Here is a 119,551-nt window from a genome sequence, read left to right as displayed (position 1 = left end):
ATATTACTGACTGTTGGAGCTAGAAACACAAGCATTAGATATTTCTGACTGTTGGAGCTAGAAACACAAGCATTAGATATTACTGACTGTTGGAGCTAGATACACAAGCATTTAGTTAGATATTACTGTACTGTTGGAGCTAGAAACACAAGCATTAGATATTACTGACTGTTGGAGCTAGAAACACAAGCATTATATATTACTGACTGTTGGAGCTAGAAACACAAGCATTATATATTACTGACTGTTGGAGCTAGAAACACAAGCATTATATATTACTGTACTGTTGGAGCTAGAAACACAAGCATTAGATATTACTGTACTGTTGGAGCTAGAAACACAAGCATTATATATTACTGACTGTTGGAGCTAGAAACACAAGCATTAGATATTACTGTACTGTTGGAGCTAGAAACACAAGCATTATATATTACTGTACTGTTGGAGCTAGAAACACAAGCATTATATATTACTGTACTGTTGGAGCTAGAAACACAAGCATTAGATATTACTGTACTGTTGGAGCTAGAAACACAAGCATTAGATATTACTGTACTGTTGGAGCTAGAAACACAAGCATTATATATTACTGTACTGTTGGAGCTAGAAACACAAGCATTAGATATTACTGACTGTTGGAGCTAGAAACACAAGCATTAGATATTACTGACTGTTGGAGCTAGAAACACAAGCATTAGATATTACTGTACTGTTGGAGCTAGAAACACCCTCAATAACATTGCTAAAAACATGTATGTGACCAATAACGTGATCATCTCTCTCTCGGTCTCTACCTCCAGGTTTGTTCGTCAGTATCCGTTTGCCCTGCATGCCCTGTGGTCCCTACTGAGTGGTCGAACCCTGGTGGTCCTGGGATCTGAGGAGGGGAGGGTCAGGAGGCTGGTGTCCGCTCTGGCCCTCTACGTGCCTGGACCCGGGCGCTGTGGGGAGAGGGTACAGCCCTGGCTCTCCTGCCCCTTCAGCCTCACTGACCTACAGAGATGGAAACTCATAGGACTGCAGAGGTGAGGAGGAAGGGGCGGGGCCTGTGTTCTTCCTGTTATAACTCTGACCTACAGAGGTGAGGAGGAAGGGGCGGGGCCTGTGTTCTTCCTGTTATAACTCTGACCTACAGAGGTGAGGAGGAAGGGGCGGGGCCTGTGTTCTTCCTGTTATAACACTGACCTACAGAGGTGAGGAGGAAGGGGCGGGGCCTGTGTTCTTCCTGTTATAACTCTGACCTACAGAGGTGAGGAGGAAGGGGCGGGGCCTGTGTTCTTCCTGTTATAACTCTGACCTACAGAGATGGAAACTCATAGGACTGCAGAGGTGAGGAGGAAGGGGCGGGGCCTGTGTTCTTCCTGTTATAACTCTGACCTACAGAGATGAGGAGGAAGGGGCGGGGCCTGTGTTCTTCCTGTTATAACTCTGACCTACAGAGGTGAGGAGGAAGGGGCGGGGCCTGTGTTCTTCCTGTTATAACTCTGACCTACAGAGATGAGGAGGAAGGGGCGGGGCCTGTGTTCTTCCTGTTATAACTCTGACCTACAGAGGTGAGGAGGAAGGGGCGGGGCCTGTGTTCTTCCTGTTATAACTCTGACCTACAGAGGTGAGGCGGAAGGGGCGGGGCCTGTGTTCTTCCTGTTATAACTCTGACCTACAGAGGTGAGGAGGAAGGGGCGGGGCCTGTGTTCTTCCTGTTATAACTCTGACCTACAGAGGTGAGGAGGAAAGGGGCGGGGCCTGTGTTCTTCCTGTTATAACTCTGACCTACAGAGATGAGGAGGAAGGGGCGGGGCCTGTGTTCTTCCTGTTATAACTCTGACCTACAGAGATGAGGAGGAAGGGGCGGGGCCTGTGTTCTTCCTGTTATAACACTGACCTACAGAGGTGAGGAGGAAGGGGCGGGGCCTGTGTTCTTCCTGTTATAACTCTGACCTACAGAGATGAGGAGGAAGGGGCGGGGCCTGTGTTCTTCCTGTTATAACTCTGACCTACAGAGGTGAGGAGGAAGGGGCGGGGCCTGTGTTCTTCCTGTTATAACTCTGACCTACAGAGATGAGGAGGAAGGGGCGGGGCCTGTGTTCTTCCTGTTATAACTCTGACCTACAGAGGTGAGGAGGAAGGGGCGGGGCCTGTGTTCTTCCTGTTATAACTCTGACCTACAGAGATGAGGAGGAAGGGGCGGGGCCTGTGTTCTTCCTGTTATAACTCTGACCTACAGAGGTGAGGAGGAAGGGGCGGGGCCTGTGTTCTTCCTGTTATAACTCTGACCTACAGAGATGGAAACTCATAGGACTGCAGAGGTGAGGAGGAAGGGGCGGGGCTCTACAGCAGCAGGCTGTCACATGACATGATGCTGTCATCAGTCCTGGGGTCAGTCAGTGCATCTTTTGCCCGAAACACTTCCTTTTATAACTAGCCCATATACGGTCAACTTCCTGTTATAGCGAGGTGAGGAGGAAGGGAGGCCATATACGGTCAACTTCCTGTTATAGCGAGCCCATATACGGTCAACTTCCTGTTATAACTAGCCTATATAGGAGGAAGGGGCGGTCAACTTCCTGTTATAGCGAGCCCATATACGGTCAACTTCCTGTTATAACTAGCCTATATACGGTGAACTTCCTGTTATAACTAGCCTATATACGGTAGGACATTATCCTGCCCTATACAGTAGACATGCCTCCTCCCCTATATACAGTAGACATGCCTCCTCCCCTATATACAGTAGACATGCCTCTTCCTACCCTATATACAGTAGACATGCCTCCTCCTCCTACCCTATATACAGTAGACATGCCTCTTCCTACCCTATATACAGTAGACATGCCTCCTCCTCCTACCCTATATACAGTAGACATGCCTCTTCCTCCTACCCTATATACAGTAGACATGCCTCTTCCTCCTACCCTATATACAGTAGACATGCCTCTTCCTCCTACCCTATATACAGTAGACATGCCTCCTCCTACCCTATATACAGTAGACATGCCTCCTACCCTATATACAGTAGACATGCCTCCTACCCTCCTACCCTATATACAGTAGACATGCCTCCTCCTACCCTATATACAGTAGACATGCCTCCTACCCTATATACAGTAGACATGCCTTCCTACCCTATATACAGTAGACATGCCTCCTCCTACCCTATATACAGTAGACATGCCTATCCTGCCCTATATACAGTAGACATGCCTCCTACCCTATATACAGTAGACATGCCTCCTCCTACCCTATATACAGTAGACATGCCTCCTCCTACCCTATATACAGTAGACATGCCTCCTACCCTATATACAGTAGACATGCCTCCTCCTCCTACCCTATATACAGTAGACATGCCTCCTCCTACCCTATATACAGTAGACATGCCTCCTACCCTATATACAGTAGACATGCCTCCTCCTACCCTATATACAGTAGACATGCCTCCTACCCTATATACAGTAGACATGCCTCCTACCCTATATACAGTAGACATGCCTCCTACCCTATATACAGTAGACATGCCTCCTCCTATATACTCCTATATACAGTAGACATGCCTCCTCCTACCCTATATACAGTAGACATGCCTCCTACCCTATATACAGTAGACATGCCTCCTCCTCCTACCCTATATACAGTAGACATGCCTCCTACCCTATATACAGTAGACATGCCTCCTACCCTATATACAGTAGACATGCCTCCTCCTACCCCTATATACAGTAGACATGCCTCCTACCCTATATACAGTAGACATGCCTCCTACCCTATATACAGTAGACATGCCTCCTACCCTATATACAGTAGACATGCCTGCCTCCCTCCAGTAGACATGCCTCCTATATATACAGTAGACATGCCTCCTACCCTATATACAGTAGACATGCCTCCTACCCTATATACAGTAGACATGCCTCCCCTCCAGTAGACATGCCTCCTAAATACAGTAGACATGCCTCCTCCTACCCTATATACAGTAGACATGCCTCCTACCCTATATACAGTAGACATGCCTCCTCCTCCTACCCTATATACAGTAGACATGCCTCCTCCTACCCTATATACAGTAGACATGCCTCCTACCCTATATACAGTAGACATGCCTCCTACCCTATATACAGTAGACATTATCCTACCCTATATACAGTAGACATGCCTCCTACCCTATATACAGTAGACATGCCTCCTCCTGCCCTATATACAGTAGACATGCCTCCTCCTACCTATATACAGTAGACATGCCTCCTACCCTATATACAGTAGACATGCCTCCTCCTACCCTATATACAGTAGACATGCCTCCTCAGTAGACTGCCTCCTACCCTATATACAGTAGACATGCCTCCTACCCTATATACAGTAGACATGCCTCCTCCTACCCCTATATACAGTAGACATGCCTCCTCCTACCCTATATACAGTAGACATGCCTCCTACCCTATATACAGTAGACATGCCTCCCCTCCTACCCTATATACAGTAGACATGCCTCCTACCCTATATACAGTAGACATGCCTCCTCCTACCCTATATACAGTAGACATGCCTCCTACCCTATATACAGTAGACATGCCTCCTATATACAGTAGACATGCCTCCTACCCTATACAGTAGACATGCCTCCTCCAGTACCCTATATACAGTAGACATGCCTCCTACCCTATATACAGTAGACATGCCTCCTACCCTATATACAGTAGACATGCCTCCTACCCTATATACAGTAGACATGCCTCCTCCTCCTACCCTATATACAGTAGACATGCCTCCTACCCTATATACAGTAGACATGCCTCCTACCTACAGTAGACATGCCTCCTCCTATATACAGTAGACATGCCTCCTACCCTATATACAGTAGACATGCCTCCTACCCTATATACAGTAGACATGCCTCCTCCTACCCTATATACAGTAGACATGCCTCCTACCCTATATACAGTAGACATGCCTCCTCCTACCCTATATACAGTAGACATGCCTCCTACTCCTATATACAGTAGACATGCCTCCTCCTAGACCTCCCCTATATACAGTAGACATGCCTCCTCCTACCCTATATACAGTAGACATGCCTCCTACCCTATATATACAGTAGACATGCCTCCTCCTACCCTATATACAGTAGACATGCCTCCTCCTACCCTATATACAGTAGACATGCCTCCTCCTACCCTATATACAGTAGACATGCCTCCTACCATATATACAGTAGACATGCCTCCTCCTACCCTATATACAGTAGACATGCCTCCTACCCTATATACAGTAGACATGCCTCCTCCTACCCTATATACAGTAGACATGCCTCCTACCCTATATACAGTAGACATGCCTCCTACCCTATATACAGTAGACATGCCTCCTCCTCCTACCCTATATACAGTAGACATGCCTCCTCCTCCTACCCTAAATACAGTAGACATGCCTCCTACCCTATATACAGTAGACATGCCTCCTCCTACCCTAAATACAGTAGACATGCCTCCTACCCTATATACAGTAGACATGCCTCCTCCTCTCCTACCCTATATACAGTAGACATGCCTCCTCCTACCCTATATACAGTAGACATGCCTCCTACCCTATATACAGTAGACATGCCTCCTACCCTATATACAGTAGACATGCCTCCTACCCTATATACAGTAGACATGCCTCTCCCTACCCTATATACAGTAGACATGCCTCCTCCTACCCTATATACAGTAGACATGCCTCCTCCTCCCTATATATACAGTAGACATGCCTCCTCCTCCTATATACAGTAGACATGCCTCCTCCTCCTACCCTATATACAGTAGACATGCCTCCTACCCTATATACAGTAGACATGCCTCCTCCTCCTACCCTATATACAGTAGACATGCCTCCTACCCTATATACAGTAGACATGCCTCCTACCCTATATACAGTAGACATGCCTCCTCCTACCCTATATACAGTAGACATGCCTCCTACCCTATATACAGTAGACATGCCTCCTACCCTATATACAGTAGACATGCCTCCTCCTCCTACCCTATATACAGTAGACATGCCTCCTACCCTATATACAGTAGACATGCCTCCTCCTACCCTATATACAGTAGACATGCCTCCTACCCTATATACAGTAGACATGCCTCCTCCTACCCTATATACAGTAGACATGCCTCCTCCTACCCTATATACAGTAGACATGCCTCCTACCCTATATACAGTAGACATGCCTCCTACCCTATATACAGTAGACATGCCTCCTACCCTATATACAGTAGACATGCCTCCTCCTACCCTATATACAGTAGACATGCCTCCTCCTACCCTATATACAGTAGACATGCCTCCTCCTACCCTATATACAGTAGACATGCCTCCTACCCTATATACAGTAGACATGCCTCCTACCCTATATACAGTAGACATGCCTCCTCCTCCTACCCTATATACAGTAGACATGCCTCCTACCCTATATACAGTAGACATGCCTCCTCCTACCCTATATACAGTAGACATGCCTCCTACCCTATATACAGTAGACATGCCTCCTCCTACCCTATATACAGTAGACATGCCTCCTACCCTATATACAGTAGACATGCCTCCCCTATATACAGTAGACATGCCTCTCTACCCTATATACAGTAGACATGCCTCCTCCTCCTACCCTATATACAGTAGACATGCCTCCTACCCTATATACAGTAGACATGCCTCCTACCCTATATACAGTAGACATGCCTCCTGCCTCCTACCCTATATACAGTAGACATGCCTCCTCCTACCCTATATACAGTAGACATGCCTCCTCCTACCCTATATACAGTAGACATGCCTCCTCCTACCCTATATACAGTAGACATGCCTACCCTATATACAGTAGACATGCCTCCTACCCTATATACAGTAGACATGCCTCCTCCTACCCTATATACAGTAGACATGCCTCCTACCCTATATACAGTAGACATGCCTCCTCCTACCCTATATACAGTAGACATGTCCTCCTACCCTATATACAGTAGACATGCCTCCTCCTACCCTATATACAGTAGACATGCCTCCTCCTACCCTATATACAGTAGACATGCCTCCTACCCTATATACAGTAGACATGCCTCCTCCTCCTACCCTATATACAGTAGACATGCCTCCTACCCTATATACAGTAGACATGCCTCCTCCTACCCTATATACAGTAGACATGCCTCCTACCCTATATACAGTAGACATGCCTCCTACCCTATATACAGTAGACATGCCTCCTCCTCCTACCCTAAATACAGTAGACATGCCTCCTACCCTATATACAGTAGACATGCCTCCTACCCTATATACAGTAGACATGCCTCCTCCTCCTACCCTATATACAGTAGACATGCCTCCTACCCTATATACAGTAGACATGCCTCCTCCTACCCTATATACAGTAGACATGCCTCCTCCTACCCTATATACAGTAGACATGCCTCCTCCTACCATATATACAGTAGACATGCCTCCTCCTCCCCTATATACAGTAGACATGCCTCCTACCCTATATACAGTAGACATGCCTCCTACCCTATATACAGTAGACATGCCTCCTCTCCTACCCTATATACAGTAGACATGCCTCCTCCTACCCTATATACAGTAGACATGCCTCCTACCCTATATACAGTAGACATGCCTCCTACCCTATATACAGTAGACATGCCTCCTACCCTATATACAGTAGACATGCCTCCTACCCTATATACAGTAGACATGCCTCCTACCCTATATACAGTAGACATGCCTCCTCCTCCTACCCTATATACAGTAGACATGCCTCCTACCCTATATACAGTAGACATGCCTCCTCCTACCCTATATACAGTAGACATGCCTCCTACCCTATATACAGTAGACATGCCTCCTCCTACCCTATATACAGTAGACATGCCTCCTACCCTATATACAGTAGACATGCCTCCTCCTACCCTATATACAGTAGACATGCCTCCTACCCTATATACAGTAGACATGCCTCCTACCCTATATACAGTAGACATGCCTCCTACCCTATATACAGTAGACATGCCTCCTCCTACCCTATATACAGTAGACATGCCTCCTACCCTATATACAGTAGACATGCCTCCTCCTACCCTATATACAGTAGACATGCCTCCTACCCTATATACAGTAGACATGCCTCCTACCCTATATACAGTAGACATGCCTCCTACCCTATATACAGTAGACATGCCTCCTCCTACCCTATATACAGTAGACATGCCTCCTACCCTATATACAGTAGACATGCCTCCTACCCTATATACAGTAGACATGCCTCCTACCCTATATACAGTAGACATGCCTCCTCCTACCCTATATACAGTAGACATGCCTCCTCCTACCCTATATACAGTAGACATGCCTCCTACCCTATATACAGTAGACATGCCTCCTACCCTATATACAGTAGACATGCCTCCTACCCTATATACAGTAGACATGCCTCCTCCTACCCTATATACAGTAGACATGCCTCCTCCTACCCTATATACAGTAGACATGCCTCCTCCTACCCTATATACAGTAGACATGCCTCCTACCCTATATACAGTAGACATGCCTCCCTACCCTACCCTATATACAGTAGACATGCCTCCTCCTCCTACCCTATATACAGTAGACATGCCTCCTCCTACCCTATATACAGTAGACATGCCTCCTACCCTATATACAGTAGACATGCCTCCTACCCTATATACAGTAGACATGCCTCCTCCTACCCTATATACAGTAGACATGCCTCCTCCTCCTACCCTATATACAGTAGACATGCCTCCTACCCTATATACAGTAGACATGCCTCCTACCCTATATACAGTAGACATGCCTCCTCCTACCCTATATACAGTAGACATGCCTCCTCCTACCCTATATACAGTAGACATGCCTCCTACTCCTATATACAGTAGACATGCCTCCTCCTCCTACCCTATATACAGTAGACATGCCTCTCCTACCCTATATACAGTAGACATGCCTCCTCCTACCCTATATACAGTAGACATGCCTCCTACCCTATATACAGTAGACATGCCTCCTACCCTATATACAGTAGACATGCCTCCTCCTACCCTATATACAGTAGACATGCCTACCTACCCTATATACAGTAGACATGCCTCCTCCTACCCTATATACAGTAGACATGCCTCCTACCCTATATACAGTAGACATGCCTCCTCCTACCCTATATACAGTAGACATGCCTCCTCCTACCCTACCCTATATACAGTAGACATGCCTCCTACCCTATATACAGTAGACATGCCTCCTCCTATATACCCTATATATACAGTAGACATGCCTCCTACCCTATATACAGTAGACATGCCTCCTCCTACCCTATATACAGTAGACATGCCTCCTACCCTATATACAGTAGACATGCCTCCTACCCTATATACAGTAGACATGCCTCCTCCTACCCTATATACAGTAGACATGCCTCCTCCTACCCTATATACAGTAGACATGCCTCCTCCTACCCTATATACAGTAGACATGCCTCCTCCTACCCTATATACAGTAGACATGCCTCCTCCCTATCCTGCCTCTATATACAGTAGACATGCCTCCTCCTACCCTATATACAGTAGACATGCCTCCTACCCTATATACAGTAGACATGCCTCCTACCCTATATACAGTAGACATGCCTCCTCCTACCCTATATACAGTAGACATGCCTCCTACCCTATATACAGTAGACATGCCTCCTCCTCCTACCCTATATACAGTAGACATGCCTCCTACCCTATATACAGTAGACATGCCTCCTCCTCCTACCCTATATACAGTAGACATGCCTCCTCCTACCCTAAATACAGTAGACATGCCTCCTACCCTAAATACAGTAGACATGCCTCCTACCCTATATACAGTAGACATGCCTCCTCCTACCCTATATACAGTAGACATGCCTCCTACCCTATATACAGTAGACATGCCTCCTACCCTATATACAGTAGACATGCCTCCTCCTACCCTATATACAGTAGACATGCCTCCTACCCTATATACAGTGCCTCCTAGACATGCCTCCTACCCTATATACAGTAGACATGCCTCCTCCTACCCTATATACAGTAGACATGCCTCCTCCTACCCTATATACAGTAGACATGCCTCCTACCCTATATACAGTAGACATGCCTCCTCCTACCCTATATACAGTAGACATGCCTCCTCCTACCCTATATACAGTAGACATGCCTCCTACCCTATATACAGTAGACATGCCTCCTACCCTATATACAGTAGACATGCCTCCTCCTACCCTATATACAGTAGACATGCCTCCTCCTACCCTATATACAGTAGACATGCCTCCTACCCTATATACAGTAGACATGCCTCCTCCTACCCTATATACAGTAGACATGCCTCCTCCTACCCTATATACAGTAGACATGCCTCCTCCTCCTACCCTATATACAGTAGACATGCCTCCTCCTACCCTATATACAGTAGACATGCCTCCTCCTACCCTATATACAGTAGACATGCCTCCTACCCTATATACAGTAGACATGCCTCCTACCCTATATACAGTAGACATGCCTCCTCCTACCCTATATACAGTAGACATGCCTCCTTCCTCCTACCCTATATACAGTAGACATGCCTCCTACCCTATATACAGTAGACATGCCTCCTACCCTATATATACAGTAGACATGCCTCCTACCCTATATACAGTAGACATGCCTCCTCCATGCCTCCTACCCTATATACAGTAGACATGCCTCCTCCTACCCTATATACAGTAGACATGCCTCCCTACCCTATATACAGTAGACATGCCTCCTACCCTATATACAGTAGACATGCCTCCTACCCTATATACAGTAGACATGCCTCCTACCCTATATACAGTAGACATGCCTCCTACCCTATATACAGTAGACATGCCTCCTCCTACCCTATATACAGTAGACATGCCTCCTACCCTATATACAGTAGACATGCCTCCTCCTCCTACCCTATATACAGTAGACATGCCTCCTCCTACCCTATATACAGTAGACATGCCTCCTCCTACCCTATATACAGTAGACATGCCTCCTACCATATATACAGTAGACATGCCTCCTCCTACCCTATATACAGTAGACATGCCTCCTACCCTATATACAGTAGACATGCCTCCTCCTACCCTATATACAGTAGACATGCCTCCTACCCTATATACAGTAGACATGCCTCCTACCCTATATACAGTAGACATGCCTCCTCCTCCTACCCTATATACAGTAGACATAGACATGCCTCCTCCTACCCTATATACAGTAGACATGCCTCCTACCCTATATACAGTAGACATATATATACAGTAGACATGCCTCCCCTACCCTATATACAGTAGACATGCCTCCTCCTCCTACCTACTATATACAGTAGACATGCCTCCTCCTACCCTATATACAGTAGACATGCCTCCTACCCTATATACAGTAGACATGCCTCCTAACCTATATACAGTAGACATGCCTATCCTACCCTATATACAGTAGACATGCCTCCTCCTACCCTATATACAGTAGACATGCCTCCTACTCCTATATACAGTAGACATGCCTCCTCCTACCCTATATACAGTAGACATGCCTCCTACCCTATATACAGTAGACATGTCTCCTCCTACCCTATATACAGTAGACATGCCTCCTCCTACCCTATATACAGTAGACATGCCTCCTACCCTATATACAGTAGACATGCCTCCTACCCTATATACAGTAGACATGCTATCCTACCCTATATACAGTAGACATGCCTCCTCCTACCCTATATACAGTAGACATGCCTCCTCCTACCCTATATACAGTAGACATGCCTCCTACCCTATATACAGTAGACATGCCTCCTCCTACCCTATATACAGTAGACATGCCTCCTCCTACCCTATATACAGTAGACATGCCTCCTCCTACCCTATATACAGTAGACATGCCTCCTCAGTAGACATGCCTCCTCCTATATACAGTAGACATGCCTCCTCCTCCTACCCTATATACAGTAGACATGCCTCCTCCTCCTACCCTATATACAGTAGACATGCCTCCTCCTCCTACCCTATATACAGTAGACATGCCTCCTACCCTATATACAGTAGACATGCCTCCTACCCTATATACAGTAGACATGCCTCCTACCCTATATACAGTAGACATGACTCCTACCCTATATACAGTAGACATGCCTCCTCCTACCCTATATACAGTAGACATGCCTCCTACCCTATATACAGTAGACATGCCTCCTCCTCCTACCCTATATACAGTAGACATGCCTCCTCCTCCTACCCTATATACAGTAGACATGCCTCTTCCTCCTACCCTATATACAGTAGACATGCCTCCTACCCTATATACAGTAGACATGCCTCCTACCCTATATACAGTAGACATTCTCCTACCCTATATACAGTAGACATGCCTCCTACCCTATATACAGTAGACATGCCTTCTACCCTATATACAGTAGACATGCCTCCTCCTACCCTATATACAGTAGACATGCCTCCTCCTACCCTATATACAGTAGACATGACTCCTACCCTATATACAGTAGACATGCCGCCGACTCCTACCCTATATACAGTAGACATGCCTCCTACCCTATATACAGTAGACATGCCTCCTCCTACCCTATATACAGTAGACATGCCTCCTCCTACCCTATATACAGTAGACATGCCTCCTACCCTATATACAGTAAACATTTTCCTACCCTATATACAGTAGACATGCCTCCTACCCTATATACAGTAGACATGCCTCCTCCTACCCTATATACAGTAGACATGCCTCCTCCTACCCTATATACAGTAGACATGCCTCCTCCTCACCCTATATATAGTAGACATGCCTCCTACCCTATATACAGTAGACATGCCTATCCTACCCTATATACAGTAGACATGCCTCCTACCCTATATACAGTAGACATGCCTCCTACCCTATATACAGTAGACATGCCTCCTCCTACCCTATATACAGTAGACATGCCTCCTCCTACATGCCTATATATATACAGTAGACATGCCTCCTACCCTATATACAGTAGACATGCCTCCTCCTACCCTATATACAGTAGACATGCCTCCTAGTAGACATGCCTCCTCCTACCCTATATACAGTAGACATGCCTCCTACCCTATATACAGTAGACATGCCTCCTCCTACCCTATATACAGTAGACATGCCTCCTCCTACCCTATATATAGTAGACATGCCTCCTACCCTATATACAGTAGACATGCCTCCTCCTACCCTATATATAGTAGACATGCTTCCTACTCCTATATACAGTAGACATGCCTCCTCCTACCCTATATACAGTAGACATGCCTCCTACCCTATATACAGTAGACATGCCTCCTCCTACCCTATATACAGTAGACATGCCTCCTCCTACCCTATATACAGTAGACATGCCTCCTCCTACCCTATATACAGTAGACATGCCTCCTACCCTATATACAGTAGACATGCCTCCTACCCTATATACAGTAGACATGCCTCCTCCTACCCTATATACAGTAGACATGCCTCCTACCCTATATACAGTAGACATGCCTCCTACCCTATATACAGTAGACATGCCTCCTACCCTATATACAGTAGACATGCCTCCTACCCTATATACAGTAGACATGCCTCCTCCTACCCTATATACAGTAGACATGCCTCCTACCCTATATACAGTAGACATGCCTCCTCCTACCCTATATACAGTAGACATGCCTCCTACCCTATATACAGTAGACATGTCTCCTACCCTATATACAGTAGACATGCCTCCTCCTACCCTATATACAGTAGACATGCCTCCTACCCTATATACAGTAGACATGCCTCCTCCTACCCTATATACAGTAGACATGCCTCCTCCTACCCTATATACAGTAGACATGCCTCCTACCCTATATACAGTAGACATGCCTCCTACCCTATATACAGTAGACATGCCTCCTCCTCCTACCCTATATACAGTAGACATGCCTCCTACCCTATATACAGTAGACATGCCTCCTACCCTATATACAGTAGACATGCCTCCTCCTACCCTATATACAGTAGACATGCCTCCTACCCTATATACAGTAGACATGCCTCCTCCTACCCTATATACAGTAGACATGCCTCCTACCCTATATACAGTAGACATGCCTCCTCCTACCCTATATACAGTAGACATGCCTCCTCCTACCCTATATACAGTAGACATGCCTCCTACCCTATATACAGTAGACATGCCTCCTACCCTATATACAGTAGACATGCCTCCTCCTACCCTATATACAGTAGACATGCCTCCTCCTACCCTATATACAGTAGACATGCCTCCTCCTCCTACCCTATATACAGTAGACATGCCTCCTCCTACCCTATATACAGTAGACATGCCTCCTACCCTATATACAGTAGACATGCCTCCTCCTACCCTATATACAGTAGACATGCCTCCTCCTACCCTATATATACAGTAGACATGCCTCCTCCTACCCTATATACAGTAGACATGCCTCTCCTACCCTATATACAGTAGACATGCCTCCTACTCTATATACAGTAGACATGCCTCCTACCCTATATACAGTAGACATGCCTCCTCCTACCCTATATACAGTAGACATGCCTCCTACCCTATATACAGTAGACATGCCTCCTCCTACCCTATATACAGTAGACATGCCTCCTCCTACCCTATATACAGTAGACATGCCTCCTCCTACCCTATATACAGTAGACATGCCTCCTCCTACCCTATATACAGTAGACATGCCTCCTCCTACCCTATATACAGTAGACATGCCTCCTCCTACCCTATATACAGTAGACATGCCTCCTCCTACCCTATATACAGTAGACATGCCTCCTCCTACCCTATATACAGTAGACATGCCTCCTCCTACCCTATATACAGTAGACATGCCTCCTACCCTATATACAGTAGACATGCCTCCTCCTACCCTATATACAGTAGACATGCCTCCTCCTACCCTATATACAGTAGACATGCCTCCTCCTACCCTATATACAGTAGACATGCCTCCTCCTACCCTATATACAGTAGACATGCCTCCTCCTACCCTATATACAGTAGACATGCCTCCTCCTACCCTATATACAGTAGACATGCCTCCTCCTACCCTATATACAGTAGACATGCCTCCTACCCTATATACAGTAGACATGCCTCCTACCCTATATACAGTAGACATGCCTCCTACCCTATATACAGTAGACATGCCTCCTACCCTATATACAGTAGACATGCCTCCTACCCTATATACAGTAGACATGCCTCCTACCCTATATACAGTAGACATGCCTCCTACCCTATATACAGTAGACATGCCTCCTCCTACCCTATATACAGTAGACATGCCTCCTACCCTATATACAGTAGACATGCCTCCTACCCTATATACAGTAGACATGCCTCCTACCCTAAATACAGTAGACATGCCTCCTACCCTATATACAGTAGACATGCCTCCTCCTACCCTATATACAGTAGACATGCCTCCTACCCTATATACAGTAGACATGCCTCCTACCCTATATACAGTAGACATGCCTCCTCCTACCCTATATACAGTAGACATGCCTCCTCCTACCCTATATACAGTAGACATGCCTCCTAGCTCCTACTCATACAGACAGCCTAATGAGCATAGTTCTCATTTTGCAGCCTTAAATTAAAGTATAAAAAGTGCATTTATTTGGGTTTTCCCCCATTGATCAATATAAAATCTGTCTAGACTTTCACGAGGCGCTTTGCATCTCACTCAGACTGAAGTTCTCCTCCCTCTTTCCCTCCCAGGATGGCGTCTCCGGTGGGGACCAGCATGCTCTGCTCTCTGTCTCGCTACAGCCGTTACATCTCCGTCCTGGACGCCGACCGGAAGACCCTCCGTTGCCCCGGCTACCGCGGAACCCTCCTGGCCAACGTGGCGGACCACCGAACCCGTCTGCGTCGAGGTTCAACCTACTTCCTTCATCTCCAGAACGTGCTCAGTGGACTGGCTTCCCGGGCCTTCCTCCTTAGCTTTACGCATCACCTCCACCTTCCCATCAGCCACCTGGAGGAGAGACAGGAAGTGGAGGAGAGGACGAGAGGCTTCCTGAGGGATCAGCTCAGGCTTGGGGAAGACGACTGTTCCATCCTGATGTACCTGAGTCAGCTGATCACACAGCACTACCTGGACAGTACCTCCGGAGGAGCTGTTACTACACAACCCCACCTGGAGAAGGAGAACACGCCTGGAACCACACAGCAGGACCTGGAAGCTAACAACATACTAGACCCTACCACTGGGGGCACTATAAACTCAGAGCAGTACCTAGACCCTACCACAGGGGGTGCTGTAGACCAACAAGACCCTGAGTCTAATACTGGAGGCAGAGTGAATACAGGGCAGTACCTAGACCCTACCACTGGGGGCGCTATAACCCCAGAGACGGGCATAGAGCCTACCACTGGGGGCGCTATAACCTCAGAGACGGGCCTAGACCCTACCACTGGGGGCACTATAACCTCAGAGACGGGCCTAGACCCTACCACTGGGGGCGCTATAACCCCAGAGACGGGCCTAGACCCTACCACTGGGGGCGCTATAACCCCAGAGACGGGCCTAGACCCTACCACTGGGGGCGCTATAACCCCAGAGACGGGCCTAGACCCTACCACTGGGGGCGCTATAACCCCAGAGACGGGCCTAGACCCTACCACTGGGGGCGCTATAACCCCAGAGACGGGCCTAGACTCTACCACTGGGTGCGCTATAACCCCAGAGACTGGCATAGACTCTACCACTGGGGGCGCTATAACCCCAGAGACGGGCCTAGACCCTACCACTGGGGGCGCTATAACCCCAGAGACGGGCCTAGACCCTACCACTGGGGGCGCTATAACGCCAGCGCAGTACATAGACCCTTCCACTGGGGGCGCTATAACCCCAGCGCAGTACCTCGACCCTACCACTGGGGGCGCTATAACCCCAGAGCAGTACCTAGACCCTACCACTGGGGGCGCTATAACCCCAGAGCAGTACCTCGACCCTACCGTCCATCAGTCTGCTACTAGGAGCAGAGCTCCACCCAGCTTCACCTTTAACTACACCACCAGTCTCCTATACAAGATCTGATCTGAAACACTGACTGGGGCCGAATCTCCTGAGAGCCTTCAAGTCCTCTCTACTCACCTCCTCAAAACAACACCGGAGGAGACAGATCTGCGGTAGATTCACTCTGGGTTGGAGATGGGAGGGCCCATCTCTGTCTCCTAGGTAATCAGGAGAGACTGGGGGCCTGTCTCTGTCTCCTAGGTAATCAGGAGAGACTGAGGGCCCGTCTCTGGTCTCCTAGGTAATCAGGAGAGACGGAGGGCCTGTCTCTGTCTCCTCGGTAACCAGGAGAGACTGAGGGCCTGTCTCTGTCTCCTAGGTAACCAGGAGAGACTGAGGGCCCGTCTCTGTCTCCTAGGTAACCAGGAGAGACTGAGGGCCTGTCTCCTAGGTAACTGTCTCTAGGTAACCAGGAGAGACTGAGGGCCTGTCTCTGTCTCCTAGGTAACCAGGAGAGACTGAGGGCCTGTCTCTGTCTCCTAGGTAACCAGGAGAGACTGAGGGCCTGTCTCTGGTAACCAGGAGAGACTGAGGGCCTGTCTCTGTCTCCTAGGTAACCAGGAGAGACGGAGGGCCTGTCTCTGTCTCCTAGGTAACCAGGAGAGACGGAGGGCCTGTCTCTGTCTCCTAGGTAACCAGGAGAGACTGAGGGCCTGTCTCTGTCTCCTAGGTAACCAGGAGAGACGGAGGGCCTGTCTCTGTCTCCTAGGTAACCAGGAGAGACGGAGGGCCTGTCTCTGTCTCCTAGGTAACCAGGAGAGACGGAGGGCCTGTCTCTGTCTCCTAGGTAACCAGGAGAGACGGAGGGCCTGTCTCTGTCTCCTAGGTAACCAGGAGAGACGGAGGGCCTGTCTCTGTCTCCTAGGTAACCAGGAGAGACGGAGGGCCTGTCTCTGTCTCCTAGGTAACCAGGAGAGACTGAGGGCCTGTCTCTGTCTCCTAGGTAACCAGGAGAGACTGAGGGCCTGTCTCTGTCTCCTAGGTAACCAGGAGAGACTGAGGGCCTGTCTCTGTCTCCTAGGTAACCAGGAGAGACGGAGGGCCTGTCTCTGTCTCCTAGGTAACCAGGAGAGACGGAGGGCCTGTCTCTGTCTCCTAGGTAACCAGGAGAGACGGAGGGCCTGTCTCTGTCTCCTAGGTAACCAGGAGAGACGGAGGGCCTGTCTCTGTCTCCTAGGTAACCAGGAGAGACGGAGGGCCTGTCTCTGTCTCCTAGGTAACCAGGAGAGACGGAGGGCCTGTCTCTGTCTCCTAGGTAACCAGGAGAGACGGAGGGCCTGTCTCTGTCTCCTAGGTAACCAGGAGAGACGGAGGGCCTGTCTCCTAGGTAACCAGGAGAGACGGAGGGGGTTGAATGTAATGTAGCAGTGTTCACGTCAGTGACGTCACCGTCATGCTGTCCATCAAGTCCTCCTTCCGATGAATGGCCTGACCCTGGGGGGCGGGGGAACCTGGTTGATAAGTCACTATGAACCGTCCTTCCGATGAATGGCCTGACCCTGGGGGGCGGGGGAACCTGGTTGATAAGTCACTATGAACCGTCCTTCCGATGAATGCCCTGACCCTGGGGGGCGGGGGAACCTGGTTGATTGGTTGACAAGTCACTATGAACCGTCCTTCTGATGAATGGCCTGGCCTTGGGGGCGGGGGGAACCTGGTTGACAAGTCACTATGAACCGTCCTTCTGATGAATGGCCTGACCCTGGGGGCGGGGGAACCTGGTTGATAAGTCACTATGAACCCTCCTTCTGATGAATACCCTGACCCTGGGGGCGGGGGAACCTGGTTGATAAGTCACTATGAACCCTCCTTCTGATGAATACCCTAACCCTGGGGGCGGGGAACCTGGTTGATTGGTTGACAAGTCACTATGAACCGTCCTTCTGATGAATGCCCTAACCTTGGGGGCGGGGGAACCTGGTTGATAAGTCACTATGAACCCTCCTTCTGATGAATACCCTGACCCTGGGGGCGGGGGAACCTGGTTGATAAGTCACTATGAACCGTCCTTCTGATGAATACCCTAACCTTGGGGGCGGGGGAACCTGGTTGATAAGTCACTATGAACCGTCCTTCCGATGAATACCCTGGGGGCGGGGGAACCTGGTTGATAAGTCACTATGAACCGTCCTTCTGATGAATGGCCTGACCTTGGGGGCGGGGGAACCTGGTTGATAAGTCACTATGAACCGTCCTTCTGATGAATGCCCTGACCTTGGGGGCGGGGGAACCTGGTTGATAAGTCACTATGAACCGTCCTTCTGATGAATGCCCTGACCTTGGGGGCGGGGGAACCTGGTTGATAAGTCACTATGAACCGTCCTTCCGATGAATGCCCTGACCCTGGGGGGCGGGGGAACCTGGTTGATAAGTCACTATGAACCGTCCTTCTGATGAATGCCCTAACCTTGGGGGGCGGGGGAACCTGGTTGATTGGTTGACAAGTCACTATGAACCGTCCTTCTGATCTGAGCGAGAAGTGTGTGTGTTGTGTGAAACGTTAATATGTTCTGTGTGTGTGTGAAACGTTAATATGAGGCATGTTTGTGTGTGTGTGTGTGTGAAACGTTAATATGTTCTGTGTGTGTGTGAAACGTTAATATGTTTGTGTGTGTGTGTGTGTGAAACGTTAATATGTTCTGTGTGTGTGTGAAACGTTAATATGAGGCATGTTCTGTGTGTGTGTGTGTGTGTGAAACGTTAATATGTTCTGTGTGTGTGTGAAACGTTAATATGAGGCATGTTCTGTGTGTGTGTGTGAAACGTTAATATGTTCTGTGTGTGTGTGTGTGTGTGTGTGTGAAAACGTTAATAGGAGGCATGTTGTGTGTGTGTGTGTGTGTGTGTGTGTGTGTGTGTGTGTGTGTGTGTGTGTGTGTGTGTGTGTGTGTGTGTGTGTGTGTGTGTGTGTGTGTGTGTAACGTTAATAGGAGGCATGTTCTGTGTGTGTGTGAAACGTTAATATGTTCCATGTGTGTGTTCGTGCCGGTCTGTCTCCCGTGACGTTGCATGTTGTCCACGGAACCACAGTACTACTACAGTTGCTTAGGAACGCGTTGACGTTGTAAAATGACCAGATTGGTGCCCATTCAACACATCTAATCTAACAAAAGAGGATCAAAGACCAGATTGGTGCCCATTCAACACATCTAATCTAACAAAAGAGGATCAAAGACCAGATTGGTGCCCATTCAACACATCTAATCTAACAAAAGAGGATCAAAGACCAGATTGGTGCCCATTCAACACATCTAATCTAACAAAAGACGATCATTTGTCATATCTGTCACGGTGTAGTTACTTAAGTCCTGATATATTGGACTGTTTTCCCTTTTTCAGGTTTAGAAGAAGAGGTGACCGCTAAATGCTAACTCCCATCCGTATAAGCTGGTAGCATAGCTAGCATACAGAAATCGTTGATGGTAGTAGTCATGTCGTTTAAAAAAACAAAAAAACGAATGCACTTGATTGGTGACGATGACATGAGTTGATGTTAACGTCCACACAAGCATTATACCTCAACATCGTGTGAAATAGACAATAGCTTAAATGTAGGCTAATTTAGCTTTGGGGTAGGAGGGGGGGGGCAATGAGGAAGCTTAGGGATCTTAACCCCCCGACGCGTTTCCATGGCAACGGTGTTCCCATTGTTTTGATTTAGCTTTGGGGTGGGGGGGGAGGGACAATGAGGAAGCTTAGGGATCTTAACCCCCGACGCGTTTCCATGACAACGGCGTTCCCATTGTTTTGATTTAGGTAGGGGGGGAGGGACAATGAGGAAGCTTAGGGATCTTAACCCCCCGACGCGTTTCCATGGCAACGGCGTTCCCATTGTTTTTGTTCAGTTGGATTTAGCTCGTGACTGCATCTGTAACCAACGACGTGTATATAAACTCTGGACTGTTGATTGCTTTGTTTTGGCCATTTAGAGGCTTTAAGCCACTGGTCGGCCATTTTGACAGTCCTCCATAGGATTGAATGGAATTCTACAGCATTTCAATTAAAGGTTTCGAGGACCAAATTACATGTATTTCAGTACTTGTTGTTGTTGTAGTTTGGGACAGTAACATTAGTATTTTTAAGGGGGAGGGGGGGTGGGGACGTTTATTTATTTTTAGTGTAGCTCACATGTGTAAAATGATACATTTTAAGGTGTTTAATGGAATAAACGTGTCAGAAATGAATGTTGTGACATTAGTAAATGGATTTCTATATCTTCCAACATATTATTTACAATTGAGAGCCAAGATGGCTGCCGGTGGCTTCAATACAGCACCCCCTGTCAGCCATCCAGGGTTTATACACATTAAGGAGAGCCAAGATGGCTGCCGGTGGCTTCAATACAGCACCCCCCCGTCAGCCATCCAGGGTTTATACACATCATTAAGGAGAGCCAAGATGGCTGCCGGTGGCTTCAATACAGCACCACCCTGTCAGCCATCCAGGATTTATACACATCATTAAGGAGAGCCAAGATGGCTGCCGGTGGCTTCAATACAGCACCCCCCTGTCAGCCATCCAGGGTTTATACACATCATTAAGGAGAGCCAAGATGGCTGCCGGTGGCTTCAATACAGCACCCCCCTGTCAGCCATCCAGGGTTTATACACATCATTAAGGAGAGCCAAGATGGCTGCCGGTGGCTTCAATACAGCGCCCCTTTGTCAGCCATCCAGGGTTTATACACATCATTAAGGAGAGCCAAGATGGCTGCCGGTGGCTTCAATACAGCGCCCCTTTGTCAGCCATCCAGGGTTTATACACATCATTAAGGAGAGCCAAGATGGCTGCCGGTGGCTTCAATACAGCGCCCCTTTGTCAGCCATCCAGGGTTTATACACATCATTAAGGAGAGCCAAGATGGCTGCCGGTGGGTTCAATACAGCACCCCCCTGTCAGCCATCCAGGGTTTATACACATCATTAAGGAGAGCCAAGATGGCTGCCGGTGGCTTCAATACAGCGCCCCTTTGTCAGCCATCCAGGGTTTATACACATCATTAAGGAGAGCCAAGATGGCTGCCGGTGGCTTCAATACAGCGCCCCTTTGTCAGCCATCCAGGGTTCATACACATCATTGATTTATAGAGCCCCATAGTGGTGTCATAATTCCCATAAAACCTAGCGGTCAAATAGGGAAATGGTTCCAATCATTTTTCCACCATGTTAATCTCTCTCGGACACGGTGACTTTTATCAATATATTCGGCTCCGTTTACTCTGATTTGAAAATGCTAATTATCATCAAAGTAGACATGCACAACTACAAATCCCAGCATGCTCCTGCACGTCATCTCCAGCTGACACCTTTGCTAACAGGTATTGTGTCAATTAAAAACTTACACAAGACAGTTCGGCAGAATTGTCCATTTAAATTAAATGTAGCCAATTTATTAATAACTACATTTAGCTAACATTAGATGGTTAATACAGAGATTCTTACCTTTGTCTCGATTAGTTAGTCTCTTGTCCAGATCATCATGGTATGTGTAGTTCTTTATGATAGCCACATTAGCAGCTAATTAGCATTTCTTTGTTTTTTTGTGTGTGGGGGGTTAATAAAGGCAACCTATATTTTATTTAAAGAATCACCTTGTCAAGAGAGATTTACACAGCCCTTATTTTAAGATCCTGAACTGTATTCTGGGAAAAATCTGAACCATTTCCCTGTTATTGGGTCCTATGACTGTACTGTGGTACTCTGTACAGAGACTGTCAGATGCACCATAAATACCTGAAGGTAAAGCAGTACTGGAAGCCATATTTAAAATGGCATACGTGGAGCATGCTGGGAAAAAATCTAATTTAAAACAGGACTTAAATGTGTTTTCTGATGGTCACCGTTCATAATAATATAATAATATATAATAATAATAATAATAATAATAATATCACCGTTCATATAATACATTAAATACATACAGTTGAAGTCAGAAGTTTACATACACTTAGGTTGGAGTCATTCAAACTTGTTTTTCAACCACTTCACATTTCTTGTTGACAAACTATAGTTTTGGCAAGTCGGTCAGGACATTACATTTACATTTAAGTCATTTAGCAGACGCGCTCTTATCCAGAGCGACTTACAAATTGGTGCATACACCTTATGACATCCAGTGGAACAGCCACTTGCATCTAAATCTTTTTTTTGGGGGGGGGGGGTGAGAAGGATTACTTACCCTTACTTACCCTATCCTAGGTATTCCATCTACTTCGTGCATGACACAAGTCATTTTTCCAACAATTGTTTACAGACAGATTACTGTCACGAGGAATGAGCAAAAATTCACCCAATTTATTGTGGGAAGATTGTGGAAGGCTACCCAAAACGTTTGACCCAAGTTAAACTTCTGACCCACTGGGAATGTGATGAAAGAAATAAAAGCTTAAATAAATCTTTCTCTCTACTATTATTCTGACATTTCACATTCTTAAAATAAAGTGGTGATCCTAACTGACCTAAAACAGGGATTTTTACTTGGATTAAATTGGAGAAATTGTGAAAAACTGAGTTTAAATTTATTTGGCTAAGGTGTATGTAAACTTCCTACTTCAACTGTACATCAGACGATATTGGCGAGCTATTTTCACAGGTACATTATTTTCCCCATTTCAACCTGATGCTTAAATATTGTGATATTTCAACCTGGAAGTAACTTGTAAAAGGAGAAGTGCAATGTAACAACACAACAACAACCAGGAAATATGTACCAACAACAACAACCAGGAAATATGTACCAACAACAACAACCAGGAAATGGTTATTCCATCTATAACCTGTTACCAGACCATTCCATCTATAACCTGTTACCGGACCATTCCATCTATAACCTGTTACCAGACCATTCCATCTATAACCTGTTACCAGACCATTCCATCTATAACCTGTTACCAGACCATTCCATCTATAACCTGTTACCAGACCATTCCATCTATAACCTGTTACCAGACCATTCCATCTATAACCTGTTACCAGACCATTCCATCTATAACCTGTTACCAGACCATTCCATCTATAACCTGTTACCAGACCATTCCATCTATAACCTGTTACCAGACCATTCCATCTATAACCTGTTACCAGACCATTCCATCTATAACCTGTTACCAGACCATTCCATCTATAACCTGTTACCAGACCATTCCATCTATAACCTGTTACCAGACCATTCCATCTATAACCTGTTACCAGACCATTCCATCTATAACCTGTTACCATTCCATCTATAACCTGTTACCAGACCATTCCATCTATAACCTGTTACCAGACCATTCCATCTATAACCTGTTACCAGACCATTCCATCTATAACCTGTTACCAGACCATTCCATCTACAACCTGTTACCAGACCATTCCATCTATAACCTGTTACCAGACCATTCCATCTATAACCTGTTACCAGACCATTCCATCTATAACCTGTTACCAGACCATTCCATCTATAACCTGTTACCAGACCATTCCATCTACACATCTATAACCTGTTACCAGACCATTCCATCTATAACCTGTTACCAGACCATTCCATCTATAACCTGTTACCAGACCATTCCATCTATAACCTGTTACCAGACCATTCCATCTATAACCTGTTACCTGACCATTCCATCTACAACCTGTTACCAGACCATTCCATCTACAACCTGTTACCAGACCATTCCATCTATAACCTGTTACCAGACCATTCCATCTATAACCTGTTACCAGACCATTCCATCTATAACCTGTTACCAGACCATTCCATCTATAACCTGTTACCAGACCATTCCATCTATAACCTGTTACCAGACCATTCCATCTATAACCTGTTACCAGACCATTCCATCTATAACCTGTTACCAGACCATTCCATCTATAACCTGTTACCAGACCATTCCATCTACAACCTGTTACCAGACCATTCCATCTACACATCTATAACCTGTTACCAGACCATTCCATCTATAACCTGTTACCAGACCATTCCATCTATAACCTGTTACCATTCCATCTATAACCTGTTACCATTCCATCTATAACCTGTTACCAGACCATTCCATCTATAACCTGTTACCAGACCATTCCATCTATAACCTGTTACCAGACCATTCCATCTATAACCTGTTACCAGACCATTCCATCTATAACCTGTTACCAGACCATTCCATCTATAACCTGTTACCAGACCATTCCATCTATAACCTGTTACCAGACCATTCCATCTATAACCTGTTACCAGACCATTCCATCTATAACCTGTTACCAGACCATTCCATCTATAACCTGTTACCAGACCATTCCATCTATAACCTGTTACCTGACCATTCCATCTATAACCTGTTACCAGACCATTCCATCTATAACCTGTTACCAGACCATTCCATCTATAACCTGTTACCAGACCATTCCATCTATAACCTGTTACCAGACCATTCCACCTATAACCTGTTACCAGACCATTCCATCTATAACCTGTTACCAGACCATTCCATCTACAACCTGTTACCAGACCATTCCATCTACAACCTGTTACCAGACCATTCCATCTACAACCTGTTACCAGACCATTCCATCTATAACCTGTTACCTGACCATTCCATCTATAACCTGTTACCAGACCATTCCATCTACAACCTGTTACCAGACCATTCCATCTATAACCTGTTACCAGACCATTCCATCTATAACCTGTTACCAGACCATTCCATCTATAACCTGTTACCAGACCATTCCATCTATAACCTGTTACCAGACCATTCCATCTATAACCTGTTACCAGACCATTCCATCTATAACCTGTTACCAGACCATTCCATCTATAACCTGTTACCAGACCATTCCATCTATAACCTGTTACCAGACCATTCCATCTATAACCTGTTACCTGACCATTCCATCTATAACCTGTTACCAGACCATTCCATCTATAACCTGTTACCAGACCATTCCATCTATAACCTGTTACCAGACCATTCCATCATCTATAACCTGTTACCAGACCATTCCATCTATAACCTGTTACCTGACCATTCCATCTACAACCTGTTACCAGACCATTCCATCTATAACCTGTTACCAGACCATTCCATCTATAACCTGTTACCAGACCATTCCATCTATAACCTGTTACCTGACCATTCCATCTACAACCTGTTACCAGACCATTCCATCTACAACCTGTTACCAGACCATTCCACCTATAACCTGTTACCAGACCATTCCATCTACAACCTGTTACCAGACCATTCCATCTATAACCTGTTACCAGACCATTCCATCTATAACCTGTTACCAGACCATTCCACCTATAACCTGTTACCAGACCATTCCATCTATAACCTGTTACCAGACCATTCCATCTATAACCTGTTACCAGACCATTCCATCTATAACCTGTTACCAGACCATTCCATCTATAACCTGTTACCAGACCATTCCATCTATAACCTGTTACCAGACCATTCCATCTATAACCTGTTACCAGACCATTCCATCTATAACCTGTTACCAGACCATTCCATCTATAACCTGTTACCAGACCATTCCATCTATAACCTGTTACCAGACCATTCCATCTATAACCTGTTACCAGACCATTCCATCTATAACCTGTTACCAGACCATTCCATCTATAACCTGTTACCAGACCATTCCATCTATAACCTGTTACCTGACCATTGCAACCAGCTAGTTTCACTCCAATATCCTAACTGCTGTTCTACCATCTACAGGTAACTGTCAAAACCCTTGTGTAAATGAGGGACACAAAGTATATTGACAGCAGGTACTTCCACACAGGTGTGGTTCCTGACTTAATTAAGCAATTAACATCCCATCATGCTTAGGTTCGTGTATGAATATCCTGGGCAGGCCATTATTTTGGCTGCCATGGTTATGCCCTCCATCCACAGGGAACGAGCGGTCACTGATTGGTTTGATGAGCGTGAAAACGATGTGAACCGTACGCCTCGGCCGTCTCAGTCACCAGATCTCAACCCCATTGATATAAGACTGATCTAGAATCAGCTTCCTCTCCTCCAGTCCTAACGGCCACCATTAGAGGGGTGATATATAACTGACCATAAGACTGATCTAGAATCAGCTTCCTCTCCTCCAGTCCTAACGGCCACCATTAGAGGGGTGATATACAACTGACCATAAGACTGATCTAGGACCAGTGTTAAACGTCTGGTTCACACCATTAGAGGGATGATATAAGACTGATCTAGGACCAGTGTTAAACAGAGCTGAATGTCTGGTTCACACCATTAGAGTGGTGATATAAGACTGATCTAGGACCAGTGTTAAACAGAGCTGAATGTCTGGTTCACACCATTAGAGGGGTGATATAAGACTGATCTAGGACCAGTGTTAAACAGAGCTGAATGTCTGGTTCACACCATTAGAGGGTGATATAAGACTGATCTAGGACCAGTGTTGTTATTATAATTACATTAAATTGTTGAATGTTTCTGTCGAAGTTCTTGAAGTCTCCGTCATTTGTTGTGTGTTGCTACGGAGACGGATCCAACCTGATGATGATCAATATCAAAGATAAAACACTGTTCCTCTACAGCCGGTTCCTCTACAGCCGGTTCCTCTACAGTCAGATAAAACACAGCCGGTTCCTCTACAGCCGGTTCCTCTCCAGTCAGATAAAACACAGCCGGTTCCTCTACAGTCAGATAAAACACAGCCGGTTCCTCTCCAGCTGGTTCCTCTCCAGTCAGATAAAACACAGCCGGTTCCTCTCCAGCTGGTTCCTCTCCAGTCAGATAAAACACAGCCGGTTCCTCTACAGTCAGATAAAACACAGCCGGTTCCTCTACAGCCGGTTCCTCTACAGTCAGATAAAACACAGCCGGTTCCTCTACAGTCAGATAAAACACAGCCGGTTCCTCTACAGTCAGATAAAACACAGCCGGTTCCTCTCCAGTCAGATAAAACACAGCCGGTTCCTCTACAGCCGGTTCCTCTACAGCCGGTTCCTCTACAGCCGGTTCCTCTCCAGTCAGATAAAACACAGCCGGTTCCTCTCCAGTCAGATAAAACACAGCCGGTTCCTCTCCAGTCAGATAAAACACAGCCGGTTCCTCTACAGTCAGATAAAACACAGCCGGTTCCTCTCCAGCTGGTTCCTCTCCAGTCAGATAAAACACAGCCGGTTCCTCTACAGTCAGATAAAACACAGCCGGTTCCTCTACAGCCGGTTCCTCTACAGTCAGATAAAACACAGCCGGTTCCTCTACAGTCAGATAAAACACAGCCGGTTCCTCTACAGTCAGATAAAACACAGCCGGTTCCTCTCCAGTCAGATAAAACACAGCTGGTTCCTCTACAGTCAGATAAAACACAGCCGGTTCCTCTCCAGTCAGATAAAACACAGCCGGTTCCTCTACAGCCGGTTCCTCTACAGTCAGATAAAACACAGCCGGTTCCTCTCCAGTCAGATAAAACACAGCCGGTTCCTCTACAGCCGGTTCCTCTACAGCCGGTTCCTCTACAGCCGGTTCCTCTCCAGTCAGATAAAACACAGCCGGTTCCTCTACAGTCAGATAAAACACAGCCGGTTCCTCTCCAGTCAGATAAAACACAGCCGGTTCCTCTCCAGTCAGATAAAACACAGCTGGTTCCTCTACAGTCAGATAAAACACAGCCGGTTCCTCTACAGTCAGATAAAACACAGCCGGTTCCTCTACAGCCGGTTCCTCTCCAGTCAGATAAAACACAGCCGGTTCCTCTACAGCCGGTTCCTCTACAGTCAGATAAAACACAGCCGGTTCCTCTCCAGTCAGATAAAACACAGCTGGTTCCTCTCCAGTCAGATAAAACACAGCTGGTTCCTCTACAGTCAGATAAAACACAGCTGGTTCCTCTACAGTCAGATAAAACACAGCTGGTTCCTCTACAGTCAGATAAAACACAGCTGGTTCCTCTACAGTCAGATAAAACACAGCTGGTTCCTCTCCAGTCAGATAAAACACAGCTGGTTCCTCTACAGTCAGATAAAACACAGCTGGTTCCTCTACAGCCGGTTCCTCTCCAGTCAGATAAAACACAGCCGGTTCCTCTCCAGTCAGATAAAACACAGCTGGTTCCTCTCCAGTCAGATAAAACACAGCCGGTTCCTCTACAGTCAGATAAAACACAGCTGGTTCCTCTCCAGCTGGTTCCTCTCCAGTCAGATAAAACACAGCCGGTTCCTCTCCAGTCAGATAAAACACAGCCGGTTCCTCTCCAGTCAGATAAAACACAGCCGGTTCCTCTCCAGTCAGATAAAACACAGCCGGTTCCTCTCCAGCCGGTTCCTCTCCAGTCAGATAAAACACAGCTGGTTCCTCTACAGTCAGATAAAACACAGCCGGTTCCTCTACAGTCAGATAAAACACAGCTGGTTCCTCTACAGTCAGATAAAACACAGCCGGTTCCTCTACAGTCAGATAAAACACAGCTGGTTCCTCTACAGTCAGATAAAACACAGCTGGTTCCTCTCCAGTCAGATAAAACACAGCCGGTTCCTCTCCAGTCAGATAAAACACAGCTGGTTCCTCTACAGTCAGATAAAACACAGCTGGTTCCTCTCCAGTCAGATAAAACACAGCTGGTTCCTCTCCAGTCAGATAAAACACAGCTGGTTCCTCTCCAGTCAGATAAAACACAGCTGGTTCCTCTACAGTCAGATAAAACACAGCTGGTTCCTCTACAGTCAGATAAAACACAGCCGGTTCCTCTCCAGTCAGATAAAACACAGCTGGTTCCTCTCCAGTCAGATAAAACACAGCTGGTTCCTCTCCAGTCAGATAAAACACAGCTGGTTCCTCTCCAGTCAGATAAAACACAGCCGGTTCCTCTCCAGTCAGATAAAACACAGCTGGTTCCTCTCCAGTCAGATAAAACACAGCTGGTTCCTCTCCAGTCAGATAAAACACAGCCGGTTCCTCTCCAGCCAGATAAAACACAGCCGGTTCCTCTCCAGCCAGATAAAACACAGCCGGTTCCTCTCCAGTCAGATAAAACACAGCTGGTTCCTCTCCAGTCAGATAAAACACAGCTGGTTCCTCTCCAGTCAGATAAAACACAGCCGGTTCCTCTACAGCCGGTTCCTCTCCAGTCAGATAAAACACAGCCGGTTCCTCTCCAGTCAGATAAAACACAGCCGGTTCCTCTACAGCGGTTTCCTCTCCAGTCAGATAAAACACAGCCGGTTCCTCTCCAGTCAGATAAAACACAGCCGGTTCCTCTCCAGCCGGTTCCTCTCCAGTCAGATAAAACACAGCCGGTTCCTCTAGTCAGATAAAACACAGCTGGTTCCTCTACAGTCAGATAAAACACAGCCGGTTCCTCTACAGTCAGATAAAACACAGCCGGTTCCTCTCCAGTCAGATAAAACACAGCTGGTTCCTCTCCAGTCAGATAAAACACAGCTGGTTCCTCTCCAGTCAGATAAAACACAGCTGGTTCCTCTCAGTCAGATAAAACACAGCTGGTTCCTCTCCAGTCAGATAAAACACAGCCGGTTCCTCTCCAGTCAGATAAAACACAGCCGGTTCCTCTCCAGTCAGATAAAACACAGCTGGTTCCTCTCCAGTCAGATAAAACACAGCCGGTTCCTCTCCAGTGAGATAAAACACAGCTGGTTCCTCTCCAGTCAGATAAAACACAGCTGGTTCCTCTCCAGTCAGATAAAACACAGCTGGTTCCTCTCCAGTCAGATAAAACACAGCTGGTTCCTCTCCAGTCAGATAAAACACAGCTGGTTCCTCTGGCAGTCAGATAAAACACAGCCGGTTCCTCTCAGTCAGATAAAACACAGCTGGTTCCTCTCCAGTCAGATAAAACACAGCTGGTTCCTCTACAGTCAGATAAAACACAGCCGGTTCCTCTCCAGTCAGATAAAACACAGCTGGTTCCTCTCCAGCCGGTTCCTCTACAGTCAGATAAAACACAGCTGGTTCCTCTCCAGTCAGATAAAACACAGCCGGTACCTCTCCAGCTGGTTCCTCTCCAGTCAGATAAAACACAGCCGGTTCCTCTCCAGTCAGATAAAACACAGCCGGTTCCTCTACAGTCAGATAAAACACAGCTGGTTCCTCTACAGTCAGATAAAACACAGCCGGTTCCTCTACAGCCGGTTCCTCTCCAGTCAGATAAAACACAGCTGGTTCCTCTACAGCTGGTTCCTCTCCAGTCAGATAAAACACAGCTGGTTCCTCTCCAGTCAGATAAAACACAGCCGGTTCCTCTCCAGTCAGATAAAACACAGCTGGTTCCTCTCCAGTCAGATAAAACACAGCTGGTTCCTCTACAGTCAGATAAAACACAGCTGGTTCCTCTACAGTCAGATAAAACACAGCTGGTTCCTCTACAGTCAGATAAAACACAGCTGGTTCCTCTCCAGTCAGATAAAACACAGCTGGTTCCTCTCTACAGTCAGATAAAACACAGCTGGTTCCTCTACAGTCAGATAAAACACAGCTGGTTCCTCTCCAGTCAGATAAAACACAGCCGGTTCCTCTCCAGTCAGATAAAACACAGCTGGTTCCTCTCCAGCCGGTTCCTCTACAGTCAGATAAAACACAGCTGGTTCCTCTACAGTCAGATAAAACACAGCTGGTTCCTCTACAGTCAGATAAAACACAGCTGGTTCCTCTTCCTCTCAGTCAGATAAAACACAGCCGGTTCCTCCAGTCAGATAAAACACAGCTGGTTCCTCTCCAGCCGGTTCCTCTCCAGTCAGATAAAACACAGCTGGTTCCTCTACAGTCAGATAAAACACAGCCGGTTCCTCTACAGCCGGTTCCTCTCCAGTCAGATAAAACACAGCCGGTTCCTCCCAGTCAGATAAAACAGCAGCGGTTCCTCTACAGTCAGATAAAACACAGCCGGTTCCTCTCCAGTCAGATAAAACACAGCCGGTTCCTCTCCATCCGGTTCCTCTCCAGTCAGATAAAACACAGCTGGTTCCTCTCCAGTCAGATAAAACACAGCCGGTTCCTCTACAGTCAGATAAAACACAGCTGGTTCCTCTACAGTCAGATAAAACACAGCCGGTTCCTCTCCAGTCAGATAAAACACAGCTGGTTCCTCTACAGCAGTCAGATAAAACACAGCTGGTTCCTCTCAGTCAGATAAAACACAGCTGGTTCCTCTCCAGTCAGATAAAACACAGCCGGTTCCTCTCCAGTCAGATAAAACACAGCCGGTTCCTCTACAGCCGGTTCCTCTACAGTCAGATAAAACACAGCTGGTTCCTCTACAGTCAGATAAAACACAGCTGGTTCCTCTCCAGTCAGATAAAACACAGTTCCTCTCCAGTCAGATAAAACACAGCCGGTTCCTCTCAGTCAGATAAAACACAGCTGGTTCCTCAGATAAAACACAGCTGGTTCCTCTCCAGTCAGATAAAACACAGCCGGTTCCTCTCCAGTCAGATAAAACACAGCTGGTTCCTCTCAGTCAGATAAAACACAGCTGGTTCCTCTCCAGTCAGATAAAACACAGCCGGTTCCTCTCCAGTCAGATAAAACACAGCAGGTTCCTATCCAGCTGGTTCCTCTCCAGTCAGATAAAACACAGCCGGTTCCTCTCAGTCAGATAAAACACAGCCGGTTCCTCTCCAGTCAGATAAAACACAGCTGGTTCCTCTCCAGCCGGTTCCTCTCCAGTCAGATAAAACACAGCCGGTTCCTCTAAAACCAGCCGGTTCCTCTACAGCCGGTTCCTCTCAGATAAAACACAGCCGGTTCCTCTCCAGTCAGATAAAACACAGCCGGTTCCTCTACAGTCAGATAAAACACAGCCGGTTCCTCTCAGTCAGATAAAACACAGCCGGTTCCAGTCTAAAACAGCCGGTTCCTCTACAGTCAGATAAAACACAGCCGGTTCCTCTCCAGTCAGATAAAACACAGCTGGTTCCTCTCCAGTCAGATAAAACACAGTTCCTCTCCAGTTAAAACCAGCTGGTTCTCTCCAGTCAGATAAAACACAGCTGGTTCCTCTACAGTCAGATAAAACACAGCACAGCCGGTTCCTCTTCCTCTACAGTCAGATAAAACACAGCTGGTTCCTCTACAGTCAGATAAAACACAGCCGGTTCCTCTACAGTCAGATAAAACACAGCCGGTTCCTCTCCAGTCAGATAAAACACAGCCGGTTCCTCTCCAGTCAGATAAAACACAGCCGGTTCCTCTCCAGTCAGATAAAACACAGCCGGTTCCTCTCCAGTCAGATAAAACACAGCCGGTTCCTCTACAGCCGGTTCCTCTACAGTCAGATAAAACACAGCCGGTTCCTCTACAGTCAGATAAAACACAGCCGGTTCCTCTCCAGTCAGATAAAACACAGCTGGTTCCTCTACAGTCAGATAAAACACAGCCGGTTCATATCCAGTCAGATAAAACACAGCCGGTTCATATCCAGTCAGATAAAACACAGCCGGTTCCACTCTGACTGGAGAGCTTCTGGTCAGCGGGGTGGTGGCACCGGGATCCTCATCTCTCCCAAGTGGTCATTCTCTCTTTCTCCCCTCACCCATCTGTCTATCGCCTCCTTTGAATTCCATGCTGTCACAGTTACCAGCCCTTTCAAGCTTAACATCCTTATCATTTATCGCCCTCCAGGTTCCCTCGGAGAGTTCATCAATGAGCTTGATGCCTTGATAAGCTCCTTTCCTGAGGACGGCTCACCTCTCACAGTTCTGGGCGACTTTAACCTCCCCACGTCTACCTTTGACTCATTCCTCTCTGCCTCCTTCTTTCCACTCCTCTCCTCTTTTGACCTCACCCTCTCACCTTCCCCCCTACTCACAAGGCAGGCAATACGCTCGACCTCATCTTTACTAGATGCTGTTCTTCCACTAACCCCATTGCAATTCCCCTCCAAGTCTCCGACCACTACCTTGTATCCTTTTCCCTCTCGCTCTCATCCAACACTTCCCACACTGCCCCTACTCGGATGGTATCGCGCCGTCCCAACCTTCGCTCTCTCTCCCCCGCTACTCTCTCCTCTTCCATCCTATCATCCCTTCCCTCTGCTCAAACCTTCTCCAACCTATCTCCTGATTCTGCCTCCTCAACCCTCCTCTCCTCCCTTTCTGCATCCTTTGACTCTCTATGTCCCCTATCCTCCAGGCCGGCTCGGTCCTCCTCCCGCTCCGTGGCTCGACGACTCATTGCGAGCTCACAGAACAGGGCTCCGGGCAGCCGAGCGGAAATGGAGGAAAACTCGCCTCCCTGCAGACCTGGCATCCTTTCACTCCCTCCTCTCTACATTTTCCTCCTCTGTCTCTGCTGCTAAAGCCACTTTCTACCACTCTAAATTCCAAGCATCTGCCTCTAACCCTAGGAAGCTCTTTGCCACCTTCTCCTCCCTCCTGAATCCTCCTCCCCCTCCCCCCTCCTCCCTCTCTGCAGATGACTTCGTCAACCATTTTGAAAAGAAGGTCGACGACATCCGATCCTCGTTTGCTAAGTCAAACGACACCGCTGGTTCTGCTCACACTGCCCTACCCTGTGCTCTGACCTCGTTCTCCCTCTCTCTCCAGATGAAATCTCGCGTCTCGTGACGGCCGGCCGCCCAACAACCTGCCCGCTTGACCCTATCCCCTCCTCTCTTCTCCAGACCATTTCCGGAGACCTCCTCCCTTACCACACCTCGCTCATCAACTCATCCCTGACCGCTGGCTACGTCCCTTCCGTCCTCAAGAGAGCGAGAGTTGCACCCCTTCTGAAAAAACCTACACTCGATCCCTCCGATGTCAACAACTACAGACCAGTATCCCTTCTTTCTTTTCTCTCCAAAACTCTTGAACGTGCCGTCCTTGGCCAGCTCTACCGCTATCTCTCTCAGAATGACCTTCTTGATCCAAATCAGTCAGGTTTCAAGACTAGTCATTCAACTGAGACTGCTCTTCTCTGCATCACGGAGGCGCTCCGCACTGCTAAAGCTAACTCTCTCTCTCTGCTCTCATCCTTCTAGACCTATCGGCTGCCTTCGATACTGTGAACCATCAGATCCTCCTCTCCACCCTCTCCGAGTTGGGCATCTCCGGCGCGGCCCACGCTTGGATTGCGTCCTACCTGACAGGTCGCTCCTACCAGGTGGCGTGGCGAGAATCTGTCTCCTCACCACGCGCTCACCACTGGTGTCCCCAGGGCTCTGTTCTAGGCCCTCTCCTATTCTCGCTATACACCAAGTCACTTGGCTCTGTCATAACCTCACATGGTCTCTCCTATCATTGCTATGCAGACGACACACAATTAATCTTCTCCTTTCCACCTTCTGATGACCAGGTGGCGAATCGCATCTCTGCATGTCTGGCAGACATATCAGTGTGGATGACGGATCACCACCTCAAGCTGAACCTCGGCAAGACGGAGCTGCTCTTCCTCCCGGGGAAGGACTGCCCGTTCCATGATCTCGCCATCACGGTTGACAACTCCATTGTGTCCTCCTCCCAGAGCGCTAAGAACCTTGGCGTGATCCTGGACAACACCCTGTCGTTCTCAACTAACATCAAGGCGGTGGCCCGTTCCTGTAGGTTCATGCTCTACAACATCCGCAGAGTACGACCCTGCCTCACACAGGAAGGTCCTAATCCAGGCACTTGTCATCTCCCGTCTGGATTACTGCAACTCGCTGTTGGCTGGGCTCCCTGCCTGTGCCATTAAACCCCTACAACTCATCCAGAACGCCGCAGCCCGTCTGGTGTTCAACCTTCCCAAGTTCTCTCACGTCACCCCGCTCCTCCGCTCACTCCACTGGCTTACAGTTGAAGCTCGCATCCGCTACAAGACCATGGTGCTTGCCTACGGAGCTGTGAGGGGAACGGCACCTCAGTACCTCCAGGCCCTACACCCAAACAAGGGCACTGCGTTCATCCACCTCTGGCCTGCTCGCCTCCCTACCACTGAGGAAGTACAGTTTCCGCTCAGCCCAGTCAAAACTGTTCGCTGCTCTGGCCCCCAATGGTGGAACAAACTCCCTCACGACGCCAGGACAGCGGAGTCAATCACCACCTTCCGGAGACACCTGAAACCCCACCTCTTTAAGGAATACCTAGGATAGGATAAGTAATCCTTCTCACCCCCTCCCCTAAAATATTTAGATGCACTATTGTAAAGTGGCTGTTCCACTGGATGTCATAAGGTGAATGCACCAATTTGTAAGTCGCTCTGGATAAGAGCGTCTGCTAAATGACTTAAATGTAAATGTAAATAAAACACTGTTCCTCTCCAGCCGGTTCCTCTCCAGTCAGATAAAACACAGCCGGTTCCACTACAGCCGGTTCCTCTCCAGTCAGATAAAACACAGCTGGTTCCTCTCCAGCCGGTTCCTCTACAGTCAGATAAAACACAGCTGGTTCCTCTCCAGCCGGTTCCTCTACAGTCAGATAAAACACAGCTGGTTCCTCTACAGCCGGTTCCTCTCCAGTCAGATAAAACACAGCTGGTTCCTCTACAGCCAGTTCCTCTCCAGTCAGATAAAACACAGCTGGTTCCTCTACAGCCGGTTCCTCTACAGTCAGATAAAACACAGCTGGTTCCTCTCCAGCCGGTTCCTCTACAGTCAGATAAAACACAGCTGGTTCCTCTCCAGCCAGGTTCCTCTACAGTCAGATAAAACACAGCTGGTTCCTCTCCAGCCGGTTCCTCTACAGTCAGATAAAACACAGCTGGTTCCTCTACAGCCGGTTCCTCTCCAGTCAGATAAAACACAGCTGGTTCCTCTACAGCCAGTTCCTCTCCAGTCAGATAAAACACAGCTGGTTCCTCTACAGCCGGTTCCTCTACAGTCAGATAAAACACAGCTGGTTCCTCTAAAACCAGCCGGTTCCTCTACAGTCAGATAAAAAACACAGCTGGTTCCTCTCCAGCCGGTTCCTCTACAGTCAGATAAAACACAGCTGGTTCCTCTCTCCAGCCGGTTCCTCTCCAGTCAGATAAAACACAGCTGGTTCCTCTCCAGCCGGTTCCTCTCCAGACGGTTCCTCTCCAGTCAGATAAAACACAGTCGGTTCCTCTACAGCTGGTTCCACTACAGCTGGTTCCTCTCCAGACGGTTCCTCTCCAGTCAGATAAAACACAGCCGGTTCCTCTCCAAACGGTTCCTCTCCAGTCAGATAAAACACAGCTGGTTCCACTACAGCCGGTTCCTCTCCAGTCAGATAAAACACAGCTGGTTCCTCTACAGCCAGTTCCTCTCCAGACGGTTCCTCTCCAGTCAGATAAAACACAGCTGGTTCCTCTACAGCCGGTTCCTCTCCAGACGGTTCCTCTAGTCATTTTTCTCTCTCAATGGAAACATGATAAATGTGTGTATCTGGAACCCAATCCGACGGGCTCTATATCTACCCACAATGCACGCTCTCATCACATCCATTGATCCCCACATGCTATCTACAGTTCATCTCTAATCACATCCATTGATCCCCACATGCTATCTACAGTTCATCTCTAATCACATCCATTGATCCCCACATGCTATCTACAGTTCATCTCTAATCACATCCATTGATCCCCACATGCTATCTACAGTTCATCTCTAATCACATCCATTGATCCCCACATGCTATCTACAGTTCATCTCTAATCACATCCATTGATCCCCACATGCTATCTACAGTTCATCTCTAATCACATCCATTGATCCCCACATGCTATCTACAGTTCATCTCTAATCACATCCATTGATCCCCACATGCTATCTACAGTTCATCTCTAATCACATCCATTGATCCCCACATGCTATCTACAGTTCATCTCTAATCACATGCTATCTACAGTTCATCTCTAATCACATCCATTGATCCACACATGCTATATACAGTTCATCTCTAATCACATCCATTGATCCCCACATGCTATCTACAGTTCATCTCTCATCACATCCATTGATCCCCACATGCTATCTACAGTTCATCTCTAATCACATCCATTGATCCCCACATGCTATCTACAGTTCATCTCTCATCACATCCATTGATCCCCACATGCTATCTACAGTTCATCTCTAATCACATCCATTGATTCACACATGCTATCTACAGTTCATCTCTAATCACATCCATTGATCCCCACATGCTATCTACAGTTCATCTCTAATCACATCCATTGATTCACACATGCTATCTACAGTTCATCTCTAATCACATCCATTGATCCACACATGCTATCTACAGTTCATCTCTAATCACATCCATTGATCCCCACATGCTATCTACAGTTCATCTCTAATCACATCCATTGATCCCCAGTATGCTATCTACAGTTCATCTCTAATCACATCCATTGATCCCCACATGCTATCTACAGTTCATCTCTAATCATATCCATTGATCCCCACATGCTATCTACAGTTCATCTCTAATCACATCCATTGATCCCCAGTATGCTATCTACAGTTCATCTTCTGAAGAAAAAGAGACGGTAGAGACCGAGGTCCACATCTTTGAGTTTTATTCGTCTTGGGTTCCATTACATTAAACCGTTAAGACAGGGGACAAACCAGTCAGTCAAACCGTTAAGGCAGGGGACAAGCCAGTCAGTCAAACTGTTAAGACAGGGGACAAACCAGTCAGTCAAACTGTTAAGGCAGGGGACAAGCCAGTCAGTCAAACTGTTAAGACAGAGAAGGAAACACAGTCAGTCAAACTGTTAAGGCAGGGGACAAACCAGTCAGTCAAACCGTTAAGGCAGGGGACAAACCAGTCAGTCAAACCGGTAAATGATTTAGATGCACTATTGTAAAGTGACTGTTCCACTGGATATCATAAGGTGTATGCACCAATTTGTAAGTCGCTCTGGATAAGAGCGTCTGCTAAATGACTTAAATGTAATGTAATGTAATCAGGGACTCTATAGGTCTACTGCTAAATGACTTAAATGTAAGGCATAGGACAAACCAGTCAGTCAAACCGGTAAGGCAGAGGACAGCAGAGAAGGAACCAGTCAGTCAAACCGGTAAGGCAGAGGACAGCAGAGAAGGAACCAGTCAGTCAAACCGGTAAGACAGAGGACAGCAGAGAAGGAAACAGTCAGTCAAACCGGTAAGACAGAGGACAGCAGAGAAGGAACCAGTCAGTCAAATCGTTAAGACAGAGGACAAACCAGTCAGTCGAACCGGTAAGACAGAGGACAGCAGAGAAGGAAACAGTCAGTCAAACCGGTAAGACAGAGGACAGCAGAGAAGGAAACAGTCAGTCAAACCGTTAAGACAGGGGACAGCAGAGAAGGAAACAGTCAGTCAAACCGGTAAGACAGAGGACAGCAGAGAAGGAAACAGTCAGTCAAACCGGTAAGACAGAGGACAGCAGAGAAGGAAACAGTCAGTCAAACCGGTAAGACAGAGGACAAACCAGTCAGTCAAACCGGTAAGACAGAGGACAGCAGAGAAGGAAACAGTCAGTCAAACCGGTAAGACAGAGGACAGCAGAGAAGGAAACAGTCAGTCAAACCGGTAAGACAGAGGACAGCAGAGAAGGAACCAGTCAGTCAAACCGGTAAGACAGAGGACAAACCAGTCAGTCAAACCGGTAAGACAGAGGACAGCAGAGAAGGAACCAGTCAGTCAAACCGGTAAGACAGAGGACAAACCAGTCAGTCAAACCGGTAAGACAGAGGACAGCAGAGAAGGAAACAGTCAGTCAAACCGGTAAGACAGAGGACAAACCAGTCAGTCAAACCGGTAAGACAGAGGACAGCAGAGAAGGAAACAGTCAGTCAAACCGGTAAGACAGAGGACAGCAGAGAAGGAAACAGTCAGTCAAACCGGTAAGACAGAGGACAGCAGAGAAGGAAACAGTCAGTCAAACCGGTAAGACAGAGGACAGCAGAGAAGGAAACAGTCAGTCAAACCGGTAAGACAGAGGACAGCAGAGAAGGAAACAGTCAGTCAAACCGGTAAGACAGAGGACAGCAGAGAAGGAAACAGTCAGTCAAACCGGTAAGACAGAGGACAAACCAGTCAGTCAAACCGGTAAGACAGAGGACAAACCAGTCAGTCAAACCGGTAAGACAGAGGACAGCAGAGAAGGAAACAGTCAGTCAAACCGGTAAGACAGAGGACAAACCAGTCAGTCAAACCGGTAAGACAGAGGACAGCAGAGAAGGAAACAGTCAGTCAAACCGGTAAGACAGAGGACAGCAGAGAAGGAACCAGTCAGTCAAACCGGTAAGACAGAGGACAGCAGAGAAGGAACCAGTCAGTCAAACCGGTAAGACAGAGGACAGCAGAGAAGGAAACAGTCAGTCAAACCGGTAAGACAGAGGACAGCAGAGAAGGAAACAGTCAGTCAAACCGGTAAGACAGAGGACAGCAGAGAAGGAAACAGTCAGTCAAACCGGTAAGACAGAGGACAGCAGAGAAGGAAACAGTCAGTCAAACCGGTAAGACAGAGGACAAACCAGTCAGTCAAACCGGTAAGACAGAGGACAGCAGAGAAGGAACCAGTCAGTCAAACCGGTAAGACAGAGGACAAACCAGTCAGTCAAACCGGTAAGACAGAGGACAAACCAGTCAGTCAAACTGTTAAGACAGAGGACAAACCAGTCAGTCAAACTGTTAAGGCAGGGGACAAACCAGTCAGTCAAACCGTTAAGACAGAGGACAGCAGAGAAGGAAACAGTCAGTCAAACCGGTAAGACAGAGGACAGCAGAGAAGGAAACAGTCAGTCAAACCGGTAAGACAGAGGACAGCAGAGAAGGAAACAGTCAGTCAAACCGGTAAGACAGAGGACAAACCAGTCAGTCAAACCGTTAAGACAGAGGACAGCAGAGAAGGAAACAGTCAGTCAAACCGGTAAGACAGAGGACAAACCAGTCAGTCAAACCGGTAAGACAGAGGACAGCAGAGAAGGAACCAGTCAGTCAAACCGGTAAGACAGAGGACAAACCAGTCAGTCAAACCGGTAAGACAGAGGACAAACCAGTCAGTCAAACCGGTAAGACAGAGGACAAACCAGTCAGTCAAACCGGTAAGACAGAGGACAAACCAGTCAGTCAAACCGGTAAGACAGAGGACAGCAGAGGTATGATGATGTGACAGGTGACATGAAAACATTTCATCTTGAAAACGGGTCTTTAAAGTTCCTCCAGACCAGGCATGGGGAACCCCCCGGCGAAAGCCTCCACCTCCCCCCTCAGCTCTGCTACCCTCTCCTGGTGCTTCCCCTCCCCTGCCAGGGCCTCCTTAAACTCCTTCAGGGTCGCCTTGGGCTGCAGAGAGGCCTGGATGTCCAGGGTCATCTGGATACCTGTAAGGAGAACGAGGGGTGAGAGGTCAAGGGGTTAGAGGTGGCCATGGTCTGCTAGCTGGACATCTAGTGTCAGCACTATGTCTATAGACACAGAGGTCAGGGGTTAGAGGTGGCCTTGGTCTGCTAGCTGGACATCTAGGGTCAGCACTATGTCTATAGACACAGAGGTCAGGGGTTAGAGGTGGCCTTGGTCTGCTAGCTGGACATCTAGTGTCAGCACTATGTCTATAGACACAGAGGTCAGGGGTTAGAGGTGGCCTTGGTCTGCTAGCTGGACATCTAGTGTCAGCACTATGTCTATAGACACAGGGTCAGGGGTTAGGGGGTGGCCTTGGTCTACTAGCTGGACATCTAGGGTCAGCACTATGTCTATAGACACAGAGGTCAGGGGTTAGGGGTGGCCATGGTCTGTTAGCTGGACATCTAGGGTCAGCACTATGTCTATAGACACAGAGGTCAGGGGTTAGAGGTGGCCTTGGTCTGCTGGCTGGACATCTAGTGTCAGCACTATGTCTATAGACACAGAGGTCAGGGGTTAGAGGTGGCCTTGGTCTGCTAGCTGGACATCTGGGGTCAGCACTATGTCTATAGACACAGAGGTCAGGGGTTAGAGGTGGCCTTGGTCTGCTGCTGGACATCTAGTGTCAGCACTATGTCTATAGACACAGAGGTCAGGGGTTAGGGGTGGCCTTGGTCTGCTAGCTGGACATCTAGGGTCAGCACTATGTCTATAGACACAGAGGTCAGGGGTTAGAGGTGGCCTTGGTCTGCTAGCTGGACATCTAGTGTCAGCACTATGTCTATAGACACAGAGGTCAGGGGTTAGAGGTGGCCTTGGTCTGCTGGACATCTAGTGTCAGCACTATGTCTATAGACACAGAGGTCAGGGGTTAGGGGTCACCTCTGTGGATGAACTCTGCGACCTTCCTGAAGTCGTCTTCAACCATTCCTCTGGAGGTCAGAGCAGGAGAACCGAACCTCAGACCGCTGGGACGCAACGCACTCTTATCACCTACACACACACACACACACACACACACACACACACACACACACACACATTATGTATATACACACATATACAGACAACTGGGACACAGAGCACTCTCACCACCTACAGAGGACTGTGTCTGTTACCACATTATGTATATACACACATATACAGACAACTGGGACACAGAGCACTCTCACCACCTACAGAGGACTGTGTCTGTTACCACATTATGTATATACACACATATACAGACAACTGGGACACAGAGCACTCTCACCACCTACAGAGGACTGTGTCTGTTACCACATTATGTATATACACACATATACAGACAACTGGGACACAGAGCACTCTCACCACCTACAGAGGACTGTGTCTGTTACCACATTATGTATATACACACATATACAGACAACTGGGACACAGAGCACTCTCACCACCTACAGAGGACTGTGTCTGTTACCACATTATGTATATACACACATATATACAGACAACTGGGACACAGAGCACTCTCACCACCTACAGAGGACTGTGTCTGTTACCACATTATGTATATACACACATATACAGACAACTGGGACACAGAGCACTCTCACCACCTACAGAGGACTGTGTCTGTTACCACATTATGTATATACACACATATATACAGACAACTGGGACACAGAGCACTCTCACCACCTACAGAGGACTGTGTCTGTTACCACATTATGTATATACACACATATACAGACAACTGGGACACAGAGCACTCTCACCACCTACAGAGGACTGTGTCTGTTACCACATTATGTATATACACACATATACAGACAACTGGGACACAGAGCACTCTCACCACCTACAGAGGACTGTGTCTGTTACCACATTATGTATATACACACATATACAGACAACTGGGACACAGAGCACTCTCACCACCTACAGAGGACTGTGTCTGTTACCACATTATGTATATACACACATATACAGACAACTGGGACACAGAGCACTCTCACCACCTACAGAGGACTGTGTCTGTTACCACATTATGTATATACACACATATACAGACAACTGGGACACAGAGCACTCTCACCACCTACAGAGGACTGTGTCTGTTACCACATTATGTATATACACACATATACAGACAACTGGGACACAGAGCACTCTCACCACCTACAGAGGACTGTGTCTGTTACCACATTATGTATATACACACATATACAGACAACTGGGACACAGAGCACTCTCACCACCTTATGTATATACACACATATACAGACAACTGGGACACAGAGCACTCTCACCACCTACAGAGGACTGTGTCTGTTACCACATTATGTATATACACACATATACAGACAACTGGGACACAGAGCACTCTCACCACCTACAGAGGACTGTGTCTGTTACCACATTATGTATATACACACATATACAGACAACTGGGACACAGAGCACTCTCACCACCTACAGAGGACTGTGTCTGTTACCACATTATGTATATACACACATATACAGACAACTGGGACACAGAGCACTCTCACCACCTACAGAGGACTGTGTCTGTTACCACATTATGTATATACACACATATACAGACAACTGGGACACAGAGCACTCTCACCACCTACAGAGGACTGTGTCTGTTACCACATTATGTATATACACACATATACAGACAACTGGGACACAGAGCACTCTCACCACCTACAGAGGACTGTGTCTGTTACCACATTATGTATATACACACATATACAGACAACTGGGACACAGAGCACTCTCACCACCTACAGAGGACTGTGTCTGTTACCACATTATGTATATACACACATATACAGACAACTGGGACACAGAGCACTCTCACCACCTACAGAGGACTGTGTCTGTTACCACATTATGTATATACACACATATACAGACAACTGGGACACAGAGCACTCTCACCACCTACAGAGGACTGTGTCTGTTACCACATTATGTATATACACACATATACAGACAACTGGGACACAGAGCACTCTCACCACCTACAGAGGACTGTGTCTGTTACCACATTATGTATATACACACATATACAGACAACTGGGACACAGAGCACTCTCACCACCTACAGAGGACTGTGTCTGTTACCACATTATGTATATACACACATATACAGACAACTGGGACACAGAGCACTCTCACCACCTACAGAGGACTGTGTCTGTTACCACATTATGTATATACACACATATACAGACAACTGGGACACAGAGCACTCTCACCACCTACAGAGGACTGTGTCTGTTACCACATTATGTATATACACACATATACAGACAACTGGGACACAGAGCACTCTCACCACCTACAGAGGACTGTGTCTATTACCACATTATGTATATACACACATATACAGACAACTGGGACACAGAGCACTCTCACCACCTACAGAGGACTGTGTCTGTTACCACATTATGTATATACACACATATACAGACAACTGGGACACAGAGCACTCTCACCACCTACAGAGGACTGTGTCTGTTACCACATTATGTATATACACACATATACAGACAACTGGGACACAGAGCACTCTCACCACCTACAGAGGACTGTGTCTGTTACCACATTATGTATACACACATATACAGACAACTGGGACACAGAGCACTCTCACCACCTACAGAGGACTGTGTCTGTTACCTACCTGGACAGGTGTTCTTGTTGCAGGCGATGGAAGCAGCTTCTAGAACCTTCTCAGCTCGTCCTCCGTCCGTCCCGTTGGGCCTCAGGTCCAGTAAGATCAGATGGTTATCAGAACCCCCTGGAGAACATTAACACAACCATACAGCAACATTAACGCAACCCTAGAGCAACATTAACGCAACCCTAGAGCAACATTAACGCAACCCTAGAGCAACATTAACACAACCATACAGCAACATTAACACAACCCGAGAGCAACATTAACACAACCCTACAGCAACATTAACACAACCCTACAGCAACATTAACACAACCCTACAGCAACATTAACACAACCCTACAGCAACATTAACACAACCCTACAGCAACATTAACACAACCCTACAGCAACATTAACACAACCATACAGCAACATTAACACAACCATACAGCAACATTAACACAACCCTACAGCAACATTAACACAACCATACAGCAACATTAACACAACCATACAGCAACATTAACACAACCCTACAGCAACATTAACACAACCATACAGCAACATTAACACAACCATTAACACAACCCTAGAGCAACATTAACACAACCCTACAGCAACATTAACACAACCCTACAGCAACATTAACACAACCCTACAGCAACATTAACACAACCCTACAACATTAACACAACCCTAGAGCAACATTAACACAACCCTAGAGCAACATTAACACAACCATACAGCAACATTAACACAACCCTACAGCAACATTAACACAACCCTAGAGCAACATTAACACAACCCTACAGCAACATTAACACAACCCTACAGCAACATTAACACAACCATACAGCAACATTAACACAACATTAACACAACCCTACAACAACATTAACACAACCATACAGCAACATTAACACAACATTAACACAACCCTACAACAACATTAACACAACCATACAGCAACATTAACACAACATTAACACAACCCTACAACAACATTAACACAACCCTACAGCAACATCAACACAACCCTACAGCAACATCAACACAACCCTACAGCAACATCAACACAACCATACAGCAACATTAACACAACCCTACAGCAACATTAACACAACCATACAGCAACATTAACACAACCCTACAGCAACATTAACACAACCCTACAGCAACATTAACACAACCCTACAGCAACATTAACACAACCCTACAGCAACATTAACACAACCATACAGCAACATTAACACAACCCTACAGCAACATTAACACAACCCTACAGCAACATTAACACAACCCTACAGCAACATTAACACAACCCTAGAGCAACATTAACACAACCATACAGCAACATTAACACAACCATACAGCAACATTAACACAACCCTAGAGCAACATTAACACAACCCTACAGCAACATTAACACAACCATACAGCAACATTAACACAACCCTACAGCAACATTAACACAACCATACAGCAACATTAACACAACCCTACAGCAACATTAACACAACCCTACAGCAACATTAACACAACCCTACAGCAACATTAACACAACCCTACAGCAACATTAACACAACCCTACAGCAACATTAACACAACCCTACAGCAACATTAACACAACCCTACAGCAACATTAACACAACCCTAGAGCAACATTAACACAACCCTAGAGCAACATTAACACAACCCTACAGCAACATTAACACAACCCTACAGCAACATTAACACAACCCTACAGCAACATTAACACAACCCTACAGCAACATTAACACAACCCTACAACAACATTAACACAACCCTACAGCAACATTAACACAACCCTACAGCAACATTAACACAACCCTACAGCAACATTAACACAACCCTACAGCAACATTAACACAACCCTACAGCAACATTAACACAACCCTAGAGCAACATTAACACAACCCTAGAGCAACATTAACACAACCCTACAACAACCATACAGCAACATTAACACAACCATACAGCAACATTAACACAACCCTACAGCAACATTAACACAACCCTACAGCAACATTAACACAACCCTACAACAACATTAACACAACCCTACAGCAACATTAACACAACCCTACAGCAACATTAACACAACCCTACAGCAACATTAACACAACCCTACAGCAACATTAACACAACCCTACAGCAACATTAACACAACCCTACAGCAACATTAACACAACCCTACAGCAACATTAACACAACCCTACAGCAACATTAACACAACCCTACAGCAACATTAACACAACCCTACAGCAACATTAACACAACATTAACACAGGTTACAGTCTGTTAACCACAACCATGACATTATTGTCTCACCGGTGACGATCTTGTACCCGTGGTTGATGAGGGCGTTGGCCATAGCTCTGCAGTTAGAGAGCACCTGGTACTGATACGCCTTAAACTCTGGGGTCAGAGCCTGCTTCAGGGCTACCGCCACACCTAGAGAAACATTCACACACATTAACACCCTAACCCTTAAACTCTGGGGTCAGAGCCTGCTTCAGGGCCACCACCTGGAGAAACATTCATACACATTAACACCCTAACCCTTAAACTCTGGGGTCAGAGCCTGCTTCAGGGCCACCACCTAGAGAAACATTCATACACATTAACACCCTAACCCTTAAACTCTGGGGTCAGAGCCTGCTTCAGGGCTACCGCCACACCTAGAGAAACATTCACACACATTAACACCCTAACCCTTAAACTCTGGGGTCAGAGCCTGCTTCAGGGCTACCGCCACACCTAGAGAAACATTCATACACATTAACACCCTAACCCTTAAACTCTGGGGTCAGAGCCTGCTTCAGGGCCACCACCACACCTAGAGAAACATTAACCCTTAAACTCTGGGGTCAGAGCCTGCTTCAGGGCCACCACCTAGAGAAACATTCATACACATTAACACACTAACCCTTAAACTCTGGGGTCAGAGCCTGCTTCAGGGCCACCACCACACCTAGAGAAACATTCATACACATTAACACCCTAACCCTTAAACTCTGGGGTCAGAGCCTGCTTCAGGTCCACCACCACACCTAGAGAAACATTCATACACATTAACACCCTAACCCTTAAACTCTGGGGTCAGAGCCTGCTTCAGGGCCACCACCTAGAGAAACATTCATACACATTAACACACTAACCCTTAAACTCTGGGGTCAGAGCCTGCTTCAGGGCCATCACCTAGAGAAACATTCATACACATTAACACCCTAACCCTTAAACTCTGGGGTCAGAGCCTGCTTCAGGGCCACCACCTAGAGAAACATTCATACACATTAACACCCTAACCCTTAAACTCTGGGGTCAGAGCCTGCTTCAGGGCCACCACCACACCTAGAGAAACATTCATACACATTAACACCCTAACCCTTAAACTCTGGGGTCAGAGCCTGCTTCAGGGTCACCGCCTAGAGAAACATTCATACACATTAACACCCTAACCCTTAAACTCTGGGGTCAGAGCCTGCTTCAGGGCCACCACCTAGAGAAACATTCATACACATTAACACCTAACCCTTAAACTCTGGGGTCAGAGCCTGCTTCAGGGCCACCACCTAGAGAAACATTCATACACATTAACACCCTAACCCTTAAACTCTGGGGTCAGAGCCTGCTTCAGGGCCACCGCCACACCTAGAGAAACATTCATACACATTAACACCCTAACCCTTAAACTCTGGGGTCAGAGCCTGCTTCAGGGCCACCACCTAGAGAAACATTCACACACATTAACACCCTAACCCTTAAACTCTGGGGTCAGAGCCTGCTCCACCTAGAGAAACATTCATACACATTAACACCCTAACCCTTAAACTCTGGGGTCAGAGCCTGCTTCAGGGCCACCACCTAGAGAAACATTCATACACATTAACACACTAACCCTTAAACTCTGGGGTCAGAGCCTGCTTCAGGGCCACCGCCACACCTAGAGAAACATTCATACACATTAACACCCTAACCCTTAAACTCTGGGGTCAGAGCCTGCTTCAGGGCCACACCTAGAGAAACATTCATACACATTAACACCCTAACCCTTAAACTCTGGGGTCAGAGCCTGCTTCAGGGCCACCGCCTAGAGAAACATTCATACACATTAACACCCTAACCCTTAAACTCTGGGGTCAGAGCCTGCTTCAGGGCCACCGCCACACCTAGAGAAACATTCATACACATTAACACCCTAACCCTTAAACTCTGGGGTCAGAGCCTGCTTCAGGGCCACCACCTAGAGAAACATTCACACACATTAACACCCTAACCCTTAAACTCTGGGGTCAGAGCCTGCTTCAGGGCTACCACCTAGAGAAACATTCACACACATTAACACACTAACCCTTAAACTCTGGGGTCAGAGCCTGCTTCAGGGCTACCGCCACACCTAGAGAAACATTCATACACATTAACACCCTAACCCTTAAACTCTGGGGTCAGAGCCTGCTTCAGGGCCACCACCTAGAGAAACATTCATACACATTAACACCTAACCCTTAAACTCTGGGGTCAGAGCCTGCTTCAGGGCCACACCTAGAGAAACATTCACACACATTAACACCCTAACCCTTAAACTCTGGGGTCAGAGGCTGCTTCAGGGCCACCACCTAGAGAAACATTAACCCTAAACTCTGGGGTCAGAGCCTGCTTCAGGGTCACCGCCACCCTAGAGAAACATTCATACACATTAACACCCTAACCCTTAAACTCTGGGGTCAGAGGCTGCTTCAGGGCCACCACCTAGAGAAACATTAACCCTTAAACTCTGGGGTCAGAGGCTGCTTCAGGGCCACCACCTAGAGAAACATTCATACACATTAACACCCTAACCCTTAAACTCTGGGGTCAGAGGCTGCTTCAGGGCCACCACCTAGAGAAACATTCATACACATTAACACACTAACCCTTAAACTCTGGGGTCAGAGCCTGCTTCAGGGCCACCACCTAGAGAAACATTAACCCTTAAACTCTGGGGTCAGAGCCTGCTTCAGGGCCACCGCCACACCTAGAGAAACATTCATACACATTAACACCCTAACCCTTAAACTCTGGGGTCAGAGCCTGCTTCAGGGCCACCACCACACCTAGAGAAACATTAACCCTTAAACTCTGGGGTCAGAGCCTGCTTCAGGGCCACCACCACACCTAGAGAAACATTCATACACATTAACACCCTAACCCTTAAACTCTGGGGTCAGAGCCTGCTTCAGGGCCACCACCTAGAGAAACATTCATACACATTAACACCCTAACCCTTAAACTCTGGGGTCAGAGCCTGCTTCAGGGCTACCGCCACACCTAGAGAAACATTCATACACATTAACACCCTAACCCTTAAACTCTGGGGTCAGAGCCTGCTTCAGGGCTACCGCCACACCTAGAGAAACATTCATACACATTAACACCCTAACCCTTAAACTCTGGGGTCAGAGCCTGCTTCAGGGCCACCACCTAGAGAAACATTCATACACATTAACACACTAACCCTTAAACTCTGGGGTCAGAGCCTGCTTCAGGGCCACCGCCACACCTAGAGAAACATTCATACACATTAACACCCTAACCCTTAAACTCTGGGGTCAGAGCCTGCTTCAGGGCCACCACCTAGAGAAACATTCACACACATTAACACCCTAACCCTTAAACTCTGGGGTCAGAGCCTGCTTCAGGGCCACCACCTAGAGAAACATTCATACACATTAACACCCTAACCCTTAAACTCTGGGGTCAGAGCCTGCTTCAGGGCCACCACCTAGAGAAACATTCATACACATTAACACCCTAACCCTTAAACTCTGGGGTCAGAGCCTGCTTCAGGGCCACCACCTAGAGAAACATTCATACACATTAACACCCTAACCCTTAAACTCTGGGGTCAGAGGCTGCTTCAGGGCCACCACCACACCTAGAGAAACATTCACACACATTAACACCCTAACCCTTAAACTCTGGGGTCAGAGCCTGCTTCAGGGCTACCGCCACACCTAGAGAAACATTCATACACATTAACACCCTAACCCTTAAACTCTGGGGTCAGAGCCTGCTTCAGGGCCACCACCTAGAGAAACATTCATACACATTAACACCCTAACCCTTAAACTCTGGGGTCAGAGCCTGCTTCAGGGCCACCACCTAGAGAAACATTCATACACATTAACACCCTAACCCTTAAACTCTGGGGTCAGAGCCTGCTTCAGGGCCACCACCTAGAGAAACATTCATACACATTAACACCCTAACCCTTGAACTCTGGGGTCAGAGCCTGCTTCAGGGCCACCACCTAGAGAAACATTCATACACATTAACACCCTAACCCTTGAACTCTGGGGTCAGAGCCTGCTTCAGGGCCACCACCTGGAGGAACATTAACCCTTAAACTCTGGGGTCAGAGCCTGCTCCACCTGGAGAAACACTAACCCTTAAACTCTGGGGTCAGAGCCTGCTTCAGGGCCACCACCTGGAGGAACATTAACCCTTAAACTCTGGGGTCAGAGCCTGCTCCACCTGGAGAAACACTAACCCTTAAACTCTGGGGTCAGAGCCTGCTCCACCTGGAGAAACATTAACCCTTAAACTCTGGGGTCAGAGCCTGCTCCACCTGGAGAAACATTAACCCTTAAACTCTGGGGTCAGAGCCTGCTCCACCTGGAGAAACACTAACCCTTAAACTCTGGGGTCAGATCCTGCTCCACCTGGAGAAACATTAACCCTTAAACTCTGGGGTCAGAGCCTGCTCCACCTGGAGAAACATACAGTGCATTCAGAGAGTATTGAGACCAACTTGGCTTTTTCCACATTTTGTTACGTTACAGCATCATTCTAAAGTGGATTCAATATTTTTTTCCCCTTATCAATATACACACACTACCCCATAATGACATCACACTACCCCATAATGACATCACAATACCCCATAATGACATCACAATACCCCATAATGACATCACAATACCCCATAATGACATCACAATACCCCATAATGACATCACAATACCCCATAATGACATCACACTACCCCATAACGACATCACACTACCCCATAACGACATCACACTACCCCATAATGACATCACACTACCCCATAATGACATCTCAATACCCCATAACGACATCTCAATACCCCATAACGACATCTCAATACCCCATAACGACATCTCAATACCCCATAATGACATCACAATACCCCATAACGACATCACAATACCCCATAACGACATCACAATACCCCATAACGACATCACAATACCCCACAATGACATCACAATACCCCACAATGACATCACAATACCCCATAATGACATCACAATACCCCATAATGACATCACAATACCCCATAATGACATCACACTACCCCATAACGACATCACACTACCCCATAACGACATCACAATACCCCATAACGACATCTCAATACCCCATAACGACATCACAATACCCCATAACGACATCACAATACCCCACAACGACATCACAATACCCCACAATGACATCACAATACCCCATAATGACATCACAATACCCCATAATGACATCACAATACCCCATAATGACATCACAATACCCCATAATGACATCACACTACCCCATAATGACATCACACTACCCCATAATGACATCTCAATACCCCATAATGACATCTCAATACCCCATAACGACATCACAATACCCCATAACGACATCACAATACCCCACAATGACATCACAATACCCCATAATGACATCACAATACCCCATAATGACATCACAATACCCCACAATGACATCACAATACCCCACAATGACATCACAATACCCCATAATGACATCACAATACCCCATAATGACATCACAATACCCCATAATGACATCACAATACCCCATAATGACATCACAATACCCCATAATGACATCACACTACCCCATAATGACATCACACTACCCCATAATGACATCACACTACCCCATAATGACATCACACTACCCCATAATGACATCACAATACCCCATAATGACATCTCAATACCCCATAATGACATCACAATACCCCATAATGACATCACAATACCCCACAATGACATCACAATACCCCACAATGACATCACAATACCCCACAATGACATCACAATACCCCATAATGACATCACAATACCCCATAATGACATCACAATACCCCACAATGACAAAGCAAAAACGGGTTTTTTGGAATTTTTTGCAAACGTATAAAAAAGAAAAAACTGAAACATCACATTGACATTAGTATTCAGACCCCTTACTCAGTACTTTGTTGAAGCACCTTTGGCAGCGATTACAGCCTCTAGTCTTCTTGGGTTTGACGCTACAAGCTTGGCACACTAGTATTTGGGGAGTTTCTCCCATTCTTCTCTGCAGATCCTCTCAAGCTCTGTCAGGTTGGACAAGGAGTGTCACTGCACAGCTATTTTCAGGTCTCTGTAGAGATGTTCGGTCAGGTTCAAGTCCAGGCTCTGGCTGGGCCATTCAAGGACATTCAGAGACTTGTCCCGAAGCCACTCCTGCGTTGTCTTGGCTGTGTGCTTAGGGTCGTTGTCCTGTTGGAAGGTGAACCTTCTCCCTAGTCTGAAGTGAGCGCTCTGGAGCACATTATCATCAAGGATCTCTCTGCACTTTGCTCTGTTCATCTTTCCCTCGATCCTGACTAGTCTCCCAGTCTCTGCAGCTAAAAAATATCCCCACAGCATGATGCTGCCACCACCATGCTTCACCGTAGGGGCGCTGCCACCACCGTGCTTAACCGTAGGGATGCTGCCACTACCGTGCTTCACCGTAGGGACGCTGCCACCACCATGCTTCACTGTAGGGATGCTGCCACCACCGTGCTTCACCGTAGGGACGCTGCCACCACCATGCTTCACCGTAGGGATGCTGCCACCACCATGCTTCACCGTAGGGACGCTGCCACCACCATGCTTCACCGTAGGGATGCTGCCACCACCATGCTTCACCGTAGGGACGCTGCCACCACCGTGCTTCACCGTAGGGATGCTGCCACCACCATGCTTCACCGTAGGGACGCTGCCACCACCATGCTTCACCGTAGGGATGCTGCCACCACCATGCTTCACCGTAGGGACGCTGCCACCACCATGCTTCACCGTAGGGATGATGCCACCACCATGCTTCACCGTAGGGATGCTGCCACCACCACGCTTCACCGTAGGGGCGCTGCCACCACCACGCTTCACCATCATGGTGCCAGGTTTCCTCCAGACATTTTAGGCAAGTCAGTTAAGAACAAATTCTTATTTTCAATGACGGCCTAGGAACAGTGGGTTAACTGCCTGTTCAGGGGCAGAACGACAGATTTGTACCATGTCAGCTCGGGGATTCGAACTTGCAACCTTTCGGTTACTAGTCCAACGCTCTAACCACTAGGCTACCCTGCCGCCAAGGCTACCAGGGTCTGTTTAACTAGACATGACGCTTGGCATTCAGGCCAAAGAGTTCAATCTTGGTTTTATCAGACCAAATAACCTTGTTTCTCATGGTCTGTCCTTTAGGTGCCTTTTGGCAAACTCCAAGTGGGCTGTCATGTGCCTTTTACTGAGGAGTGGCTTCCGTCTGGCCACTCTACCATAAAGGCCTGATTGGTGGAGTGCTGCTGAGATGGTTGTCCTTCTGGAAGGTTCTCCCATCTCCACAGAGGAACTCTGGAGCTCTGTCAGAGACCATCGGGTCTTTGGTCACCTCCCTGGAGTGCTGCTGAGATGGTTGTCCTTCTGGAAGGTTCTCCCATCTCCACAGAGGAACTCTGGAGCTCTGTCAGAGACCATCGGGTTCTTGGTCTCCTCCCTGGAGTGCTGCTGAGATGGTTGTCCTTCTGGAAGGTTCTCCCATCTCCACAGAGGAACTCTGGAGCTCTGTCAGAGTGACCATCGGGTTCTTGGTCTCCTCCCTGGAGTGCTGCTGAGATGGTTGTCCTTCTGGAAGGTTCTCCCATCTCCACAGAGGAACTCTGGAGCTCTGTCAGAGACCATCGTCTTCTTGGTCTCCTCCCTGGAGTGCTGCTGAGATGGTTGTCCTTCTGGAAGGTTCTCCCATCTCCACAGAGGAACTCTGGAGCTCTGTCAGAGACCATCGGGTCTTTGGTCACCTCCCTGACCAAGGCCCTTCTCCCACGATTGCTCAGTTTTCCTGGGCGGCCATTTTGTGGCTTCCAAAATTTTTCCATTTAGGTTTAACTTAACCTTTATTTAAGTCAGTTAAGAACAAATCCTTATTTACAATGACGGCCTACCGTAACCCGGACGACGCTGGGCCAATTGTGCGCCGCCCTATTGCACTCCCAATCATGGCTGGTTGTGATACAGCCTGGAATCGAACCAGGGTCTGTAGTGACGCCTCTAGCACTGAGATGCAGTGGCTTCGACCGCTGCGTCACTCTGGAGTGATGGAGACCCACTGTGTTCTTGGGGACCTTCAATGCCGCAGACATTCTTTTGGTACCCTTCCCCAGATCTGTGCCTCGACACAATCCCGTCTCGGAGCTCTACGGACAAATTGTTTTTACCTCAAGGCTCGGTGTTTGCTCTGACATGCACAAACATCTCAAGGATGATCAATGGAAACAGGAAGCATCTGAGCTCAATTTCAAGTCTCGTAGCAAAGGGTCTGAATACTTATGTAAATAAGGTACGTTTTTATTCTAATTATACATTTGCCAACAATTCTGAAAACCTGTTTTCACTTTGTCATTATGGAGCATAGTGATGTCATTATGGAGCATCGTGATGTCATTATGGAGTATCGTGATGTCATTATGGAGTATCGTGATGTCATTATGGAGTATCGTGATGTCATTATGGGGTATTGTGATGTCATTATGGAGCATCGTGATGTCATTATGGAGTATCGTGGTGTCATTATGGAGTATCGTGATGTCATTATGGAGCATCGTGATGTCATTATGGAGCATCGTGATGTCATTATGGAGTATCGTGATGTCATTATGGAGCATCGTGATGTCATTATGGAGTATCGTGGTGTCATTATGGAGTATCGTGATGTCATTATGGAGTATCGTGATGTCATTATGGAGCATCGTGATGTCATTATGGAGTATCGTGGTGTCATTATGGAGTATCGTGATGTCATTATGGAGCATCGTGATGTCATTATGGAGTATCGTGATGTCATTATGGAGCATCGTGATGTCATTATGGAGTATCGTGATGTCATTATGGAGTATCGTGATGTCATTATGGAGTATCGTGATGTCATTATGGAGCATCGTGATGTCATTATGGAGTATCGTGATGTCATTATGGAGTATCGTGATGTCATTATGGAGTATCGTGATGTCATTATGGAGTATCGTGATGTCATTATGGAGTATCGTGATGTCATTATGGAGTATCGTGATGTCATTATGGAGCATCGTGGTGTCATTATGGAGTATCGTGATGTCATTATGGAGCATCGTGATGTCATTAAGGAGCATCGTGATGTCATTATGGAGTATCGTGATGTCATTATGGAGTATCGTGATGTCATTATGGAGTATCGTGATGTCATTAAGGAGCATCGTGATGTCATTATGGAGTATCGTGATGTCATTATGGAGTATCGTGATGTCATTATGGAGTATCGTGATGTCATTATGGGGTATTGTGATGTCATTATGGAGTATCGTGATGTCATTATGGAGCATCGTGATGTCATTATGGAGTATCGTGATGTCATTATGGAGCATCGAGTGTAGATTGAATAGGATTTGTTTTTTAAATCAATCAATTTTAGAATAAGGCTGTAACAAAATGTGGAAAAAGACAAGGGGTCTGAATACTTTCCGAAGGCCCTGTATATAAGAACACCACACACACTGAGGTGTCCTGGTTACTGTACCTGTCATAGTGAGGTGTCCTGGTTACTGTACCTGTCATAGTGAGGTGTCCTGGTTACTGTACCTGTCATAGTGAGGTGTCCTAGCTACTGTACCTGTCATAGTGAGGTGTCCTGGCTACTGTACCTGTCATAGTGAGGTGTCCTGGTTACTGTACCTGTCATAGTGAGGTGTCCTAGCTACTGTACCTGTCATAGTGAGGTGTCCTGGTTACTGTACCTGTCATAGTGAGGTGTCCTGGTTACTGTACCTGTCATAGTGAGGTGTCCTGGTTACTGTACCTGTCATAGTGAGGTGTCCTGGTTACTGTACCTGTCATAGTGAGGTGTCCTAGCTACTGTACCTGTCATAGTGAGGTGTCCTGGTTACTGTACCTGTCATAGTGAGGTGTCCTGGTTACTGTACCTGTCATAGTGAGGTGTCCTGGCTACTGTACCTGTCATAGTGAGGTGTCCTGGTTACTGTACCTGTCATAGTGAGGTGTCCTGGCTACTGTACCTGTCATAGTGAGGTGTCCTAGCTACTGTACCTGTCATAGTGAGGTGTCCTGGCTACTTTACCTGTCATAGTGAGGTGTCCTAGCTACTGTACCTGTCATAGTGAGGTGTCCTGGTTACTTTACCTGTCATAGTGAGGTGTCCTGGCTACTGTACCTGTCATAGTGAGGTGTCCTGGCTACTTTACCTGTCATAGTGAGGTGTCCTAGCTACTTTAGCTGTCATAGTGAGGTGTCCTGGCTACTTTACCTGTCATAGTGAGGTGTCCTGGTTACTGTACCTGTCATAGTGAGGTGTCCTGGCTACTGTACCTGTCATAGTGTGGTAGTGTGTCCTAGCACAGGAACTGTACCTGTCATAGTGAGGTGTCCTAGCTACTGTACCTGTCATAGTGAGGTGTCCTGGCTACTTTACCTGTCATAGTGAGGTGTCCTGGTTACTGTACCTGTCATAGTGAGGTGTCCTGGCTACTGTACCTGTCATAGTGAGGTGTCCTGGCTACTTTACCTGTCATAGTGAGGTGTCCTAGCTACTGTACCTGTCATAGTGAGGTGTCCTGGCTACATTACCTGTCATAGTGAGGTGTCCTGGTTACTGTACCTGTCATAGTGTGGTAGTGAGGTGTCCTGGCTACTTTAGCTGTCATAGTGAGGTGTCCTGGTTACTTTACCTGTCATAGTGAGGTGTCCTGGTTACTTTACCTGTCATAGTGAGGTGTCCTGGCTACTGTACCTGTCATAGTGAGGTGTCCTGGCTACTTTACCTGTCATAGTGAGGTGTCCTGGTTACTTTACCTGTCATAGTGAGGTGTCCTGGTTACTTTACCTGTCATAGTGAGGTGTCCTGGTTACTTTACCTGTCATAGTGGGTGTCCTGGCTACTTTACCTGTCATAGTGTGGTAGTGAGGTGTCCTAGCTACATTACCTGTCATAGTGAGGTGTCCTGGCTACTTTACCTGTCATAGTGAGGTGTCCTGGTTACTGTACCTGTCATAGTGAGGTGTCCTGGTTACTGTACCTGTCATAGTGAGATGTCCTAGCTACTGTACCTGTCATAGTGAGGTGTCCTAGCTACATTACCTGTCATAGTGAGGTGTCCTAGCTACATTACCTGTCATAGTGAGGTGTCCTAGCTACTTACCTGTCATAGTGAGGTGTCCTGGCTACTGTACCTGTCATAGTGTGGTAGTGAGGTGTCCTTGCTACTTTACCTGTCATAGTGAGATGTCCTAGCTACTTTAGCTGTCATAGTGAGGTGTCCTAGCTACATTACCTGTCATAGTGAGGTGTCCTAGCTACTTACCTGTCATAGTGAGGTGTCCTGGTTACTTTACCTGTCATAGTGAGGTGTCCTGGTTACTTTACCTGTCATAGTGAGGTAGTGAGGTGTCCTAGCTACATTACCTGTCATAGTGAGGTGTCCTGGCTACTTTACCTGTCATAGTGAGGTGTCCTGGTTACTTTACCTGTCATAGTGAGGTGTCCTGGCTACTTTACCTGTCATAGTGAGGTGTCCTGGCTACTTTACCTGTCATAGTGAGGTGTCCTGGCTACTGTACCTGTCATAGTGAGGTGTCCTAGCTACTGTACCTGTTATAGTGAGGTGTCCTAGCTACTTACCTGTCATAGTGTGGTAGTGAGGTGTCCTGGTTACTGTACCTGTCATAGTGAGGTGTCCTGGCTACTGTACCTGTCATAGTGAGGTGTCCTGGCTACTGTACCTGTCATAGTGAGGTGTCCTAGCTACTTTACCTGTCATAGTGAGGTGTCCTAGCTACATTACCTGTCATAGTGAGGTGTCCTAGCTACTTACCTGTCATAGTGTGGTAGTGAGGTGTCCTTGCTACTTTACCTGTCATAGTGAGGTGTCCTCTCTACTTTACCTGTCATAGTGAGATGTCCTAGCTACATACCTGTGTTAGTGCGGTTGTGAGGTTTCCTTGTTAATATCCACCTTAGAGACGTCTGTGTAGGTGCCTGTATATAAAGCCAATATAGGTGTCCAGAGAAGTGCCTGTACCTGCGATGGCGTGGTTGTGGGGTCCTCCCTGTAGTCCTGGGAACACTGCCTGGTTGATGAGAGACTCCAGATTATACAGAGTCTCCTTTCCCTTAGGGTCCACACTACGTATTCCTGGAGGACAGGGACACAGAGAGAGACCAGCATGATACACACACTAAACCCCACAGAGAGAGAGAGACCAGCATGATACACACACTAAACCCCATAGAGAGAGAGACCAGCATGATACACACACTAAACCCCACAGAGAGACCAGCATGATACACACACTAAACCCCGTCAGAGAGAGAGACCAGCATGATACACACACTAAACCCCACAGAGAGAGAGACCAGCATGATACACACACTAAACCCCGTCAGAGAGAGGTGACCAGCATGATACACACATAAACCCCACAGAGAGAGACCAGCATGATACACTAGCACTAAACCCCACAGAGAGAGACCAGCATGATACCACTACTAAACCCCACAGAGAGGTGACCAGCATGATACACACTTTAAACCCCACAGAGAGAGAGACCAGCATGATACACACACTAAACCCCACAGAGAGAGACCAGCATGATACCACACTAAACCCCACAGAGAGAGTGACCAGCATGATACACACACTAAACCCCACAGAGAGAGAGACCAGCATGATACACACACTAAACCCCACACAGAGAGAGACCAGCATGATACACACACTAAACCCCACAGAGAGAGACCAGCATGATACACACACTAACCCCCAAAGAGAGAGAGAGACCAGCATGATACACACACTAAACCCCACAGAGAGAGAGACCAGCATGATACACACACTAAACCCCACACAGAGAGAGACCAGCATGATACACACACTAAACCCCACAGAGAGAGAGACCAGCATGATACACACACTAACCCCCAAAGAGAGAGAGAGACCAGCATGATACACACACTAAACCCCACAGAGAGAGACCAGCATGATACACACACTAAACCCCACAGAGAGAGAGACCAGCATGATACACACACTAAACCCCACAGAGAGAGAGACCAGCATGATACACTGTCACTAAACCCCAGAGAGAGAGAGAGACCAGCATGATACACACACTAAACCCCACAGAGAGAGAGACCAGCATGATACACACACTAAACCCCACAGAGAGACCAGCATGATACACTGTCAAAACCCCACAGAGAGAGAGACCAGCATGATACACACACTAAACCCCACAGAGAGAGACCAGCATGATAAACACTACTAAACCCCACAGAGAGAGAGACCAGCATGATACACACACTAAACCCCACAGAGAGAGAGACCAGCATGATACACACACTAAACCCCACAGAGAGAGACCAGCATGATACACACACTAAACCCCACAGAGAGAGACCAGCATGATACACACACTAAACCCCACAGAGAGAGACCAGCATGATACACACACTAAACCCCACAGAGAGAGAGACCAGCATGATACACACACTAAACCCCACAGAGAGAGACCAGCATGATACACACACTAAACCCCACAGAGAGAGACCAGCATGATACACACACTAAACCCCACAGAGAGAGAGACCAGCATGATACACACACTAAACCCCACAGAGAGAGAGACCAGCATGATACACACACTAAACCCCACAGAGAGAGACCAGCATGATACACACACTAAACCCCGCAGAGAGAGAGAGACCAGCATGATACACACACCAAACCCCACAGAGAGAGAGACCAGCATGATACACACACTAAACCCCACACAGAGAGAGAGACCAGCATGATACACACACTAAACCCCACAGAGAGAGAGACCAGCATGATACACACACTAAACCCCAGAGAGAGAGAGAGACCAGCATGATACACACACTAAACCCCACAGAGAGAGAGACCAGCATGATACACACACTAAACCCCACAGAGAGACCAGCATGATACACACACAAAACCCCACAGAGAGAGACCAGCATGATACACACACTAAACCCCACAGAGAGAGAGACCAGCATGATACACACACTAAACCCCACAGAGAGAGAGACCAGCATGATACACACACTAAACCCCACAGAGAGAGAGACCAGCATGATACACACACTAAACCCCACAGAGAGAGAGAGACCAGCATGATACACACACTAAACCCCACAGAGAGAGAGACCAGCATGATACACACACTAAACCCCACAGAGAGAGACCAGCATGATACACACACTAAACCCCACAGAGAGACCAGCATGATACACACACTAAACCCCACAGAGAGAGAGACCAGCATGATACACACTAAACCCCACAGAGAGAGAGACAGCATGATACACACTAAACCCCACAGAGAGAGACCAGCATGATACACACACTAAACCCCACAGAGAGAGAGAGACCAGCATGATACACACACTAAACCCCATAGAGAGAGAGACCAGCATGATACACACACTAAACCCCACAGAGAGACCAGCATGATACACACACTAAACCCCACAGAGAGAGAGACCAGCATGATACACACACTAAACCCCGCAGAGAGAGAGACCAGCATGATACACACACTAAACCCCACAGAGAGAGAGACCAGCATGATACACACACTAAACCCCGCAGAGAGAGAGACCAGCATGATACACACACTAAACCCCACAGAGAGAGACCAGCATGATACACACACTAAACCCCACAGAGAGAGAGACCAGCATGATACACACTAAACCCCACAGAGAGAGACCAGCATGATACACACTAAACCCCACAGAGAGAGAGACCAGCATGATACACACACTAAACCCCACAGAGAGAGACCAGCATGATACACACACTAAACCCCACAGAGAGAGAGACCAGCATGATACACACACTAAACCCCACAGAGAGAGACCAGCATGATACACACACTAAACCCCACAGAGAGAGAGACCAGCATGATACACACACCAAACCCCACAGAGAGAGAGACCAGCATGATACACACACTAAACCCCACAGAGAGAGAGACCAGCATGATACACACACTAAACCCCACAGAGAGAGACCAGCATGATACACACACTAAACCCCACAGAGAGAGACCAGCATGATACACACACTAAACCCCCACAGAGAGAGACCAGCATGATACACACACTAAACCCCACAGAGAGAGAGACCAGCATGATACACACACTAAACCCCACAGAGAGAGACCAGCATGATACACACACTAAACCCCACAGAGAGAGACCAGCATGATACACACACTAAACCCCACACAGAGAGAGACCAGCATGATACACACACTAAACCCCACAGAGAGAGAGACCAGCATGATACACACACTAAACCCCACAGAGAGAGAGACCAGCATGATACACACACTAAACCCCACAGAGAGAGAGACCAGCATGATACACACACTAAACCCCACAGAGAGAGAGAGACCAGCATGATACACACACTAAACCCCACAGAGAGAGAGAGACCAGCATGATACACACACTAAACCCCACAGAGAGAGACCAGCATGATACACACACTAAACCCCACACAGAGAGAGACCAGCATGATACACACACTAAACCCCACAGAGAGAGACAGACCAGCATGATACACACACTAAACCCCACAGAGAGAGAGACCAGCATGATACACACACTAAACCCCACAGAGAGAGAGACCAGCATGATACACACACTAAACCCCACAGAGAGAGAGACCAGCATGATACACACACTAAACCCCACAGAGAGAGAGACCAGCATGATACACACACTAAACCCCACAGAGAGAGAGACCAGCATGATACACACACTAAACCCCACAGAGAGAGACCAGCATGATACACACACTAAACCCCACAGAGAGAGAGACCAGCATGATACACACACTAAACCCCACAGAGAGAGAGACCAGCATGATACACACACTAAACCCCACAGAGAGACCAGCATGATACACACACTAAACCCCACAGAGAGAGAGACCAGCATGATACACACTAAACCCCACACAGAGAGACCAGCATTATACCCCCTCCTCTCCGTACCCTTTCTGTAGAAGATGACCCCAGAGCGACAGCCCCGCAGCGTCTTGTGGGTTGTCGTGGAGACCACGTCACAGTACTCGAACGGAGACGGGACGACCCCGGCCGCCACCAGTCCGCTGATGTGTGCCATGTCGGCCAATAGGAAAGCTCCGTTCTCATCGGCGATACGACGCAGCCGAGCGTAGTCGAGGTTACGGGAATAACAGCTGGTACCTGGAGAGAAGACGGAACGATTAACAGGAAACGGTCTCGGTTTTTTAAACCTCATCTTCAGCACCATTCCCAACATCAACTGTGAAAATTACAGATTTCAATGTTTTGTAGTTAAAAAGATGCACCAAACAGATAATGACATTGGAAAGTCCTGGACAAGATATTTCATCAGGACATTCTGTGTCTGAGAAACCAGGCCCAAATGATACACCAGGAGATTCTGTGTCTGAGAAACCAGGCCCAAATGATACAACAGGAGATTCTGTGTCTGGGAAACCAGGCCCAAATGATACAACAGGAGATTCTGTGTCTGAGAAACCAGGCCCAAATGATACAACAGGAGATTCTGTGTCTGAGAAACCAGGCCCAAATGATACACCAGGAGATTCTGTGTCTGAGAAACCAGGCCCAAATGATACAACAGGAGATTCTGTGTCTGAGAAACCAGGCCCAAATGATACAACAGGAGATTCTGTGTCTGAGAAACCAGGCCCAAATGATACAACAGGAGATTCTGTGTCTGAGAAACCAGGCCCAAATGATACACCAGGAGATTCTGTGTCTGAGAAACCAGGCCCAAATGATACACCAGGAGATTCTGTGTCTGAGAAACCAGGCCCAAATGATACAACAGGAGATTCTGTGTCTGAGAAACCAGGCCCAAATGATACAACAGGAGATTCTGTGTCTGGGAAACCAGGCCCAAATGATACAACAGGAGATTCTGTGTCTGGGAAACCAGGCCCAAATGATACAACAGGAGATTCTGTGTCTGAGGAAACCAGGCCCAAATGATACAACAGGAGATTCTGTGTCTGAGAAACCAGGCCCAAATGATACAACAGGAGATTCTGTGTCTGAGAAACCAGGCCCAAATGATACAACAGGAGATTCTGTGTCTGGGAAACCAGGCCCAAATGATACACCAGGAGATTCTGTGTCTGAGAAACCAGGCCCAAATGATACACCAGGAGATTCTGTGTCTGGGAAACCAGGCCCAAATGATACACCAGGAGATTCTGTGTCTGAGAAACCAGGCCCAAATGATACAACAGGAGATTCTGTGTCTGAGAAACCAGGCCCAAATGATACAACAGGAGATTCTGTGTCTGGGAAACCAGGCCCAAATGATACAACAGGAGATTCTGTGTCTGAGAAACCAGGCCCAAATGATACAACAGGAGATTCTGTGTCTGGGAAACCAGGCCCAAATGATACAACAGGAGATTCTGTGTCTGAGAAACCAGGCCCAAATGATACAACAGGAGATTCTGTGTCTGAGAAACCAGGCCCAAATGATACAACAGGAGATTCTGTGTCTGAGAAACCAGGCCCAAATGATACAACAGGAGATTCTGTGTCTGAGAAACCAGGCCCAAATGATACAACAGGAGATTCTGTGTCTGAGAAACCAGGCCCAAATGATACACCAGGAGATTCTGTGTCTGAGAAACCAGGCCCAAATGATACAACAGGAGATTCTGTGTCTGAGAAACCAGGCCCAAATGATACACCAGGAGATTCTGTGTCTGAGAAACCAGGCCCAAATGATACAACAGGAGATTCTGTGTCTGAGAAACCAGGCCCAAATGATACAAGGAGATTCTGTGTCTGAGAAACCAGGCCCAAATGATACACCAGGAGATTCTGTGTCTGGGAAACCAGGCCCAAATGATACACCAGGAGATTCTGTGTCTGAGAAACCAGGCCCAAATGATACAACAGGAGATTCTGTGTCTGAGAAACCAGGCCCAAATGATACACCAGGAGATTCTGTGTCTGGGAAACCAGGCCCAAATGATACACCAGGAGATTCTGTGTCTGAGAAACCAGGCCCAAATGATACAACAGGAGATTCTGTGTCTGGAAACCAGGCCCAAATGATACAACAGGAGATTCTGTGTCTGAGAAACCAGGCCCAAATGATACAATGTCAACAGGAGATTCTGTGTCTGAGAAACCAGGCCCAAATGATACAACAGGAGATTCTGTGTCTGAGAAACCAGGCCCAAATGATACAACAGGAGATTCTGTGTCTGGAAACCAGGCCCAAATGATACACCAGGAGATTCTGTGTCTGAGAAACCAGGCCCAAATGATACAACAGGAGATTCTGTGTCTGAGAAACCAGGCCCAAATGATACAACAGGAGATTCTGTGTCTGGGAAACCAGGCCCAAATGATACAACAGGAGATTCTGTGTCTGAAACCAGGCCCAAATGATACACCAGGAGATTCTGTGTCTGAGAAACCAGGCCCAAATGATACAACAGGAGATTCTGTGTCTGAGAAACCAGGCCCAAATGATACAACAGGAGATTCTGTGTCTGGGAAACCAGGCCCAAATGATACAACAGGAGATTCTGTGTCTGAGAAACCAGGCCCAAATGATACAATGTCAACAGGAGATTCTGTGTCTGAGAAACCAGGCCCAAATGATACAATGTCAACAGGAGATTCTGTGTCTGAGAAACCAGGCCCAAATGATACACCAGGAGATTCTGTGTCTGAGAAACCAGGCCCAAATGATACAACAGGAGATTCTGTGTCTGAGAAACCAGGCCCAAATGATACAACAGGAGATTCTGTGTCTGGGAAACCAGGCCCAAATGATACAACAGGAGATTCTGTGTCTGAGAAACCAGGCCCAAATGATACAACAGGAGATTCTGTGTCTGAGAAACCAGGCCCAAATGATACAACAGGAGATTCTGTGTCTGAGAAACCAGGCCCAAATGATACAACAGGAGATTCTGTGTCTGGGAAACCAGGCCCAAATGATACAACAGGAGATTCTGTGTCTGAGAAACCAGGCCCAAATGATACAACAGGAGATTCTGTGTCTGGGAAACCAGGCCCAAATGATACAACAGGAGATTCTGTGTCTGAGAAACCAGGCCCAAATGATACAACAGGAGATTCTGTGTCTGAGAAACCAGGCCCAAATGATACAACAGGAGATTCTGTGTCTGGGAAACCAGGCCCAAATGATACAACAGGAGATTCTGTGTCTGAGAAACCAGGCCCAAATGATACAACAGGAGATTCTGTGTCTGAGGCCCAAACCAGGCCCAAATGATACAACAGGAGATTCTGTGTCTGAGAAACCAGGCCCAAATGATACAACAGGAGATTCTGTGTCTGAGAAACCAGGCCCAAATGATACAACAGGAGATTCTGTGTCTGGGAAACCAGGCCCAAATGATACAACAGGAGATTCTGTGTCTGGGAAACCAGGCCCAAATGATACAACAGGAGATTCTGTGTCAAAACCAGGCCCAAATGATTTCTGTGTCTGAAAACCAGGCCCAAATGATACAACAGGAGATTCTGTGTCTGAGAAACCAGGCCCAAATGATACACCAGGAGATTCTGTGTCTGAGAAACCAGGCCCAAATGATACAACAGGAGATTCTGTGTCTGAGAAACCAGGCCCAAATGATACAACAGGAGATTCTGTGTCTGAGAAACCAGGCCCAAATGATACAACAGGAGATTCTGTGTCTGAGAAACCAGGCCCAAATGATACAACAGGAGATTCTGTGTCTGAGAAACCAGGCCCAAATGATACAACAGGAGATTCTGTGTCTGAGAAACCAGGCCCAAATGATACAACAGGAGATTCTGTGTCTGAGAAACCAGGCCCAAATGATACAACAGGAGATTCTGTGTCTGGGAAACCAGGCCCAAATGATACAACAGGAGATTCTGTGTCTGAGAAACCAGGCCCAAATGATACAATGTCAACAGGAGATTCTGTGTCTGAGAAACCAGGCCCAAATGATACACCAGGAGATTCTGTGTCTGGGAAACCAGGCCCAAATGATACAACAGGAGATTCTGTGTCTGAGAAACCAGGCCCAAATGATACAACAGGAGATTCTGTGTCTGGGAAACCAGGCCCAAATGATACAACAGGAGATTCTGTGTCTGAGAAACCAGGCCCAAATGATACAACAGGAGATTCTGTGTCTGAGAAACCAGGCCCAAATGATACAACAGGAGATTCTGTGTCTGGGAAACCAGGCCCAAATGATACAACAGGAGATTCTGTGTCTGGGAAACCAGGCCCAAATGATACAACAGGAGATTCTGTGTCTGAGAAACCAGGCCCAAATGATACAACAGGAGATTCTGTGTCTGAGAAACCAGGCCCAAATGATACACCAGGAGATTCTGTGTCTGAGAAACCAGGCCCAAATGATACAACAGGAGATTCTGTGTCTGAGAAACCAGGCCCAAATGATACAACAGGAGATTCTGTGTCTGGGAAACCAGGCCCAAATGATACAACAGGAGATTCTGTGTCTGGGAAACCAGGCCCAAATGATACAACAGGAGATTCTGTGTCTGAGAAACCAGGCCCAAATGATACAACAGGAGATTCTGTGTCTGGGAAACCAGGCCCAAATGATACAACAGGAGATTCTGTGTCTGAGAAACCAGGCCCAAATGATACAACAGGAGATTCTGTGTCTGAGAAACCAGGCCCAAATGATACAACAGGAGATTCTGTGTCTGAGAAACCAGGCCCAAATGATACAACAGGAGATTCTGTCTGGGAAACCAGGCCCAAATGATACAACAGGAGATTCTGTGTCTGAGAAACCAGGCCCAAATGATACAACAGGAGATTCTGTGTCTGGGAAACCAGGCCCAAATGATACAACAGGAGATTCTGTGTCTGGGAAACCAGGCCCAAATGATACAACAGGAGATTCTGTGTCTGAGAAACCAGGCCCAAATGATACAACAGGAGATTCTGTGTCTGGGAAACCAGGCCCAAATGATACAACAGGAGATTCTGTGTCACTAGAAACCAGGCCCAAATGATACAACAGGAGATTCTGTGTCTGAGAAACCAGGCCCAAATGATACAACAGGAGATTCTGTGTCTGGGAAACCAGGCCCAAATGATACAACAGGAGATTCTGTGTCTGGGAAACCAGGCCCAAATGATACAACAGGAGATTCTGTGTCTGAGAAACCAGGCCCAAATGATACAACAGGAGATTCTGTGTCTGAGAAACCAGGCCCAAATGATACAACAGGAGATTCTGTGTCTGAGAAACCAGGCCCAAATGATACAACAGGAGATTCTGTGTCTGGGAAACCAGGCCCAAATGATACAACAGGAGATTCTGTGTCTGAGAAACCAGGCCCAAATGATACAACAGGAGATTCTGTGTCTGGGAAACCAGGCCCAAATGATACAACAGGAGATTCTGTGTCTGGAAACCAGGCCCAAATGATACAACAGGAGATTCTGTGTCTGAGAAACCAGGCCCAAATGATACAACAGGAGATTCTGTGTCTGAGAAACCAGGCCCAAATGATACAACAGGAGATTCTGTGTCTGGGAAACCAGGCCCAAATGATACAACAGGAGATTCTGTGTCTGGAAACCAGGCCCAAATGATACAACAGGAGATTCTGTGTCTGAGAAACCAGGCCCAAATGATACAACAGGAGATTCTGTGTCTGAGAAACCAGGCCCAAATGATACAACAGGAGATTCTGTGTCTGAGAAACCAGGCCCAAATGATACAACAGGAGATTCTGTGTCTGGGAAACCAGGCCCAAATGATACAACAGGAGATTCTGTGTCTGGGAAACCAGGCCCAAATGATACAACAGGAGATTCTGTGTCTGGGAAACCAGGCCCAAATGATACAACAGGAGATTCTGTGTCTGGGAAACCAGGCCCAAATGATACAACAGGAGATTCTGTGTCTGGGAAACCAGGCCCAAATGATACAACAGGAGATTCTGTGTCTGGGAAACCAGGCCCAAATGATACAACAGGAGATTCTGTGTCTGAGAAACCAGGCCCAAATGATACAACAGGAGATTCTGTGTCTGGGAAACCAGGCCCAAATGATACAACAGGAGATTCTGTGTCTGGAAACCAGGCCCAAATGATACAACAGGAGATTCTGTGTCTGAGAAACCAGGCCCAAATGATACAACAGGAGATTCTGTGTCTGAGAAACCAGGCCCAAATGATACAACAGGAGATTCTGTGTCTGAGAAACCAGGCCCAAATGATACAACAGGAGATTCTGTGTCTGGGAAACCAGGCCCAAATGATACAACAGGAGATTCTGTGTCTGGGAAACCAGGCCCAAATGATACAACAGGAGATTCTGTGTCTGGGAAACCAGGCCCAAATGATACACCAGGAGATTCTGTGTCTGAGAAACCAGGCCCAAATGATACAACAGGAGATTCTGTGTCTGAGAAACCAGGCCCAAATGATACAACAGGAGATTCTGTGTCTGGGAAACCAGGCCCAAATGATACAACAGGAGATTCTGTGTCTGGGAAACCAGGCCCAAATGATACAACAGGAGATTCTGTGTCTGGGAAACCAGGCCCAAATGATACAACAGGAGATTCTGTGTCTGAGAAACCAGGCCCAAATGATACAACAGGAGATTCTGTGTCTGAGAAACCAGGCCCAAATGATACAACAGGAGATTCTGTGTCTGGGAAACCAGGCCCAAATGATACAACAGGAGATTCTGTGTCTGGGAAACCAGGCCCAAATGATACAACAGGAGATTCTGTGTCTGAGAAACCAGGCCCAAATGATACAACAGGAGATTCTGTGTCTGGAAACCAGGCCCAAATGATACAACAGGAGATTCTGTGTCTGAGAAACCAGGCCCAAATGATACAACAGGAGATTCTGTGTCTGAGAAACCAGGCCCAAATGATACAACAGGAGATTCTGTGTCTGAGAAACCAGGCCCAAATGATACAACAGGAGATTCTGTGTCTGAGAAACCAGGCCCAAATGATACAACAGGAGATTCTGTGTCTGAGAAACCAGGCCCAAATGATACAACAGGAGATTCTGTGTCTGAGAAACCAGGCCCAAATGATACAACAGGAGATTCTGTGTCTGAGAAACCAGGCCCAAATGATACAACAGGAGATTCTGTGTCTGGGAAACCAGGCCCAAATGATACAACAGGAGATTCTGTGTCTGAGAAACCAGGCCCAAATGATACAACAGGAGATTCTGTGTCTGAGAAACCAGGCCCAAATGATACAACAGGAGATTCTGTGTCTGAGAAACCAGGCCCAAATGATACAACAGGAGATTCTGTGTCTGGGAAACCAGGCCCAAATGATACAACAGGAGATTCTGTGTCTGAGAAACCAGGCCCAAATGATACACAGGAGATTCTGTGTCTGAGAAACCAGGCCCAAATGATACAACAGGAGATTCTGTGTCTGGGAAACCAGGCCCAAATGATACAACAGGAGATTCTGTGTCTGGGAAACCAGGCCCAAATGATACAACAGGAGATTCTGTGTCTGAGAAACCAGGCCCAAATGATACAACAGGAGATTCTGTGTCTGAGAAACCAGGCCCAAATGATACAACAGGAGATTCTGTGTCTGGGAAACCAGGCCCAAATGATACAACAGGAGATTCTGTGTCTGGGAAACCAGGCCCAAATGATACAACAGGAGATTCTGTGTCTGAGAAACCAGGCCCAAATGATACAACAGGAGATTCTGTGTCTGGGAAACCAGGCCCAAATGATACAACAGGAGATTCTGTGTCTGAGAAACCAGGCCCAAATGATACAACAGGAGATTCTGTGTCTGAGAAACCAGGCCCAAATGATACAACAGGAGATTCTGTGTCTGAGAAACCAGGCCCAAATGATACACCAGGAGATTCTGTGTCTGGGAAACCAGGCCCAAATGATACAACAGGAGATTCTGTGTCTGAGAAACCAGGCCCAAATGATACAACAGGAGATTCTGTGTCTGAGAAACCAGGCCCAAATGATACAACAGGAGATTCTGTGTCTGAGAAACCAGGCCCAAATGATACAACAGGAGATTCTGTGTCTGAGAAACCAGGCCCAAATGATACAACAGGAGATTCTGTGTCTGAGAAACCAGGCCCAAATGATACACAGGAGATTCTGTGTCTGAGAAACCAGGCCCAAATGATACAACAGGAGATTCTGTGTCTGGGAAACCAGGCCTGATACAACACAGATTAACAAATGATACACCAGGAGATTCTGTGTCTGAGAAACCAGGCCCAAATGATACAACAGGAGATTCTGTGTCTGAGAAACCAGGCCCAAATGATACACCAGGAGATTCTGTGTCTGAGGAACCAGGCCCAAATGATACAACAGGAGATTCTGTGTCTGAGAAACCAGGCCCAAATGATACACCAGGAGATTCTGTGTCTGAGAAACCAGGCCCAAATGATACACCAGGAGATTCTGTGACTGAGAAACCAGGCCCAAATGATACAACAGGAGATTCTGTGTCTGAGAAACCAGGCCCAAATGATACAACAGGAGATTCTGTGTCTGAGAAACCAGGCCCAAATGATACAACAGGAGATTCTGTGTCTGAGAAACCAGGCCCAAATGATACAACAGGAGATTCTGTGTCTGAGAAACCAGGCCCAAATGATACAACAGGAGATTCTGTGTCTGAGAAACCAGGCCCAAATGATACAACAGGAGATTCTGTGTCTGAGAAACCAGGCCCAAATGATACACCAGGAGATTCTGTGTCTGAGAAACCACCCAAATGATACAACAGGAGATTCTGTGTCTGAGAAACCAGGCCCAAATGATACACAGGAGATTCTGTGTCTGAGAAACCAGGCCCAAATGATACACCAGGAGATTCTGTGTCTGGGAAACCAGGCCCAAATGATACACCAGGAGATTCTGTGTCTGAGAAACCAGGCCCAAATGATACAACAGGAGATTCTGTGTCTGAGAAACCAGGCCCAAATGATACACCAGGAGATTCTGTGTCTGAGAAACCAGGCCCAAATGATACACCAGGAGATTCTGTGTCTGAGAAACCAGGCCCAAATGATACACCAGGAGATTCTGTGTCTGAGAAACCAGGCCCAAATGATACAACAGGAGATTCTGTGTCTGGGAAACCAGGCCCAAATGATACAACAGGAGATTCTGTGTCTGGGAAACCAGGCCCAAATGATACAACAGGAGATTCTGTGTCTGAGAAACCAGGCCCAAATGATACAACAGGAGATTCTGTGTCTGGAAACCAGGCCCAAATGATACAACAGGAGATTCTGTGTCTGAGAAACCAGGCCCAAATGATACAACAGGAGATTCTGTGTCTGAGAAACCAGGCCCAAATGATACAACAGGAGATTCTGTGTCTGAGAAACCAGGCCCAAATGATACAACAGGAGATTCTGTGTCTGAGAAACCAGGCCCAAATGATACACCAGGAGATTCTGTGTCTGAGAAACCAGGCCCAAATGATACACCAGGAGATTCTGTGTCTGAGAAACCAGGCCCAAATGATACACCAGGAGATTCTGTGTCTGGGAAACCAGGCCCAAATGATACAACAGGAGATTCTGTGTCTGAGAAACCAGGCCCAAATGATACAACAGGAGATTCTGTGTCTGAGAAACCAGGCCCAAATGATACACCAGGAGATTCTGTGTCTGGGAAACCAGGCCCAAATGATACAACAGGAGATTCTGTGTCTGAGAAACCAGGCCCAAATGATACAACAGGAGATTCTGTGTCTGAGAAACCAGGCCCAAATGATACAACAGGAGATTCTGTGTCTGAGGAAACCAGGCCCAAATGATACACAGGAGATTCTGTGTCTGGAAACCAGGCCCAAATGATACAACAGGAGATTCTGTGTCTAGAAACCAGGCCCAAATGATACACAGGAGATTCTGTCCCCGAACAGGATCCACCTGATTGGACACAGATGTGATACAGCTGGCGACAGGATCCACCTGGTGGTGTGTGTGTGTGTGTGTGTGTATATGATGATGATGAGATGGTAACCTGCGATGATCAGTCTAGGATGGAACACCTGATACAACACAGTCGGTCGTAGTTGATGAGACCAGTGTCTGGATCCACCTGATACAACACAGATTAACGTCACTAGGATCCACCTGATACAACACAGATTAACGTCACTAGGATCCACCTGATACAACACAGATTAACGTCACTAGGATCCACCTGATACAACACAGATTAACGTCACTAGGATCCACCTGATACAACACAGATTAACGTCACTAGGATCCACCTGATACAACACAGATTAACGTCACTAGGATCCACCTGATACAACACAGATTAACGTCACTAGGATCCACCTGATACAACACAGATTAACGTCACTAGGATCCACCTGATACAACACAGATTAACGTCACTAGGATCCACCTGATACAACACAGATTAACGTCACTAGGATCCACCTGATACAACACAGATTAACGTCACTAGGATCCACCTGATACAACACAGATTAACGTCACTAGGATCCACCTGATACAACACAGATTAACGTCACTAGGATCCACCTGATACAACACAGATTAACGTCACTAGGATCCACCTGATACAACACAGATTAACGTCACTAGGATCCACCTGATACAACACAGATTAACATCACTAGGATCCACCTGATACAACACAGATTAACATCACTAGGATCCACCTGATACAACACAGATTAACGTCACTAGGATCCACCTGATACAACACAGATTAACGTCACTAGGATCCACCTGATACAACACAGATTAACGTCACTAGGATCCACCTGATACAACACAGATTAACGTCACTAGGATCCACCTGATACAACACAGATTAACGTCACTAGGATCCACCTGATACAACACAGATTAACGTCACTAGGATCCACCTGATACAACACAGATTAACATCACTAGGATCCACCTGATACAACACAGATTAACGTCACTAGGATCCACCTGATACAACACAGATTAACATCACTAGGATCCACCTGATACAACACAGATTAACGTCACTAGGATCCACCTGATACAACACAGATTAACGTCACTAGGATCCACCTGATACAACACAGATTAACGTCACTAGGATCCACCTGATACAACACAGATTAACGTCACTAGGATCCACCTGATACAACACAGATTAACGTCACTAGGATCCACCTGATACAACACAGATTAACGTCACTAGGATCCACCTGATACAACACAGATTAACGTCACTAGGATCCACCTGATACAACACAGATTAACGTCACTAGGATCCACCTGATACAACACAGATTAACGTCACTAGGATCCACCTGATACAACACAGATTAACGTCACTAGGATCCACCTGATACAACACAGATTAACGTCACTAGGATCCACCTGATACAACACAGATTAACGTCACTAGGATCCACCTGATACAACACAGATTAACGTCACTAGGATCCACCTGATACAACACAGATTAACGTCACTAGGATCCACCTGATACAACACAGATTAACGTCACTAGGATCCACCTGATACAACACAGATTAACGTCACTAGGATCCACCTGATACAACACAGATTAACGTCACTAGGATCCACCTGATACAACACAGATTAACGTCACTAGGATCCACCTGATACAACACAGATTAACGTCACTAGGATCCACCTGATACAACACAGATTAACGTCACTAGGATCCACCTGATACAACACAGATTAACGTCACTAGGATCCACCTGATACAACACAGATTAACGTCACTAGGATCCACCTGATACAACACAGATTAACGTCACTAGGATCCACCTGATACAACACAGATTAACGTCACTAGGATCCACCTGATACAACACAGATTAACGTCACTAGGATCCACCTGATACAACACAGATTAACGTCACTAGGATCCACCTGATACAACACAGATTAACGTCACTAGGATCCACCTGATACAACACAGATTAACGTCACTAGGATCCACCTGATACAACACAGATTAACGTCACTAGGATCCACCTGATACAACACAGATTAACGTCACTAGGATCCACCTGATACAACACAGATTAACGTCACTAGGATCCACCTGATACAACACAGATTAACGTCACTAGGATCCACCTGATACAACACAGATTAACGTCACTAGGATCCACCTGATACAACACAGATTAACATCACTAGGATCCATCCACCTTAACGTCACTAGGATCCACCTGATACAACACAGATTAACGTCACTAGGATCCACCTGATACAACACAGATTAACGTCACTAGGATCCACCTGATACAACACAGATTAACGTCACTAGGATCCACCTGATACAACACAGATTAACGTCACTAGGATCCACCTGATACAACACAGATTAACGTCACTAGGATCCACCTGATACAACACAGATTAACGTCACTAGGATCCACCTGATACAACACAGATTAACGTCACTAGGATCCACCTGATACAACACAGATTAACGTCACTAGGATCCACCTGATACAACACAGATTAACGTCACTAGGATCCACCTGATACAACACAGATTAACGTCACTAGGATCCACCTGATACAACACAGATTAACGTCACTAGGATCCACCTGATACAACACAGATTAACGTCACTAGGATCCACCTGATACAACACAGATTAACGTCACTAGGATCCACCTGATACAACACAGATTAACGTCACTAGGATCCACCTGATACAACACAGATTAACGTCACTAGGATCCACCTGATACAACACAGATTAACGTCACTAGGATCCACCTGATACAACACAGATTAACGTCACTAGGATCCACCTGATACAACACAGATTAACGTCACTAGGATCCACCTGATACAACACAGATTAACGTCACTAGGATCCACCTGATACAACACAGATTAACGTCACTAGGATCCACCTGATACAACACAGATTAACGTCACTAGGATCCACCTGATACAACACAGATTAACGTCACTAGGATCCACCTGATACAACACAGATTAACATCACTAGGATCCACCTGATACAACACAGATTAACGTCACTAGGATCCACCTGATACAACACAGATTAACGTCACTAGGATCCACCTGATACAACACAGATTAACGTCACTAGGATCCACCTGATACAACACAGATTAACGTCACTAGGATCCACCTGATACAACACAGATTAACGTCACTAGGATCCGTCCTGATTGAACACAGATTAACGTCTGATACAACACAGATTAACGTCACTAGGATCCACCTGATACAACACAGATTAACGTCACTAGTCGTAGTTGATGAGACCAGTGTCTGGATCCACCTGATACAACACAGATTAACGTCACTAGGATCCACCTGATACAACACAGATTAACGTCACTAGGATCCACCTGATACAACACAGATTAACGTCACTAGGATCCACCTGATACAACACAGATTAACGTCACTAGGATCCACCTGATACAACACAGATTAACGTCACTAGGATCCACCTGATACAACACAGATTAACGTCACTAGGATCCACCTGATACAACACAGATTAACATCACTAGGATCCACCTGATACAACACAGATTAACGTCACTAGGATCCACCTGATACAACACAGATTAACGTCACTAGGATCCACCTGATACAACACAGATTAACGTCACTAGGATCCACCTGATACAACACAGATTAACGTCACTAGGATCCACCTGATACAACACAGATTAACGTCACTAGGATCCACCTGATACAACACAGATTAACGTCACTAGGATCCACCTGATACAACACAGATTAACGTCACTAGGATCCACCTGATACAACACAGATTAACATCACTAGGATCCACCTGATACAACACAGATTAACGTCACTAGGATCCACCTGATACAACACAGATTAACGTCACTAGGATCCACCTGATACAACACAGATTAACATCACTAGGATCCACCTGATACAACACAGATTAACGTCACTAGGATCCACCTGATACAACACAGATTAACGTCACTAGGATCCACCTGATACAACACAGATTAACGTCACTAGGATCCACCTGATACAACACAGATTAACGTCACTAGGATCCACCTGATACAACACAGATTAACATCACTAGGATCCACCTGATACAACACAGATTAACGTCACTAGGATCCACCTGATACAACACAGATTAACATCACTAGGATCCACCTGATACAACACAGATTAACGTCACTAGGATCCACCTGATACAACACAGATTAACGTCACTAGGATCCACCTGATACAACACAGATTAACGTCACTAGGATCCACCTGATACAACACAGATTAACATCACTAGGATCCACCTGATACAACACAGATTAACGTCACTAGGATCCACCTGATACAACACAGATTAACGCCACTAGGATCCACCTGATACAACACAGATTAACGTCACTAGGATCCACCTGATACAACACAGATTAACGTCACTAGGATCCACCTGATACAACACAGATTAACGTCACTAGGATCCACCTGATACAACACAGATTAACATCACTAGGATCCACCTGATACAACACAGATTAACGTCACTAGGATCCACCTGATACAACACAGATTAACGTCACTAGGATCCACCTGATACAACACAGATTAACGTCACTAGGATCCACCTGATACAACACAGATTAACATCACTAGGATCCACCTGATACAACACAGATTAACGTCACTAGGATCCACCTGATACAACACAGATTAACGTCACTAGGATCCACCTGATACAACACAGATTAACGTCACTAGGATCCACCTGATACAACACAGATTAACATCACTAGGATCCACCTGATACAACACAGATTAACGTCACTTCAAAGTCATAATCCCCTCATTTGAACAGGGTTGTCCACATACATTTGTCTACAAAGTGTTTTTTTTTTGTGTCAGCAAGAAAGAAAATTGCCCCCAATTCAGAAATGGAGAAAGAGGAGAGAAAGCTCTAGAAATGTTTAGAAAGCTCCAGAAAGCACCTATAGACCGTTATCTGCTGCCTCTTCAACAAGAAGCCACATTGATCCTACGATCCAGAAATACACTCCCAGTTCCCCCCCACATCCCACACCCCCTCCCACATCCCCCAGTTCCCCCCTCCCACACCCCCCCTCCCACATCCCCCCCAGTTCCTCCCCCCAGTCCCCCCTCCCACGGACCAACAAAAAAAAAATCACCCTCCAAAAAAGCATGGCCCCTTCTCCGGAATGCCACCCGATCCCCGTGGCCGAAGCATCGCATTTCTGTTTAGGCAGCACTGTATAGAAAACAACCCCCCGAGAGCCACAGAACGATCGAATTAGCACCACGCACAGCCACCATAAACACCTTTAGGCAGCACTCGGGCTGTATAGAAAACAACCCCCGAGAGCCACAGAATGACCGAATTAGCACCACCATAAACACCTATAGGCAGCACTCGGGCTGGCTGTAGAGAAAACAACCCCCGAGAGCCACAGAATGACCGAATTAGCACCACCATAAACACCTATAGGCAGCACTCGGGCAGGCTGTAGAGAAAACAACCCCCGAGAGCCACAGAATGACCGAATTAGCACCACCATAAACACCTATAGGCAGCACTCGGGCAGGCTGTAGAGAAAACAACCCCCGAGAGCCACAGAATGACCGAATTAGCACCACCATAAACACCTTTAGGCAGCACTCGGGCAGGCTGTAGAGAAAACAACCCCCGAGAGCCACAGAATGACCGAATTAGCACCACCATAAACACCTATAGGCAGCACTCGGGCTGTAGAGAAAACAACCCCCCGAGAGCCACAGAATGACCGAATTAGCACCACCATAAACACCTATAGGCAGCACTCGGGCAGGCTGTAGAGAAAACAACCCCCGAGAGCCACAGAATGACCGAATTAGCACCACCATAAACACCTTTAGGCAGCACTCGGGCAGGCTGTAGAGAAAACAACCCCCGAGAGCCACAGAATGACCGAATTAGCACCACCATAAACACCTATAGGTAGCACTCGGCTGTAGAGAAAACAACCCCGAGAGCCACAGAATGACCGAATTAGCACCACCATAAACACCTATAGGCAGCACTCGGGCAGGCTGTAGAGAAAACAACCCCCGAGAGCCACAGAATGACCGAATTAGCACCACCATAAACACCTATAGGCAGCACTCGGGCAGGCTGTAGAGAAAACAACCCCGAGAGCCACAGAATGACCGAATTAGCACCACCATAAACACCTATAGGCAGCACTCGGGCAGGCTGTAGAGAAAACAACCCCCGAGAGCCACAGAATGACCGAATTAGCACCACCATAAACACCTATAGGCAGCACTCGGGCTGTATAGAAAACAACCACAGAATGACCGGATTAGCACCACGCACAGCCACCACAAACCCCTTTAGGCAGCACTCGGGCTGGCTGTAGAGAAAACAAACAACCCCCGAGAGCCACAGAATGACCGAATTAGCACCACCATAAACACCTATAGGCAGCACTCCGGCTGTAGAGAAAACAACCCCCGAGAGCCACAGAATGACCGAATTAGCACCACGCACAGCCACCATAAACACCTATAGGCAGCACTCCGGCTGTAGAGAAAACAACCCCCGAGAGCCACAGAACAACCGGATTAGCACCACCATAAACACCACAAACACCTTGAAAACGACTCATAGGAGGAATGCTCCGGGACTCAGAGGAGGAACGCTCCGGGACTCAGAGGAGGAACGCTCCGGGACTCAGAGGAGGAACGCTCCGGGACTCAGAGGAGGAATGCTCCGGGACTCATTGGAGGAATGCTCCGGGACTCAGAGGAGGAATGCTCCGGGACTCAGAGGAGGAACGCTCCGGGACTCAGAGGAGGAACGCTCCGGGACTCAGAGGAGGAACGCTCCGGGACTCAGAGGAGGAACGCCCGGGACTCAGAGGAGGAACGCTCCGGGACTCAGAGGAGGAAAACAACCTCCGGGACTCAGAGGAGGAACGCTCCGGGACTCAGAGGAGGAACGCTCCGGGACTCAGAGGAGGAACGCTCCGGGACTCAGAGGAGGAACGCTCCGGGACTCAGAGGAGGAACGCTCCGGGACTCAGAGGAGGAACGCTCCGGGACTCAGAGGAGGAACGCTCCGGGACTCAGAGGAGGAACGCTCCGGGACTCAGAGGAGGAATACTCCGAGAACGGAACACTCCGGGAACTTTAAGGAACACTCCGGGTACTTTAAGGAACACTCCGGGTACTTTAAGGAACACTCCGGGTACTTTAAGGAACACTCCGGGTGCTCCTCTCTATGCTCCTCTCTCTATGCTCCTCTCTCTATGCCCCGGCTCCTCTCTCTATGCTCCTCTCTCTATGCCCCGGCTCCTCTCTCTATGCTCCTCTCTCTCTGCTCCTCTCTCTGTGCTCCTCTCTCTGTGCTCCTCTCTCTATGCCCCGGCTCCTCTCTCTATGCTCCTCTCTCTATGCTCCTCCCTCTATGCTCCTCTCTCTATGCTCCGGCTCCTCTCTCTATGCTCCTCTCTCTATGCTCCGGCTCCTCTCTCTATGCTCCTCTCTCTATGCTCCTCTCTCTGTGCTCCTCTCTCTGTGCTCCTCTCTCTGTGCTCCTCTCTCTGTGCTCCTCTCTCTATGCTCCTCTCTCTATGCTCCGGCTCCTCTCTCTATGCTCCTCTCTCTATGCTCCTCTCTCTGTGCTCCTCTCTCAATGCTCCTCCCTCAATGCTCCTCTCTCTATGCTCCGGCTCCTCTCTCTATGCTCCTCTCTCTATGCTCCGGCTCCTCTCTCTATGCTCCTCTCTCTATGCTCCTCTCTCTATGCTCCTCTCTCTATGCTCCTCTCTCTGTGCTCCTCTCTCTGTGCTCCTCTCTCTGTGCTCCTCTCTCTATGGGCTCCTCTCTCTATGCCCCTCTCTCTATGCTCCTCTCTCTATGCTCCTCTCTCTGTGCTCCTCTCTCTATGCCCCGGCTCCTCTCTCTATGCCCCTCTCTCTATGCTCCTCTCTCTATGCTCCTCTCTCTGTGCCCCGGCTCCTCTCTCTATGCCCTCTCTCTATGCTCCTCTCTCTATGCTCCTCTCTCTATGCCCCGGCTCCTCTCTCTATGCTCCTCTCTCTATGCTCCTCTCTCTATGCTCCTCTCTCTATGCTCCTCTCTCTATGCTCCTCTCTCTATGCTCCTCTCTCTGTGCTCCTCTCTCTATGCTCCTCTCTCTATGCTCCTCTCTCTATGCCCCTCTCTCTATGCTCCTCTCTCTATGCTCCTCTCTCTATGCTCCTCTCTCTATGCTCCGGCTCCTCTCTCTATGCTCCTCTCTCTATGCTCCTCTCTCTATGCTCCTCTCTCTATGCTCCTCTCTCTGTGCTCCTCTCTCTATGCCCCGGCTCCTCTCTCTATGCCCTCTCTCTATGCTCCTCTCTCTATGCTCCTCTCTCTGTGCCCCGCTCCTCTCTCTATGCTCCTCTCTCTATGCTCCTCTCTCTGTGCCCCGGCTCCTCTCTCTATGCTCCTCTCTCTATGCCCCTCTCTCTATGCCCCTCTCTCTATGCTCCTCTCTCTGTGTTCCTCTCTCTGTGCTCCTCTCTCTATGCTCCTCTCTCTATGCTCCTCTCTCTGTGCTCCTCTCTCTGTGCTCCTCTCTCTGTGCTCCTCTCTCTGCCCCGCTCCTCTCTCTATGCCCCTCTCTCTATGCCCCTCTCTCTATGCTCCTCTCTCTATGCTCCTCTCTCTGTGCTCCTCTCTCTATGCCCCGGCTCCTCTCTCTATGCCCCTCTCTCTATGCTCCTCTCTCTATGCTCCTCTCTCTGTGCTCCTCTCTCTGTGCCCCGGCTCCTCTCTCTATGCTCCTCTCTCTGTGCCCCGGCTCCTCTCTCTATGCTCCTCTCTCTGCCCCTCTCTCTATGCTCCTCTCTCTGTGCTCCTCTCTCTGTGCTCCTCTCTCTGTGCTCCTCTCTCTATGCTCCTCTCTCTCTGCTCCTCTCTCTCTGCCCTCTCTCTATGCCCCTCTCTCTATGCCCCTCTCTCTATGCCCCTCTCTCTATGCCCCTCTCTCTATGCCCCTCTCTCTATGCTCCTCTCTCTATGCTCCTCTCTCTATGCTCCTCTCTCTCTGCTCCTCTCTCTGTGCTCCTCTCTCTATGCTCCTCTCTCTATGCTCCTCTCTCTATGCTCCTCTCTCTATGCTCCTCTCTCTATGCTCCTCTCTCTATGCTCCTCTCTCTATGCTCCTCTCTCTGTGCTCCTCTCTCTATGCTCCTCTCTCTATGCTCCTCTCTCTGTGCTCCTCTCTCTTGTGCTCCTCTCTCTGGCTCCTCTCTCTCTGCTCCTCTCTTGTCTGTCCTGTATGCTCCTCTCATGGACTCAAAGAAGATGGATGTGTTGTTGTGTCTCAGTGTCTCTGCTCCTCTGTCTGGACTCCTGGATGTGTTGTTGCTCTCTCTCTTGTTGTTGTTCCTTGTCATGGACTCAAAGAAGATGGATGTGTTGTTGTGTCTCAGTGTGTTGTTGTTGTTGTTTACCTTGTAGGGCATGGACTCAAGAATGACGGATGTGTTGTTGTGTCTCAGTGTGTTGTTGTTGTTGTTTACCTTGTAGGGCATGGACTCAAGAAGATGGATGTGTTGTTGTGTCTCAGTGTGTTGTGTTGTTGTTTACCTTGTGGGTATGGACTCAAAGAAGATGGATGTGTTGTGTCTCAGTGTGTGTGCTGTTGTTCTTGTTTACCTTGTAGGGCATGGACTCAAGAAGATGGATGTGTTGTTGTGTCTCCTGTGTTGTTGTTGTTCCTTTCTCTATGCTGGACCTCAACTCAAAGAAGATGGATGTGTTGTTGTGTCTCAGTGTGTTGTTGTTGTTGTTTACCTTGTAGGGCATGGACTCAAAGAAGATGGATGTGTTGTTGTGTCTCAGTGTGTTGTTGTTGTTGTTTACCTTGTAGGGCATGGACTCAAAGAAGATGGATGTGTTGTTGTGTCTCAGTGTGTTGTTGTTGTTGTTGTTTACCTTGTTGGACTCAAAGAAGATGGATGTGTTGTTGTGTCTCAGGCATGGACTCAAAGAAGACGGATGTGTTGTTGTGTCTCAGTGTGTTGTTGTTGTTGTTGTTTACCTTGTAGGGCATGGACTCAAAGAAGATGGATGTGTTGTTGTGTCTCAGTGTGTTGTTGTTGTTGTTGTTGTTGTTTACCTTGTAGGGCATGGACTCAAAGAAGACGGATGTGTTGTTGTGTCTCAGTGTGTTGTTGTTGTTGTTTACCTTGTAGGGCATGGACTCAAAGAAGATGGATGTGTTGTTGTGTCTCAGTGTGTTGTTGTTGTTGTTGTTTTTACCTTGTAGGGCATGGACTCAAAGAAGATGGATGTGTTGTTGTGTCTCAGTGTGTTGTTGTTGTTGTTTTTACCTTGTAGGGCATGGACTCAAAGAAGATGGATGTGTTGTTGTGTCTCAGTGTGTTGTTGTTGTTGTTGTTTACCTTGTAGGGCATGGACTCAAAGAAGATGGATGTGTTGTTGTGTCTCAGTGTGTTGTTGTTGTTTACCTTGTAGGGCATGGACTCAAAGAAGATGGATGTGTTGTTGTGTCTCAGTGTGTTGTTGTTGTTGTTTACCTTGTAGGGCATGGACTCAAAGAAGATGGATGTGTTGTTGTGTCTCAGTGTGTTGTTGTTGTTGTTGTTGTTTACCTTGTAGGGCATGGACTCAAAGAAGATGGATGTGTTGTTGTGTCTCAGTGTGTTGTTGTTGTTGTTTACCTTGTAGGGCATGGACTCAAAGAAGACGGATGTGTTGTTGTGTCTCAGTGTGTGTTGTTGTTGTTGTTTACCTTGTAGGGCATGGACTCAAAAGATGGATGGATGTGTTGTTGTGTCTCAGTGTGTGTTGTTGTTGTTGTTGTTGTTTACCTTGTAGGGCATGGACTCAAAGAAGATGGATGTGTTGTTGTGTCTCAGTGTGTTGTTGTTGTTGTTTTTACCTTGTAGGGCATGGACTCAAAGAAGATGGATGTGTTGTTGTGTCTCAGTGTGTTGTTGTTGTTGTTGTTGTTTACCTTGTAGGGCATGGACTCAAAGAAGATGGATGTGTTGTTGTGTCTCAGTGTGTTGTTGTTGTTGTTGTTGTTGTTGTTGTTTACCTTGTAGGGCATGGACTCAAAGAAGACGGATGTGTTGTTGTGTCTCAGTGTGTTTGTTGTTGTTGTTTTTACCTTGTAGGGCATGGACTCAAAGAAGATGGATGTGTTGTTGTGTCTCAGTGTGTTGTTGTGTCTCAGTGTGTGTTGTTGTTGTTGTTGTTTACCTTGTAGGGCATGGACTCAAAGAAGATGGATGTGTTGTTGTGTCTCAGTGTGTTGTTGTTGTTGTTTTGTTTACCTTGTAGGGCATGGACTCAAAGAAGATGGATGTGTTGTTGTGTCTCAGTGTGTTGTTGTTGTTGTTGTTTACCTTGTAGGGCATGGACTCAAAGAAGACGGATGTGTTGTTGTGTCTCAGTGTGTTGTTGTTGTTGTTTACCTTGTAGGGCATGGACTCAAAGAAGATGGATGTGTTGTTGTGTCTCAGTGTGTTGTTGTTGTTGTTGTTGTTGTTTACCTTGTAGGGCATGGACTCAAAGAAGAGGGATGTGTTGTTGTGTCTCAGTGTGTGTTGTTGTTGTTGTTGTTTACCTTGTAGGGCATGACTCAAAGAAGATGGATGTGTTGTTGTGTCTCAGTGTGTTGTTGTGTCTCAGTGTGTGTTGTTGTTGTTGTTGTTTACCTTGTAGGGCATGGACTCAAAGAAGATGGATGTGTTGTTGTGTCTCAGTGTGTTGTTGTTGTTGTTTACCTTGTAGGGCATGGACTCAAAGAAGATGGATGTGTTGTTGTGTCTCAGTGTGTTGTTGTTGTTGTTGTTTACCTTGTAGGGCATGGACTCAAAGAAGATGGATGTGTTGTTGTGTCTCAGTGTGTTGTTGTTGTTGTTTACCTTGTAGGGCATGGACTCAAAGAAGATGGATGTGGCAGAGATCTTCTTCTTGTCCGTCATGAAGCCGTGCGTTGGTGACCTCCATCGGGGGGTCCAGACCCATGATCCTCCCATGAGGCTCCACGATCGCCGTGTACACAGCAAAGTTAGCAGGGAGCCTACAAACACATGTGTCTGGTTGTTAGACCCTACGGAGCTGTACTGGGATGGCCTGGTTACACCTAGTTAGACCCTACAGAGGTGTACTGGGATGGCCTGGTTACACCTAGTTAGACCCTACAGAGCTGTACTGGGATGGCCTGGTTACACCTAGTTAGACCCTACAGAGCTGTACTGGGATGGCCTGGTTACACCTCCACCTAGTTAGACCCTACAGAGCTGTACTGGGATGGCCTGGTTACACCTAGTTAGACCCTACAGAGCTGTACTGGGATGGCCTGGTTACACCTCCACCTAGTTAGACCCTACAGAGCTGTACTGGGATGGCCTGGTTACACCTAGTTAGACCCTACAGAGCTGTACTGGGATGGCCTGGTTACACCTCCACCTAGTTAGACCCTACAGAGCTGTACTGGGATGGCCTGGTTACACCTCCACCTGTGTTGTTAGACCCTACAGAGCTGTACTGGGATGGCCTGGTTACACCTAGTTAGACCCTACAGAGCTGTACTGGGATGGCCTGGTTACACCTAGTTAGACCCTACAGAGCTGTACTGGGATGGCCTGGTTACACCTAGTTAGACCCTACAGAGCTGTACTGGGATGGCCTGGTTACACCTAGTTAGACCCTACAGAGCTGTACTGGAATGGCCTGGTTACACCTCCACCTAGTTAGACCCTACGGAGCTGTACTGGGATGGCCTGGTTACACCTAGTTAGACCCTACAGAGCTGTACTGGGATGGCCTGGTTACACCTAGTTAGACCCTACAGAGCTGTACTGGGATGGCCTGGTTACACCTAGTTAGACCCTACAGAGGTGTACTGGGATGGCCTGGTTACACCTAGTTAGACCCTACAGAGGTGTACTGGGATGGCCTGGTTACACCTAGTTAGACCCTACGGAGCTGTACTGGGATGGCCTGGTTACACCTAGTTAGACCCTACGGAGCTGTACTGGGATGGCCTGGTTACACCTCCACCCTAGTTAGACCCTACAGAGCTGTACTGGGATGGCCTGGTTACACCTAGTTAGACCCTACAGAGCTGTACTGGGATGGCCTGGTTACACCTAGTTAGACCCTACAGAGCTGTACTGGGATGGCCTGGTTACACCTAGTTAGACCCTACGGAGCTGTACTGGGATGGCCTGGTTACACCTCCACCTAGGGATTAGACCCTACAGAGCTGTACTGGGATGGCCTGGTTACACCTAGTTAGACCCTACGGAGCTGTACTGGGATGGCCTGGTTACACCTAGTTAGACCCTACAGAGCTGTACTGGGATGGCCTGGTTACACCTAGTTAGACCCTACAGAGGTGTACTGGGATGGCCTGGTTACACCTAGTTAGACCCTACGGAGCTGTACTGGGATGGCCTGGTTACACCTAGTTAGACCCTACAGAGCTGTACTGGGATGGCCTGGTTACACCTAGTTAGACCCTGTACGGATGCTGGTTACTGGGATGGCCTGGTTACACCTAGTTAGACCCTACAGAGCTGTACTGGGATGGCCTGGTTACACCTAGTTAGACCCTACAGAGCTGTACTGGGATGGCCTGGTTACACCTAGTTAGACCCTACAGAGCTGTACTGGGATGGCCTGGTTACACCTAGTTAGACCCTACAGAGCTGTACTGGGATGGCCTGGTTACACCTAGTTAGACCCTACGGAGCTGTACTGGGATGGCCTGGTTACACCTAGTTAGACCCTACAGAGCTGTACTGGGATGGCCTGGTTACACCTAGTTAGACCCTACAGAGGTGTACTGGGATGGCCTGGTTACACCTAGTTAGACCCTACAGAGCTGTACTGGGATGCTGTACTACAGGATGGGATGCCTGGTTACACTGGGATGGCCTGTTAGACCCTACAGAGCTGTACTGGGATGGCCTGGTTACACCTCCACCTGTAGTTGACCCTACAGAGCTGTACTGGGATGGCCTGGTTACACCTAGTTAGACCCTACAGAGCTGTACTGGGATGGCCTGGTTACACCTCCACCTAGTTAGACCCTACAGAGCTGTACTGGGATGGCCTGGTTACACCTAGTTAGACCCTACAGAGCTGTACTGGGATGGCCTGGTTGTACACCTGGTTACCCTAGTTAGACCCTACAGAGCTGTACTGGGATGGCCTGGTTACACCTAGGGCACCTAGTTAGGGATGGCCTGGTTAGAGCTGTTAGACCCTACAGAGGATGGCCTGGTTACACCTAGTTAGACCCTACAGAGCTGTACTGGGATGGCCTGGTTACACCTCCACCTAGTTAGACCCTACAGAGCTGTACTGGGATGGCCTGGTTTCACCTAGTTAGACCCTACAGAGCTGTACTGGGATGGCCTGGTTACACCTAGTTAGACCCTACAGGCTGTACTGGGATGGCCTGGTTACACCTGGTTAGTTAGACCCTACAGAGCTGTACTGGGATGGCCTCAAGTTAACATGGACCTGTTGTTAGACCCTACAGAGCTGTACTGGGATGGCCTGGTTACACCTCCACCTAGTTAGACCCTACAGAGCTGTACTGGGATGGCCTGGTTACACCTAGTTAGACCCTACAGAGCTGTACTGGGATGGCCTGGTTACACCTCCACCTAGTTAGACCCTACAGAGCTGTACTGGGATGGCCTGGTTACACCTAGTTAGACCCTACAGAGCTGTACTGGGATGGCCTGGTTACACCTGTTAGACCCTACAGAGCTGTACTGGGATGGCCTGGTTACACCTAGTTAGACCCTACAGAGCTGTACTGGGATGGCCTGGTTACACCATTACTCAACCCTGTGTTGTTAGAGCTGTGTGTGGGATGGCCTGGTTACACCTAGTTAGACCCTACAGAGCTGTGTACTGGGATGGATGGTTACACCTAGTTAGACCCTACAGAGCTGTACTGGGATGGCCTGGTTACACCTCCACCTAGTTAGACCCTACAGAGCTGTACTGGGATGGCCTGGTTACACCTCCACCTAGTTAGACCCTACAGAGCTGTACTGGGATGGCCTGGTTACACCTCCACCTAGTTAGACCCTACAGAGCTGTACTGGGATGGCCTGGTTACACCTAGAAGACGGATGTTAGACCCTACAGAGCTGTACTGGGATGGACTGGTGTACACCTAGTTAGACCCTACAGAGCTGTACTGGGATGGCCTGGTTACACCTAGTTAGACCCTACAGAGCTGTACTGGGATGGCCTGGTTACACTTGTGGCCACCCTAGTTAGACCCTACAGAGCTGTACTGGGATGGCCTGGTTACACCTCCACCTAGTTAGACCCTACAGAGCTGTACTGGGATGGCCTGGTTACACCTAGTTAGACCCTACAGAGCTGTACTGGGATGGCCTGGTTACACCTAGTTAGACCCTACAGAGCTGTACTGGGATGGCCTGGTTACACCTCCACCTAGTTAGACCCTACAGAGCTGTACTGGGATGGCCTGGTTACACCTAGTTAGACCCTACAGAGCTGTACTGGGATGGCCTGGTTACCTCCACCTAGTTAGACCCTACAGAGCTGTACTGGGATGGCCTGGTTTCACCTAGTTAGACCCTACAGAGCTGTACTGGGATGGCCTGGTTACACCTAGTTAGACCCTACAGAGCTGTACTGGGATGGCCTGGTTACACCTAGTTAGACCCTACAGAGCTGTACTGGGATGGCCTGGTTACACCTCCACCTAGTTAGACCCTACAGAGCTGTACTGGGATGGCCTGGTTACACCTAGTTAGACCCTACAGAGCTGTACTGGGATGGCCTGGTTACACCTAGTTAGACCCTACAGAGCTGTACTGGGATGGCCTGGTTACACCTAGTTAGACCCTACAGAGCTGTACTGGGATGGCCTGGTTACACCTAGTTAGACCCTACAGAGCTGTACTGGGATGGCCTGGTTACACCTCCACCTAGTTAGACCCTACAGAGCTGTACTGGGATGGCCTGGTTACACCTCCACCTAGTTAGACCCTACAGAGCTGTACTGGGATGGCCTGGTTACACCTCCACCTAGTTAGACCCTACAGAGCTGTACTGGGATGGCCTGGTTACACCTAGTTAGACCCTACAGAGCTGTACTGGGATGGCCTGGTTACACCTAGTTAGACCCTACAGAGCTGTACTGGGATGGCCTGGTTACACCTCCACCTAGTTAGACCCTACAGAGCTGTACTGGGATGGCCTGGTTACACCTCCACCTAGTTAGACCCTACAGAGCTGTACTGGGATGGCCTGGTTACACCTAGTTAGACCCTACAGAGCTGTACTGGGATGGCCTGGTTACACCTCCACCTAGTTAGACCCTACAGAGCTGTACTGGGATGGCCTGGTTACACCTAGTTAGACCCTACAGAGCTGTACTGGGATGGCCTGGTTACACCTAGTTAGACCCTACAGAGCTGTACTGGGATGGCCTGGTTACACCTAGTTAGACCCTACAGAGCTGTACTGGAATGGCCTGGTTACACCTCCACCTAGTTAGACCCTACGGAGCTGTACTGGAATGGCCTGGTTACACCTCCACCTAGTTAGACCCTACAGAGCTGTACTGGGATGGCCTGGTTACACCTCCACCTAGTTAGACCCTACAGAGCTGTACTGGGATGGCCTGGTTACACCTAGTTAGACCCTACAGAGCTGTACTGGGATGGCCTGGTTACACCTCCACCTAGTTAGACCCTACAGAGCTGTACTGGGATGGCCTGGTTACACCTCCACCTAGTTAGACCCTACAGAGCTGTACTGGGATGGCCTGGTTACACCTAGTTAGACCCTACAGAGCTGTACTGGGATGGCCTGGTTACACCTCCACCTAGTTAGACCCTACAGAGCTGTACTGGGATGGCCTGGTTACACCTCCACCTAGTTAGACCCTACAGAGCTGTACTGGGATGGCCTGGTTACACCTAGTTAGACCCTACAGAGCTGTACTGGGATGGCCTGGTTACACCTCCACCTAGTTAGACCCTACAGAGCTGTACTGGGATGGCCTGGTTACCCTCACCTAGTTAGACCCTACAGAGCTGTACTGGGATGGCCTGGTTACACTCCACCTAGTTAGACCCTACAGAGCTGTACTGGGATGGCCTGGTTACACCTCCACCTAGTTAGACCCTACAGAGCTGTACTGGGATGGCCTGGTTACACCTAGTTAGACCCTACAGAGCTGTACTGGGATGGCCTGGTTACACCTAGTTAGACCCTACAGAGCTGTACTGGGATGGCCTGGTTACACCTAGTTAGACCCTACAGAGCTGTACTGGGATGGCCTGGTTACACCTAGTTAGACCCTACAGAGCTGTACTGGGATGGCCTGGTTACACCTAGTTAGACCCTACAGAGCTGTACTGGGATGGCCTGGTTACACCTAGTTAGACCCTACAGAGCTGTACTGGGATGGCCTGGTTACACCTAGTTAGACCCTACAGAGCTGTACTGGGATGGCCTGGTTACACCTCCACCTAGTTAGACCCTACAGAGCTGTACTGGGATGGCCTGGTTACACCTAGTTAGACCCTACAGAGCTGTACTGGGATGGCCTGGTTACACCTCCACCTAGTTAGACCCTACAGAGCTGTACTGGGATGGCCTGGTTACACCTAGTTAGACCCTACAGAGCTGTACTGGGATGGCCTGGTTACACCTAGTTAGACCCTACAGAGCTGTACTGGGATGGCCTGGTTACACCTAGTTAGACCCTACAGAGCTGTACTGGGATGGCCTGGTTACACCTCCACCTAGTTAGACCCTACAGAGCTGTACTGGGATGGCCTGGTTACACCTAGTTAGACCCTACAGAGCTGTACTGGGATGGCCTGGTTACACCTAGTTAGACCCTACAGAGCTGTACTGGGATGGCCTGGTTACACCTAGTTAGACCCTACAGAGCTGTACTGGGATGGCCTGGTTACACCTAGTTAGACCCTACAGAGCTGTACTGGGATGGCCTGGTTACACCTAGTTAGACCCTACAGAGCTGTACTGGGATGGCCTGGTTACACCTCCACCTAGTTAGACCCTACGGAGCTGTACTGGGATGGCCTGGTTACACCTAGTTAGACCCTACAGAGCTGTACTGGGATGGCCTGGTTACACCTCCTGTACTGGGACCTAGTTAGACCCTACAGAGCTGTACTGGGATGGCCTGGTTACACCTCCACCTAGTTACCTGTACTGGGATGGCCTTAGACCCTACAGAGCTGTACTGGGATGGCCTGGTTACCCTACCTAGTTAGACCCTACAGAGCTGTACTGGGATGGCCTGGTTTCCACACCTAGTTAGACCCTACGGAGCTGTACTGGGATGGCCTGGTTACACCTAGTTAGACCCTACAGAGCTGTACTGGGATGGCCTGGTTACACCTAGTTAGACCCTACAGAGCTGTACTGGGATGGCCTGGTTACACCTCCACCTAGTTAGACCCTACAGAGCTGTACTGGGATGGCCTGGTTACACCTCCACCTAGTTAGACCCTACAGAGCTGTACTGGGATGGCCTGGTTACACCTAGTTAGACCCTACAGAGCTGTACTGGGATGGCCTGGTTACACCTCCACCTAGTTAGACCCTACAGAGCTGTACTGGGATGGCCTGGTTACACCTAGTTAGACCCTACAGAGCTGTACTGGGATGGCCTGGTTACACCTCCACCTTTAGACCCTACAGAGCTGTACTGGGATGGCCTGGTTTCACCTAGTTAGACCCTACAGAGCTGTACTGGGATGGCCTGGTTACACCTAGTTAGACCCTACAGAGCTGTACTGGGATGGCCTGGTTACACCTAGTTAGACCCTACAGAGCTGTACTGGGATGGCCTGGTTACACCTCCACCTGTACTGGGATGTTAGACCCTACAGAGCTGTACTGGGATGGCCTGGTTACACCTAGTTAGACCCTACAGAGCTGTACTGGGATGGCCTGGTTACACCTAGTTAGACCCTACAGAGCTGTACTGGGATGGCCTGGTTACACCCACCTAGTTAGACCCTACAGAGCTGTACTGGGATGGCCTGGTTACACCTCCACCTAGTTAGACCCTACAGAGCTGTACTGGGATGGTCTGGTTACACCTCCACCTAGTTAGACCCTACAGAGCTGTACTGGGATGGCCTGGTTACACCTAGTTAGACCCTACAGAGCTGTACTGGGATGGCCTGGTTACACCTAGTTAGACCCTACAGAGCTGTACTGGGATGGCCTGGTTACACCTCCACCTAGTTAGACCCTACAGAGCTGTACTGGGATGGCCTGGTTCCACCTCCACCTAGTTAGACCCTACAGAGCTGTACTGGGATGGCCTGGTTACACCTCCACCTAGTTAGACCCTACAGAGCTGTACTGGGATGGCCTGGTTACACCTCCACCTAGTTAGACCCTACAGAGCTGTACTGGGATGGCCTGGTTACACCTAGTTAGACCCTACAGAGCTGTACTGGGATGGCCTGGTTACACCTAGTTAGACCCTACAGAGCTGTACTGGGATGGCCTGGTTACACCTCCACCTAGTTAGACCCTAAGAGCTGTACTGGGATGGCCTGGTTACACCTAGTTAGACCCTACAGAGCTGTACTGGGATGGCCTGGTTACACCTAGTTAGACCCTACAGAGCTGTACTGGGATGGCCTGGTTACACCTAGTTAGACCCTACAGAGCTGTACTGGGATGGCCTGGTTACCCTAGTTAGACCCTACAGAGCTGTACTGGGATGGCCTGGTTACACCTCCACCTAGTTAGACCCTACAGAGCTGTACTGGGATGGCCTGGTTACACCTCCACCTAGTTAGACCCTACAGAGCTGTACTGGGATGGCCTGGTTACACCTCCACCTAGTTAGACTACCTGAGTATGTGTCTCTGTGTAGTGTGGGGGGTACTACCCAGTATGTGTCTCTGTGCAGTGGGGGGTACTACCTGAGTATGTGTCTCTGTCTAGTGGGGGGGTACTACCTGAGTATGGCTGTACGTTAACTCCCCACTTGTCAGCGTCCAGTCCGTAGGCCTCCAGAGCTCTCCTCTGACACAGACGCTCCAACTCATCAACATGTTCTGTACCACCGTAGTACCTACACACACAAACACACACACACACACACACACACACACACACACACACACACACACACACACACACACACACACACACACACACACACACACACACACACACACACACACACACAACATATTGTTGAGATCTCTGGTCTCCATAACCAAACCCATTAGATAACCCTGGAGATCTCTGGTCTCCATAACCAAACCCATTCTCTCAGGGATAGATAACCCTGGAGATCTCTGGTCTCCATAACCAAACCCATTAGATAACCCTGGAGATCTCTGGTCTCCATAACCAAACCCATTAGATAACCCTGGAGATCTCTGGTCTCCATAACCAAACCCATTAGATAACCCTGGAGATCTCTGGTCTCCACAACCAAACCCATTAGATAACCCTGGAGATCTCTGGTCTCCATAACCAAACCCATTAGATAACCCTGGAGATCTCTGGTCTCCATAACCATCTAAAGCCATATAGTCTATACTCTGACCATCTAAAGCCATATAGTCTATACTCTAACCATCTAAAGCCATATAGTCTATACTCTAACCATCTAAAGCCATATAGTCTATACTCTAACCACCTAAAGCCATATAGTCTATACTCTCTAACCACCTAAAGCCATATAGTCTATACTCTAACCACCTAAAGCCATATAGTCTATACTCTAACCATCTAAAGCCATATAGTCTATACTCTAACCATCTAAAGCCATATAGTCTATACTCTAACCATCTAAAGCCATATAGTCTATACTCTGACCATCTAAAGCCATATAGTCTATACTCTAACCATCTAAAGCCATATAGTCTATACTCTAACCATCTAAAGCCATATAGTCTATACTCTAACCATCTAAAGCCATATAGTCTATACTCTAACCATCTAAAGCCATATAGTCTATACTCTAACCATCTAAAGCCATATAGTCTATACTCTAACCATCTAAAGCCATATAGTCTATACTCTAACCATCTAAAGCCATATAGTCTATACTCTAACCATCTAAAGCCATATAGTCTATACTCTAACCATCTAAAGCCATATAGTCTATACTCTAACCACCTGACTAAAGCCATATAGTCTATACTCTAACCACCTGACTAAAGCCATATAGTCTATACTCTAACCACCTGACTAAAGCCATATAGTCTATACTCTAACCATCTAAAGCCATATAGTCTATACTCTAACCATCTAAAGCCATATAGTCTATACTCTAACCATCTAAAGCCATATAGTCTATACTCTAACCACCTGACTAAAGCCATATAGTCTATACTCTAACCACCTGACTAAAGCCATATAGTCTATACTCTAACCATCTAAAGCCATATAGTCTATACTCTAACCATCTAAAGCCATATAGTCTATACTCTAACCATCTAAAGCCATATAGTCTATACTCTAACCACCTGACTAAAGCCATATAGTCTATACTCTAACCACCTGACTAAACCATATAGTCTATACTCTAACCATCTAAAGCCATATAGTCTATACTCTAACCATCTAAAGCCATATAGTCTATACTCTAACCATCTAAAGCCATATAGTCTATACTCTAACCATCTAAAGCCATATAGTCTATACTCTAACCACCTGACTAAAGCCATATAGTCTATACTCTAACCACCTGACTAAAGCCATATAGTCTATACTCTAACCATCTAAAACCATATAGTCTATACTCTAACCACCTGACTAAAGCCATATAGTCTATACTCTAACCACCTGACTAAAGCCATATAGTCTATACTCTAACCACCTGACTAAAGCCATATAGTCTATACTCTAACCATCTAAAGCCATATAGTCTATACTCTAACCATCTAAAGCCATATAGTCTATACTCTAACCATCTAAAGCAATATAGTCTATACTCTAACCATCTAAAGCAATATAGTCTATACTCTAACCATCTAAAGCCATATAGTCTATACTCTAACCACCTGACTAAAGCCATATAGTCTATACTCTAACCACCTGACTAAACCATATAGTCTATACTCTAACCATCTAAAGCCATATAGTCTATACTCTAACCATCTAAAGCCATATAGTCTATACTCTAACCACCTGACTAAAGCCATATAGTCTATACTCTAACCACCTGACTAAAGCCATATAGTCTATACTCTAACCACCTGACTAAAGCCATATAGTCTATACTCTAACCACCTGACTAAACCATATAGTCTATACTCTAACCATCTAAAGCCATATAGTCTATACTCTAACCATCTAAAGCCATATAGTCTATACTCTAACCATCTAAAGCCATATAGTCTAAACTCTAACCACCTAAAGCCATATAGTCTATACTCTAACCACCTGACTAAAGCCATATAGTCTATACTCTAACCACCTGACTAAACCATATAGTCTATACTCTAACCATCTAAAGCCATATAGTCTATACTCTAACCACCTAATGCCATATAGTCTATACTCTAACCACCTAAAGCCATATAGTCTATACTCTAACCATCTAAAGCCATATAGTCTATACTCTAACCACCTGACTAAAGCCATATAGTCTATACTCTAACCATCTAAAGCCATATAGTCTATACTCTAACCATCTAAAGCCATATAGTCTATACTCTAACCACCTGACTAAAGCCATATAGTCTATACTCTAACCACCTAAAGCCATATAGTCTATACTCTAACCATCTAAAGCCATATAGTCTATACTCTAACCATCTAAAGCCATATAGTCTATACTCTAACCATCTAAAGCCATATAGTCTATACTCTAACCACCTAAAGCCATATAGTCTATACTCTAACCACCTAAAGCCATATAGTCTATACTCTAACCATCTAAAGCCATATAGTCTATACTCTAACCACCTAAAGCCATATAGTCTATACTCTAACCACCTAAAGCCATATAGTCTATACTCTAACCACCTAAAGCCATATAGTCTACTCTAACCACCTAAAGCCATATAGTCTATACTCTAACCATCTAAAGCCATATAGTCTATACTCTAACCACCTAAAGCCATATAGTCTATACTCTAACCACCTAAAGCCATATAGTCTCCTCCCAGTTAGATAATCTGGTGCCTTCCTGCTATTTCTTATTATTGATTGAAGACTTTTGCTACAGAATGCGATTGCTTTTCTTACCTCTGTCCAGGATACCCCTCTGAGTGACTCCCTGGTTAAATACAGGTTCATAAAGCTTCATAAAGGTTCATAGTGCCTACCTCTGTCCAGGATACCCCTCTGAGTGACTCCCTGGTTAAATACAGGTTCATAAAGCTTCATAAAGGTTCATAGTGCCTACCTCTGTCCAGGTTACCCCTCTGAGTGACTCCCTGGTTAAATACAGCTTCATAAAGGTTCATAGTGCCTACCTCTGTCCAGGTTACCCCTCTGAGTGACTCCCTGGTTAAATATGGGTTCATAAAGCTTCATAGTGCCTTCCTCTGTCCAGGATACCCCTCTGAGTGACTCCCTGGTTAAATACAGGTTCATAAAGCTTCATAAAGGTTCATAGTGCCTACCTCTGTCCAGGATACCCCTCTGAGTGACTCCCTGGTTAAATACAGGTTCATAAAGCTTCATAAAGGTTCATAGTGCCTACCTCTGTCCAGGTTACCCCTCTGAGTGACTCTCTGGTTAAATACAGGTTCATAAAGCTTCATAAAGGTTCATAGTGCCTACCTCTGTCCAGGATACCCCTCTGAGTGACTCCCTGGTTAAATACAGGTTCATAAAGCTTCATAACGGTTCATAGTGCCCACCTCTGTCCAGGATACCCCTCTGAGTGACTCCCTGGTTAAATACAGGTTCATAAAGCTTCATAAAGGTTCATAGTGCCTACCTCTGTCCAGAATACCCCTCTGAGTGACTCCCTGGTTTAATACAGGTTCATAAAGCTTCATAAAGGTTCATAGTGCCTACCTCTGTCCAGGATACCCCTCTGAGTGACTCCCTGGTTTAATACAGGTTCATAAAGCTTCATAAAGCTTCATAGTGCCTACCTCTGTCCAGGATACCCCTCTGAGTACTTGTTGTTCATACAGGAGCCCAGGGCTTCTAGAACAGCTCTGGAGGTGAAGTTCTCTGATGCGATCAGCTCCAGGCCGAAGGTCTGACGGTGCTTCTCTCTCTTGATGATGGAGAACACCTAGACAATACACCGTTCCATTATAATACACCTAGACAATACACTGATTCATTATAATACACCTAGACAATACACCGTTCCATTATAATACACCTAGACAATACACCGATTCATTATAATACACCGAGACAATACACCGATTCATTATAATACACCTAACACAATACACCGTTCCATTATAATACACCTAGACAATACACCGATTCATTATAATACACCTAGACAATACACCGATTCATTATAATACACCTAGACAATACACTGATTCATTATAATACACCTAGACAATACACCGTTCCATTATAATACACCTAGACAATACACCGTTCCATTATAATACACCTAGACAATACACCGATTCATTATAATACACCTAGACAATACACCGTTCCATTATAATACACCTAGACAATACACTGATTCATTATAATACACCTAGACAATACACCGTTCCATTATAATACACCTAGACAATACACCAATTCATTATAATACACAACTAACACAATACACCGATTCATTATAATACACCTAGACAATACACTGATTAATTATAATACACCTAGACAATACACCGTTTCATTATAATACACAACTAACACAATACACTGTTCCATTATAATACACCTAGACAATACACTGATCCATTATAATACACCTAGACAATACACCGTTCCATTATAATACACCTAGACAATACACCAATTCATTATAATACACCTAGACAATACACTGATTCATTATAATACACCTAGACAATACACCGTTTCATTATAATACACAACTAACACAATACACCCATTACAATACACCTAACACAATACACCGTTCCATTATAATACACCTAGACAATACACCGTTCATTATAATACACACCTAACACAATACACCGTTCATACAATACACCTAACACAATACACCGTTCCATTATAATACACCTAGACAATACACCGTTCCATTATAATACACCTAGATAATACACCGATTCATTATAATTAACACCTAACACAATACACCGATTCATTATAATACACCTAGACAATACACTGTTCCATTATAATACACCTAGACAATACACCGATTCATTATAATACACCTAGACAATACACGTTCCATTATAATACACCTAGACAATACACCATTCCATTATAATACACCTAGATAATACACCGATTCATTATAATACACCTAGACAATACACCGTTCCATTATAATACACCTAGACAATACACCGTTCCATTATAATACACCTGACAATACACCGTTCCATTATAATACACCTAGACAATACACCATTCCATTATAATACACCTAGATAATACACCGATTCATTATAATACACCTAACACAATACACTGATTCATTACAATACACCTAACACATACAGGTTCCATTATAATACACCTAGACAATACACCGTTCCATTATAATACACCTAGACAATACACCGTTATAATACACCTAGACAATACACCATTCCATTATAATACACCTAGATAATACACCGATTCATTATAATACACCTAGACAATACACCGTTCCATTATAATACACCTAGACAATACACCGTTCCATTATAATACACCTAGACAATACATTATAATACACCTAGACAATACACCGTCCATTATAATACACCTAGACAATACACTGATTCATTATAATACACCTAGACAATACACCGTTCCATTATAATACACCTAGACAATACACCGTTCCATTATAATACACCTAGACAATACACCGATTCATTATAATACACACCTAACACAATACACTGTTCCATTATAATACACCTAGACAATACACCGTTCCATTATAATACACCTAGATAATACACCGATTCATTATAATACACCTAGACAATACACCGTTCCATTATAATACACCTAACACAATACACCGATTCATTATAATACACCTAGACAATACACCGTTCCATTATAATACACCTAGACAATACACTGATTCATTATAATACACCTAGACAATACACCGTTCCATTATAATACACCTAGACAATACACCGATTCATTATAATACACCTAACACAATACACCGTTCCATTATAATACACCTAGACAATACACCGTTCCATTATAATACACCTAGACAATACACCGTTCCATTATAATACACCTAGACAATACACCGTTCCATTATAATACACCTAACACAATACACCGATTCATTACAATACACCTAGACAATACACCGTTCCATTATAATACACCTGGATAATACACCGATTCATTATAATACACCTAGACAATACACCGTTCCATTATAATACACCTAGACAATACACCGATTCATTATAATACACCAAGACAATACACCGACAATTCCATTATAATACACCTAACACAATACACTGTTCCATTATAATACACCTAACACAATACATTATAATACACCTAGATAATACACCGATTCATTAATACACCTAGACAATACACCAATTCATTATAATACACCTAGACAATACACTGATTCATTATAATACACCTAACACAATACACCGATTCATTATAATACACCTAGACAATACACCGTTCCATTATAATACACCTAGACAATACACAGATTCATTATAATACACCTAGACAATACACTGATTCATTATAATACACCTAACACAATACACCGATTCATTATAATACACCTAGACAATACACCGATTCATTATAATACACCTAGACAATACACCGATTCATTATAATACACCTAGACAATACACCGATTCATTATAATACACCTAGACAATACACCGACATTATAATACACCGGGACAATTCCATTATAATACACCTAGACAATACACTGATTCATTATATAACCTAACACAATACACCGATTCATTATAATACACCTAGACAATACACCGATTCATTACAATACACCTAGACAATACACCGATTCATTATAATACACCTAGACAATACACCGATTCATTATAATACACCAATAGATTATAATACAATACACCGATTCATTATAATACACCTAGACAATACACCGATTCATTATAATACACCTAACACAATACACCGATTCATTATAATACACCTAGACAATACACCGATTCATTATAATACACCTAGACAATACACCGATTCATTATAATACACCGACAATACACCGTTCCATTATAATACACCTAACACAATACACTGTTCCATTATAATACACCTAGACAATACACCAATTCATTATAATACACCTAACACAATACACCGATTCATTATAATACACCTAGACAATACACCGATTCATTATAATACACCTAACACAATACACCGATTCATTATAATACACCTAGACAATACACCGATTCATTATAATACACCTAGACAATACACTGATTCATTATAATACACCTAGACAATACACATTATAATACACCTAGACAATACACTGATTCATTATAATACACCTAACACAATACACCGATTCATTATAATACACCTAGACAATACACTGATTCATTATAATACACCTAGACAATACACCGTTCATTATAATACACCTAGACAATACACAGATTCATTATAATACACCGGGACAATTCCATTATAATACACCTAGACAATACACCGATTCATTATAATACACCTAGACAATACACCAATTCATTATAATACACCTAGACAATACACCGTTCCATTATAATACACCTAGACAATACACCGTTCCATTATAATACACCTAGACAATACACCAATTCATTATAATACACCTAGACAATACACTGATTCATTATAATACACCTAGACAATACAATATTATAATACACCTTACACATTATAAATACACCTAGACAATACACCTAGACAATACACTGATTATATAATACACCTAGACAATAATACACCTAGACAATACACCGTCCATTATAATACACCTATTATAATATACATTCATTATAATACACCGTTCCATTATAATACACCTAGACAATACACCGTTCCATTATAATACACCTAGACAATACACCGTTCCATTATAATACACCTAGACAATACACCGTTCCATTATAATACACCTAGACAATACACCGATTCATTACATTATATAATACACCTAGACAATACACCGTTCCATTATAATACACCTAGACAATACACCGTTCCATTATAATACACCTAATTATACACCTAGACAATACACCGATTCATTATAATACACCTAGACAATACACCGACAATTCCATTATAATACACCTAGACAATACACCGTTACACCATTCCATTATAATACCCTAGACAATACACCGTTCCATTATAATACACCTAGACAATACACCGTTCCATTATAATACACCTAGACAATACACCGCAATACACCGTTCCATTATAATACACCTAGACAATACACTTATAATACACCTAGACAATACACCGCCATTATAATACACCTAGACAATACACCGTATTACCTGGCCTTATACCCAGCCTGTAATACACTGTCATTTACCTGGCCTGTACACCTAGACAATACACCAATTCATTATAATACACCTAGACAATACACAGGGCCTGTAGTTCATTATAATACACCGGGCCTGTAACACAATACACCGGCCTTAACCCAGCCTGTAGTTACCTGGCCTGAACCCAGCCTGTAGTTACCTGGCCTGAACCCAGCCTGTAGTTACCTGGCCTTAACCCAGCCTGTATGTACCTGGCCTTAACCCAGCCTGTAGTTACCTGGCCTGAACCCAGCCTGTAGTTACCTGGCCTTAACCCAGCCTGTAGGTACCTGGCCTTAACCCAGCCTGTAGGTACCTGGCCTTAACCCAGCCTGTAGGTACCTGGCCTTAACCCAGCCTGTGGGTACCTGGCCTTAACCCAGCCTGTGGGTACCTGGCCTTAACCCAGCCTGTGGGTACCTGGCCTTAACCCAGCCTGTAGGTACCTGGCCTTAACCCAGCCTGTAGGTACCTGGCCTTAACCCAGCCTGTAGGTACCTGGCCTTAACCCAGCCTGTAGGTACCTGGCCTTAACCCAGCCTGTAGGTACCTGGCCTTAACCCAGCCTATAGTTACCTGGCCTTAACCCAGCCTGTAGTTACCTGGCCTTAACCCAGCCTGTAGGTACCTGGCCTTAACCCAGCCTGTAGGTACCTGGCCTTAACCCAGCCTGTAGGTACCTGGCCTGTAGTTACCTACCTGTTCCCCCCTGCGTGACGTACCTCTGAGTCGTTGGAGCTGAGTGGCTCCTGCATCATCTTGTTGTGAGACTCCCACACGTCCTTACTGACATGGTGACTGGTACCGTTGCTATGAGACATGACGCCTGGTACTGATCTACAGACACAGACAAGACCAACAGTTAGTTAGTTAGTTAAGCTATCTTTGGTCAACAAATAAGATTCAACAGCATCTTTGGTCAACCCTATATTTAGTCAGGTCTAAATATCAGTTGTTGGGAAAATATAGTATTCAGGACTATATTTAGTCAGGTCATCTGGTATTCAGGGCTATATTTAGTCAGGTTATCAGGACTATATTTAGTCAGGTTATCATCTGATATTCAGGACTATATTTAGTCAGGTTATCATCTGGTATTCAGGACCATATTTAGTCAGGTTATCTGGTATTCAGGACTATATTTAGTCAGGTTATCATCTGGTATTCAGGACTATATTTAGTCAGGTTATCATCTGGTATTCAGGACTATATTTAGTCAGGTTATCATCTGGTATTCAGGACTATATTTAGTCAGGTTATCATCTGGTATTCAGGACTATATTTAGTCAGGTTATCATCTGGTATTCAGGACTATATTTAGTCAGGTTATCATCTGGTATTCAGGACTATATTTAGTCAGGTTATCATCGGTATTCAGGACTATATTTAGTCAGGTTATCATCTGGTATTCAGGACTATATTTAGTCAGGTTATCATCTGGTATTCAGGACTATATTTAGTCAGGTTATCATCTATATTTAGTCAGGTTATTCAGGACTATATTTAGTCAGGTTATCATCAGGTGGTATTCAGGACTATATTTAGTCAGGTTATCTGGTATTCAGGACTATATTTAGTCAGGTTATCATCTGGTATTCAGACTATATTTAGTCAGGTTATCTCTGGTATTCAGGACTATATTTAGTCAGGTCATCATCTGGTATTCAGGACTATATTTAGTCAGGTCATCATCTGGTATTCAGGACTATATTTAGTCAGGTTATCTGGTATTCAGGGCTATAGTTAGTCAGGTTATCATCTGGTATTCAGGACTATATTTAGTCAGGTTATCAGGACTATATTTAGTCAGGTTATCATCTGATATTCAGGACTATATTTAGTCAGGTTATCATCTGGTATTCAGGACCATATTTAGTCAGGTTATCTGGTATTCAGGACTATATTTAGTCAGGTTATCATCTGGTATTCAGGACTATATTTAGTCAGGTTATCATCTGGTATTCAGGACTATATTTAGTCAGGTTATCATCTGGTATTCAGGACTATATTTAGTCAGGTTATCATCTGGTATTCAGGACTATATTTAGTCAGGTTATCATCTGGTATTCAGGACTATATTTAGTCAGGTTATTCAGGGCTATATTTAGTCAGGTTATCATCTGGTATTCAGGACATATAGGACTATATTTAGTCAGGTCATCTGGTATTCAGGACTATATTTAGTCAGGTATCTGGTATTCAGGACTATATTTAGTCAGGTTATCATCTGGTATTCAGGACTATATTTAGTCAGGTTATCATCTGGTATTCAGGACTATATTTAGTCAGGTTATCATCTGGTATTCAGGGCTACAGGTCATATTTAGTCAGGTTATCTGGTATTCAGGGCTATATTTAGTCAGGTTATCATCTGGTATTCAGGACTATATTTAGTCAGGTTATCTGGTATTCAGGACTATATTTAGTCAGGTTATCTTCAGGGCTATATTTAGGGTATCTGGTATTCAGGGCTATATTTAGTCAGGTCATCTGGTATTCAGGACTATATTTAGTCAGGTCATCTGGTATTCATTTTTAGTCAGGTCATCTGGTATTCAGGATATTTAGTCAGGTTATCTATTCAGGGCTATTTTAGTCAGGTTATCATCTGGTATTCAGGACTATATTTAGTCAGGTTATCATCTGGTATTCAGGTATTTTAGTCAGGTTATCTATATTTAGTCAGGTCATCTGGTATTCAGGACTATATTTAGTCAGGTTATCATCTGGTATTCAGGGCTATATTTAGTCAGGTTATCATCTGGTATTCAGGACTATATTTAGTCAGGTTATCATCTGGTATTCAGGGCTATATTTAGTCAGGTATATCTGGTATTCAGGGCTCAGGTTATCTGGTATTCAGGACTATATTTAGTCAGGTTATCTGGTATTCAGGACTATATTTAGTCAGGTTATCATCTGGTATTCAGGGCTATATTTAGTCAGGTCATCTGGTATTCAGGACTATATTTAGTCAGGTTATCATCTGGTATTCAGGGCTATATTTAGTCAGGTTATCTTCAGGTATTCAGGTTATCTGGTATAGGGCTATTAGTCAGGTTATCTGGTATTCAGGGCTATATTTAGTCAGGTTATCTGGTATTCAGGACTATATTTAGTCAGGTTATCATCTGGTATTCAGGGCTATATTTAGTCAGGTTATCTGGTATTCAGGACTATATTTAGTCAGGTATTTAGTATATCAGGACTATATTTAGTCAGGTTATCATCTGGTATTCAGGGCTATATTTAGTCAGGTTATCTATTTAGTCAGGTTATCATTTGGTATATTTAGTCAGGTTATCAGCTATATTTAGTCAGGTTATCTGGTATCAGGACTATATTTAGTCAGGTCATCTGGTATTCAGGACTATATCTAGTCAGGTTATCTGGTAGGACTATATTTAGTCAGGTCTCTGGTATTCAGGACTATATTTAGTCAGGTCATCTGGTATTCAGGACTGGTATTCAGGACTATATTTAGTCAGGTCATCTGGTATTCAGGACTATATTTAGTCAGGTCAGGACTATATTTAGTCTGGTATTCAGGACTATATTTAGTCAGGTTCTGGTATTCAGGGCTATATTTAGTCAGGTTATCATCTGGTATTCAGGGCTAGTGTGGTATTCAGGAATATTTAGGGTGCCATTTGGTATGGTCCTGGTGGAAATAGTGGTCACTATGTAGGGAATAGGGTGCCATTTGGTATGGTCCTGGTGAAATAGTGGTCACTATGTAGGGAATAGTCAGGTGCCATTTGGTATGGTCCTGGTGAAATAGTGGACTATGTAGGGAATAGGGTGCCATTTTAGGTATGGTCCTATATTTAGTCAGGTTATCTGGAAATAGTCAGGTTATCTGGTATTCTATGTCAGGGAATACTATATTTAGGGTGCCATTTGTCAGTATGGTCAGGACTGGTGGAAATAGTCAGGTTATCAGGACTATATTTAGTCAGGTCATCTGAAGGACTATATTTAGTCAGGTGCCATTTGGTATGGTCCTATATTTAGTCAGGTCATCTGGAAATAGTTTAGTCAGGTTATCATCTGGTATTCAAGACTATATTTAGTCAGGTCAATAGGTGGTCATCATTTATATTTAGTCAGGTTATCATTCAGGTGTTTAAAACCTGGGTGGAAATTTAGTCAGGTCACTGGATGTAGGAATAGGGTGCCATTTGGTATGGTCCTGGTGGAAATAGTGGACTATGTAGGGAATAGGGTGCCATTTGGTATGGTTCTGGTGGAAATAGTGCACTATGTAGGGAATAGGGTGCCATTTGGTATGGTCCTGGTGAAATAGTGGACTATGTAGGGAATAGGGTGCCATTTGGTATGGTCCAACAGGACTGGTGGAAATAGTGGACTATGTAGGGAATAGGGTTATTTGGTATGGTCCATTTAAAGGTGGAAATAGTGCACTATGTAGGGAATAGGGTGCCATTTGGTATGGTCCTGGTGGAAATAGTGGTACCATTTGGTATGGTCCTGGTGGAAATAGTGCACTATGTAGGAATAGGGTGCCATTTGGTATGGTCCTGGTGGAAATAGTGCCTATAGGGAAAGGGTGCCATTTGGTATGGTCCTGGTGGAAATAGTGCACTATGTAGGGAATAGGGTGCCATTTGGTATGGTCCTGGTGGAAATAGTGCACTATGTAAATAGGGAATAGGGTGCCATTTGGTATGGTTCTGGTGGAAATAGTGGACTATGTAGGGAATAGGGTGCCATTTGGTATGGTCCTGGTGGAAATAGTGGACTTTGGTATGTCCTGGTGGAGGGAAAAAGGGTGCCATTTGGTATGGTCCTGGTGGAAATAGTGCACTATGTAGGGAATAGGGTGCCATTTGGTATGGTCCTGTGGAAATAGTGCACTATGTAGGAATAGGGTGCCATTTGGTATGGTCTGGTGGAAATAGTGCACTACTTTGGTGGTCTGTAGTGCACTATGTAGGGAATAGGGTGCCATTTGGTATGGTTCTGGTGGGAAATAGTGGACTATGTAGGGAATAGGGGCCATTTGGTATGGTTCTGGTTAGTGCACTATGTAGGGAATAGGGTGCCATTTGGTATGGTTCTGGTGGAAATAGTGTATGTAGGGAATAGGGTGCCATTTGGTATGGTCCTGGTGGAAATAGTGGTACTATGTAGGGAATAGGGTGCCATTTGGTTGGTCCTGGTGGAAATAGGGAATAGGGTGCCATTTGGTATGGTCCTGGTGAAATAGTGCCTATGTAGGGAATAGGGTGCATTTGGTACCTGGTAGAAATAGTGCACTATGTAGGGGAATAGGGTGCCATTTGGTATGGTCCTGGTAGAAATAGTGCACTATGTAGGGAATAGTGCCATTTGGTATGGTCCTGGTGGAAATAGTGGAGTATGTAGGGAATAGGGTGCCATTTGGTATGGTCCTGGTGGAAATAGTGGACTATGTAGGGAATAGGGTGCCATTTGGTATGGTCCTGGTGGAAATAGTGCACTATGTAGGGAATAGGGTGCCATTTGGTATGGTCCTGGTGGAAATAGTGCACTATGTAGGGAATAGGGTGCCATTTGGTATGGTCCTGAAATAGTGCACTATGTAGGGAATAGGGTGCCATTTGGTATGGTCCTGGTGGAAATAGTGGAGTATGTAGGGAATAGGGGCCATTTGGTATGGTTCTGGTGGAAATAGTCCACTATGTAGGGAATAGGGTGCCATTTGGTATGGTCCTGGTGGAAATAGTGCACTATGTAGGGAATAGGGTGCCATTTGGTATGGTCCTGGTGGAAATAGTGCACTATGTAGGGAATAGGGTGCCATTTGGTATGGTCCTGGTAGAAATAGTGCACTATGTAGGGAATAGGGTGCCATTTGGTATGGTCCTGGTAGAAATAGTGCACTATGTAGGGAATAGGGTGCCATTTGGTATGGTCCTGGTGGAAATAGTGGAGTATGTAGGGAATAGGGTGCCATTTGGTATGGTCCTGGTGGAAATAGTGGACTATGTAGGAATAGGGTGCCATTTGGTATGGTCCTGGTGAAATAGTGCACTATGTAGGGAATAGGGTGCCATTTGGTATGGTCCTGGTGGAAATAGTGCACTATGTAGGGAATAGGTGCCATTTGGTATGGTCCTGGTGAAATAGTGCACTATGTAGGGAATAGGGTGCCATTTGGTATGGTCCTGGTGGAAATAGTGGACTATGTAGGGAATAGGGTGCCATTTTGGTATGGTCCTGGTGGAAATAGTGGACTATGTAGGGAATAGGGTGCCATTTGGTATGGTTCTGTGGAAATAGTGGACTATGTAGGGAATAGGGTGCCATTTGGTATGGTCCTGGTGGAAATAGTGCACTATGTAGGGGAATAGGGTGCCATTTGGTATGGTCCTGGTGGAAATAGTGCACTATGTAGGGAATAGGGTGCCATTTGGTGTGGTTCTGGTGGAAATAGTGCACTATGTAGGGAATAGGGTGCAACCCTGTCACTGCCACTCTGTGTCTGATGCAACAGCAGCTGGACTCATGACTTCTGTTATCTTGTTTGTCCAATTTAAAGAGGCCAGCCACCGTCAGCTAACTAATCTCTCTAGATAAAGTCACCCATTCTGTGTTGTCGTGTGTAAAGCAGGGGTTCTTTAACTTCTTCAGCCTGGGACCCAAATTAGAAATTCAATGTTTTCCTGGGTCCCAAGCTTAGTAAAATGTGCAACTATACATAAATATCGGTACATTTCATTGTCCTTATGCCTGAAACAAATAACAACTACATTAAATATCCATATAAATATCTATTCATGTTTATTTTCCCCAATAAAAACACTCTTACAAATCTGTCTGGGTTGGAACTGTAGACAAACAACCCAGAACTGTTCTCTGTCAGGCAGGAGACCACTTCCTGTTGTAGACAAACAACCCAGAACTGTTCTCTGTCAGGCAGGAGACCACTTCCTGTTGTAGACAAACAACCCAGAACTGTTCTCTGTCAGGCAGGAGACCACTTCCTGTTGTAGACAAACAACCCAGAACTGTGTTCTCTGTCAGGCAGGAGACCACTTCCTGTTGTAGACAAACAACCCAGAACTGTTCTCTGTCAGGCAGGAGACCCTTCCTGTTGTAGACAAACAACCCAGAACTGTTCTCTGTCAGGCAGGAGACCACTTCCTGTTGTAGACAAACAACCCAGAACTGTTCTCTGTCAGTCAGGAGACCACTTCCTGTTGTAGACAAACAACCCAGAACTGTTCTCTGTCAGTCAGAGACCACTTCCTGTTGTAGACAAACAACCCAGAACTCTGTTCTCTGTCAGTCAGAGACCACTTCCTGTTGTAGACAAACAACCCACAACTCTGTTCTCTGTCAGTCAGGAGACCACTTCCTGTTGTAGACAAACAACCCAGAACTGTTCTCTGTCAGTCAGGAGACCACTTCCTGTTGTAGACAAACAACCCAGAACTGTTCTCTGTCAGTCAGAGACCACTTCCTGTTTGTAGACAAACAACCCACAACTCTGTTCTCTGTCAGTCAGAGACCACTTCCTGTTGTAGACAAACAACCCAGAACTGTTCTCTGTCAGTCAGGAGACCACTTCCTGTTTGTAGACAAACAACCCACAACTCTGTTCTCTGTCAGTCAGGAGACCATTTCTCAGTAGACAAACAACCCAGAACTGTTCTCTGTCAGTCAGAGACCACTTCCTGTTGTAGACAAACAACCCAGAACTGTTCTCTATCAGTCAGGAGACCACTTCCTGTTTGTAGACAAACAACCCAGAACTGTTCTCTGTCAGTCAGAGACCACTTCCTGTTTGTAGACAAACAACCCAGAACCGTTCTCTGTCAGGCAGGAGACCACTTCCTGTTTGTAGATGAACAACCCAGAACTGTGTGAGGTGGGTTCTCAGTCAGAGACCCTTCCTGTTGTAGATGGAACAACCCAGAACTGTGTGAGTGGGTTCTCAGTCAGAGACCACTTCCTGTTGTAGACAAACAACCCACAACTCTGTTCTCTGTCAGGCAGGAGACCACTTCCTGTTTGTAGATGAACAACCCAGAACTGTGTGAGTGGGTTCTCAGTCAGGAGACCACTTCCTGTTGTAGATGGAACAACCCAGAACTGTGTGAGTGGGTTCTCAGTCAGGAGACCACTTCCTGTTGTAGACAAACAACCCACAACTCTGTTCTCTGTCAGGCAGGAGACCACTTCCTGTTTGTAGATGAACAACCCAGAACTGTGTGAGTGGGTTCTCAGTCAACCCTGGAGATCTCTGGTCTCCACAACCAAGCCCATTAGATAACCCTGGAGATCTCTGGTCTCCACAACCAAAACCATTAGATAACCCTGGAGATCTCTGGTCTCCATAACCAAACCCATTCTCTCAGGGATAGATAACCCTGGAGATCTCTCTGGTCTCCATAACCAAACCCATTAGATAACCCCAGAGATCTCTCTGGTCTCCATAACCAAACCCATTCTCTCAGGGATAGATAAACCTGGAGATCTCTCTGGTCTCCAAAACCAAACCCATTCTCTCAGGGTTAGATAACCCTGGAGATCTCTGGTCTCCAAACCAAACCCATTAGATAACCCTAGAGATCTCTCTGGTCTCCATAACCAAACCCATTCTCTCAGGGATAGATAACCCTGGAGATCTCTCTGGTCTCCATAACCAAACCCATTCTCTCAGGTATAGATAACCCTGGAGATCTCTCTGGTCTCCATAACCAAACCCATTCTCTCAGGGATAGATAACCCTGGAGATCTCTCTGGTCTCCATAACCAAACCCATTCTCTCAGGGATAGATAACCCTGGAGATCTCTGGTCTCCATAACCAAACCCATTCTCTCAGGGATAGATAACCCTGGAGATCTCTGGTCTCCATAACCAAACCCATTCTCTCAGGGATAGATAACCCTGGAGATCTCTCAAACTTCCTGTTTTCCTCAAAAGCATCTTGCTTCAATCGGTTTATTCCAGTTCAGAATAACAATTATTATTGTATTTTAACACCAACCTAGACTCGTTTTCAACCGTCGGATGTACAGTCAGATGTACAGTCAGATGTACAGTCAGATGTACAGTCAGATGTACAGTCGGATGTACAGTCGGATGTACAGTCGGATGTACAGTCAGATGTACAGTCAGATGTACAGTCGGATGTACAGTTGGATGTACAGTCGGATGTACAGTCAGATGTACAGTCAGATGTACAGTAGTCCTGATCATATTCCATCTGTTCTGTTACTAAGGGTTGAACTATCAGTAGCTGGCTTTGGTGAATGTTAGATATTATCTGTGTACAAGACCAGGGGATTTGTTAGAAAGAGGAAGTCACATCTACCGAGTTAGTTAGTTAGTTACTCCTTATTTCTGCTGATCATCACCGGTTATAAAATGACAACAATGTCTTGCTCGTTGACTGACTGGTCCACAGTCGAAGCCCAGTTTCCTGAATCATTCTGTCCTGTTCTGAAATAACTCTCTGGGTTTACCATCATGGGGTGGATGTTTGATCAGGACGTGTCGTTTATTAAATGTGTTCGTTATCAGAGACTCATTACTAGCACTTCCACACACAAAAACACTTTGTTGACTGACTGGTCCAAGGTACGAAACTTTGTCATTGTGTCTGGTCCAAGGTACGGGTCATTGTGTCTGTCTGTAGGGGTAAGGTACGGGTCATTGTGTCTGTCTGTAGGGTCATTGTGTCTGTCTGTAGGTACGGGTCATTGTGTCTGTAGGTACGGGTCATTGTGTCTGTCTGTAGGTACGGGTCATTGTGTCTGTCTGTAGGTACGGGTGTCTACGGGTCATTGTGTCTGTCTGTAGGTACGGGTCATTGTGTCTGTCTGTAGGGTAAGGTACGGGTCATTGTGTCTGTCTGTAGGTACGGGTCATTGTGTCTGTCTGTCTGTAGGTACGGGTCATTGTGTCTGTCTGTAGGTACGGGTCATTGTGTCTGTCTGTAGGTACGGGTCATTGTGTCTGTCTGTAGGTACGGGTCATTGTGTCTGTCTGTAGGTACGGGTCATTGTGTCTGTCTGTAGGTACGGGTCATTGTGTCTGTCTGTAGGTACGGGTCATTGTGTCTGTCTGTAGGGTAAGGTACGGGTCATTGTGTCTGTCTGTAGGTACGGGTCATTGTGTCTGTCTGTAGGTACGGGTCATTGTGTCTGTCTGTAGGTACGGGTCATTGTGTCTGTCTGTAGGTACGGGTCATTGTGTCTGTCTGTAGGTACGGGTCATTGTGTCTGTCTGTAGGTACGGGTCATTGTGTCTGTCTGTAGGTACGGGTCATTGTGTCTGTCTGTAGGTACGGGTCATTGTGTCTGTCTGTAGGTACGGGTCATTGTGTCTGTCTGTCTGTAGGTACGGGTCATTGTGTCTGTCTGTAGGTACGGGTCATTGTGTCTGTCTGTAGGTACGGGTCATTGTGTCTGTCTGTAGGTACGGGTCATTGTGTCTGTCTGTAGGTACGGGTCATTGTGTCTGTCTGTAGGTACGGGTCATTGTGTCTGTCTGTAGGTACGGGTCATTGTGTCTGTCTGTAGGTACGGGTCATTGTGTCTGTCTGTAGGTACGGGTCATTGTGTCTGTCTGTGTCTGTCTGGTACGGGTCATTGTGTCTGTACGGGTCATTGTGTCTGTAGGTACGGGTCATTGTGTCTGTCTGTAGGTACGGGTCATTGTGTCTGTCTGTAGGTACGGGTCATTGTGTCTGTCTGTAGGTACGGGTCATTGTGTCTGTCTGTAGGTACGGGTCATTGTGTCTGTCTGTAGGTACGGGTCATTGTGTCTGTCTGTAGGTACGGGTCATTGTGTCTGTCTGTAGGTACGGGTCATTGTGTCTGTCTGTAGGTACGGGTCATTGTGTCTGTCTGTAGGTACGGGTCATTGTGTCTGTCTGTAGGTACGGTCATTGTGTCTGTCTGTAGGTACGGGTCATTGTGTCTGTCTGTAGGTACGGGTCATTGTGTCTGTCTGTAGGTACGGGTCATTGTGTCTGTCTGTAGGTAAGGTACGGGTCATTGTGTCTGTCTGTAGGTACGGGTCATTGTGTGTCTGTCTGTAGGTACGGGTCATTGTGTGTCTGTCTGTAGGGTACGGGTCATTGTGTCTGTCTGTAGGTACGGGTCATTGTGTCTGTCTGTAGGTACGGGTCATTGTGTCTGTCTGTAGGTACGGGTCATTGTGTCTGTCTGTAGGTACGGGTCATTGTGTCTGTCTGTAGGTACGGGTCATTGTGTCTGTCTGTAGGTACGGGTCATTGTGTCTGTCTGTAGGTACGGGTCATTGTGTCTGTCTGTAGGTACGGGTCATTGTGTCTGTCTGTAGGTACGGGTCATTGTGGTCTGTCTGTAGGTACGGGTCATTGTGTCTGTCTGTAGGTACGGGTCATTGTGTCTGTCTGTAGGGTAAGTACGGGTCATTGTGTCTGTCTGTAGGTACGGGTCATTGTGTCTGTCTGTAGGTACGGGTCATTGTGTCTGTCTGTAGGTACGGGTCATTGTGTCTGTCTGTAGGTACGGGTCATTGTGTCTGTCTGTAGGGGTAAGGTACGGGTCATTGTGTCTGTCTGTAGGGTAAGGTACGGGTCATTGTGTCTGTCTGTAGGGTAAGGTCATTGTGTCGGGGTCATTGTGTCTGTCTGTAGGGTAGGTACGGGTCATTGTGTCTGTCTGTAGGGTGAGGTACGGGTCATTGTGTCTGTCTGTAGGGTGAGGTACGGGTCATTGTGTCTGTCTGTAGGGTGAGGTACGGGTCATTGTGTCTGTCTGTAGGGTAAGGTACGGGTCATTGTGTCTGTCTGTAGGGTGAGGTGTACGGGTCATTGTGTCTGTCTGTAGGTGTGAGGTACGGGTCATTGTGTCTGTCTGTAGGGTGAGGTACGGGTCATTGTGTCTGTCTGTAGGGTGAGGTACGGGTCATTGTGTCTGTCTGTAGGGTGAGGTACGGGTCATTGTGTCTGTCTGTAGGGTGAGGTACGGGTCATTGTGTCTGTCTGTAGGGTAGGTACGGGTCATTGTGTCTGTCTGTAGGGTAAGGTACGGGTCATTGTGTCTGTCTGTAGGGTAAGGTACGGGTCATTGTGTCTGTCTGTAGGGTAAGGTACGGGTCATTGTGTCTGTCTGTAGGGTAAGGTACGGGTCATTGTGTCTGTCTGTAGGGTGAGGTACGGGTCATTGTGTCTGTCTGTAGGGTAAGGTACGGGTCATTGTGTCTGTCTGTAGGGTAAGGTACGGGTCATTGTGTCTGTCTGTAGGGTAAGGTACGGGTCGGGTCATTGTGTCTGTCTGTAGGGTAAGGTACGGGTCATTGTGTCTGTCTGTAGGGTAAGGTACGGGTCATTGTGTCTGTCTGTAGGGTAAGGTACGGGTCATTGTGTCTGTCTGTAGGGTAAGGTACGGGTCATTGTGTCTGTCTGTAGGGTAAGGTACGGGTCATTGTGTCTGTCTGTAGGGTAAGGTACGGGTCATTGTGTCTGTCTGTAGGGTAAGGTACGGGTCATTGTGTCTGTCTGTAGGGTAAGGTACGGGTCATTGTGTCTGTCTGTAGGGTACGGTACGGGTCATTGTGTCTGTCTGTAGGGTACGGGTCATTGTGTCTGTCTGTAGGGTAGGTACGGGTCATTGTGTCTGTCTGTAGGGTACGGGTCATTGTGTCTGTCTGTAGGGTACGGGTCATTGTGTCTGTCTGTAGGTACGGGTCATTGTGTCTGTCTGTAGGTACGGGTCATTGTGTCTGTCTGTAGGTACGGGTCATTGTGTCTGTCTGTAGGTACGGGTCATTGTGTCTGTCTGTAGGGTACGGGTCATTGTGTCTGTCTGTAGGTACGGGTCATTGTGTCTGTCTGTAGGTACGGGTCATTGTGTCTGTCTGTAGGGTAAGGTACGGGTCATTGTGTCTGTCTGTAGGGTAAGGTACGGGTCATTGTGTCTGTCTGTAGGGTAAGGTACGGGTCATTGTGTCTGTCTGTAGGGTGAGGTACGGGTCATTGTGTCTGTCTGTAGGGTGAGGTACGGGTCATTGTGTCTGTCTGTAGGGTGAGGTACGGGTCATTGTGTCTGTCTGTAGGGTGAGGTACGGGTCATTGTGTCTGTCTGTAGGGTAAGGTACGGGTCATTGTGTCTGTCTGTAGGGTGAGGTACGGGTCATTGTGTCTGTCTGTAGGGTGAGGTACGGGTCATTGTGTCTGTCTGTAGGGTGAGGTACGGGTCATTGTGTCTGTCTGTAGGGTGAGGTACGGGTCATTGTGTCTGTCTGTAGGGTGAGGTACATTGGGTCATTGTGTCTGTGTCTGTCTGTAGGGTAAGGTACGGGTCATTGTGTCTGTCTGTAGGGTAAGGTACGGGTCATTGTGTCTGTCTGTAGGGTGGTACGGGTCATTGTGTCTGTCTGTAGGGTAAGGTACGGGTCATTGTGTCTGTCTGTAGGGTAAGGTACGGGTCATTGTGTCTGTCTGTAGGGTAAGGTACGGGTCATTGTGTCTGTCTGTAGGGTAAGGTACGGGTCATTGTGTCTGTCTGTAGGGTAAGGTACGGGTCATTGTGTCTGTCTGTAGGGTAAGGTACGGGTCATTGTGTCTGTCTGTAGGGTAAGGTACGGGTCATTGTGTCTGTCTGTAGGGTAAGGTACGGGTCATTGTGTCTGTCTGTAGGGTAAGGTACGGGTCATTGTGTCTGTCTGTAGGGTAAGGTACGGGTCATTGTGTCTGTCTGTAGGGTAAGGTACGGGTCATTGTGTCTGTCTGTAGGGTGAGGTACGGGTCATTGTGTCTGTCTGTAGGGTGAGGTACGGGTCATTGTGTCTGTCTGTAGGGTAAGGTACGGGTCATTGTGTCTGTCTGTAGGGTAAGGTACGGGTCATTGTGTCTGTCTGTAGGGTAAGGTACGGGTCATTGTGTCTGTCTGTAGGGTAAGGTACGGGTCATTGTGTCTGTCTGTAGGGTAAGGTACGGGTCATTGTGTCTGTCTGTAGGGTAAGGTACGGGTCATTGTGTCTGTCTGTAGGGTAAGGTACGGGTCATTGTGTCTGTCTGTAGGGTACGGTACGGGTCATTGTGTCTGTCTGTAGGGTAAGGTACGGGTCATTGTGTCTGTCTGTAGGGTAAGGTACGGGTCATTGTGTCTGTCTGTAGGGTAAGGTACGGGTCATTGTGTCTATCTGTAGGGTGAGGTACGGGTCATTGTGTCTGTCTGTAGGGTAAGGGTCAGTTTGAGTATGACCGTCCCGAGGATCCCATAGCACTGACCCTCAAGTCAGCCAGCAGGTTCAGCTGTCTTGTGACATGCGGTCCAACTGTTTCACAACATTTACGATATAACGAGCCGATTTGACTAAATATAAACATTTTGAGTAAATGCATAATACATGTTTTATTTAAATAGGACTCACATATTCAAGAAAAAGTTACACATTGTATCATAGCTAACTTAGCTATGAGTTTCTAGCTTGAAAAAGTGTCAAACGTCACCTCAAAAACCGCCCGCTAATCGAGCTATTTTATTTGTGAATAATGTACAAAAAGCGTAAATATAACAACTAAAGAGTTATTTTTCTGGGTACCCACCGGGTCGCTAGGCTGTGCAGCTGTCACCGTCTGACGTTTGGAGAAAGACAAAACATGCAAATTGAGTTTACTAGGAATACAAAGTCCGCGAAACCTATAAACCAATCAGTGTACAGAGAGACGTGATGTCCACGCCCCCTTTCTCGCTGTTAGCCAATAAAAACACATAACAGAAACATCTGAACTTTCCAATGAAACTGATAGACAGTGATGAAATAATACCGTACTGTACAAATATATTGATTAAAGTGCCTATAAATAGTTGAATTATGAAATTATTATTATGACACAACATGGTACATTCAGAACAGCATTTAAATTGTTATAGTGATATGATAGATAGTGTAGAAAAGGCCCATGGAGTTGGTGGAATACTCCTTTAATTCATTGCCATTTACTCAGCTGGGCCAGGGCGCTTTAATGAGGTCAGGTGGAAATGTCCGACAGATCTCAACTCCATAAAGGAGGAAATTGCCATCGCCTGATCTAGCTGCTTTCTATAATAATAATAATATATATGCCATTTAGCAGACGCTTTTATCCAAAGCGACTTACAGTCATGTGTGCGTACATTCTACGTATGGGTGGTCCCGGAATCGAACCCACTACCCTGGCGTTACAAGCGCCATGCTCTACCAACTGTGCTACAGAAGGACCTTTCTCTTCCCTAACTCCATCTGATCCAGAAGTTCTGTGCGTCCATGAATCCACCACAGACTACTCAGTCAATATACCACTTTATGGTTAAAGGAATTCCTGCCTCAGTCTCATACATTGCTCTGTCACCTGACACGTGACCACCTGTTCACCTTCACTGTCAGTCATCCTACCTGTCCAGCAACCCACAGATTCCACTAATCTTTCAGATAGTATAGTACCTTAGGTCCCACCCTGTGAAAGACAGACGCTTATAACAGACCAATAAGATCAGGATGTACCTTAGGTCCCACCCTGTCAAAGACAGACAGTCAATACAGACCAATAGGATCAGTTATAGTACCTTACCCTGTCAAAGACAGACAGTCAATACAGACCAATAGGATCAGTTATTGTACCTTAGGTCCCACCCTGTCAAAGACAGACAGTCAATACAGACCAATAGGATCGGTTATAGTACCTTAGGTCCCACCCTGTCAAAGACAGACAGTCAATACAGACCAATAGGATCAGTTATAGTACCTTAGGTCCCACCCTGTCAAAGACAGTTATAACAGACCAATAGGATCAGTTATTGTACCTTAGGTCCCACCCCTGTCAAAGACAGACAGTCAATACAGACCAATAGGATCAGTTATAGTACCTTGGGTCCCACCCTGTCAAAGACAGACGTCAATTACAGACCAATAGGATCAGTTATTGTACCTTAGGTCCCACCCTGTCAAAGACAGACAGTCAATACAGACCAATAGGATCAGTTATAGTACCTTAGGTCCCACCCTGTCAAAGACAGACGCTTATAACAGACCAATAGGATCAGTTATTGTACCTTAGGTCCCACCCTGTCAAAGACAGACGTTATAACAGACCAATAGGATCAGTTATTGTACCTAGGGTCCCACCTGTCAAAGACAGACAGTCAATACAGACCAATAGGATCAGTTATAGTACCTTAGGGTCCCACCCCTGTCAAAGACAGACAGTCAATACAGACCAATAGGATCAGTTATAGTACCTTAGGTCCCACCCTGTCAAAGACAGACGGTTATAACAGACCAATAGGATCAGTTATAGTACCTTAGGGTCCCACCCTGTCAAAGACAGACAGTCAATACAGACCAATAGGATCAGTTATAGTACCTTAGTCCCACCCTGTCAAAGACAGACGGTTATAACAGACCAATAGGATCAGTTATTGTACCTTAGGTCCCACCTGTGAAAGACAGACGCTTATAACAGACCAATAGGATCAGTTATTGTACCTTAGGTCCCACCCTGTCAAAGAGACAGTCAATACAGACCAATAGGATCAGTTATAGTACCTTAGGTCCCACCCTGTCAAAGACAGACAGTCAATACAGACCAATAGGATCAGTTATAGTACCTTAGGTCCCACCCACAAAGACAGACGGTTATAACAGACCAATAGGATCAGTTATAGTACCTTAGGTCCCACCCTTCTGTCAAAGACAGACGGTTATAACAGACCAATAGGATCAGTTATAGTACCTTAGGTCCCTGTCAAAGACAGACGCTTATAACAGACCAATAGGATCAGTTATAGTACCTTAGGTCCCACCCTGTCAAAGACAGACAGTCAATACAGACCAATAGGATCAGTTATAGTACCTTAGGTCCCACCCTGTCAAAGACAGACAGTCAATACAGACCAATAGGATCAGTTATTGTACCTTAGGGTCCCACCTCTGTCAAGACAGACAGTCAATACAGACCAATAGGATCAGTTATAGTACCTAGGGGTCTCCACCCTATCAAAGACAGACGGTTATAACAGACCAATAGGATCAGTTATAGTACCTAGGGTCCCACCCTGTCAAAGACAGACAGTCAATACAGACCAATAGGATCCAGTTATAGTACCTTTAGGTCCACCCTGTCAAAGACAGACAGTCAATACAGACCAATAGGATCAGTTATTGTACCTTAGGTCCTACCTGTCAAAGACAGACGCCATAACAGACCAATAGGATCAGTTATAGTACCTTAGGTCCCACCCTGTCAAAGAGACAGTCATAACAGACCTACAAACTCT

At 46.3% G+C, this 119,551-nt stretch overlaps 2 protein-coding genes and 2 long non-coding RNA genes across 4 annotated transcripts; 2 read left to right on the top strand and 2 right to left on the bottom strand.

The window, feature by feature from the left end:
* Nucleotides 1-800: 800 nt before the first annotated feature.
* On the top strand, nucleotides 801-17,804 carry LOC127919015 (nuclear pore complex protein DDB_G0274915-like; the record flags this gene model as incomplete). The annotated part of the gene is made up of 4 exons (XM_052502362.1): nucleotides 801-1,025; nucleotides 15,853-17,474; nucleotides 17,561-17,638; nucleotides 17,709-17,804. Coding segments are annotated over 2 exons (1,549 nt in total), but the record flags the coding sequence as incomplete, so codon positions are not given.
* Nucleotides 17,805-19,713: 1,909 nt separating this feature from the next.
* Nucleotides 19,714-21,339, top strand: LOC127919018 (uncharacterized). The gene is made up of 2 exons (XR_008101681.1): nucleotides 19,714-19,927; nucleotides 19,971-21,339. It is a non-coding gene; the product is annotated as an uncharacterized LOC127919018 (long non-coding RNA).
* Nucleotides 21,340-40,719: 19,380 nt separating this feature from the next.
* On the bottom strand, nucleotides 40,720-116,931 carry LOC127919016 (serine hydroxymethyltransferase, cytosolic-like). The gene is given in 15 exon segments (XM_052502363.1): nucleotides 40,720-41,384; nucleotides 42,289-42,399; nucleotides 45,065-45,181; nucleotides 47,396-47,518; nucleotides 59,451-59,564; nucleotides 63,460-63,672; nucleotides 73,512-73,550; nucleotides 73,553-73,589; nucleotides 85,460-85,533; nucleotides 85,536-85,550; nucleotides 85,553-85,633; nucleotides 93,557-93,675; nucleotides 97,670-97,815; nucleotides 103,009-103,123; nucleotides 116,842-116,931. Coding segments are annotated over 14 exon segments (1,461 nt in total). The 5' UTR covers nucleotides 103,108-103,123; nucleotides 116,842-116,931; the 3' UTR covers nucleotides 40,720-41,211.
* LOC127919017 (uncharacterized) lies at nucleotides 48,008-48,477 on the bottom strand. Its single transcript, XR_008101680.1, has 3 exons — nucleotides 48,414-48,477; nucleotides 48,192-48,265; nucleotides 48,008-48,038 (listed from the first exon to the last, which is right to left on the bottom strand). It is a non-coding gene; the product is annotated as an uncharacterized LOC127919017 (long non-coding RNA).
* Nucleotides 116,932-119,551: the final 2,620 nt, after the last annotated feature.

The sequence above is a fragment of the Oncorhynchus keta genome, unplaced genomic scaffold, assembly GCF_023373465.1.
Source record: "Oncorhynchus keta strain PuntledgeMale-10-30-2019 unplaced genomic scaffold, Oket_V2 Un_contig_1553_pilon_pilon, whole genome shotgun sequence".
NCBI lineage: Eukaryota > Metazoa > Chordata > Actinopteri > Salmoniformes > Salmonidae > Oncorhynchus > Oncorhynchus keta.
This window is presented reverse-complemented; position numbering and strand designations above follow the sequence as displayed.